Genomic DNA, 132,953 nt, shown 5'->3' with positions numbered 1-132,953 from the left:
ACAGTTCATTCTGTTCATCAGATTATTTATTCACTTGATTCTTAGATTCACTTGTTGATAGATGCATATTTGTTGTTCATAATTTGTATCTTTACCTTTTTCTTCTTCCTCCTCTTCTTAAAGGATACCTTTCAGCATTTCATATAATACTGGTTTGGTGGTGATGAACTCCTTTAGCTTTTCCTTATCTGTGAAGCTCTTTATCTGGCCTTCAGTTCTGAATGATAGCTTTGCTAAATAAAGTATTCTTGGTTGTAGGTTCTTGCTATTCATCACTTTGAATATTTCTTGCCACTCCCTTCTGGCCTGCAAAGTTTCTGTTGAGAAATCAGCTGACAGTCGTATGGGTATTCCCTTGTAGGTAACTGACTGTTTTTCTCTTGCTGCTTTTAAGATTCTCTCTTTGTCTTTTGCTCTTGGCATTTTAATTATGATGTGTCTTGGTGTGGTCCTCTTTGGATTACTTTTGTTTGGGGTTCTCTGCACTTCCTGGATTTGTAAGTCTATTTCTTTCACCAGGTAGGGGAAGTTTTCTGTCATTATTTCTTCAAATAGGTTTTCAATATCTTGCTCTCTCTCATCTTCTGGCACCCCTATAATTCTGATGTTGGTACGCTTGAAGCTGTCCCAGAGGCTCCTTACACTATCTTCGTAGTTTCGGATTCTTTTTTCATTTTGCTTTTCTGGTTGGGTGTTTTTTGCTTCTTTGCATTTCAAATCTTTGACTTGATTCTTGCACTCCTCTGGTCTGCTGTTGGGAGTCTGTATAGTATTCTTTATTTCAGTCAGTGTATCTTAATTTCTAGTTGGTCCTTTATCATAACATCGAGGGTCTCATTAGATTTCTTGTAGATCTCATTAAGTTTATCGGCGGCTTCTAGACAGTTCTTGAGAGACCTTAAAAATGTGGTTCTGAATCTTCTGAATCTTGTCTATATCTTCCATTGACAATTTTGTCCTGTTTCTTTGTCTCCGCATTTTTTATGCTTTCTTGGTGCACCCCCTAGTGGTCTTTGTGCGCAGTCTTGTTGTAGTTAAGCCTTGATTGTTGTAGTTAATACTGGGGGGATTTGACCTCCAGGCCAACTGGCTGTGAGAGTCAGTGTCTGTGTCTGTGTCTGATCGTTGTTTCTCTCTCATCAATGTTTCTGACTCTCTGTCTCTCTCCCTTCCTCTCTGTAAAAGAATCAATAAAATATTTAAAAAAAAAAAAAAAGTATTTTCCCTATTATTTTAAACTTTTAAAAAATATCTTGACCCTTTTTTTAAAAAGGCTGGGGCTGTGCCCACAACCCAGGTACATGCCCTTGACCGGAATCGAACCCGGGACCCTCCAGTCCGCAGGCTGACGCTCTATCCACTGAGCCAAACCGGTTTCGGCGGGAAAATACTTTTAAAAAAACATATTTTTATTGATTTTAGAGAGAAAGGGAGAGCGGAGAGAAACAGCAATGATGAAAGGGAATCATTGATCAGCTGCCTCCTGCACGCCCCCTACTGGGGATCAAGCCCACCTGGGACCCTTCATCTGTCAGCTGATGCTCTGTCCACTGAGCCAAACCAGCTAGGACAGGAAAATACTTCTTAAAAAGTAAATCATCCTGGTTGGCATGGCTCAGTGGTTGAGCATCAACCTATGAACCAGGAGGTCACTGTTCGATTTCCGGTCAGGGCACATGCCCAGGTTGTAGGCCTGATCCCATGTGGGGCATGCAAGAGGAAGCCAATCCATGATTCTCTCTCATCAATGATATTTCTATCTCTCTCTCCCTCTTCTTTCCTGAAATCAATAAAAATATATTTTTAAAAAAGTAAAATCATTTGTAACCCTTTCACTTAAAAGTGTATAAAAATTTAGACATGGAAGTGTTATCGGACAGGGCCTCGGGCCCAGAGCAGTTCTGACTCGGGCCAGCCTATAGTGTGTGGGTTCTTCACTTCCTGTAGGAAAGATTTCACAACACAAGTTCAGGTGATTTTGGGAGCACATTTTTTAAAGCTGGGGACAGTGAAACAAAGGAAGGGCTTAGGGTGGAAGCAGCCACAGGAGAGGGCCTAGGGCAGTGCTCTGCTTTGGCTCCCTAGAAACATCACAGGAAAGAAGTGAGCCAGGGCGGGGCTGCTTTCAGCTCACTGGGAAGTCAAGACAAAGGGGGCCTTGGAGACAGGATTAGGGGGTGAGCCCAGGACAGATTGCCGCTGGCTACTGCTCCCCTGGTTGCAAGTCTTGTGGGACCCTTAGAGTTTAGGAGGAAGTAAAAAGTTTATCCCCAAGAAGGAGCATGGCCATGCTCTAGAGCAGTGGTTCTCAACCTGTGGGTCGTGACCCCTTTGGCAGTTGAGCGACCCTTTCACAGGGGTCGCCTAAGACCATCCTGCATATCAGATATTTACATTACGATTCATAGCAGTAGCAACATTACAGTTATGAAGTAGCAACGAAAATAATGTTATGGTTGGGTCACAACATGAGGAACTGCATCCTTTAATACAGTTCCTCATGTTGTGGTGACCCCCAATTTTATTGTTACAAATTGAACATAATTAAAGCATAGTGATTAATCACAAAAACAACATGTAACTATACATGTGTTTTCCGATGGTCTTAGGCGACCCCTGTGAAAGGGTCGTTCGACCCCCAAAGGGGTCGCGAGCCACAGGTTGAGAACCACTGCTCTAGAGCGAGCCTGCACCAGGTCTTTATCTTGGGGATTTTTATCTTTCTTCTGTGGACGGGAATCTTAGGTGAGGGTTTCAGTAGAATATTCATCAGCTTTCCAGGTACATTTAAAGTATGCTGACTCATTAAAATGAGCATAGAGGGGAGTTTGGGATTATTCTCTGGTCAGCTTTACTGTTTTACTTTCATCTTGGGTTTGTCTGGCTCTAATCAGGTTTTTTGTTATTTGTTCCCTGACTTCATCTGTCCTTGGTTTTGGCTGGCACAAATGGCTCTAATTGGGTCTCTGTTACCTATCTCCCCAACAAAGGTGATTTAAGCTATTTATTCTCTGGTTAGGGAGGAGGGTATAACCCATTTGCTCTCAAGTGCTCTTGGTTAGGGAAGGGAAGGTTTTGTGATTCACTGGCTGGCTGTAAGTTGTTCAAATTGTTTGGCCTTGTTTAATTATTTTGTCCCAGTTTCCCCATTCTACTTGCCCAGGAATTTTCCTAGCTTCTTACTATCCTGCTTTAGAAGCATCCCATATTTCACTCCATAGTAAATTCCCCTCACCCCAAATCTGGTCCAACTCCCTACCTAGATAACTGCTATTAACACTTAATAAAATCCCTTTTCAACTTTTCAAAAGTTTATATAGAGAGATCTATATATACTTATAAAAGTACACACATGTGTTTAATAGAACATGCTTTAAATATTGCTTTGCAACTTGCTTTCTCACTTACCTATATATATTATAGCCATCTTTTCTTGTCAGTATATATGAGTTCACCCCTTTTTTTCTTATGATTGCAATGTATTTCAGAGTATAGATCATAGACTGTCATGATCTGTTGTTAAGTAAAACAAGGGGAAGAATAGTATGCATAACTTATTTCATTTTTATAAAAATTTGGTGTACATATTTCCCATGAAGGACTTCTTTGAGAGGGAGAGTAGGATGGAGGGCTGACGAAGAAGAATTTTCACATCATATATATTTTTATGTTTAAAAATATTTTTGTAAAGATTATCTATTACTTTTCAAAAACAAAAGACTAGTAAAAGGGTTTCTAAAATACTAAACAAGCCCTAGCTGGTTTGGCTCACTGGATAGAGCATCGGCCTGGGGACTGAAGGGTCCCAGGTTCGATTCCGGTCAAGGGCATGTACCTTGGTTGCGGGCACATCCCCAGTGAGGGGTGTGCAGGAGGCAGCTGATTGATGCTTCTCTCTCATCAATGTTTCTAACTCTCTATCCCTCTCCCTTCCTCTCTGTAAAAAATCAATAAAATTATTTAAAAAAATAAATAAATAAAATAAAATACTAAACAATATACACCTTTACTTTTGAAGCCAGACTTTAAAACACCTCTTCGATGTTATATGCACCTATTTTAACACACACGGGCCCCTCCAGGTTAACTGGCCTAACTGGCTTTTCTTCAGGCCCTGGAATAAGATTTTTCCTCCATCCTGGGCACATATTTGGCTGCCTTGTAAATGTGTCAATTCCGGCCTAATCTACTTGCTTTTAAATTCAGGTATGTCCTTATGAGCAAGTTTACAGTGACCTAGTCTGTGACTGGGATTCTCTGAGAGAGGAAAAGAGGCACCACTGTGTCCTCACCAGCCTCACCACACTCTAGTCCTCAATGTGCCCCTTTGTGAAATGGGGCTTCCAACAGTCCCTACCTCACAGCATACAGTCCAAGCACTCTCAGAGCGCAGGAACCAGCAGACCTTTTGGTTGTGAACTGGGAACTTTCTCCAGCCTGCAGCTCCGATTATTTGGTAAACCCCAATTTCAAATGTTTGAGGCTCTCCTATGCTCAAATAGAAGCTGTTTCTCTGAAGTGACTCAGATATTTGTACTTAGAAAAGTGAAGTTGTACTTGAAAATGGCTGGTGATTTCTCTGAGAGAAGGGCTCAGCATATGTTCAAGTTAATATGTTCTGTTTTCCTTTCTTTGCCTGAGGGTCTTTGAAGAATGTGGAATTAGCCCTAACTTGTTTGGCTCAGTGGATAGAGCGTCGGCCTTCTGACTGAAAAGTCCCAGGTTTGATTCCGGTCAAGGGCATGTACCTTGGTTGCGGGCACATACCCACCCAGTAGGAGGTGTGCCGGAGGCAGCTGATCGATGTTTCTCTCTCATCTGTTTCTCTCTCATCGATGTTTCTGACTCTCTATCCCTCTCCCTTCCTCTCTGTAAAAAAAAAAAAAAAAAAAAAAAAAAATCAATAAAATATATTAAAAAAAACAAAACAAAACAAAAGAATGTGGAATTAATGGAGACTAATATGCATAAAATCAGTTTTTGCCTTAAAAAAAGCACACTGTGAAATAATATTTAAACTGTCCGCTGAGAAAATATTTAAACTGTCATGGGAAAATACTTACAAAATTATGTGGGAAAAAAGATTACAAGAGAGCATGCTAGGCATGCTTGCTTTTCTGATAAAAAATATAGATATGTGGCCCTGGCTGTTTTTGCCTAGTGGTTAGAGTGTTGGCCCTCAGGCTGAGGCGGTTCAGGTCTGATTCCAGTCAAGGGCACCTACCTGGTTGCAGGCTGGATCCCTGCCTCTCCCCACTCCCTACCCCCCTCTGGCCTCGGGCCTTGTGCGCATGCAGGAGGCAACTAATGGAGGCAACCAATCAATGTCTCTCTGACATGATGTTTCTCTCTGTCTCTCAACCATCCTTCCTCTCTCTCTAAAAATCAATGGGGGGAAAATATCCTTGGGTGAGGATTAACATATGTATATGCACATTTGCATTAAAATTGTTAACAAAGTCTCCCAAAGGTTAACATTAGTCCTTAAGGAAGAGGAGACACTTGCAGGGGATTTTTATTTCATTCCTTGAGCATTTTGGTGTTTTCCAAATATTCTATGATGATTATTGCTTTTGTCCTCCAACAAAAATCAAGAAATAAATGTTTATAAAAATGTCACTGCTGGACATGAGATGTGCATTGAGAAAAGTTACCCACTAAACATTTTCACTTTAACTGAGCAGTCAAGACAGGTCAGGCCTTGGGATCAAATAAGCCTCTGTGTAGCAGTTAGGCAGGCCTGCCCACCTCTGTCGCATGTCTGCCACTAACGTCTCTGGCTCCATCTGGCCACACACCTGTCACAGTGTGGCAGCAGTGTGACCTGTCCAAGGCGGGGCTCAGCTGGTAGGACAGGTTAGTCTGCCCTGGTCCCTCAGAGGCCCACTCTGTGGGTGAGAGGGAAGCAAATACATGAATGTCAGGGCACCCAAGAGAAAGGCAGTCACTCAATGACTGTTGCTACATGGTCACATCTGTCCATGACTCAATCCAGCCTCTAACCCTCCATGGCTCCCAGTGCTCTCAGCACAGAGTCTAACTCCTCAGTCAGGCCCTGAAGGGCCCTTATGGCCGGTCTCCTTGCCACTTCCCCAGGCTTATCTCTTTCTCCTGCCTCACTAACCCAATCTTTCTCTCACCATCTGAGATCATAGAATGGAAAGAATAAACCACAATGTTATATAGCAATCAAGCAGGAGCACAGCTCTGACTATAACCACTGTAACTTCCATAAGGGCAAGTTGGCTTATTCACTAAAATGTGAAGCTTACATTCCTTTGATTCAACTGATTCCACCTCTGAGACTCTGTCCTACATATACACTTACAAGTTTGTACAAAGACCTATGTACAGGAGTGGCTGAAAAGTAATAACTAAGAAACATCCTAAATCATGTCAGAAGGGAACTAGTATATAATTCATTTGTTCACATATTTGACTACTATGCAGTTAAGTTTAAAGGGCGTTCCATTTATATTTGCTTATATGAAACTATCTCCAAGATAGATTGTTCACTGAGAAAAAGGCAAAGCACAAAACTAAATGTATGCTAACCTAGCTGGTGTTGCTGAGTGGTTGAATGTCGACCCACAAACCAGAAAGTCATGGTTCGATTCCTGGTCAGGGCACATGCCCAGTTGCGGGCTTGATCTCTAGTGTGGAGCATGTGGGAGGCAGCCAATCAATGATTCTCTCTCATCATTGATATTTCTATCTCTCTCTTTCTCTCTCCCCTCCTCTCTCTGAAATCAATAAAATCATTAAAAACAAACAACTAAATGTATGCTAAATGCAATCTTAGATTGGATCCTGGAAGAGAATAAAAAAGATATTAGAGTGCTCTGACCGGTGTTTCTCTGTGGTTAGTGTCAGCTTGGGTTTGATTCCTGGTCGAAGGCACATACCTGGGTTGCAAGTTCGATCCCTGGCTCTGGTCCGGGCACAAGTGGGAGGCAATTAATCAATGTGTCTTTCTCACATCAATATTTCTCTCTGTCTCTCTCTCTCTCTCCTTCTCTCCTTCCCTCTCTCCCTCCCTCTCTCCCTCCATCTCTCTCTGTCTCCCTCCCGCTCTTTCTAAAAAATCAATGGAAAAAATACCCTCAGGTGAGGATTAACCAAAAGCAACAACAACAAAAAATAACAACAACAGACATTAGTGGAAAAACTAGTACATACTGAAAAAAAATCTGGAGTTTAATTAATGGTATTGTACTAATGTTAATTTCTTGGTTTTAACCAAGAAATTACAATGGCTATATAATATACTAACGTTAGGGGAAACTGGGAGAAGGGTATACACGTACTATCTTTGCATCTATAAATAGACTTACAGGTCCAGGAAGCGAAGAGAACCCCAAACAAAAGGAATCCAAAGAGGACCACACCAAGACACATCATAATTAAAATGCCAAGAGCAAAAGACAAAGAGAGAATCTTAAAAGCAGCAAGAGAAAAACAGTCAGTTACCTACAAGGGAGTACCCATACGACTGTCAGCTGATTTCTCAACAGAAACTTTGCAGGCCAGAAGGGAGTGGCAAGAAATATTCAAAGTGATGAATGCCAAGAACCTACAACCAAGAATACTTTATTTAGCAAAGCTGTCATTCAGAATTGAAGGTCAGATAAAGAGCTTCACAGATAAGGAAAAGCTAAAGGAGTTCATCACCACCAAACCAGTATTATATGAAATGCTGAAAGGTATCCTTTAAGAAGAGGAGAAAGAAGAAAAAGGTAAAGATACAAATTATGAACAACAAATACACATCTATCAACAACTGAATCTAAAAATCAAGTGAATAAATAATCTGATGAACAGAATGAACTGTTGATTATAATAGAATCAGGGGCATAGAAAGGGAGTGGACTGACTATTCTTGCAAGGGGGAAAGGGATGTGGGGGATGCGGGAAGAGACTGGATTGAGTGCACCTATGGATGAGGACAGTGGGGGGGGTGAGGGTGGAGGGGGGGTTCGAACCAGGTGGAGGGGAGCTATGGGGGGAAAAAAGAGGAACAACTGTAATAATCTGAACAATAAAGATTTAATTTAAAAAAATAAAATAAAAAATAAAATTCTTCCAAGATAAAAGTTCATTTGAAAAAAAAATTGACTGTATGTTTCTATATTTGTAGATCTCTAAAGAGGAGGAAAAAAATAAGTTGGTGTGTGCACAGAATACATCCTTTCTTATGATGATTACTTTTTCTTAATTCTGGAATGATTTTCTTAATTCTGGAATTGATGACTATTTTAAAAATAATTTACACACACACTTGCATTATGATTTTTTCAGAGTGCCCAATGTCATTCTTTGATGTTTTTAATCTGATGGGATTATTTCCATCCAATGTCTTCATTTTGGATTGCAGTTAGAAATTACACAGGGCTAAAAAAAAAAAAAAAAAAAAAAATTACACAGGGCTGAGGAACGGAGTGAAAGTAAAGAAACAGGGCAATTCACTAGAAACCAACTCACAAAATGTTCGTATCACCAAATGGCCCACTCATTGAATTGAACAAAAATGCTTTAAACAGTGTTAACCAAAATGGTTTAACAGATTGTAGGGAAATGGATTATTCTTTACTTAGGTTCCCTCAGAGCCGTGGTCGGCAAACTGTGGCTCCCGAGCCACATGCAGCTCTTTGGCCCCTTGAGTGTGGCTCTTCCACAAAATACCACATGCGGGCGCCCGTACAGTGCGATTGAAACTTCGTGGCCCATGCGCAGAAGTCGGTTTTCGGCCTGGGCGAGCCTATTTTGCAGAAGTACTGTTGATATTTGGCTCTGTTGACTAATGAGTTTGCCGACCACTGCCTCAGAGCAATGGAGCTAAAAGTGTCCTGGGTCAAAGGCAGAGCAGACAGCAGGGAACGGGCTTCTCAGAAAGGTGAGAAACTGAAGACAGTAATGGTCGTCAGGAAATCTGGCCACTGAATTTGCTGGCTCCCAGTGTGGCATGGCTGACCCTGAGTTATGGCTGAGAACCAGGAGTGCATGGTGGGTTAACCTACCTTATATGGAAAAGCTTCCATTGTTAGGTAAGGTTTTCCGAATGGTGATGTAAGTCCTGGGGATTCAAGGGCTGTAGTATTACAAGAACCAACTTTCCAGATCCATTGAGAACCTATCTTATGCATGATACCCATGTCCCAGAAGGCCCAGGAAGTCTTGTTGAGATAGATTGCTTCTTCCCCTGTCCCAGGTGGTAAAATTGTGAGTATCTTTCCAGTAAAATTGTGAATACCATCAACTCATTCATGCATTCTAATATTTCTTAGTCGCCTATCATGTGCATTAGGCGTTGTTCTAGGTTCTGGGGATCCAGCAGGGAACAAATCAAGAGCTCCCCCTTTGCCCTGGCCGGTTTGGCTCAGTGGATGGAGCATCAGCCTGCGGACTGGAGGGTCTCAGGTTCGATTCCGATCAGGGGAATGTGCCTTGGTTGCGGGCACATCCCCAGTGGGGGACGTGCGGGAGGCAGCTGATCAGTGATCGGTGTTTCTCTCTCATCGATGTTTCTATCTCTCTATACCTCTCCCTTCCTCTCTGTAAAAAATCAATAAAATATTTTTTTAAAAAAAGAGCTCCCGCTTTCCTTTTATAAAGCTTACCTTCTGGAGAGGGAGGTAGAGAAAACTAATAAGGGAAATAGACATGTTAGAGTAGTAAGTGCTAAAGACAAAAATAAAATGTAAAAATAAAAGAATTTTTAAAACTAGTGGGGAAGGGAGGCAGGGATTTTCATCACCACATTCTCATCCCAACTGGATGCGTGAGCTTCCAGCAGTGGCATGCACCCCCTCTGGATTGTTTCCCATTGTTCTAGTTGGATGCTGTGCTGTCCCATCGCCTTGTGGCAGGGAGCTCTGATTGGCCACTCCTGGGACGTGTGCCTGCCTTGGAATGGAGTCAGCCTCATCCAATGGTCCAGCTGGAAGCAGGGAGGAATTGGTTACTCGGAGCAAGCTGGGGGGTTAGGAGAGGCAAGGGAGAAAGCAAAAATTGTTTTTTTAAATTCACATTTATAAAAAATTCACATTTATTAAAACAGCAATTTCTAGTCAAACAATATAAAGCATTTTAAAAGAATTATTTAAAAGAATGTATACTCTTTGTATAAATAAACACTGAAACTGTACAGATTTAAGCAAATATTCATTTAGCAAGCAACTTTAGTCACCATCACCTACTCATCACTTCATAAAGTATTTGTGTTTCATAAATAAAATATTCAAAACACAAGTACAAGTGCCATTAAATATTTTTAACCTTGAGAACACACTCTGCTCTGTACATCAAATTAAATCAGTCATAGTCTTTTACAAATAAACAGACGCTGGAGGTAGAAAGAACCACTATCCCCTCTCCTCGTCAACCTTCCTCTTGACGATAAATGACACAGAAAGTACCGGGAATTTATTATTAGCCAGAACACTACTGTCATTTTTAAAAATATATATTTTAGAGGGATAGAAAGTTAGAAATATCGATGAGAGAGAAACATCAATCAGCTGCCTCCTGTACATCCCCTACTGGGGATGTGCCCACAACCAAGGTCCATGCCCTTGACCGGAATCAAACCTGGGACCCTTCAGTCCGCAGGCTGACGCTCTATCCACTGAGCCAAACCGGTTAGGGCACTACTGTCATTTTTATTAATATCAGGGGGCCCCATCTCTCACCTGTGCCAGTTATCGATTTATTGCCTCTTAATTCCAAAATTTATCAGATGACACAGGTTAGACCTTGTCAGTAGAGGGCGCTAGAAGGACATTGCGGAAGTTAGGGGCTTCTCTCCAGATTCCAATGCTTTGTTCTTGTTCCTCTGTGGCTGTGACCAGTAGGTGGCTGTTATTCTCCTCCCATTGTAGCTCATCACCTTTTTGAGCTCAGCTAGGGACACAGCACTTAACCCAAGTAAGACATCTATTGAAAACATGGAATAGAATCATGATTTCTCACTGAATTGACTGTCTTTTCTGATGTTCTGCAAATGGAAATAGAAAGATGCAAAACAGAGAGACAAGGATCTTTTCAAAGAGTCATTTCCAGTACTGCTGGGAAAATGTTTAAAGAAAAAAAAAAAAAAAGATCTATGGTATTAAAGCTCATCTCATAAAAATTCATCAAGAAAATTAAGGAGCCCTAGCCAACTTGGCTCAGTGGATAGAGCGTCGGCCTGCGGACTGAGGGGTCCCAGGTTCGATTCCGACCAAGGGCACATGCCTGGGTTGCGGGCTTGGTCCCCAGTGGGGGGCGTGCAGGAGACAGCCGATCAATGATTCTCTCTCATCATTGATGTTTCAATCTCTCTCTCCTCCCTTCCTCTCTGAAATCAATAAAGAAATATATTTTTTAAAAAAAGAAAATTAAGGAAATAAGTCTGGAAATTGAAGGAATTTTTTAACTTTCAAGATCTATACTCAGAGTCAAGTCAAGTGATATTTGTTGCCTAGAAACTACTCTGGTCTGGGGTATCTTAGTTAGCTTTTGCTAACCATTCCCAACACAGAATGGCTTAAAATACTGATTTAAAAAAATATTTTTTTTATTGATTTTTAGAGAGTGGGGAAGGAAGAGGGAGAAAGAGAAGCATCTATGAGAGCCTAACTGCCGGGAGCCGGTCCATGCTTGCTGTTTCAAGGGACCTGGCATATATGGCATACTGTTCTTAATATGTTTGCTCACGTTCTTGGCACTATGTGTTTTAACCAAGGTCTCTGAGAAAGGTTGTTTCCCCAGGTAGGGATTTTCCCCTGAAGTTAGGGAGGGAATAAAGCCTCTTAACTAGTGCCAGGTGGGTAATTAATCACTTTAACTACGAGCAATCATGCTTAAGCTACATAATCTTTACTCCCTGGAATGGAGATAAGAAACGCCCTAACCTTTGTAATAGAGATTGATAGGATTGAATCAACTGGTATAAATACAGATGTAATAAGACAGTAAGACACAGAACTTAGTATACGGAACCAAGAGAGACAGAACCTAGGCACAGAACCTACACAGAACGTTCTCTAGAGACAGAAGAACTTCGCTGGAGAGAACATGGCAAAAGATCCTGGACAGAAACTGGCCTCAGAACCTAGAGATAGAACCTAGGGAGAGAACATGGCAAAAGATCCTGGACTGAACCTGACTACAGAAATTGACAAAAGAACCTGACTAGAACCTGGTTACTGAACCTGGCTGGAGAACCTGGACAGAACCTGGCTGGAGAACCTAGCAAGACAACATGGACACAGAACCTGGCTGGAGATCCTAAGCAGAACTTCGCTGGAGATCCAGACCAGAACTTGGCTGGAGATCCTGGCTAGGCTGCTGATCAGCTGAACGCTGTCTCCGTGTCGTACCTTCTTCGCCGACTCCGTCCACACCTTTGGGGACCCCTGGACCCGCTGGGGTTGGACCCCGGCACCTAACATTGATAGGCTGCCTCCTGCATGCCCCTGACCTGGAATGGAGCCCACAACCCAGAATGTGTCCTGACCGGAATCAAACCAGCAACCTTTTTTTAAAAAAAAAAAAATCTTTATTGTTGAAAGTATTACAGATGCCCCCTTTGTTTCTGGTGTGATTTTTCCCTGAAAACAAATCCTTTTATTATTTTTTATTTTTTAAATCTTTATTGTTGAGAGTATTATAGATTTCCCCCTTTTCCCCTCATTGCCTGTCTCCACCTGGTTCCCACCCTGCCCCAGACCTTCACCACCCTACTGTCTGTGTCCATAGGTAAGATCTTTGGTTAATCTCTCCTCCCACCTCCCCCTCCCCACTTCCCTCTGAGATTAGTCAGTTTTTTCTATGCTTCCATGTCTCTAATTCTATGTATTCACCAGTTTAGTTTGTTCATTAGATTTTGTATTCATTTATTTTGATTTATAGATTCAATTGTTGATAGATATGTATTTATTGCCATTTTAATGTCCATAGTTCTTTTCTTCTTCTTCTTCTTTTTCTTCTTCTTCTTCTTCTTTTTCTTCTTCTTCTTTTTCTTCTTTCTTCCTCTTCCTCTTCTTAAAGAATACAGTTCAACATTTCATGTAGTACTGGTTTGGTGGTGGTAAATTCCTTTTGCTTTTTCTCATCTGTCAAGCTCTTTTTTACCTTCAATTCTAAATGATAGCTTTGCTGGGTAGAGTAATCTTGGTTGTAGGTCCTTGCTATTCATCACTTTGAATATTTCTTGCCACTCCGCCTGCAAAGTTTCTGTTGAGAAATCAGCTGACAGTTATATGGGTGCTCCCTTGTAGGTAACTAACTGCTTTCCTCTTGCTGCTTTTAAGATTCTCTTTGTCTTTAACCCTTGGCATTTTAATTATGATGTGTCTTGGTGTGGGCCTTTTTGGGTTCCTCTTATTTGGAGTTCTTTGCACTTCCTGGACTTGTAAGTCTATTTCTTTCACCAGGTAGAGGAAGTTTTCTGTCATTATTTCTTCAAATAGGTTTTCAATATCTTGCTCTCTCTCTTCTCCTTTAGGCACCCCTGTAATGCAAATATTGGTAAGCTTGAAGTTATCCCAGAGTCTCCTTACACTATCTTCATATTTTTGGATTCTAATTAGTGAATATTCATCTTTCAGATCTCAATGCCAGCATTACTTCCTCCAGGAAGTCATCCTTAAAAACCTTGACCAGATCTATCTTGTGGTTTATTTCCACGCAGCACTTAGTGCAGTTTTCCTTGCAATTAATAAAAATAGCCAACATTTAATTAGCAAGTACTCTGTGCTGGAGCTGTTCGAAGAACTTCCTGGGTGTCTACTCATTTGATTTTCTCAAGGCACAGAAAGTGAAAGTTGCTCAAGGTTACACAGCTGGTAAGTGGTACAGGTTGGACCCAAACCCTGTCAGAGCTGACATCTTAATCATTCTGCTCTTCTCCCTCCCTCTGAAGTAATAATATGAATTTCCCCTACCAGGCAGTGATCCCCTCAATGGCAGATATTCACTGTTATGAACCGAATTGTGACCCCCTCCACCACCAATTCATATGTTCAAGTTCTAACCTTCAATGTGAATGCATTTGGAGATAGGGCCTTTAAGAAGGAAATCAAGGTTGAAGTGAAGTCATAAGGGTAGGGCCCTAATACAATAGAACTGGTGTCCTTATGTCTTAGCCCTTCTGGGGTGCTATATAGAACACCACAGGCTGGGTACTTATAAACAACAGAATTTTATTGCACACAGTTCTGGAAACCGAGAAGTCCAAGATAAAGGCTCTAGCAGATTTGGGACCTGATGAGGATCTGCTTTCTGGTTCATAGAAGGCTGTCTTCTCACTGTAACATATGGTATAAGTGGCTTCTTTTATAAGGGCACTAATCCATTTAAGAAGACTCCACCCTTGTGACCTAATCACCTCCCAAAGGTTCCATTTCCTAATACTAGCACATTGGGCATTAGGATTTTAACATATGAATTTGGGGGAGAGGCAAACACTCATTCTCTAGCACCTTATAGGAAGAGGAAGAGACACCAGGAGTGTGTGTGCACAGAGGAAAGGCCATGTGAGGACAAAGGGAGAAGGCAGCCATCTGCAAGCCAAAGAGAGAGGCCTCAGGAGAAAACAACCCTGCCAGCACCTTGATCTTCGACTTCCAGCCTCCAGAACTGTGAAAAATTAATTTCTGTTGTTTAAGCACCCCAGTCTGTGGTATTTTTGTTATGTCAGCCATAGCAGCCTAATACATTCTCTCTTCTTGCTTGCCATTATATATTTTGTACTAAGCACCATGTCTAGCATACAGTAAGCACTCCAAAAATATATACTCAGGTGTCACCACCTTTTCTGAAAAGTCTTCCCTCACCCTTCCCCCACTCCTTCCCCTGGCTTAAGTGCCCCTTCTGGGTTTCAGTTGCTATATTTTTCATTTGGTTCTGGAAGGATAATTTCGCTCTAAAAGGTAATATTTGGCCCTAGCCAGGTACCTCATTTGGTTAGGGCATCATTCCTATATGCCAAGGTTGTAGGTTTGATCCCCAGTCAGGGTATTACAGGAGTCAGCCAATGAATGCATAAATAAGTGGAACAACAAATTGATTTTTTTTCACTTTCTCCCTCTCCTCCTTCTTCTATCTCTAAAATCAATAAGAATTTTTTTTTAAAAGTTTAGGTAGCCCAGCTGGTGTTGCTCAGTGGTTGAGCATTGACCCATGAACCAGGAGGTCACCAGTTCAATTCCCAGCCAGGGCACATGCTCAGGTTGTGGGCTGGATCCCCAATAGCGGGCATGCAGGAGGCAGCCAATCCATGTTTCTCTCTCATTGATATTTCTATCTCTCCCTTCCCTTCCTCTCTCTCTCTCTCTCAAGTCAATAAAAACATATTTTTTTAAAAAAGGGTTTCTCTTTGAATTTAAAGATTTCAAATGGGCTAGTTTTCTCCAGGGCTCAGCATAGATGGCAAGTGCTGACAGAGCTTAATATTTGAGTGAATGCAAATCTGCTGACCCTTACACATGAGTGCTGGGTAGGGAGTAAGAAGACTTGAGTTCTAAACTTTATGAGCCTCAAAAGCAATTATGGCCTTGGGTTTATCTGGAAATAAAAGCTTGGAGAAAGTTCTTTATGTTCCAAGAAGCACAGGGTCATTTTTGTGTCTGTTAGGAATACTTGTGCAGTTGAGCTGAACTCCTGAGCCTTAGTCATCTGCCTGGCTCCAGTCAGACTTCTTGCTGTACCTTGAACATACTAAGTTCACTCCTGTCTCAGGGCCTTTGCACTTGCTACCTCTTCTAGGAGCACACTTCCTCCAGACTTTTCTATGGCAAATATATGGTCTTAATTTTCAGTGTCTACATCAGAGTCAAATAAGGTGATGGTGACTGTGAGGAAGCAACTCAGTTTCAGGGCATTGGGGAAGAGATGTTACAGTTCTATTCGTTCATTTAATCTTCTCAGTAGCCTTGGTAGGTATTTACTATCATTATCCCCATTTTACAGATAAGAAAATTGAGGCCAAGAGAGGTTAAGTAACTTGCCAAAGGTCTCAAAACTATATTTTAAAAAATATTTTTAGTGATTTCAAAGAGGAAGAGAAGGAAGAGAAATAGAAACATCAATTATGAGAATTATTGATTGGCTGCCTCTTGTACGTCCCCCACTGGGGATTAAGCCCACAACCCAGGCATGTGCCCTGACCAGAAATCAAACCCTGACCTCCTGGTTCCTAGGTCGACACTCAACCACTGAGCAACACTAGCCAGGCAGGTCTCACAACTATTAAGTAGCAGGAATAGGATAATAATCCAGGAAGTTTTGGATCTAGTGTACAGCTTCTTCTTTTTTCTTTAAATATATATTTTATTGATTTTTTACAGAGAGGAAGGGAAAAGGATAGTGAGAGAAACATCAATCATCTGCCTCCTTCACACCCCCTACTGCAGATGTGCCCACAACCAAAGTAAATGCCCTTGACTGGAATGGAACCCATGACTCTTCAGTCCGCAGGCCGATGCTCTATACACTGAGCCAAACCAGTTAGGGCTAGTGTACAGCTTCTTAACTACAAGGCTCTCCACTTCTCAATGTATATTAAAACTTATTTAGCTCTAGCTGGTTTGGCTCAGTGGATAGAGCACTGGCCTGGGGACTGAAGGGTCCAGGTTTTGATTCCAGTCAAGGGCACAGGTCCGGGTTGCAGGCTCGATCCCCAGTAGGAATTGTACAGGAGGCAGCCGGTCAATGATTTTCTCTCATCGTTGATGTTTCTATCTCTCTCTCCCTCTCCCTTCTTCCCTGAAATCAATTAAAAAAAATTTTTTTAAATTTAAACTTATTTAACATAGGGTCTGGCACAGGGTAGTTACACAGTAAGCAATAGTTATTTCTCTGCTGTTCTCAAACATTTGACTCTCCTTATCTTACAATCCAACCCTCAGAATGAAGTCAACAGCCCTTCCTACTCCACCTTGCCAGAGCCCAGGGTCCCTCACTTCACCTTCTCATGCGTGCACATCCTGGGTAACTGGATTTCAGGGCTTTAGAGTAAGGCTCTCTAGGTTCTCATCCACAATGTCTACCATTCACTAGCTCTGTAAACAAAGAAATGTTATATCCCTCCCTGGGTCATAGTGTCCTCACTTGTAAAATGCAAATGCTTTCTACCTTGTCTGGCCCATAGGAAGTGGTAGCAATTATGAGTAGGGCTTCACAATGAGAAGCTCCCAATGGTCCTAAGGCTGTAAAATACACTCCCAACCACCTGGGTCAAAGTTGGGACCAGATGAACTCATTGTTTGCAGACAAGGCTGGCTGCATGAAAAGACCTCTCACCTGATGCAACCCGGAATCTATCTACCAGACAAGTACTTCCTGGAGGCAGTGTGGTTCAGGGCACAGTCTCTTGGGTTTGATAGACCTATGTCTGAATTTCAGTTTTGATTTTTCTGAGAGACTCATTATCATCATCTGTCAAGTGGGAAAGGAGTAATGCAAGGAGTGATTACGAATGTGGGTTTGAATTCAGAAGGTTATGTTTCATCCTATTCCTTGCTCTGCCAAGTACCAGCTATATAAGCTGAGTGTCTTCACCTCCTTACACCTTGGTTGTCTGTTTCAATGGGTTTTGTCATCATTCCTCTTCCTAGGCTGATTGAGGATTGCCCAGAACCATGTGTGCCCACACTGTGGACACTGTAGCTGTTAGAAGGTATGCATAACAGTGTTAGGAGCTTAGGCTGTGAGTCAGAATGCAACAGACCTAGTTCAAATTCCAGCTCTGGCAATTACTTCCGGTGAGAACTTAGGGAAATTAATTTTTTTCTTCTCAGCCTCAATTTGCTTATCTGTAAAGTGAGAACTATAACAGTAAATATCTGATAGAGCTTTTTATGAGGATTCAATCAAGTGATGCATGTAAAGCATTTAAAACTGGCCTGTTTCCGTGTAAGTGGCAAACATATTATGAGGTTGATTTTTAAAGTTTCCTTTTCTAGAATACAAATGCATTTGTCCAACTACTTCGAGGAGTTGCAAATATGCACCGAGTGCTGGGGACTTCAGGATCAGATTCAAGTCCAAAACGTAGTGATAGCAGCTTCCACTTACTGAGCCCTTGACTCGTACTACGCGTTCTGTGGCATCTCATTGACTCCTAAATAACCCGATTGCTATGCCAGGTTAACCTCTCTGTCAGTAGCAGTTACTTGTCCCACAGCGAGTGTGGGCATTGCTGAGACTCCGACCTTGTTCTGGTGAGAGTCCAGCATTCAAGGTATACTATGATTAAGTAGAGTTGATCTTGCAGATGTGGGATGGGGCCTGATGTGGTCACAATTGGCCCTGGTTTACCGCATCTATAAATGAGGGTATTTTTGGTTTTTTATTTACAAAGACTGTCTTTCCCCTACTTTTTGAGGGGTTTGCTCCCGCGGAGCCCCAGAGCTGAGCCAAAGCACTGGGACAACCGCAACGGCCTGAAACTGCTGGGCTGGGCTCCTGCCTCCCGGCCCTCTAATTGATTAAAAGCGAAGGAGCAACTCTCGGGACCAATCAGAAGTGAAAGCGGTTGAGCACTGCTCGCCTCCTCAAAGCGCCCTTGTACCTCATTGGATGAGTCAGAACGCGAATCCAAGGCTAAGTCGCTTAGACGAGAGCAGGGCCAACCAATCAGCGATGCAACCGATGCAACCGGAGAAATGCTGGTGGGAGAAAGGAGGCGGTTGGCCCTCGCAGACTGTCGCGTCGCGAGCTTGCAGTCTGTCAGCACCAAAACCCTGCCTAGGCAGAAAGTCCGCTGGCCGGGCGCTAAGACCAGGCCAACTAATGGCAGGGCAGTGCCATGGGACATTGTCTCTACAGTGTGGTGGGGTCTGGTACACGAAGTACGCAGGTAATCCTGACTCAGCTGATAGTCGAGGTGTCCCTGAGCATTTGAAGAGTGAGTATCTAGGCCCAGGCCATTCACGGGTCGAGGCGCTGCCTCCTCCTGTGTCTTCCTTGTCCCCGCATACTTCCTGTTGAGGCAGGGTGCGATCTGCAGCCAGTCAGTGACGGACAGGGCAGGAGGCGGGAAAGGGGAGCCGCCCACAGGCACCTGAAGTCTGGCTGGCTCCAGAGGGCCTCCCAGCCAATCACACACACACACACACACACACACACACACACACACACACACACACTTCTCCATAGATTGTAAGGAGTTGAGAAAGAGGTGAAAGGGTTTGCAACTAGAGCTACTCAGCTTGGCAAGACAGAAGCAGGAAAGCGGCGGTAGCCCTGAACTCCTGCGAAGGCAGCCTCCAAGGTGAAGGAGGTTCAGGTCCCAGTCTCCTTATAGAAAGGGTGGGAGAGGGCAAATTCCGCAGTCAATCAAAATTGGGCACAGGCTGGAGGTTTAGATCTCACCCTTAGAGGCCTGAAGCATCAATCCGCAGACCAATCAGACTCAAGACCCTACCATCCGAGCCTTAGCGAGCTCGAGACCCACAGCCAATCAGCGGCGGGTGCAAGGATTCTGGAGCTGCCTAGGTGCCTCCCAGGCTGCTAGGCACGCTCGTTAAGTGGGAGCCAGGAAAGAGGGTGCAGCCAGCCTGCAACCAATCAGCATCTGCCTCGGGATCCAGGTGCGAAGAGCTCGCGCCACAGTCTCCCATTCCGGGCCTAGCAACGATCCCCACTTTCTAACGGCCACCCAGGCTTACGCGCACAGAATGTATGTGAGGCCGAGTGCGAAGAGGAAAGGTCTGAACTGGTAAGTGCCATGTTTTTTTCTTACTCTTCTTTGAGCTTGGGCCTGGCTCAGGCACAACTGAGACATGGGTGATTGAATGGTTACCGTGAGGGTCAGGAAGTGAGGGCTGAGGACTTTAGGCCATTGGAACTCCCTCTGCCTTGGAGAGGCTGGAAATGGGGCCTCCTGGGCACCTTAGGGCCCTGGCCGGGTAGAGGCCAGGCCAGCACGCCCTATGAGTTGGCCCATGGTTCCTGGTGCCAGCCTGATTTGGAAGTGGGTTGTGGGGCAGTTGGAGGCCCTTGGAGCCCTGTGTGGCATCATTGGCCATGAGGTATGGCCTCTGAACTGTGAGAGGTTTTCTGGGCTCTCTGGACTGAGTCTGGATCTGGTGACTGGAGGAAGAGGCCTGTGACTCTCCATAGGTTATTGGGATTCACTGGCCAAGAGATGAAACTAGTATGCACTTCAGGGGTTTCCTGGGTCTTTGGATCCAGCCGGGGTTGAAGAATGAGCATTGATGCAGTCAAAAGCCCAATGGAAGTTGCCAAGAGTCGCTGCATCCAGGCTATGCAGGCTTTTAGAGGTCTCTGGATTCGGGGTTGAGGTGCTCTTGGCAGATTTTACAGTATTGGGTGCAGGTTGGACAATGTGGCTAGGAGGTTAGGCCCATAGTCTTATGGAGGTTCTGGGGAGGGAGGGAGGTGTCTCCAAACCCCAGCCAAGTTGTTTGCCCTCCATGAAGTATCATTGACTTGTGGTGACTAGAGACAAAACCCAGATTGGGTCATGTCTGGGGCATTTTAGTTCCTGTCCCTATCTCTTTCCCAAACCCTTTCTGGTCCCTCCCAGAAGATATCAGGCTGTAAGCATGGGGCGGGTGCATGGGAAAGATGGATGTTGTACGGGGGCATAGGAGGTGGTCTGTGAAATATCCTGCTCTTCAGGAAACCAGCCAGGTTGTCTTTACTGAAGATTTTTTATAGTTATGGGACAGGGTGTTGATATCGACTTTCACTCAGCTTTTCCAGCATTACTTGGTATTAAAGCTTTTCAGAGTGCTTTGCTTTCATGTACACCCAGAGTTCTCTTTTTCTTTTTAAATATGTTTTTAAAAGAAGGGAGAGAGATAGAAACATCATTGATCGGCTGCCTCCTGCATGACCCCTTCATGCCCCCTTCTGGGGATTGAGCCCACAACCCAGGCATGTGCCCTGACCAGGAATTGAACCAGTGACCTCTTGGTTCCTAGGTTGATGTTCAACCACTGAGCCACACTGGCCGGATACACCCAGAGTTCTTAAACCAAGGGTGGGGGATACAAGGGAGTGGTAGTCTATGAGTGGATTTCAAGAGTCTGTGAACTCTTGGAAATCATAAGAAAAACTATGCATGTTGGATTTTTGGGAGAGGAGGGGCAAAAGTGGTCACAGGGATAAGTGAGGAGTAATTGACCTGTTCAAGAATGGGCTTTAGCCTTAACCGGTTTGGCTCAGTAGATAGAGTGTCGGCCTGCGGACTCAAGGGTCCCAGGTTCGATTCCGGTCGGGGGCATGTGCCTTGGTTGCGGGCATATCCCCAGTGAGGAGTGTGCAGGAGGCGGCTGATCGATGTTTCTCTCGCATTGATGTTTCTGGCTCTCTGTCCCTCTCCCTTCCTCTCTGTAAAAATTCAATAAAATATATATATATATTTTTAAAAAAGAATGGGCTTTAGAGCAGACTGTGAATTCCTTATCATTCATATGCAAAATGATATGAGACTACAATTTTCTGATGTAAAGAGTTGATTCCATAGTTTATATTTTCAAAGGAATGGTGACTGCCCTAAGAGGTTAAGGACTATTGGATTAAAACAAGCTTCCATATTGTTTATGGGGCCTAGAAATGAAGATTCCCTCAGACCTGCTGTTGGCATACATGTCAAGGTATCTCACATACTAGCCTGCATGTCCAAGCTCAGGCTACCTGCCTCTCACACACAGGGTCTAAGGTTACATCAGTCCTGAAGTTCACTCTCATGAGTATAGATCTGGGGTTGAGGCACATGTAGGCCCTGGAATTGGGCCATTTGGGCTAGGAGGTCCAGGGTTCTGAGTTCCCAGAGCAGGTCTAGAATTGGGGGGTGGGCACAGGTTCCAGGTGGGCACTTCTAGATTCCCTTGGACGTCTCAGCCTATGGAGAGGGACACAGCCAGAGGATGTCAGAGTGGGGCCCTCTCCCTGAGTTTAGGCAACACTGGTATTCAGTACTGTTCTTGAAAACAGTCCCTGTGAGGAAGTTGAGGGTCTTGGAAGACTTAGGGTCTTGAAGAAAAAGGATGTGAGGATGCTGTGAAACCTAAGTTTTTGTGTTTTGTTTTATGTCTAGTCTAGTTCTTTTTCCACTTAATTCTCAAAAGGTGTGCTATGAGTCCTAGCCAGTTTGGCTCATGGATAGAGCGTTGGCCTTCAGACTGAAGAGTCCTAGGTTCAATTCTGGTCAAGGACACGTACCTTGGTTGCAGGCAGGATCCCTGCCTTGGTGCAGGAGTCAACCAGTTGATGTGTGTCTCTCACATTGATGTTTCTCTCTGTCTCTTCCCTTTCCTTCCACTCTCTTTAAAAATCAATGGAAAAATATCCTCGAGTAAGAATTAACAACAACAACAAAATAATAATTAATGTGTGCTATGATAGGTTCTCTATGACCTAGATTTAGCTCACCTGGCTATGCCTATATCTAGCTCTTGGGTTATGTAGACTATAGATTTAAGGGAAGAAAAAGGAATTTACTCTGTGTTGTCTCTTCTCTGGTATGTGTTGGATGTATTTAACCAGAATGATTGAACATTTAAATGTTTATGTAAGATTTGGATAATTGGTCTTAATCTATAAAAAATACTGTGTGTGCCTAAGCCAGTTTGACTCAGTGGATATAGCATCAGCCAGAGGACTGAAGGGTCCCGGTTTGATTCCGGTCAAGGACACATACCTGTGTTGCAGGCTTGATCCCTAGCCCTGGGCAGGGTGCATGCAGGAGGCAACCAATCGATGTGTCTCTCTCACATCAATGTTTCTCTGTCTCTCCTTCTCCCTTCCATTCTCTCTGAAGAAAAAAAAAAATCAATGGAAAAATATCCTCGGGTGAGAATTAACAACAAAAAAAGCTGTGTGTACAAGCGGGGGGGGGGGGGGGGGCAGGGGGGTGTGCACGGGGAGTGTTAACCACCTTAATTTGGAAGAAATGTGTTCCTGGGAAGAGTTGAAAGTTCATAGAATTTTCCTGAATAGAATTTTGTTAAAACTTAGCTTTGGAGTTACTCAATATTTAAAATAAGTGAGATAAAGGAAGAATGTTTTTCATAAAATAACCATCCCTCTGTTCTGATTAATTTTAATTATAAAGTAAGGTGTCCCAAAAATGTATACACACTTTGAGTAATTATTAATTCCAATGAGTTAAACATGAAAAGAATGAAACAAACTGAGCTATCAACTTCTAGTAGTGTATACTTTTTTCTTCGGGGGGTGGGGGGTGGGGAAATACCCTGTATTTATATCAAGATGGGTTGTGCCTGAAGGGGCTCTTGGTTAAGCTTATCAGTGAGAACAAAAAATACCAGATTTCAAACTTTCCTTAGTAATATGAGTATTATAAAAGGCTGAAAGGCAAAAATCATACCTCCTTTTCTCACATACTTCTCTTCCAATTATGTCCTCCTAATCTCTCCTACCTACTGTACCCTCTCCCAGGGTCCAGGCTTGTGTCCTCATAACCTGTGGTTCTCAGGGAGAAAACTGCAGGTGATTCCTAGAGTCAGCTTGGAAAGTGGAAGGTGAACAAGGCTTCTGAGACTGGGGAGGAGAGACCTTTCAAAAATAAAAAGGGCAGTGTCCCTGTCCTTTCATTGCTTCTGGTGTCACTGCTCACTTTATGCAAGATGGCTTGGGCTGTGCAGTAAAAAATGTAGAGAGAGAGCCTTGGCCAATGTTGCTCAGTTGGTTGGGCATGTGCACAAAGAAGATTGCTGGTTTGATTCCCAGTTAGGGCATATGCCCAGGTTGTGGGCTCAATCCCTGGCAGGGGTGTGCAGGAGGCAGTCAGTCAATGTTTTGCTATCACATCAATGTTTCTCTCCCTTCCTCTCTCTCTCAAAATCAATTTAAAAACCATATATATGGAGAGAGAGGGGGGAGAAGGAGGGAGGGAAGGGGGGGGAGAGAGAGAGAGAGAGAGAGAGAGAGAGAGAGAGAGGCCTAGAGCAGGGGTGGGGAACGTCTGACCCTCCTCAGGCCATTTAAAACCCATGAAATAATTTGATCTGGACCTGCCAAAGCATTGGGGCTGGGTTAATTAAATGTTTGACCAAATATAGTAGGCTAAATTTTAAGTTGATAATTTTGTATGGCCAACAAATGATGTTATAAATATCCAAATGGCCCTCAACCGAAAAAAGGTTCCCAACCCCTGGCCTAGAGTGTTACTAGCCTAAGGGCTGAGGTGTAGAGAGCTCTAGAGATACCTCTAAGGGAAAGGAAGTCTTTAAAGGGATATCCTTAGATGGAGTAGACACCAAGTGGGAGGCAAAATAAGTTTCCCATTCTTGGGGGCTTTTATTCACTGAATGGGAAGATCCCTTGCCTCTTCTGCTCCCTTTTAGACCTAAAAAGCCTGTTGACTACTCCCTGCCAACTACATTTGGCGGCTTTCAGAGGACACTGCCTTTTGAGCTGTCTCCAACTCTCTTGATCATCAATGGGCAAATCATACCAGTGGGGATGCTGAGTCACAGACACATGATATAGGGCTGGGAGGTGAGGGGGACCACACACCACTGGGTGGTGATATAATCTTCCAGACCACTGTACCTTTCCTTATACACTTAGGGTTTCTCCCTCGTGGCTTTCCCCAGTTATTCCATATCTTCAGGGATTGTGTATTCCTCTGTATACACAATCTGTATAAATATCAGGCATTGATGCTTTTATGTGTCTAGGCCTAGTGTCTTTTATATGATGTATAATGAGTCCCTGGGTGTGGTGGTGTGAGGAGTTAGAAAGCTCAGAAATGAAAAACATTTAATGTTCAGAGTAGCAAATGAATACAGCTTACCCATTTGCATTTTCCCTTTCACTCTGACTCATCTTCCCCTCTCCCCACCCTATTATTGCCCCTCTACCAGCCCCACCCAATGGCACACCCTGTCTGATGTAGGAAGGGTTAACATCTGCCTGCACCCAAGCTAGAACAAGAGGTAGAGGGAAGACATATTAAGTCTGGAGGGAGAAAGTAGAAGGCTGGTCTGAATATTTTGGGGTCCTGGGGCCAAAGGGAGAAACAGGAGTTTAGAGACATAATATTTGAGTCTAGGAAAGGACCCAGAATCTAAGGGAAACGCCTGGAGAGTGGGGGGAAACCAGAGAAGCCTTCCAATGCCTGACTTGTTTATCTTTGTTATTGGGCATATATGATACGCCAGGCTCATATAAGTGATTTATCAAATCAATAAAAATTTGTCATAGGATGAGGAATCATGGAATAATATGAAAAAGAAATTTGAGTTTCTCAGACATCATCCTTTTCCCAAGTTAACAAGTGCTAAAGTGAAAAGATGGGAAATCTCCGAGGACCTTGACTCTTTGGGCAGGAAGTGAAAGAAACCCCGGAGTTCTGATTTCAGAGAAATGTAATTTGTCATCAACCCAAGAAAAGGAGTTTTTCTCTTCAAAGACCACCACAGACCCTTTCTGGGGTTACCCCCTTCAGAGTCTGATGGGAGGATCTGAGTCACTCACACACCCAGTCCTCAGTGATGGCTCAAATGACAGAGGTCATTTCCACAAAGCAGTCAAGGCTTCCTAGTATCAAGTCAGGCATGCTTTCGGCTCTCCTTCACTCTCTCCTTGGAATCCAGATATTTCAGTCCTTTTTGCCTCTGAGATAGCAGAAACCGCTTTCATCTACTGGAGCTCCGCTGACACCTCTAAGAAACAGAATACTATTTGAGTGATACTATGTACTGACAAACCTCTTTCACATTCATCATTTCATCTTCACCCCCACCTCCAAATAAGATAAGCAGAGGTTTACCCTATTTCATGGATGAGGTAAGTAAGGGAGGCTCAGAGAGATGATTTGCCCAAGGTGACTCAACTAGTAAATGGCAGAGATGAGACTCAAATGCAGATCTGATTAGTTCAGAGTTTTTTGTTGCCTCAGATACACTTCTTTGACTCTAGAAGTTCACAAATGAAATAAGGAGACAGGTTAGGAGGCAGGATGCCTGGATTCTAGACTAGAAGGGGTGGTCTCTCCTGGAGGGGTGAAGCAGAGCCAGGGGTAAAAAACCACACCCTGTGGGGGAACTGTGGCAGACTGATACTTGGGACACCCAATGGAAGATTGTGAGGTCAGGGGCGGAGTTATTGGGGTAGAGGGTGGGCAGGAGCCCAACAGAAGTTCAGAACATGCGGTGTTCAGGAGGAAGCTACAACTGGTGAGTAGTTTCTTCTCCCCAGCTGAGACTTTCTTCCCATTATACCCCTCTTCCTGTCCACTTCCTGCCAACCTACAGCCCTCTCCCTGAGATGACCAAGTAATAATCCTCCCTCCCACAAGAGTCCTCACCACATGTAGGAAGATGCCTGCTGGGTCTGCCTCTTTGTATCTGAGTTCCCAGTTCTCTTCTTAAAAGCCAATGTGGTGATTTTGATGTGTGAGAAATTCCTGTCTTGTTGGATTCTTTTTATGCTTCACTTTTGGCGTATGAAAAGCAAAATTAAACCATCTTCTTATCTTAACCTTGAGAGGAAATAGCCTCTCCTCTGTAGTTCTCATTTCCCTTTCTCTCACTTCCTAAGGGGTCAAAGTCTTCTCCAAAACCTCTCTCTATCCCTGGATCAGGAGCCTTCTCTCCTGTGACTTCTACACCTGCTCTTAACTCACCAGACAGGCATCTTCGGTCTCTTCCAGTTCCTTTCTGAGGATGTGTTCTAGATGCTTCAGCCTCAAGGAGATGATTGATGCCTTGGAACCTGCCCTCCTGCAACTATGACCCCATGTATTGCTGATTTTCTGCTTCAGGGCCCTCAGCTCCACGTGATGGACTTGTGTGGGGACACACTAGCTCTCTAAACTCTCCCATGAGCTGTGTCTTGCTCCATCTCTAACTGACAGGGATGACTGGGTCTGGAGGTGATCTCTTTGTCTCGAATGAAGGGAGCCTGGCCTGCTCAGAGGGGCTCCGAGAAGCAGAAATATCAGTATGTGCTATCATTTAAGTCAGAGATTGCTAATTGGCAGAATCCACCTACTAGTCTTCAGCCCACTACTTAATGTAGTTGTGAACTACCTGATCCTTGCTTTTTAAGTCCTCACTGTAGTCTAATTTCCGTTCTCTTGCCACCAAACTCTAGGCCCCTGTTATGGTTTTGGATAAGCTCAAGTCCTCTCTTGGGTTAGTTTATTTGCTCCATTCAGGACAGAGAGCTCTGATCCAGAACAAACAACTCATTCTTTCTCCCCTCATCTCCACAGGCTTGAGAATATGCTGTTCCTTCCTCCCCTTCCCACCATGGACCTCGAACTGTGGCCTTTGTCTCAGAACCTCTGAGACTGGTACCCAGGCAAGGCAAAATGCCCCTGTCCCCAACAAGACTGCCTAGCCCCTATGGCTCTGATCGGCTGGTGCGGCTAGCAGCCAGGCTCAGGCCAGCACTATGTGATACCATGATCACCGTGGGGAGCCAGGAGTTCCCTGCACACAGCCTGGTGCTGGCAGGTGTGAGCCAGCAGCTAGGCCGCAGGGGTCACTGGACTCTGGTGAAAGGAATCAGCCCTTCCACTTTTGCACAGCTTCTGTACTTTGTTTACGGAGAGAGTGTTGAGCTGCAACCTGGGGAACTGGGGCCCCTTGAGGAGGCTGCCAGGGCCTTGGGGGTGCAGTCCCTGGAAGAGGCATGCAGGAAGGCTCGAAGAGACAGGGCTAGAGCAGAGTTTAGTCAAGGGCTGAAGGAACATCAGAAGCCAGAGAAACCCACAAGGGATTCTGAGAGTGGAGTGGAGGACCTTGGAGAGCAGAGACCAGAGAAGTTTATTAGAGCTGGTGGGAGAGAACAGGAGATGGTGCAGGAGCACAGGCCACTGAGAGAGAGCTCTGAGATAGCAGAGGCAATGCAGGAGGATCAGAGGGAGCATATGAGATCAGAGGAGAAACTCGACCAATTCCTTTTTGGCCACAGGGGAGTAGGTGGGAAACAAGAAGTGATCATGTGGGTGAAGGAGAGTCCAGGGGGCTCTGAGGAAAGTTTAGGGAAGTTGCCTGGCCCCCCACCGCCACCAGGTTCCCTCCAAACCAGCATCACCTCTAGGCCCTGGTGGGCTGAGGCCCCTTGGTTGAGGGAGAGCCAGCCTGCCCTGTGGAGCCTCCTGCTATTGCCGCCCAGATATGGCACTCCTTTCTCCCATAGTACTTCCATCAGTGCAGCCTGGCAAGAGGTCTGGCCTCAGGATCAGAGGTGAGTGAAGGGCCCAATGGAAGCCTATCTGGGAGGGAGTAGCTCAGGTGAGGCAATGGTGATTGGTGAAAGGGCACCACATCTTTATTTTTTTTTATTTTTTATTTTTGGGCACCACATCTTTTATCTCTATTGTACATTTCCTGAACTGGAGATAGGACAAAAAGCTCCCACCACAGGGGAAACCAAAGCCCAGCACCTGAGAATATACATCACCTTCCTCTCCAGGATGGGGTCGGTCAGGATCCCAGGTTTTGCCAACTCTGTTACTCTTCTCCACCCCACCCCTAGGATTCCACTGTCCCTGAACCTCCACAAAGGGCTCTGGAGCCAGAATCAGTTGGCCTTCTCTAGCTCTACCTCAGGTAAGCCCTTCACTGTCCTGCATGAACCCTGTAATATGGTCTCTCTGCTGGGGCTGGGGCTGCAGGAGTCCAGCCTGAGTAGGGCCCCTACTTCACTCTATTCTCTCCAGGTTCCCTCCCCCAGGGCCCCGCGAAGCTCAGCCCTGGGGAGATGGAAGGGTCTGATCAGAGGCACACAGGTGAGTAGGGTGAGGATACTTTTGCTTCAGTATCATTGTAGCCCCTGATATCTTGCTGGGTGTTCCAGTGATCCGACTCTGGGATTCCCAGCTCTGCCCTCCTTTACCTTTTTTGTCCCCACAGGTACACTTGCAACCTGTGTGGGTCATGTGGGCAAAGCAGGCTGCCCATCTCGCCAACAGCCTTTCAGGCCTCCTCCTGCTCGGTCCAGGCCCTATTCTTGTTCTGTCTGTGGAAAGAGGTTTTCACTCAAGCATCAGATGGAGACACACTACCGAGTCCACACAGGTACGGGCACCCTGCCAAGCACTGACTTGCCTGCCCCTAAGTCCCTCTCTGCTGCCTAGCTCCCACACAACTCCCTTGTCCAGTTGCCCCCAATCTACCCTAGGCTGCCTTCTTTTCTTTTTAATTAATATATTTTTATTGATTTCAGAGAGGAAGGGAGAGAGATAGAGAGATAGAAACATCACTGATGAGAGAGAATCATTGATCGGCTGCCCCCTACTGGGGATCAAGCCCGCGACCCAGGCATGTGCCCTTGGCCAGAATGGAACCTGGGACCCTTCAGTCCGCAGGCTGACGCCCTATCCAGAGCCAAACCGGCTAGGGCTTCGCCCCCTTCTTATCTTCACCGCCCTTCCCCTCCACCCGCCCTAGGAGAGAAGCCCTTTTCCTGTGGCCTCTGTCCCCAGCGCTCCCGGGACTTCTCGGCCATGACCAAGCACCTGCGGACACACGGGGCTGCACCCTACCGCTGCTCTCTGTGCGGAGCCGGCTGCCCCAGCCTGGCCTCCATGCAGGCACACATGCGGGGCCACTCGCCCAGCCAGCTCCCGCCGGGATGGACCATTCGCTCCACCTTCCTCTACTCCTCCTCCGCCTCTGCCTCCTCGAGGCCATCATCCTGGGACTCCACCTCCAAGTAGGTCCCCTGCCTCCTCCACCTGACGGGCTGGCAATAGCTTCTTTGGCTGCAGCTAAAGAATGAAAGATATAAAGACAGGCCGGCGGGCTGGCTAGGCTTCCGACCCGGCACCCCGCTTTGGCAGTCCAGCGAATTCGGCTAAGAAGCATCGCGGGAAGGGCCCCGAGAGCCCTCTCCCGGTGACCAAGGACCGCAGAAGCCTGGACTGGCGATCCGGTGTGGGGCGAGGGCAGTGAGGTTTGCACAAGTGAATCTTAACTGTGTGGGGACTGTTGATTTCATTACTAAAATAAAGCGTTGTCTGTGCCTTCCTCTCAGGACAAGAAAGCCGAGTCCAGAATTTAGTCTGCGCGGGTCGGGGGTGCGCTCAGCCTCGCCCCTGGTCCTGCAGCGGCCCCTCGTGGCCGCACGTCCGCTGTTCGGCACGGCGGCCCCCTCCTCGGTCTCCCCGACCTCCCGGGAGGCAGAGGGTCGGGAGGGCTCCATGGTCGGGTTGACTTAGCAGCAAGCCCTGCGGGGGAAAGCTTGAGAACCCCAGGTCCTGCCCTTTCCACGGCAAGCCAAGCCGCACGCAGTCGGAGTCTGGGGTCCCTGGCCCGGGCTCGAGGAGCCGCGTACTCCACTCTGCGGCAAATCTGCTCCACGCTGCGTGCATCGGCGGCCGGGTCGACCCTGGAACTGAGACTAGCCCTTGGCCGCCGCCCCCTCCCCAGCCCCAGCGCCCGCGGTCGCGAACTTCGCTTCGCGGTGTCCTCGGGCTCCCAGGGAAAGAAGCCCCTGCACCCTGGGAGTGGTAGTTCCCGCCGGCCGCCGGCCGCCCCAGGACGATGGGAGGAGTCCGGGGCGAACACCACGCCTCCCGGCGGCTCGGGAGCGATCTCTCTTTCTGGGTCGGGTCGGGACCCCTCCAGACCCAGCTCTCGCGGCCCCAGCGCCCGGCGGAAGAAGCGCGACGCCTGGACTACATTTCCCGGAGGCCCCTGCGCCTCACCCCTCTCCGGCCGCGACGCGGGGTCTCCGCTCCTCAGGCGCGGTCTCAGGTGACGGCCCGCCGGCCGCGGACTCCCGCTCCCGTGGTGCCCCGCGCGTGGCCGGCCCAGCCCCCGGCTCCCGCCAGACCCGCGGCAGCGCCGGTAGTTGTCGTGAGCCGCAGCCGCGCCGCCCCGCCCCGCCCTCCCCTCCCCCGGCCTGCGCTCGGCCGCCCCTCCCCCGGCCTCCCCGGCCCCTCTCACGGTGCCAAGATGGCGGCGGCGGCGGGCGGCGGCAGTTGCCCGGGGCCTGGCTCCGCGCGGGGCCGCTTCCCGGGCCGGCCGCGGGGCTCCGGCGGGGGAGGGGGCCGCGGCGGACGGGGCAGCGGGGCCGAGAGAGTGCGGGTAGCTCTGCGGCGCGGCGGCGGCGCGGCGGGGCCGGGCGCAGCCGAGCCCGGGGAGGACACGGCCCTGCTCCGTTTGCTGGGGCTCCGCCGGGGCCTGCGCCGGCTCCGCCGCCTGTGGGCCGGCCCGCGCGTTCAGCGGGGCCGGGGCCGGGGCCGGGGCTGGGGTCCGAGCCGGGACTGCATGCCGGAGGAGGAGAGCAGTGACGGGGAGTCAGACGATGAGGTGAGGCGGTCGGAGGCGTCCCCGGCGCCGGGCGGGGCGGAGGCCGGGGCTTCCAGAGGTCCGGGGAGCCCTGAGGAGTGACGTGGGGAAGCGGGGTCCTCGGGGCGCCGGCGGAGAGAAAGGGGCCTGGCAGGAGGCACGGGAGGAGGTCGGCGGCACGGAGCTGTCGGCGACAGGGGCCTTTCCAAGTGCCGGGGAAGCCGAGCTGCCTGGGCACCGGCCCGGCGGGTCTCCCTGGAGTGCCCTGGGCCGGCCCTTGGTGGTCGGCAGAGCCAGGGAGCAGCGGTGTACACGGCGAGGGGCCGGCGGAGCGCAGGCCCGCCCGGGTGGTGACAGCAGCAGCCCGGCTTCGGGGGACCAGCTGGCTCCGGGCTCCCGCTGCAGGCTGCCCCGCCCAGCCCTCACCTCTGACACAGCCCTGGTTTCCACTAGTGCCCCTCTCCCCTCCGACCTGAAGCGGAGAGGGGCTGGAATGGCGGAGGGCTTCCTCCTGGGGCACAGGTTGAGAAAGGGAACGAAAGCCGGGACTGGGCACTCGAGCAGGTCTGAGTTCAGCTCCCGGTGTACCCGCAGCCTCGCAGAAAAGGCAGGAAGGTGTGGGGATCCCACTGTGCTAACCCTTGTGGTAGCCACACACACCAGCTCGGTGGCCCCATTCCCACCTTCGCAGCAGGAGGTGGCACCTTTGATGCCCAAGAGGGTGTGCACAGAGGCCCCCCTTTTTCTGTGTTGGAGTCTAGGGAGTCAGGGTAGTGCCTGCTGCCTGGCCCCAGAGGCCCTGCTTTGTTTTCTGTGCTGGGATGGTCAGGCCTAGGAGGTGGAGGTTCAGAATACCCTGTGTCTTCCTGCCTGAGGAGAGACCGTTTTCTACTCCCCTCACCTTCTAGTCTTTTTAGTCCTTTTGTAAGTAGGCAGGGGTCCCTTAAGGAGGAAGCTGGGCATATTCCTCAATACCTGAGTCTCAGGTGGAACAAGGGCTGTGGCACTGACTGCTGTTTCTCCCCTCCACCCCTGGTCCCCTAAATCAGGAATTTCAGGGTTTTCATTCAGATGACGATGTGGCCCCCAGTTCCCTGCGCTCTGCGCTCCGGTCACAACGAGGTGAGTGATGGGGAAACTGTACTTCTTTAGTTTTAAAGGAATGTTACTCCTCACTCTTTGTGTCAGCTTTTCCCTGTTCAACTACAGTCTCCATCAGTTACCAGATGTGCTCTGTGTTCAAAACCCAAGCTAGGCTAGGCTGTGGGGGAAACAGACAAATAAGACTAGTTCTGGACCTCCTGCAGCACCTTCCTTAGTCCAAAGGGCTAGCTTGACCCATCTCCCCACACCTATTCTCCTTTTAGGTCGAGCCCCTCGAGGTCGCGGCCACAAGCATAAGACGATCCCCCTTCTGCCTCCTCGCCTAGCAGATGTGACTCCTACCCCCCCAAAGACTCCTGCCCGGAAACGGGGTGAGGAGGGTACAGAGCGGATGGTGCAAGCACTGACTGAACTTCTCCGGCGGGCCCAGGCACCCCCAGCCCCCCGGAACCGGGCATGTGAGCCCTCCACCCCCCGTCGGTCTCGGGGGCGGCCCCCAGGACGGCCTGCAGGCCCGTGCAGGAAGAAGCAACAAGCAGTAATGGTGGCAGAAGCAGCTGTGACAATCCCTAAATCTGAGCCCCCACCTCCTATGGTTCCAGTAAAACATCGCACTGGGAGCTGGAAGTGCAAGGAGGGGCCTGGCCCAGGACCTGGGACCCCCAAGTGTGGAGGACAGTCTGGGCGAGGAGGCCGTGGAGGCAGGGGCCGAGGCCGAGGTGGACTCCCCCTCGTGATCAAGTTTGTTTCAAAGGCCAAAAGAGTGAAGATGGGACGATTGTCCTTGGGACTTGAATCAGGTCAGGGTCAGGATCAACATGAGGAAAGCTGGCAGGATGCTCCCCAAGGAAGAGTTGAATCTGGACAGGGAGAGGGCCCTTGCTGGAGCAAGGAGCAGAAGTCGGAGGAGGAGAAAGATAAGGAAGAAGGGGAAAAGAAGGAAGAGAGAGCTTTAACTGAGGAGGAGATGATGATAGCTGAGGAAAAGGAAGAGGCAAAGCTGCCTTCACCACCCCTGACTCCTCCAGTCCCCCCACCTCTTCCATCTCCCTCAACATCTCCTCCATCCCCACTTTGCCCTTCACCACCCTCAGTAACCCCACCATCCCCTCCACCACCTCCTGCCCCAGAGGAGCAGGAAGAATCCCCTCCCGTGGTCCTAGCTACATGCTCCAGGAAGAGGGGCCGGCCTCCCCTGACTCCCAGCCAACGGGCAGAGCGGGAAGCTGCTCGGGCAGGGCCAGAGGGCACCTCTCCTACCACTCCAACCCCTGGCACCGTCACAGGAGGCCCTCTGGAAGACAGCCCCACTGTGGCCTCCAAAAGCACCACCTTCCTGAAGAACATCCGGCAGTTTATTATGCCTGTGGTGAGTGCCCGGTCCTCCCGTGTCATCAAGACACCCCGGCGATTTATGGATGAAGATCCCCCCAAGCCCCCGAAGGTGGAAGTCTCACCTCTGCGGCCTCCTGTTGCTATCTCCCCACTCGCCCCCCAGGAGCCAGCGCCAGCCCCCTCTCCACCATGTGCCCCAACTCCCCTATCTATCCCAGTCCCACTCCCTGAAAAGAGAAGGTCCATCCTAAGGGAACCCACATTTCGCTGGACCTCACTGACCCGGGAACTGCCCCCTCCTCCCCCGGCTCCTCCGCCAGCTCCACCCCCACCTCCTGCGCCTGCCAATCCATCCCGGAGGCCCCTGCTCCTTCGGGCCCCTCAGTTTACCCCAAGTGAAGCCCACTTGAAGATCTATGAATCGGTGCTTACTACTGCTCCACTTGGGGCCCCTGAAGCCCCTGAGCCAGAGCCGCCTCCTGTTGATGACTCTCCAGCTGAGCCTGAGCCACGGGCAGTGGGCCGCACCAACCATCTCAGCCTGCCTCGATTTGCCCCTGTGGTCACCACCCCTGTTAAGGTGGAGGTGCCCCCATCTGGGAGTCCACCTCTGAGCAATGGGCAGCAGCCTCAGGCTCAGCTCCAGGCCTTGCAAACTCAGCTGCTGCCCCAGGCACTACCACCACTGCAGCCACAGTTACAACTGCAGCCACCAGCACTGGAAAAGGCCCGGATTGCAGGCCTTGGTTCCTTGCCACTGTCTGGTGTAGAGGAGAAAATGTTCAGCCTCCTCAAGAGAGCCAAGGTGCAGCTATTCAAGATTGACCAGCAGCAGCAGCAGCAGCAGAAGGTGGCATCTTTGATGCCGGTAAGCATGGTGCTTTGGCCAGGCCCCTGTACCCAGTCATCCAGCCTCAATCCCTGCAATCCCTTAGCCTCCGGTCTCCCTCCAACGTTGCAGGCAACCTTCTGAGCCAGTCCATTCCCTGTCCCATAATTTCCTATATTCCTTTTGTGACGCTGTTTTTGCTCACTTTTCAGCCTCTAACCCTGCTTATTATTTCCCCACCAGCCAAGCCCTGGAGGGCAGATGGAGGAGGTCGTGGGCACAGTCAAGCAAATCTCAGATAGAGGTCCTGTCAGGTCTGAAGACGAATCTATGGAAACTAAGAGAGAGAGACCATCGGTATGGAGTGGGTGGAGGGCCCTCTGAAGGAGGGTGGTTGCAGGAATGCAAGTAGCAACTGCCCACATGTATTCCTGTTGTCTCCTCTCCCAGGGCCCCGAGTCCCCTGTGCAAGGCCCCCGCATCAAACACGTCTGCCGTCACGCTGCTGTGGCCCTGGGTCAGGCGCGGGCCATGGTGCCTGAAGACGTCCCCCGCCTCAGTGCTCTCCCTCTCCGCGATCGGCAGGACCTTGCCACAGAGGGTAGGGATGGGTGTCTTGTGGGGAAATTGGACAAACTTGTCAAGTCTGGGAGCGAACAAATGGAATTGAGTTGGGTGCTTAAGGCTAGGTGGCTTAAGGCTTCCTCTATTGGTCAGTCCTATGGAGCACATGCTAGGTCTTAGACAAAGCGGGTTTGGGGACATGTGGGACCTGAGCACTGCAAAAGTAGTCTGAGGGCCAGTTGAATGAGGTTTGAGGGAGGTGAAGTAGAAGGCCTGGTGGCTTTGTAGCTCCATCCCCTCTCCACTTTTCTAGATACATCATCAGCATCTGAGACTGAGAGTGTCCCATCGCGGTCACAGCAGGGAAAAGTGGATTCAGCAGGGCCGGGGGGGGACTCAGAGCCTGCAGGGTCAGGAGGACCCTTGGCCCATACACCTCAGCGCTCACTGCCCTCCCATCATGGCAAGAAGATGCGGATGGCACGGTGTGGACACTGTCGGGGCTGCCTGCGTGTGCAGGACTGTGGCTCCTGTGTCAACTGCCTGGACAAGCCCAAGTTTGGTGGCCCTAACACCAAGAAGCAGTGCTGTGTGTGAGTAGCTGGGATTCAGCTTCCATTCCCACCCATGGTTGTGTATCACCAAGGCCCCCTGCCCCACCAGAGCAGTGGGATTGGCATCCTTGTGGAGAGCTTCCTCTCTTCCCCCCAGACCACCAGTCCCCTACCCTGGTGACGTGCTGCTCCCCTCCCCAGATACCGGAAGTGCGACAAGATAGAGGCTCGGAAGATGGAGCGGCTGGCTAAGAAAGGTAACAAGTTTTGAGGAGCATTTCTTTACACAACCTTATTTAGACTTGTTGTCTGGAGGAAACCATGTTTTCTTTGCTCTTCTCCCCTTACCTTTGCAGTCCACCACCTTTGTCTTTTTTTCCATCATGTGCTTTTGTACCTCTCCTGTACTTGTTCTCTTCTGCCCCACTTGTTTCTGGCTTTTCTCATCCAAATGTCTCATGTTCCTGGCTGAAGTCAGATCCTACTAAGTCCCCTGTTCCCACAGGCCGGACGATAGTGAAGACGCTGTTGCCCTGGGATTCCGATGAATCTCCTGAGGCCTCCCCTGGTCCTCCAGGCCCACGCCGGGGGGCGGGAGCTGGGGGGCCCCGGGAGGAGGTGGTGGCCCCGCCAGGGCCCGAGGAGCAGGACTCCCTCCTACTGCAGCGCAAGTCAGCCAGGCGCTGCGTCAAACAGCGACCCTCCTATGATATCTTCGAGGACTCGGATGACTCAGAGCCCGGGGGTCCCCCTGCTCCCCGTCGTCGGACTCCCCGAGAGAGTGGTGCGAATTGTTTGTTGCTTCCTCTATTGGTCAGTCCTATGTCTTTTTCGTGGAAGTGATGGGGCTCTGACCCCAGGGTTCTGTGTAATAGGAAGAAGAGCTGAGTGCAGAGAAGGGGGTAGTCTTAGGTGGATGGGGAATTGGCATGTTAAGTGTTCAGTAGGTTATTGAGCAAGGCTTAAGGATCATCCTAACATACGTTGGTGGTTTAAAGAAGGCCCTAGGGATCCAGGTTACATTTGGGGGTTGTAAAAGAAGGACAGTGCGGCAGGCAAGAGAGGGAAGCTCACTGCTCATCTGTCCTGCCTAGAGCTACCAGTGCCAGAACCTGAGGAGCAGAGCCGGCCCCGCAAACCCACCTTGCAGCCTGTGTTGCAGCTCAAGGCCCGAAGGCGCCTAGACAAGGTTAGCACGGCCCCACTCCAAGAACCCTGAGCCCCGTGGAAGGCATGGCTCCCTCCTTTCAGGAGTTTCCTGGCAAGTCAGGGTAACGGGCTCACCTTAGAGCCGTGGTGTGTCCACACCGGAAAACAGGCCCTGATGGATGAGACAGCCTGTCCTGGAAAACAGAGGATGTGGGCAAAAGACAGGGTCTGAAAGGCTGGGAGAGAGGGCAGCAAGGAGAGAAGCTTGTAAAGATGGGATGGGCTGCCTTCTGACCATCACCATTCCTCCCTAGGATGCTTTGGCCCCTGGTCCTTTTGCTTCTTTTCCCAATGGCTGGACTGGAAAACAGAAATCTCCTGATGGTGTGCACCGGGTCCGTGTGGATTTTAAGGTATGGCTTTGAGGGGACGATGGCAAGGACTGTGGTTGGAAGAAAGTTACTGATTGTGTCTGAGAAGCCTGTGCTTTAAGATGGACAGATCTGACTTATGTTCCTGACTGCTCTCTGATCCTGTGTCCTCTCTTCCCTCAGGAGGATTGTGACCTGGAGAACGTGTGGCTGATGGGAGGACTGAGTGTGCTTACCTCCGTGCCAGGAGGGCCACCTATGGTGTGCTTGCTGTGTGCCAGCAAAGGCCTGCATGAGGTTGGTTCCTCGCCTTTTTTCACAACCCCTCACGTCTCCGTTAGCCCTTATTGTCTGATTTTTTCTTGGCCTCTCTCAGCAGGGTCTCAGGCCCTTACCTCACTGTGCTCATCGTTCACTCTTCACTCTCCCACCCCCAGTTGGTGTTCTGTCAAGTCTGCTGTGACCCTTTCCACCCATTCTGCCTGGAGGAAGCTGAGCGGCCCCTGCCCCAACATCATGACACCTGGTGCTGCCGCCGCTGCAAGTTCTGCCACGTCTGTGGGCGCAAAGGCCGGGGATCCAAGGTTTAGGCACTGGAGCCATGGGGGGATGGAGGAATGGAGGAGAGGGGTATCCCTATGCCAGTAGGTCCTGCCATTGCTGTCTCTCCAATATCCAACAGCACCTCCTGGAGTGTGAGCGCTGCCGCCATGCTTACCACCCAGCCTGCCTGGGGCCCAGCTACCCAACCCGGGCCACACGCAAAAGGCGCCACTGGGTGAGAGAGGAGGCCCACACCCCTTGCTTTGGAGTTCTAATTAATGCTGCCCCCCCCCCCCCCCGCGCCACTGCAGGCCAGGACTCTTGAGGAGGGGAAGGTTGGAGGTTTTTTTGAGAGTTTGATAAACATAACATTTCTTCAGGAATTTCACATAGATAAGAAATTAGATGTACTATTTTTCAGGGGTTCATGGATTCCACAATCCCAGGCTCAGAATCTCCTGCTCTAGCCTAACCTCCACTCCTTCCAGTTTCCCCCTCACCAGTCTCCCTGCTTCATTTCTCTCCTGTTCTCCTTCTCTTACCCTTCCTTCTTTATCTATCTCCTGCCTACCGTCCACTTCTCTTTGCTCATCCTCCCTTGCACTGCTCTAAGCCAGGTATCTGGCTCTGCCCCTAATATTGCCCTGCTTCTCCAGATCTGCTCAGCCTGTGTGCGCTGTAAAAGCTGTGGGGCAACTCCAGGCAAGAACTGGGACGTCGAGTGGTCTGGAGATTACAGCCTCTGCCCCAGGTGCACCCAGCTCTATGAGAAAGGTGGGGACTTGGCAGGGGTCCTGGGCCCTGGGTCCTGGGGGTCCACCGGGGAGTGGGCCAGGCTCCTGCATAGGCAGTTAGAACAGATGCTCCTTTCTAGTTGCTTTCCACCCTCTTTTCGCCATGGACTCTTTCCTTCTGTTTAGGATACTCTTCAATAGAGGCTCTTCCAGTACATATAACAGGGACATAGCCTCTCTGAGGTCAATGGAAGTGGAGGGCCTGGGAACCAACCCTCATGGTGGTCCCTGAGATGCTTCCCAGAACCTCAAGTTTCCACTGAGCACTTGGAAAACCTGCGCATTCCTCATTTATTCAGGCATCATGTTTAGCAAGGCCCTATTCCTTATGAAGCATTGGGGCTACAGGGCTAGAAGAGAGGTTTTATCCTCAGCCAGGTTTTTGGGAATGGCAGGGACCCAAGATGGAGCATAATGGAGGCAGCCCATGTAGTAGTCTAGGGATGATGCTCCCACCCCCGTGGCAGAAGCTCTGACTTGCCCTCTTCCCTCTGCCTTCAGGAAACTACTGCCCAATCTGCACACGCTGCTATGAAGACAACGACTACGAGAGCAAGATGATGCAGTGTGCACAGTGTGACCACTGGGTGCATGCTAAGTGTGAGGGGCTCTCAGGTGATTTGGGGGGAGTACCAGGGGTGTGACCTCAACCCTGTGGGGATCCCTGTCCTGTCTTTACCACAGGCCCTCAGAGGAGAGGTGGGCTAAATGTCTTTAGTGAACTAGGGGCTGCTAAGAGCCCCAAAACATTTTCTCTTTCTCACCTGGGCTGTTCTAGATGAAGACTATGAGATCCTTTCGGGGCTGCCAGACTCAGTGTTGTACACCTGTGGACCGTGTGCTGGGGCCACGCACCCCCGCTGGCGAGAGGCCCTGAGTGGAGCCTTGCAGGGTGGCTTGCGACAGGTGCTCCAGGGCCTGTTGAGCTCCAAGATGGCAGTCCCACTGCTGCTGTGCACCCAGGTCTGGAGGGCTCAGGTGGCAGGACTGGGTGGGGCCAGGCCTAGCACCAGCCCTGCCGACATCCCCTCTTTGCAGTGCGGGCAAGATGGAAAGCAGCTGCACCCTGGGCCCTGCAATCTGCAAGCTGTGAGTCAGCGCTTTGAGGAAGGCCACTACAAGTCTGTGGTGAGTGGGACACTGAGAGGAACAAGTGGATGCCAGGAGGAGAGAGGGCTGGGGTTGGGCAGGGGCTTGGATCCTGACAAGCCCCCTTACAGCACAGCTTCATGGAGGATGTGGTGAGCATCCTGATGGGGCACTCAGAAGAAGGAGAGCCCTCAGAGCATCGGGCTGGAGGCCAGATGAAGGGGCTCCTATTGAAGGTGAGCTCTTGGGGGATCTTTATAGGGTGGCTTCAGTGGTAGTGGGGAGGAGAGAGTGGGTCCTTCACAGATCCTTACCCTGCCGACTCTCCTGGGGAAGCCAGTTCTTCTCATCCTGTTACCCACTCCCCAGCTGCTAGAGTCTACGTTCGGCTGGTTCGACGCCCACGACCCCAAGTACTGGCGACGGAGTACCCGGCTGCCAAAGTGAGCAAGGCTGGGTGGCAGGAGGGGAATCGGAGTGAGTGCAAAGGCCAAGGGCACCTGAGGGGATAAGGAGCAGAGTTCGGATCTGGAGGATGGTAGGACTAGAATGACAGTCCCTAGTGGTTGTAGACTAGCAAAGATTCAGACTGGAGTTGGCTCTCAGTTTCTACTCTGTGCAAGGCACTGTTGGGGACAGCAGTGGGTGAACTGTGTTTGGGGGGTTGGGTAGGCACTGATGACCTAGATAGTCTAGGATCCTGATGAGGAAGCCCAAGGGAGGTGCCTACTGGAGCCTAGGGCCTAAGACTTCCTAGAAGTGATGACGTCTGAGCTGAGATGTGAAGGAAGAGTATTCCAGGCATGAGGAACAATAAGCATTTCATGTGCCAAAGGTGGCATGAGAGGGCCTCGCTTGTTTGGGAGACTGAGAGAAATGCTACATGGAGAGAGGACAAAGGGTGTCATGGCATGTTTAGGCTGAGATTTTGGGTGGGTCTAGTCCAGCCATCCTTGTTAGACATGTCAGATGCTGACCCAGCCTATCCACAGTGGAGTCCTTCCCAATGCTGTGTTGCCCCCATCCTTGGACCATGTCTACGCTCAGTGGAGGCAGCAGGAACCAGAGATGCCAGAATCAGGGCAGCCTCCAGGGGACCCCTCAGCAGGTACTGGGAGTGGGAGCTGGAAACTAGAGCCCCTGAGTTGGTAATCTGGGTCCTGATTCTTAGACCTCCCTTCCCACACTCCTTCCAGGTTTCCAGGGCAAGGATCCAGTTGCCTTTTCGCACCTGGAGGACCCTCGTCAGTGTGCACTCTGCCTCAAGTATGGTGATGCGGATTCTAAGGTGAGGGCTACTGCGTGAAGCCCCAGGCTGTGGGGCCTGGTCCCTGGGGCCTCTCCTCACATCACTCCTTTGCCCTCAGGAGGCGGGGCGGCTCCTGTACATCGGGCAGAATGAATGGACACACGTTAACTGTGCCATTTGGTCAGCTGAAGTATTTGAGGAAAATGATGGTTCCCTCAAGAATGTGCACGCTGCTGTGGCTCGAGGGAGGCAGATGGTGAGGGCACGGGCCTGGAGAGGTGGGCAGCCTTTGGGGTCTTGGGGCCCTTCCTTCAATGGAGACAGCTCTTGTTCCACAGTCTACCACAGTATGTCCTTTCACTGCTGGTCCTACATACCTTTTTTTTGTTGTCCCAGGACTATGGTACAGGAGACATAGTGGCTTCCCCCCCCCTTTTTGAGCCCTCTGGCCTGGGAGACTAAAGGTTAAAAGACCTTCATTTGATCCTGTCCTGGATGCTTTCCATACAGTTTGGCACTTATCTCTTACTACATCCCTGTGAAGTGAGGTGTTGCCTTTGTTAGAATCTCCCTCGCCAGTGTGGGACCTGTGGAATGCTCAAGTTCACTGTCAGAAAATGGGATGATAGAGCTACCTACTACAGGGGGCAGGTTGAGGATTAAGTGAAATAATACAGGTTCTACATTAGAGTCATGTGAGAAAGATTGTAAGTGCCACTCGGCAAGGATTAGCTGCTGTTATTTTTCTTTCCACTGTAACACTGCTTCAAGAAAGTCTGAAGTAGCTTGATATGAACTTGACCCTGGATGCCACTAGGTGAGAGGTTATGTTTGGTGAGTGCCCTTTGTGAAGTGCTAGGCTAGGCAGCCCAAGCAGAAGCTCAAGGACAGTGATGCTGAGTGTCAGGCCCTGGCCCAGGTCACTGGCTTCTCCCCTCAGCAGCCCCTTCCACCTGCAGCGCTGTGAGCTCTGCCTAAAGCCTGGAGCAACGGTGGGCTGCTGCCTTTCCTCCTGCCTCAGCAACTTTCACTTCATGTGTGCTCGGGCCAGCTGCTGCATCTTCCAGGATGACAAGAAAGTTTTCTGTCAGAAACACACAGATCTGCTAGATGGCAAGGTAGGCCATTACTATGGGGGAGGTAGCTCCCACTGCTCTCTTTCCCCCTTCCACTTAGGGATCCCCATAGCCTCTTAGACTTGGCCCTGCTGCCTCAGTGTCTCCTTGTTCTCCTGAGCCCTTAAGCCAAGCCACCTGCCCACAAGTCCCTACCCACAGAGCCTTTCCTTTCATCCCTCTCATACCCTACCAATCCAGCAATCCCCTTTGCCACCCACTTCCCAGGAGATCGTAAACCCCGATGGGTTTGATGTTCTTCGCCGAGTCTATGTAGACTTTGAGGGCATCAACTTCAAGCGAAAGTTCTTGACAGGGCTCGAGCCTGATGTCATCAATGTGCTCATTGGTAAGCCGCTTGCTGTCTACCGTGTTCTTCCTGACCCTGCCTAGGCCCACCCTCCTGAACTCTCCTCTGCCCTTAGGCTCCATTCGAATTGACTCCTTGGGTACTCTGTCTGATCTCTCGGACTGCGAGGGACGTCTCTTCCCCATTGGCTACCAGTGAGCAGCCCGGGGGAATTGGTGGGGTTTGGGACTCCAGGACTAGATCTCATTTCCCAAGTTGTCCTGACCTTATGTCCCACATGCCCACCCAACAGATGCTCCCGTCTGTATTGGAGCACAGTGGATGCTCGGCGGCGCTGCTGGTATCGGTGCCGAATTCTTGAGTATCGGCCATGGGGGCCGAGGGAAGAGCCAGTTCATCTGGAGGCAGCGGAGGAGAACCAGACCATTGTGCACAGCCCCGCCCCTTCCATCGGTATGGCCTTAGAACGACTGCATTTTCTTCCCTGAATGCCACCCTCTCAGTTCTTACTTTCCTCTTCCCTAAAGAAACTCCAGGATGCTTACATTCTTTCCTTCCTTGTAATGGCAGTAACATAACTTAATGGCTGTGCATTATGTGACAGGGCTATATTAAACATTGCACAGGTTTCACAGAAAGTGAGGGGATAGCACTGTGCTACCTGCTTTGGGCGCCGCGGGGCGCGGGGGGGGGGGGGCAGTTACAACTACTGTACAAATGTAGGGAGCGTTTAGGGCCACCTGACTCAGGGCTCCATGCTTATGTAATGCTCCCCACAGCTCTGAGGAAGGTACAAGCTCCACTGTACTGCAACTCGAAAGGGTAGTCGTTCTCCACAGTAACATAATGGTGGAGTCAGGATTCTAGCCTGATCTGCTTAGTTCCCAATCTGCCACCTTCACAGCCATGTTGGCACTGAGGGATGTAGCTGAGGACTGGATGGCACAGAGCAAAGAATGGGCTTGGAGATTGGTGAAGGGAGAGGCCATTGGGGGCTGAGTGGGAGTAGAAAGATTGGGATTGTGTTTGCTGGTAAGGAGTTTGTTCCAGGTTAGAGTCTGACATGAAATGGAGAGGGGAGGAGGGTGCAGCTGTCTTGGATGGAAATAAGGGAATGTTGGGAGGAGGTGGCAGAGATCAGCTGGCACAGGTTGGGTGGAGCCAAGTATTGGGGAGCCAAAAGCACCAGGGTGGAGCAGTGTGTTTGATGTGGCAGGGATGCACAGAGCAGGTAAGAAAGTGGTAGGACTGGCCTTGCTGGAGAGAGGGCAGTGTCCCTCAGGGCATATAGGGCCTGAATCAAAGCAGTAGGTGGCCAGGAAGTGGGGAGATGGCAAAGGATGGCTGAGGAAGGGTCACAAAGCACCCCCAGGTGTGTGTGGAGGTTTTGCAGAAGCCATGCAGGGGTTTGGGGCCTGGCTGATGACTGGGACCAGTGCCCATTGTGACTGGGTCAAGCGCAAGGGCGGAGAAGATGAATTTGGCTTAAAAGAAGGGAGGGCACGTAAAAAAAGGCTTTGATAAAGAGCCCTAGACACCCCTGATGCCATTTTATTGCCTCTTTAGAGCCCCCAGATCATGTCAACCCCCCACCAAATACAGATGTCCTTATCCCTGGAGCTCCTGAGCACCACTCACCTGTTCAGAACCTGGACCCCACTCTGCGGCCAGATCCAAGCAGCGCCCCTCCTCCAGCCCCCCGCTCTTTTTCTGGGGCTCGTATCAAAGTGCCCAACTATTCACCATCCCGGAGGCCCTTGGGGGGTGTCTCCTTTGGACCCCTACCCTCCCCTGGTGAGTACTTGGGAGTATTCAGGGGAGGGAAGGGGCAGGTGAGGCAGGAGCACCTGGCTGACAATGACCCTTCCCCCCACAGGAAGTCCATCTTCTCTGGCCCACCACATCCCTACAGTGGGAGACCTGGACTTTCCCGCTCCCCCCAGACGCTCCCGTCGTCCCAGCCCCCTGGCCCCCAGGCTACCACTGTCACGGCGGGCCTCCCCCCCTCTCAGAACCTCTCCTCAGCTCAGGGTGCCCCCTCCTACCTCATCCCTTAGAGCCTGTACACCTACCTCAGGGGAGCTGGCTCCCCCTGGCCCGGCCACATCCCCACTTCCCCCTGAAGACCTGGGCCCAGACTTTGAGGACATGGAGGTGGTGTCAGGACTGAGTGCTGCTGACCTGGACTTTGCTGAGAGCCTGCTGGGGACCGAGCCCTTTCAGGAAGAGATTGTGGCTGCAGGGGCAGTGGGGAGCAGCCATGGGGGCGCAGGAGACAGCTCAGAGGAGGAGGCCAGCCCTATCCCCCATTACATCCACTTCCCTGTGACTGTTGTGTCTGGCCCTCCCTTGCCCCATGGCACTCTCTCTGGAGCCCCTCGCATCGAACAGCTGGACGGAGTGGATGATGGCACAGACAGCGAGGCTGAGGCAGTCCAGCAGCCTCGGGGCCATGAGACTCCTTCAGGGCCAGGAGCAGGCCGGGCTGGGGTTATTGGGGCTGCAGGGGACAGGGTCCGACCTCCTGAGGACTTGCCATCAGAAATTGTGGATTTTGTATTGAAGAACTTAGGGGGGCCTGGGGAGGGGGTTACTGGGCCCAGAGAGGAGCCACTCCCCCCAGCACCTCCACTGGCCAATGGTAGCCAACCCCCCCAGGGCCTGCCCCCTAGCCCTGCTGACACCACTCGGACGTTTGCCTGGCTCCCTGGGGCTCCAGGGGTTCGAGTATTGAGCCTGGGCCCTGCCCCAGAGCCCCCCAAACCTGCCACATCCAAAATCATCCTTGTCAACAAGTTGGGGCAAGTGTTTGTGAAGATGGCTGGGGAGGGTGAACCTGTCTCCCCTGCAGTGAAGCAGCTGCCTCTTCCCCCTCCCATTACCCCCACAGCCCCCACTTCCTGGACTCTGCCCTCAGGACCTCTGCTGGGTGTGTTGCCAGTGGTGGGGGTGGTCCGCCCTACCCCTCCTCCACCCCCCCCTCCACTGACATTGGTGTTGAGCAGTGGGCCCTCCAGCCCGCCCCGCCAGGCCATCCGTGTCAAAAGGGTGTCCACCTTCTCTGGCCGTTCCCCACCAGCACCTCCCCCGAGCAAGACTCCCCGGATGGAGGAAGATGGAGAGGCCTTGGAGGACCCCCCCCAGGGTCCAGGGCTTAGTGGCAGCGGGTGAGTGAGTACACCGAGGCTGCGGAGGCGGGCAGGGGAGTTGGCAAGAGAAGGCAGCTCAGGCTTCTTGTGGTCCCCCCCACTCCCTACCAGGTTTAGCCGAGTGAGGATGAAAACGCCTACTGTGCGTGGTGTTCTCAACCTGGATGATCCTGGGGAGGAAAGTCTGAGGTGAGTGGCCAGATCCTTTTTCCTGGAAGCTCTGGGATCTCTGTCCCTTCCCTCTTCTGACAGGTCTCTCCTCACAGGCCCCTCCAGGACCAGTCCCCTCTGCGACCACTTGCAGAAGGTGGTACTCCCCAAGTTCCCGATGGGCTCCCTGACCTTGAATCCCAGTGGCACCACTACTCAGGTAGGGCCAACCTTTTCTTCTCACTGCCTCCTTCCCTGTACTTGCTCAGCTGAATGACTGACAGGTACAGTGAAGAATTGGTACCCTTCAGAAAACATGTGGGAACACATTGTACACCCACTGGGAACAGGGCTGAAGCTGGGTGTTACAATTATAGAGATACCCTCGAGGAGCTAATGGCCTGTGACAGAAATAGACAGAGATAGGAAGTTTCATCGTGATGTGAAAGGGTCTCTGAAAGCGCCTTGTCCAGCATGTCCAAGAGCCCCAGGGAAGGCTTCAGCGCCTAGTCTGCCAGAGTCAGAGGGTTAGTTATCTGGTAAAACCAAAGATGAAGTTCTGGATTATCCAGAGAAGATGGGTCCCACCTAGGACCCAGAGAAGGGGCAAGAACCATAGGAAGAAGATCAAAGGAGTGTGGAGTCCCACTGGCCAGGGAAGGGAGTAGTCAGCAGTCCCAACTGCCATAGAGGACCCTAGGGTTGCAGGGTCTAGGATTGGTATGTACTGTGTGGGCCAAAGTCCAGAATCAAAGACGATGGTTAATGAGGAAGTCAAAACAACACCCAGATGCTTTACCGAAAAGCTTAGCTAAGAGTCTGGGAGGAGGAGGTGGGCCAACAGCTTATAGGGGTTTGTTGTGAGGGCTGAACAGCAAAGCCAAGGATGAAGGCAGAGGTGAGAGGAGGCATGGTGGTCAGGTAGAATAGTAGACCCCTGAGATGGAAGAAAGGTGAAGTTAGGTGTATCTGCAGAGACATCAGTATACAGGATGAGGACACTTGGAGTCATTTGGCTGATAATCTCAGTGAAGCCAGAAGAGAAGTATTCTGTAGGTCACGGAGGGCAGAGAGAGCTGTGGGAACCATGAAAGCTGGTAATTAGCAGCCCGAGGTTTGGAATTTCTAGTGGCCCCAGTCCTGTTCTGACCTGTGGATTTTGTCATTGTATAGAATACAGCTGCTGAGCATGGAAGTGGGGTGAGGTAGACTGAAACTGCTTAACTGAAAGGCTGCTTATGGGGTCAGAGAGGGCACGAGGATATGGCAGTGACCATGACAAGACAGTCTCGACTGCCCTTAGGGAACATACCACATTTTGGTAGAGGAAGCAGACATGTACATATTAGTGCACTGCAGCTTAGAATGAGCACTGTGAGAAAGAAGGCAATGAGTTGTGTTCAAAGAACAGAGTGGAGTGAGGATGGGAGAGGGCTAAGAAGAGGTAGAAGAAGTTGTCAGAGGTAGACCCAGGAGCACTGAGGCCTAGAGATGATGTGAGTCACACAACAACAAGGTTTAGAGTCTTGTGTAGGGCTGGGAGGTCATGTGGGCATGTTGGCCCAGAGAAGTGATGTGGAGAAAAGAGCAACCATGTGTATCCTGCCTCTCTTAAAGTGTGCTCACTCAAACTCTACCCCCACTCCAACCAGTCCTTAGTCCACATCCTGCTTCAACCAAGAGCATTCAGTGTGCTGATCCCTCCCCTCTGAAGCACTCTCTTTCCTGGCTTCCAGAATCCCATCCCTCTCCTCACCTCCAATTGTGCCTCCTCATTGCCCCAGCCTGTCAGCTTTGGCACATCCAGGGTGCTCTCATCTAATTTCATGGCCCTAAATCCCATTTCTAATTCTGATAGTCCCCAAGTTGCTATCCACTCCTTGTACCTGCTTGCCATCTCCACCAGCAAGTTGCCAGGAATGGTTTTCTAAGAGGAATCTCAGACTCAACATGTTCCAAACTGAGCTCTCGACCTTTACCAAAACGTGTTTCTCCTCCAGTCTCACTATCACTATCCTTTCAGTTGCTCAGGCTCCAAACCTCAGAGTTTTCCTTGACCACCCCCCCCCCACCACCTCTTTCTCTTACATCTACATCTCCTACGTCAGTAAGTCCTGTCTGCTCTGTCTTTAAAATCTTAGCCCATGAGAAATCCCTTAAATAGCTCATAATGTACATGTATTTGATTCTGTATGGTTCTATAAAATCATGTGTAATATTTATAGCAGTATGCTGTATATAAAAATATACTTGTGCAAAATTTAATTCTCCAATATTTTTAATTTTATGTGAGACAAAAGAATGAGGGGTGGGTGTTTATGGTAGATTGGGTTTGAGTAAGCCACAGTATATCCTGCAGAGCCAAAACACTCCAAACTTCCGTGGAACTGCTCATGTAACCAAGAAGTCCTGCAGAAAGGGAACCGCAGACCCTTTAGAAAAAATGTTTGGTCTGTAGGGTTCACTAGGCATTTAGACCCAGAGTCGGTGCTTGTGCCAGGGAGTGAGGGAGGGCAGTGGGAAGGTTTTGACTCCATGAGGGGTGATCCTTACCTACTCTGATCTGCTACCTGGGACCAGGTGAGGCTTCAAGCTCTGAGGAAGAGCTTCCATTTCCAGAGGATAAAGAAAACCAGGCCCCAAAACGGGCTGGTCCACATCTGCGCTTCGAGATCAGCAGTGAGGATGGGTTCAGCGTGGAGGCAGAGAGCTTGGAGGGTGAGTTAGGATTAATGGTCACAGGGAGGGAGAATGTGCCATAGAATACCGTCCTGACTCTGCTGTGGCTCTGCCCTCTCCTCAGGGGCGTGGAGAACTCTGATCGAGAAGGTGCAAGAGGCCCGAGGGCATGCCCGGCTAAGACATCTCTCCTTTAGTGGTAAGTGGGGGATCCACAGGGATGCTGGGGGCTGGGATCACGTCCTGAGAGCAAGATGGGTCACTGACATGACTTGTGCATCCTCACCTTTGACTTCCCTCAGGAATGAGTGGAGCAAGGCTCCTCGGCATCCATCATGATGCTGTCATCTTCCTGGCAGAGCAGCTGCCTGGGGCCCAGCACTGCCAGCACTATAAGTTCCGCTACCACCAGCAGGGAGAAGGCCAGGAGGAGCCACCCCTGAATCCCCATGGGGCAGCCCGCGCCGAGGTCTATCTTCGGTGAGAGGTCTGGGGTGTGATGCCTGGGTCGGGGGAACCCTATTGGCAGTCTTGAGGGTGGGAATTAAGTCTGTACAGATTGGAAACTGAGGCTTGGGAGAAGACGCTAGGCCATTCCAGGAATTATTTCTAGGGGGTCATATCAGAATGAACCTCATTCATTCCCCTTTTGCTTTGTCTTTTTTTTTTTTTTTTTTAGAATGTAAATTTTTTTTTGTTTTTTTTGTTTGTTTGTTTGTTTTTGCTTAAAGTATTACAAAGGGTATTACATATGTGTCCATTTTTCCCCCCCGCCCTAGACAGTCCCCTAGCCTCCCCTATCCCCCAGTGTCTTATGTCCATTGGTTATGCTTATATGCATGCATACAAGTCCTTTGGTTGATCTCTTGCCCCCCTGCTTTGTCTTCAGTAGTAGTTGTATTACTCTTACTCTGCCAGCAGCAGGTCCAGGCCAAGAATAGGAGGGTAGCATCTCGAAGGAATGGATCTGTACCTCCGTCCATTTTTCTCTTTTACCTACAGGAAATGCACCTTTGACATGTTCAACTTCCTGGCCTCTCAGCACAGGGTGCTCCCTGAGGGAGCCACCTGTGATGAGGAAGAGGATGAGGTACAGCTCAGGTCAACCAGGTATGGAGGACAGGCCAGGGAGCTGGGGTAGTGTGGAGGGTCTGACAGGGTGACCAGGGGCAAAAGAGATCATTTCGCCCTAACCGGTTTGGCTCAGTGGATAGAGCGTCGGCCTGAGTACTGAAGGGTCCCAGGTTCGATTCTGGTCAACGGCATGTACCTGGGTTGCGGGCACATCCCCAGTGTGCAGGAGGGAGTGTGCAGGAGGCAGCTGATCGATGTTTCTCTCTTATCGATGTTTCTAACTCTCTATCCCTCTCCCTTCCTCTCTGTAAAAAACCAATAAAGGCCGAAACCGGTTTGGCTCAGTGGATAGAGCGTTGGCCTGCGGACTGAAAGGTCCCAGGTTCGATTCCGGTCAAGGGCATGTACCTGGGTTGTGGGCACATCCCCAGTAGGAGATGTGCAGGAGGCAGCTAATCGATGTTTCTCTCTCATCGATGTTTCTAACTCTCTATCCCTCTCCCTTCCTCTCTGTAAAAAATCAATAAAATATATATTAAAAAAAAAATCAATAAAATATATTTAAAAAATAAGTTAAAGAGATCATTTCTGGGCACTAGCCTTTGTGATACTATTGTCCCCCACCAGACGTGCCACCAGCCTGGAGCTTCCCATGGCCATGCGCTTTCGCCACCTCAAAAAGACATCCAAAGAGGCTGTAGGTGTCTACAGGTTAGTGGGGTTGGGGGGAGGATGCCCCTTGGGAGGATGACAGGTGCCCTGGTGTGGGGCTGCCCTGGTTTTATTCCCCTGCCCCCTGAGCTCCCCTTGCCCATCCTACCCTGCAGGTCTGCCATCCATGGGCGGGGCCTGTTCTGTAAGCGCAACATCGATGCTGGCGAGATGGTCATTGAGTACTCTGGTATTGTCATTCGCTCTGTGCTGACTGACAAGCGGGAGAAGTTCTACGATGGGAAGGTGGGCTCTGCCAGGTCATGAGGTGGGAGAAGCAGGGCCTACTCTGGGAACAGAGCATCTAACTGCCCCTCCCTTGTCCCTGTAGGGTATTGGGTGCTACATGTTCCGCATGGATGACTTTGATGTGGTGGATGCCACAATGCATGGCAATGCCGCCCGCTTCATCAACCACTCCTGTGAGCCCAACTGCTTCTCTCGAGTCATCCACGTGGAGGGCCAGAAGCACATCGTCATCTTTGCCCTGCGCCGCATCCTGCGTGGTGAGGAGCTCACCTATGACTACAAGTTCCCCATTGAGGATGCCAGCAACAAGCTGCCCTGCAACTGTGGCGCCAAGCGCTGCCGTCGGTTCCTTAACTGAAGCTGTGGTTGCCCACACCTCCCGCTGCCATCTTGCCCCTGGTCTGGGGGCTCCCTAGTCCCCCCAGAGCATCTCACCCCCACCCTCATGTCCAGGGTGAATGTGGGCATGCAGGTGGCAAGGGCCCTGCCCCTACCCCTCCAGCCCACTCAGCAATTGCCCCCTTCTTGCCCTGGGGGCCCAGAATGTAGATATTGTACAAAGGTTTCTAAATCCCTTCTTTTCTATGCACTTTTTTATTTAAGAGGTGGGATCCCAGGTGGGAACCTCCCCAATAAAGTCTGTCAATGTTTGGAGAGGTGGTCTTACAGTTTGTATGGTGCTGGAGGCATGTAGGAGCTCCCATTTCTCCATGCCCCACACCTATTCTGAACCAAGGAAGCCCATCAGCCTCAACAGGCAGGTGAGAGGCCACTGTTCAGAATTAGAAGTACATTGTGGGGTCTGTCAAGGCTTCAGAGCAACAAATGTTTTATGTACTGTAAGTTAGAACCCAGCTGGATGCCTGTGGATCCCTCTTGGGTAGTGGGAGTTTTCCTCAAGAGGGGACCCTGATTGCCCAGAAGCACTGAGACCAGCTCTCCCACACCTGGTCTTCTGTGATAGAATGGGCCCTATTCTGGGTGGGGGATAAGAATGTCTGCTGGGTCTTGGCCCGATTAAGACTATTTCAAGAGGGCTCCTAATGAGTCCAGGACACAGCAGGCACTTAATTTCAAGGGAAACTTTATTGAGTACTAGGCCAGGCGAGCTCCAGATCAGGCAAGTTTAGACAGCACCTGCAGGGCATCTGCCCGCCCTAGCTGGGCCAGGTGTGTGCCAAGCTGGCCCAAAGAAGCAGAGGGCTCCCTTGCCACCACCATCTCAATGAGGGCACGCAGAGGCGAGTGACTGGGTCGCAGTGAGTAGGCAAAGGTGGACCAGGAAGCAGGCAGTCCATATTTTGCAGCCAGGTGTCGAGTAGTACCACAGGCCAAAGCCCCACCTGGCCCAGGCTCAGGGTCCAGCAGCACAATCAGCTCCTCCAGCACCTCCAACTCATCCAGAAGGCGAGACAGGGGCTGTGATGCCAGATTTGGCAGCTCTGGGAAACAGAGGGAGGGATGAGGGGGAGGAAGGTTGGGCTTCCAGTCCATATTCCCCTCAGCATGTCTGGGACTAACCCCCCCCCCCCGCCAGGAGTGGGAGCAGAGAAACCCATGAGTCACCTGCTTCCGATGTCACCAGAGAGCCTCCAGAGGTGTTGGAGCCAGGATAGGGGAGGTAGGGACTGTGCCTTTTCCGGGCGAACAGGAGGATGGCTGCTGAGGTCACGAGCAGAACCAGCACCAGGGGCAGGGCAAAAGTCAGCAAGGCCTGCCAAGGGATGGTGTGTTCAGATGTTCGAGGGGGGCTGGAAATGGCTGGTGAGCTGGTCTCCTGTGAGCTTAGGACGCTGGGTGTTTCAGGCTTCAGGGGACAGGGCTCCTTGGTAGGGGCAGGCTTCTGAGAATAGGAGTAGAGCTGGAGGCAAACCCCACTTCTGCCTCCCTCAGCCCAAATTTTTCATCCTTATAAGCCATGTCCTCGCCTGATCCAGACGCCCGCCCCCCCCCCCCCCCCCCGTACTACTTTAACCCTAGCTGGTCACCCCCAGATACAAATGTCCCCACCCCTATCCTCTTCAGTGGGGCTAGCCACACCACCACCTCTGATCCAGACCCTGCCCACCCAATCCCAATCCCAAACCATGCCCTCTACACCCCACCCCACTTCTGGCAGGCTACACCTTTGCCCATGCAGTCTGAGCCAGACAAGCACCTCTCCACAGCGCTGCCGGCTTCCCTCGGGAGTAGGGGCCCTGGTTCCGCTGCCACAGAAGCTACATAGCTCTGCGAGGTCCGGATTGCACTGCCCACGAGGACACTCTTGGAAGGGGTGCATTACATGATCACCAAAGTCATTGAGCCCGCAGTTTTCTGAAAACTCATAGTCTAGTGGGAGACAAGGCTTGTAAGTGGCTTCCAAGCCCCACCTCTAAAAGGTCCTTTCCCTTTTGTCCTATCCTAGCGGGCCTCACCCCTTGGACTTTATCCACCCATCAGCAGACATGCTCACCCCTCCATTCTCCCTTCCCCACACTAGCCCTGCTAGTCTCAAAAGGCTCCACAGGTTCCTTACCCTTCATGCCCCTCCTGCTTCCACACCAAGCTCTGCCCATGCTGGGATTGATCTGTATAGCTCACCCCTTTCTGCCTGGATCCTGCTTCCAACCTTTCTCACAGGCTTAGCCCCCATACCTGCCTTACTGATTAAAGCCCACTGCCCCTACCTAGAAGCAAGCCCCCAAACCTTGTTCCTTCATGGGATCTCTATCACCCCCTCAATCAGCCTGAACATATGCATAGGTAGATATAGGTATACGCCCAGTCTCAGCTCCTCACCAGGGCATGGGGGAGGCCCAAAGCGCTGTAGGCAGCTGCCACAGCACAGGTTGTCAGGGTTCCAGTACTCAAGACGGTTGCAGTGTTGCGAGGCTTCATGTGGCACCGCTTGGGCCAGGAACAGCGCAGCAGACAAGAGGTGCTGGGGCCTCATCCCAGCGGTGCGTGCAGCCTGGGGGCCCGAGACTGTAGGACTTCCGGCCACAGTGCCCTTGCCAATTTCCCAGGAAATCAGGGAGAAGAAGGAAACAGTGAATGTGGGGACATAGGACGGGAACCTACCTACACCCAGCTCCCAGTCCTCAGTCCAGCTCCTGACCCATTATCAGAAACCACAAGGCCTCAAGATTGCTAGAGCAAGGGCTCTGAAGCCAGTCTGTGGATTCATATCCCATATCTGCCATGTTCCATCTGTATAGTAGGCTAATACCACCTGTCTCATAGGGGTATTGTGGAGAACTAAAACTTACTAGAGTCAACTATAATTGAAAAATAAAAAGTGATTTAAAAAAAAAACCCTTATTAGAAGTAAAGCTCTTAGGGCAGCACCTGGTATATGGCAAGCTTAAGTATTAGGTATTACTGACTCCCACTTCAGGGAATCAGGGATGGAGGACCCAGCCCTCATTTACTGAAGACTCCAACTCAATTTCAAGTGACCTTACCTTAGATCCTAACCCCAAACTCCTCTGGGTTGGGAATCCTCCAATCTGCCACAACTAGGCGTCTTCCCTTTGAAAAGCCTCAGATGGATATGAAGTTTCCAGCACGAAGGCGCTCCACCAGTCCCACTTGAGGGTTTCTAGGGCGTTGAGCCCTGAGTCCAATAATTTTCCACCTGTTTGAAGTTCTTCAACTGCAGTTGTGGCTAGAGCCCAACCTACTTCCCCTTTTCGTCGGATGTGGGGGTGGAAGGAAACTCCAGCCCGCAGCTAGACTCAAACTCAAAATACAGAACTTTATTCGGGGAGGGGTGGCAGACTAGGGGCTGGGGAAGATGGCCCTGGGGAGTTAAGGGAGCTTTGAGGAGGGGTCCTGGAGAGGAACCTATCTACCTGTTAGGGGTGGAGGGCAAGAGGGTCAGGATCTTAGAAGTGACCCTGCTGGTGGCCTGGGGAATGTCATCAGTTTCTTCTTTGGGACAGTGGCAGGTATGGGACCTTGGGCGTGACCTGGGGACAGCAGTGGGGAGAAGGGTTAGAGCAGGGGTGGGCAAACTTTTTGACTCGAGGGCCACAATGGGTTCTTAAACTGGACCGGAGGGCCGGGACAAAAGCATGGATGGAGTGTTTGTGTGAACTAATATAAATTCAAAGTAAACATCATTACATAAAAGGGTACGGTCTTTTTTTTTTTTTTTTTAGTTTTATTCATTTCAAACAGGCCGGATCCGGCCCGCGGGCCGTAGTTTGCCCACGGCTGGGGGCTGGGTTAGAGGCATGGGGCAGAGCAGGTGATGAAGTAACTAGAGTTCCTGGGGGTGGTCTAGGACAGGTGCTCAGGAGCTGATCTCAGGATTAGAGATCCAAGCTGGTCTTCAGTTGGGATTCAGAATGGTTTGGGGGTTGGGACTTAGGTGCTGGTCTTGGAATGGGCTCAGTACTAGTCCTAGGATACCAAAGTCTTGAGATATTGTTATTGAGACATAGAATCAGGTTCATCTCAGGTTATAGGAGCTCTAGAGTTTGAGAAGTCTTGGCAGGCTGGTCCTGAGATACCTGAGCCTGGGTTCCAACCAATAGAACTGCTGCCAGAAGTTCCGGGAGGTGGGTCACAGGTGCATGAAGTTGCAAAAGCTACCACGAGTACATTCTCTGGGTTGAGGATGGATGGGTGGAAGAGGACATTGTCATTGACAGCCCCACCAATACACACACAGGAGTCTGGAACTCCAGGTGCCCATCCCACCCCCTTACTGCCGTACCCCATCTCATACTGCCGACAGCATGACTCCCGGAAATCGGTGACAGGAGACAGATCGGCATGCAGAGCCTGCCCACTGAACCAGCGGTTACTGAGTTCAGCTACTGCCCGCTCAGCATCCTCTTCGTGCCGGAAGTAGGTCAAGTTTGGTAGTCAAACTCAGAAACCTTCAGGGGATTTGTAAGCAGCTCTGCGGCTGGACTGGATTTAGTGATGGACCTCAAACTATGAGGCTTAAGTGGTGACCTTTAGGCACTGAAATGCCTCCACCTCTGGTCTCTAATGGGGGGAAAGCAGGCACATTGACATAGACATTGCCCACGAGGTGGTCCCCCAAGTTGTTACACACATTCATCTCTTCAATCTCCCTGTACTTCTCTTGCAGTTCCATGATCCCTCCTCTGGAGACCAGGAGGTGTTCAGCTGAACTCCTGGCCCACAACTCAACCCATCTCTGCCAATCCTCACCTCAAATACGTTATCATAGTGTTCTTGTACCTCTACCTCATGCACGTGACCTGGAAGGGGTAGGGTGGAATCAGGAAGTGGCCTGCAGAGGGCAGTCCGTCCTGCCCCCAAGAAATGGTCCCTCCAGTGCGATCCGTCTGCGGTTTGGGCGGTGTTCTGTGGATTCCGGTACAGGTTGAGCAGCACTATTGTCTGAATAGAATTAAGAGGAGCAGGGTCCTGAGCAGAGAGAGCAGGGCTATGTGCAAAGATGTTGGGAAGAAGCCTAAGCATCTTGAATGCATCAGCGATGCATGTCCCTAAGGAAACCAGCAGAGGGAGGACCTAGAAGTGAGAGACAACCGAGGGGTGTAGGTTGAGGGAGGAATAGCAGAGGTCCGACAAGAAAAAAGCCGGGCAGTAGGGTGGGCCTAAGATATCCGGAAAAGGCGGGACCTCGGGATGATGGACAACGGAAGGGGAACAGCCGGGAGGCTTTAACCCTCCAGGCTCCGTGCCAAGTCTCACCAGCCTGAAAGTTTGTTTCGGGAAGCCGGGAGCATTGGTCCCCATGCCGGAAGGCCCCGATCCTAAAGTAAAAGGAGCAGTTAACCCTGGAAGGGGTGCAAAGACAGAGGTGAGCTGAGGGCTGGATACCCCAGAAATACTGTCCCACGCCGCCCAGCAACCCCGATAGGATATTGCCTGCGCCCGTTTCCACTTGTCCTCAGTCCCGAATATTGAAGAATTCAGCCATTTTTACCCGAACTCTCCAACTCGATTGGCTCGAAGTCACTTCCGTTGCTTCAGAACATTGGGAAGTGTAGTTCTTCGCTGCTTCGTCTTGCTTAGCACGCTCAGCAACTCCCTAATGCGCTTGCGTGTTGGAAGCCTGCGCCCTCTCCACAGAATCACCGACAGAAATTCCCTGAGAGCGCATGCGTGCAGCGCTGCCTATAAAAAAAGACTACAAACGCCAGAGATCCTTGCGGCATCACACGCAAACGTCCGTAAGTTGAAAGTGGCAAAGGCATCTACCCGGAGGAAGTAAACTCCACTGGTGAGATGGGGGTCGTTTCACGCACCCCAGTAAACATCAAGAGCGTCTCAACCCAATCAACTTGCTGGTGGGGGCGGGGGCGCCCTACTTTCAGCAAACCCACCCTTGAATTTATCTTTGTTTTGTCGTAAAAGGGGCGTGGATTTTCGCGATCCTTGCATCTCAGTGTCTTGCCCCTCAGACCCACGGAACGACCTAGCCCTAGCGCCACTATGAACTTGGAGCGGGTGTCCAACGAAGAGAAGTTGAACCTGTGCCGCAAGTACTACCTGGGTAAGGGCCAGTCTCCTAGGGTCCCAGGAGAAGAGAGGGGACGGAATAAAGTCTGTAGGGCCGGATGCTTGGGTCTAAGGGATGAAGCGGCTGGGAGCGCGAGCTCTAAGGGAAGGAACTGGGTCCTGAGGAGGGAGACGCTGGGCCTCAAGAGCTTATTGGTCCCAAGAGGGGAGTTGGGGGCTGGACTACTGGATCCTGACAAAGAGATGGCTGAGGAATCAAATTCCTGGATCCCAGGGAGGAGTCTTGATATCAGAGTCCTTAATAGCAGAGATCTCAATTGAACTTGGGTGTGGGAGAAGGACTTTCCAAATAAGTCATCTAAGTGGGCGTTGGGGAGGATACTCATTGTCTTATGTCCTAGTTTGGTTTTTTTCTCTTTAGGTGGGTTTGCTTTCCTGCCTTTTCTTTGGTTGGTCAACATCTTCTGGTTCTTCCGAGAGGCCTTCCTTGTCCCTGCATACACAGAGCAGAGCCAAATCAAAGGCTGTGAGTCCAGGGTACAGTTGAAAGAAGGCCACTGGGGAGGTGGGGAGGTGGAGCTCTGGTGGGATGGGATGAAAGAAGTTCCAGATTTCTAGGGCTCCGTGGAAGAAAAGAGAGAACTTGTCTGGAGGTGACCAGAGAGCAGGTGGAAGCCAACCTTACCCACTCCTGTTGCCTTTTACAGATGTCTGGCGCTCTGCTGTGGGCTTCCTTTTTTGGGTGATTATACTCACCACCTGGATCACCATCTTCCAGATCTACCGGCCCCGTTGGGGCGCCCTTGGGGACTACCTCTCCTTCACCATACCTCTGGGTACTCCCTGACAAATTCTTCAGCACAGGCCTGGGACCTGATCATTCTCCCAGGATGGGCTCCTGTACTCCCAGCCCACTTTCAAGCCCCTAATACTTATTCCTATCTCCTGTGTTCTCTGTTGACATACTCCAATAAATGTCCCTGATTCTCTATGTTGACTTCCTGGGATCTTTTGAACGTTGAAACAGAAAATGATTATTATTCAGAAACATTCATTAAATGCTTACTTTGTTCCAGGGTTAGTGCTTCACACACTATGTGCATCTTTTCTTTCTTTTTTTAAAAAATATATTCTATTGATTTTCCACAGAGAGGAAGGGAGAGGGATAGAGAGTTAGAAACATCAATGAGAGAGAAACATCGATCAGCTGCCTCCTGCACACTCCCCACTGGGTATGTGCCCACAACCAAGGTACATGCCCTTGACCGGAATCGAACCTGGGACCCTTCAGTCTGCAGGCCGACACTCTATCCACTGAGCCAAGCCGGCCAGATGTGCATCTTTTCACTGAATACTACTCATAACCCTCTGAAATAGGAACTATCCTGCTCCAGAAACCTATTTTACAGATGCAGAACCAGGAAGGGAATATTCTATTACTAGTGGCTGCTATCCTGTACTGGTATTATGTGAGTTTGAAAACATTACTTTTCCTTTTGGCCTTAGTATTCTCATCTAAAGTGTGGACCACAATGCTACCTCTTGGAATTAATCTGGGTCAAGGCATATGTAGTAAAATGAAGTTCTCCATTTTCTGAAGGAGATGTCTGGCTTATTAGAGAAAGCTTCCTTAACCAACCTATTTAAAATTTCAGTGTTTTACTTGTTTATTGTGTGCCCCCATCCTCAAAATATAAGCTCTATTAGGACACATACTTTTGTTTGTTTTGTACTCTGCTTGTCCCCAGTGCCTAGAAGAGTGACTCACACAGTAATAATATTTGAATAAAGTGAATGCTAAGTGAATAAAGTTGTGCCTGAAAAGAGATTAATAGGTAGCTGGCACTAGTGAGTACTCAGAGGGAAAAAGCCTAACTCCAGACTGTCTTCCAATTAGGGGCAAGAAGGACACGGTTAAATAATTACTGTTAATACCTAAATGGCTTTTATTAAAAGCTACTAACACTATAAGTTCCAAAAAACCTCGCGATGCCCTGGTCCTTTATCTCCCACCGTGCCTCGCGCGGCGCAGGCGCTGTTACTACGGCTGAGTCTCGGGAGCCAGAACTACACCTCCCAGAAAGCGTGCCGGGATGTCGTTGGTTTGTTTCCGGAAATGGGTCCCTAGCAAGGTGGGACTTAGAGCTGAGAGCTGTCAATTGGTCAAGGTACGAGATCGACGGTTATACTGACTAATGGGAACAAGCGACTGCCGATGGGGCCCCACCAAAGGGGAGCAAGAGGTGCTGGCGGCGGCGGCTGTCGTAGACCGACGCTGCTCAGGGCAGAAGACCGCCCGCGTACGAAGCTTATCTTTGACGGTCTCCGTCTGCCTCTGCCCTTGACTTGTGACGCTAGGCCCTTTTGGGCTCCTCTGACCCAACTAGCCAGACTCCAGACCCAAACCATGTTCCCGGTGAAGGTGAAAGTGGAGAAATCAGGTGAGGTTTCGAGGTCGGGGGCCTGTAGAGGAGCACGGGACTGATCTGGGTATGCGAGTCCCGATAGTCAGGGTTATCGCGATAAGGTAGACTGAGACTTCTCCCTGCAGCCCTTCTGCCTATCGCTATGTCAGGCATTGAGCGATTCCTGCCGCCTGCATACCTTACCAGTCTGCTCGAGATTGCTTTGAGATTGAGTGGTGGTGGCTCAGGCAGTGTGGTGCCGCAAGGCATGGGGATCCCCAGCCCCGTGACCCCGAGAAAGACTACTTGGCTGTGTCTCAGTTTTTCCATTTCCAGCAATAGTTATGAATCAAGCATTGTACTGAGTGCCTGAAGTACAAGGAGGTTTTTAATCTTTGAAGTCACTGTATCCCAATAATCCTAGAAGTCAGAAATATGGTAGATGGGAAAACAAGCTGAGAGAGAAGAATTCATTTTGGGTTGGGACCGAGTTTATGGGAACCCAGGACTGGTAGGTTAAGGGCGGTGGGAGAGGCACAGAATCCAGACAAAGTATACTAGTAAAATGTTGTACGATGTTAGATGGCATACGTGGAATAAAATGAAACAGGAGAGCAAACGTGAGATCAGGAGTGAGGTAAGGTGAGGGAGAGAGCCATGAGCATATGTGAGCCAACAGCGAATAAGACGAAGGAAATAGCTTTGAGAAAGCCTTGTCTGGCCTGTTCGAGGATCAGCCGGGAGGCCAGTGTGGTTGGAACAGACTGAGGTAGAGAGGGTGAGGAGATGGAGGCAAAGCGGGGAGGAGAGAGGAACCAATTATCTGTGGACCCAGGTTAGGACTTAGGTTTTGCTGTGAGGGAAATGGGGAACCAAGGGAGGGTTTTGAATTGAGGAGTGAGTTAATAAAGATGCCTTTCAAATGCCAAAAAAATTGTGGATGGAAAAGTGTAGGGGGCCTGACCACGATGATGATGTGGGCACTACAGAGTTGTGCATGGTTCTAAGGGGGCATATCGGGGTCAGGATTGATTTTAGGAAGATCTCCCTGGCCACCTTGTGGAGGGTGGATCAGAAGGGGAGACTGAGGTTGGGAACCCAAGGGAAGGAATGAAAAGGACCAGGGTGGGCAGGGTAGGGTTGGGATAGGTGGTAGAAAAGGAGGCCAAGTGGACAAGAGTCGGTGGTTTGGGATGGAGGGGAGAGAGAGGTGTCCATGTTGAGGCCCAGGGAGGGATTGGGGGACAGCAGAGCTATCCTTGAGATGGGGGCCCAGGAAAGAGGGTAAGTTTAGAGAAACACTGAAGCCAGTGATAATGTGGGAGCCAATAGGTAGAAGAACCAGGGGGAGGTGTCCAGGAGTCCATGGGATCCCAAGATCTGAGGCTCAGGAGAGAAGTGGGGGCTAGGGAAAGAGATGTGGGCATGATCCATACCTTGTCTCCTGAACAAGGCTTTTTGCTAGAATCTCAGCTGCCCCAATCCACACCCCTACCCTGTCTCTGAGTGATGTCAGGAATCCGTGCATCTTCTGGTCTCCTCAGGAAGTCCCAGGGCTGGCCAAAGCATATCCCCAAGTGTCCTTCCAGGCTCTGAGCACTGTGCCAAAGCACCTACTAGCTGGAAGAGGAGAGCAAACACCTCACAGGGTGAGAAGAGAATATTTATAATATCATTACCTCCTTAAGTTCTATGATGAACAGAGGCAAAGACACAGGCTGCAGGGCCAGGCAGGGCCTGTGATATGCAGGAAGTGGGCCCAGATCTCATTTCCTGTGTGTGTGTGTTGGAGGAGGGGGGGCGTGCAAAAATGGGTCTCTTGGGTGAAATCTCCCAATTAAATGTGAGTTCATTCAGATTTAATATAACTAACTCCACTGCCTTATCCAAACAAAGCTTATCTGGGCACTAGATACCGCACCCCGTTTGAGTCCCTGCCATATAATTTCAGCTGTGGAGCCAGATGGCCTGCATGCAAATCCTTATTCCCTAGCTGTGTGACTTTGGGCAACTACCTAACATCTATGTGCCTCAGTTTCATGATCTGTAAAATGGGTAAAAATCATATGTACCTACCAGGGTTATTGTGAGAATTCAGTGGGTTAATATGTGTGATATGCTTGAAACAATGCTTGACACATAATAAGTACTCTGTACATATTACTTATTATTGCATTCTGCTAAGAGATTCATATACAACATAGGTCAATTTAAGTCTCAGAACAGTCCTAACAAATAGGTATCATTTGGAGACCTATTTTCAAGAGGAAACAGGCTCAGTGAGGTAAGATGACTTGTCTTAGGTGGGACAGCCCAGGAACCCAGAGCTCTTACTCATCATTTCAGTAGTCTGCCCTCACACCCTCTCAGCACACCTAAGCCTTGCCATAGGTTTGACTGTGCATGCCCTTCCCCAGCCCAGTTGGCTTCCCACCTGCCTTGGGTCTGGGAACTGACTCTTGCTTGGTACCCTCTTCCCCAGAGTTGGAGATGGCCAAGGCCCGGAACCAACTGGATGCCGTTCTACAGTGTCTGCTGGAGAAGAGTCACATGGACAGGTTGGGACCTGGGCCAGCCTGAGATCAGAGGGGGTTTGGCCCTCTAGTCCTGGGTGGGTCTAGGTGGGACCCCAGAACCTGGCTTAGGGAGGAAGGGGCCCAATGGAGAGGCCACTCATTGCCTTACCACTCTGGGCCCTTGGAACCCTGAGTCCACAGTTATCTTCTGCTACCAGGGAGCGTCTGGATGAGGAAGCCAGGAAGACACCCTCAGACACACACAGCAAGTAAGTTTTACTGGTGGGATCTGTATCTGAGAGTTTGTGGTGAATTACTTCCCTCACCCAAGCCCTGACCACTCTGTCCCCTGCTTCCTCCACCACAGTTTGAACTACTCTATGTGCACAAAGACCCTGGGGCAGCAGAAGCTTAGGTCCCGTCATACTTGGCAACTAGAGCCCCAGGGGCTTGGGTGGGACACAACGCCTACAGAGTTAGTGGGGTACATGTGGGCATCTCAGGCTTGATCTCAGGATCCATAGGGTGTCTTTTGGGAGATTTTGAGCAGGCATTTGTTCAAGGGTGAGCCTGCTCATGCCCTGTCTCTTCCCACAGGGATTGCTCCATTGTGGCCACTGGCAAACGGTAAGGTGGCGGGGGTTTCAGCCAAGTAAAAAGAAGTCCCCAGCACTGGTCCTGATGTTCTCTCAACTCACGCAGGCCATCTGCCCGCTTCCCCCACCAGCGGAGGAAGAAGAGAAGGGAGATGGATGATGGGCTGGCCGAAGGAGGGCCACAACGATCTAGTGAGTAGGTGGTAGCCCTAGAGGGCGGTCAGTGATAGGGGACTATATAAGCATGTTCACATACCTCCCACTCCCACTTTCCTAGACACGTATGTGATTAAGCTGTTTGACCGGAGTGTGGACTTAGCTCAGTTCAGTGAGAACACACCGCTGTACCCAATCTGTCGTGCCTGGATGCGCAACAGCCCCACAGTGCGTGAGCACGAACGCTCACCCAGCTCACCGTTGCCCCCACTGCCTGAGGATGAGGAGGTAGGATGGGTGGTAGGCCCCTGCCCAACAGCCAGGGAGGGAGTGGGAAAAATTGTGGGGAATCAAAATCTAAGAAAGTGGCTGCAGGCTGGGTCTTGGAGAATAAGGGGTAGAGTCTGGAAGGTGGATTGCCTGTGATTAGAGACTTAAGGGTCAAGACAAAGTGACTGGGGTGTCCTTGGTGAAGTTGGAGGAGGGTTAGGACATTCTGCAGAGCCTGGGGAAATGAGCAGGATATCTACATTTTGAGGGTCCTGGTTGGTCTAGGACCAAGGTACCCTCCTCACAAGCTATTTGGGATAGACAGGCAGTTTTCTGTGTCCCTTAAATGTCTCCTGGATCCATTGAGGCACACAGATATGAACCCTTATACTAGGAGTATGGATGGAGCTCTCCAGAGCAGGCACACATGGCTACCTGTACTGGGAGAAAGAGGGGACAGGGTTCACCTGGGCAGATATGTGTGACCTCTAAGATTGGGATCCCCAAGAGCTGGGGAGCTGGAAAGGGGTCCTTAATGTAAACAGGTATAGCCACCTGATCTAAAGGAGCAGATGGGGATGCCCCAGGGCCGTGGTCGGCAAACTGCGGCTCGCGAGCCACATGGGGCTCTTTGGCCCCTTGAGTGTGACTCTTCCGCAAAATACCACGTGCGGGTGTGCGTACAGTGAGATTGAAACTTCATGGCTCATGCGCAGAAGTCGGTTTTCGGCCTGGGCGAGTCTATTTTGAAGAAGTACTGTTGATATTTGGCTCTGTTGACTAATGAGTTTGCTGACCACTGCCCTAGGGTATGCAGGCATAGATAGAAATCTCTCGACTGGTCAGGTAAGATCCCCATTCTTCAGACATGACTCCCAAGTACAGGTCCCAGAGGAGACCTTCATGTTTGTTGTCACTGGAAAAGGAAGGAGGGGTAAAATGTGTACCCCTGGCCCTCATCTCTGACTCGGATCTGTTATGGGGCTCCTGTGTCTCCAGGGTTCAGAGGTCACCACCAGCAAGAGTCGTGATGTGTACAAGTTGCCTCCTCCCACAGCCCCTGGGCCCCCTGGAGATGCCTGCAGATCCCGAATTCCATCCCCACTGCAGCCTGAGACACAGGGTACCCCTGAGGATGAGGTGGGTCTGCAAAGTTTGCCTGGGGCTATGGGACATATGTTGTGGGGCTTGGGCATGGCCACCGAACCTGGCTTCTCTGTCCACACAGCCCTCTGAGCCCTCACCCTCACCTTCCACACTCATCTACCGCAACATGCAGCGCTGGAAACGCATCCGCCAGAGGTAAGCATCCCCAACCTGCTTGCTCCTCTATGGCTTCTGCCCCAACTGCTGAGCCCTCCCCCTGGTTTCCCTTGCCCACTGTAGGTGGAAGGAGGCATCTCATCGGAACCAGCTTCGTTACTCAGAAAGCATGAAGATCCTACGGGAGATGTATGAGCGACAGTGATGTTCCCCTGACCTCAATAAACATTTCCCCTCTTTACACTGGCCTCTGATTGCTCCAGCCTATCCTTCCAGGCCCAGACATAAAGCAGATGGCACAGCTCTAGCACATTTATTGAGGAGTGAGGGGATAGGACAGCAGGGAATTTAGGGAGGGAGAAAAATTGGGAATCAAAATCTAAGAAAGTGGCTGCAGGCTGGGTCTTGGAGAATAAGGGGTAGAGTCTGGAAGGTGGATTGCCTGTGATTAGAGACTTAAGGGTCAAGACAAAGTGACTGGGGTGTCCTTGGTGAAGTTGGAGGAGGGTTAGGACATTCTGCAGAGCCTGGGGAAATGAGCAGGATATCTACATTTTGAGGGTCCTGGTTGGTCTAGAATGGGTTTTCCAAGGGCGGGGGTCTGAAAAGGGATTCAAGAGTCTGAAGGTGGCTAGCTGAGGTTTTATGTCAGAAGATGAGAAGAGGGGTGGGGGTGGACTGTCTGGTTAGAATGAGGGGAAGACCAGGCTTGGGTGATCTGGTGTGGGAAGTCTGCAGCGTCTGGGGCTTTGTGGGGTAGCGGGGGGTGGGGGGAGGGTTGTGCTTAATTGGCCTATGGTGGGAACAGGGCTGTCTCTTATCATAATCAGGTGTCAGAGTGATTATTTTCATAATGAGAAGGAAATAGGTTTTGAGTGGGTTTACAAGCCAAGAAATGGGTTAGTGGGGATGGGCTTGTAGGGTCTGGAAGCTAGGAAGGTGTTGGGGTTTGAAAACGAGGGTGTGTGAGAGAGATCAGGGCTGAGTCTAGGTTGGAAGGGTCCCGGCTGGACCCCAGATGGGGTGTAGGGGTGGTGGTCTTGGCGAGCTTGGTACATCTGGCTGGGCGGAGTCAGGTCGGCTTTAAAAGAGGTGGCCTGCGGCGGTCCCCAGGCTTCAGGTGTGCCCAGACCCCAACTTGGCAGCAGCCTGTGGTTGCGGCAGTGGGGCCTGGGCCAGCACGGGCGCGGCCTGGATGGACAGAACGCCCTCGGGAGACAACGCTGATGTCACAGCGGCAGGGTCCACACCAGGCGGCAAACGGTAGCGGCGGTGGAACTCTCGAGCCACGTATCCGTGCTCATCCTGGAAACGGAGAGGCTTGAGAGGCCCACCCTTCCCTATGGCTGCCCCGCTCCCCTAGGCCTGCCCACCAGCGGGCTCACGGGGCACTGCCCCCACCAGCGGGCTCACCGGGCGCTCCTCATGGCGAGCGTGCACCTCCACATGTTCACCAACCACCTTGACAGTGATTTCCTCCGGGGAGAAGTGCTTCACATCCAGCAGCACCGAGAAATGCCCGGGGTCGGCGGGCACCTGTGCACAGCCCATTGTCATCGGGCGCGGCAGGGCTCCCAGGACCCTAGCCAGGCCTCTCCCTCCGGGGTTCTAGCGCAGCTGACTCTGGCCTCTGAAACTGGGAGTCCCCTTTCCAACCTGTAGCCATGGATGGCCTCCTCATCCCGAATAACTGGTCTCATCCTCCTCTCACCCGAGGGAAGAGGCCCCTTTCCCTGCCAGTCAGAGGCCTCAGGCCTCACAGAGTGAGTCCCCTTCCTCCCCCGTGTCGGCGACCCCACAGTCGATGTGTCCCTGGACGCTGACTCCGCGGGCCCTTTGCTCTCAGAGCCCCGGGCCCGCGCTGCCACACCCACACGGGACCCCTGGCCCCTCAGCCGTTACTAGTCCTCCTCCCTTCTCAGAGTGGCCAGCCCCTCCCCACTCTCCAGTCACAAGACCCTCCCCTCTGCCTCTCCGGGGACATAGGGTCACTTCATATCATCTACAAACTCTTCCCGAGAATAACACAACGTTCCCTCCCCGCAGGGGTCACTGGGCGCCCTACGCCCTTCAGAATGATCGGCCTCCCACCCCACCCCACCCCAGATTCCCTGGGTTACTAGCCTCCTTCAAAGTCACCAAGGTCCCCCCCCCCCCCCCAAGAGTGACCGCCTCACCCTATCAGTCCCCTTAGAACTGAGATTCTCCTCAGATGGACGGGGACCTTCGACCCCTCCATTAATCTGGCCTCTAAAATTCCGTACTTGGGGAACCCCAGAAGCCCCTCTGAGTGGCCGGATTCTTCGTCCCTCTCAAAGTCAAGGGACATCCCCTCATCCCCCCCGAGGATGGCCGGAACCCCTCCCCAGGCCGGCACCTGGGCGGCGGGCAGCGCCACGCTGGGTGCGCGCAGGTAGTAGGGCGCCAGCGTGGTGGGGCAGAGTGCAGCGAGCTCAGCCTCCAGGAGCCCCTCGCCGAAGCGCTGGTCGAAGAGGCGCCCAGGCGCCGAAAGCCCGGGCAACGGGGCGGAGGCGCGGCGCAGCCAAGACGGCTGCACGGGCACCGGGATCTCCATCCTGCTCCTCCTGCGCGGTGGTGCCCCTGGTGCGCCCCGCAGCTTTATAGGACGCCCTGTGTCCGCCCTCCGCGGGCCGCCCGGGGACACTCGGACTGCGGCCAGACCCAGCCACTAACAGAGCCTTATTTAGAAAGCCAACAATGACTTGGCCATTTATTAAGCTCCTGCTGGATGCCAGAGAGGTATCAAGATTCTCCAGTTTCCCCGAAGGGAAACTAAGGCTGAGGAGGCGGAGCCTTGCCGGAATTTGGGACCCAGGGCTTGAGAAGCCCTCTGCAGAGCTCCCAGTCCCTTTACTCCACCCCCGCCCCTCAGGCAGCTCTGGGGATGACGCAGATGGCAGTCTTATGAGCAGAGTCGTGGGTAGAGAATGCGGTGGACCAGCCAAACTGTCAGAAGGACACAGGACAGACTCTATTTCCATCAGCCCAGTCCCGGGCAAGCCGGGCCTAATTCTGTGCCTCTGACTCAGTCTCGGATGCAGAGTAGCGGGGTCTGCCAGGTGAGCAGCGGCCAGGGACCGTGGACAAGAGTCCAGGTTGGCCCCCGGGGGGGCGTGCGCCTGGCCCGAAATAGCTTGTTTTGATCCCGCCACCTGGCCAGGAGCCCAGGCCTGGCACTTGGCGCAACCAGCTGCTCCTGCAGCAAAATGGAAGCAGGTGACCGGGAGGGACGGTCCTGCAGGTCCGACGGATGGAGGGATGTCCGTTAGAGAGGGGACAGTCTCCCTGGTTGCCCCTACAACGGGAAAAGCGGTTGTTGGAATAGTCTGGACGAGATTCCCGCCGCAAGAAGGTTGTAAGACCAGGCTGCAGGGAAGCGCGGGTACTTTAGAACCCCTCCTAACCTTGAACACAGTTTTATATTCTCTCCATTGGTCCACAGGCTTGCCAATCACTGCTGCACGTTATGGTTCTCCAATCACACACGCTCTTTCAGTCACCCGCCTTTGGCCGCTTTCCAATTACTGTTCATCATTGGTCGCCTTGGAGGCGGCTGTAGTCCCGCGAGGGCACCCGGAGGGGGCGGGCTGATAGGGCATTGCTAAGCGACCGAGAGGCGCTGGGTCGGTCGGTGAAGGGGAGTTCCGCGAAGCGCGGAAGTAGCCACCGGATGAACCGCAGGTGAGGCCATCCCTCTTCCCGGGACCGCAGGATGCCCGGGGAAGACCAGGGTGAGAGAAGCACAGCCTGGGGTCCGGATGGCTGGGGTCCGGAGTCTCTCCTCAGCCGCAGGGAACTGAAACCCGCAAACTGTTCCACAGCTTTGGCTGCTCCAGTCTTGGACTTCACCGTCCCCGGGGGTCCCATAGTGTCTTGCGTTCCGCTGTTAGTGACCCCAAGATGCTTTTTTTCCTTCTTCTAAGAGTGTCCAGGAGCATCTTGGGAATCAAGTTTCTTAATTTTGAAATTGCCCCCAGACTCCCATAGGTGTTGTTTTGTTTATCTTTCTTGCTTAGGAAGAGCCCATTGACTGATGGGGATTGTAGTGCATCTGCCCCTTTTTCCTTAGTGCCCCCAAGACTTATGGGAAATGTACTGCGATAGGGTTTAGCCATGGTTCTTAACCCGAGCTCCACTCCAAAATTCTCCGGGGCGCTAGGAAAAAGATACAGATGCCTAACAACTGCTTCCAGATAATTCTTATTCTTTTAGTCTGGAGTGAGGACCACGCATCTGTTGTTGTTGTTTTAAGACAGCTCCTAGGCTGGATCCAGTGTTGAGAGCCACCATTAGCAGTTCCTCGCTTCTTCTCTTTTGAGACTGCTCCAAGGGCTGGCGCCTCCAGTATCATTATCTTGAATGTGCAGTGGTGCTTTGTGGGAATTATGGTCCATCTCTTACAGGAATCCATGGGAATTGTATAGTCTTTCTGCCCTCCTCTTCCCATCCTCCTGCCCTGATTCCTCCTGGGCTGCAGTGACCATGATCTGCCTACCAACTTTACTCTCTCCTTGCAGCCTGCAAGTTTTCAACACTCGAGACAGCCCCTTTGGGGATGCTCCCCTGGGTCAAAGCTAGACCTGGCACCCCAAGGTGAGAACACCACACAGAGAGTGCTCTGTGCCAGCCTAGTAGCAAGGGAGTGAAGACCTGTGATAAGAGATGCAGGTGAGAGATTAAACACAGTCCCTCCTCCTCTCCCCCGGCCCTTCCTTCATCTACTCCTCTACCACCAGCATAGCCGAATTTACTCTGAGTTGTTACCATTGTGAGATGTGTTTCCTCCCCTCTGGACTAAGACTTCATGTGTGTCTTTGTTTCAGGGATATCACTTTTTCTTCTCCCTACCTCCCCTATCTTAGACCCTGAGTCCATCCAGGTCCCAGAGATCCAGGATCCCAGAAACTCCCAAGGCTCTGGCCACAGATCCCAACTCCCCTGAGCTATTTGAGGAGTCCTGGCCATCCAGGTCAGGGACCCCTTCCCCACCCAGCACCACTGAGGAACAGATGGGTGCCTCCTCCCCACCCACCCTGATTGACAGTAGTGACTCCGTGGTGGCCAAGTAAGTACCATCAGCCCTGAGGGCAAGAAAGATTGGGGGGCGGGGGGAAGGCATCCTGTTATTACCACAGCCAGTGCTGTTTATGTAGCACTTTCAGGACCACACTTCATGTGTGTTAAGAGCTCTGGAGTTAGGCTGCCTGGGTTCAAATCCCAGCTCTGTCACTTACTCTTTGTATGATCTTGGTCTAAGTTTTTTTGTCTGAAAATTGGGGATATGCCGAAACCGGTTTGGCTCAGTGGATAGAGCGTCGGCCTGCGGACTGAAGGGTCCCAGGTTCGATTCTGGTCAAGGGCAGGTACCTGGGTTGCGGGCACATCCCCAGTAGGAGATGTGCAGGAGGCGGCTGATCGATGTTTCTCTCTCATCGATGTTTCTAACTCTCTATCTTTCTCCCTTCCTCTCTGTAAAAAATCAATAAAATATATTTAAAAAAAAAAAATTGGGGATATGAATAACATATCCCCTAGGGCTGTTTAAGCTTTCAATGAGTTACTTACTGTCTGTAAAGCTTCTATAACAATGCTTGTCACATAGTGAGCACTTGGATTTGTAGGGTACAAGTTCAGCTGTTACAACAAAGAGCCCCAAATTAATTGTGGCTTAAACAAAAATAGTACTTATTTCTCCCTCAACTAACAGTATAGGCAGAAGCAACCAGGGCCAATATAGCAGCCCCTAGTTGAGGTATCAGAGACACAGTTTACTTCTATCTCATACCCCCCACCCCGCCACTTCTCCCCTCCCCAGACTGTTGCCCTTTCCTTCATGGACCAAAATGGCTCCCAACAACATCCATTATTCAGAATCACATCTCTTCACACCCTGTTAGTCAAGAACCCAGTTTCATGGCCATAAAGTTACAAGGGCACTTGGCAAATGTATGTATAGAAGAGTGGGTATGTGTCCACAATATTGTATTACTATATAAGAAAAGAGAATGGATATTGAGGGACAACTACCAGGTGCTTCCATAATGCTCAATAAACATTGAGCATTATGGAAGCACCTGGTAGTTGTCCCTGGTAGTTGTGATTATTACTGTTATTATTAGTTGGCTCTCCTTACCCCACCCTCCTCCCATTCTCTGATGCCCACAGGTTCATAAACCGGTTCCGCCAGGCTCAGCCCACAAGCCGAGAGGAACGCCAGCCTGCAGGCCCAACCCCAGCTGACTTTTGGTGGTTGCGGCCTGAATCTCCAGACCCTACTAGTCAACTTGCAGCAGGTACTTGCTTCAGTCCCATCCACTCCTGGCCTAAAACCTTTTCTTTCTTTTTTTAAAAATTTATCTTTATTGTTGAAAGTATTACAAATGTCTTTTTTCCCTCCATCGACCCCCTCCACTCAACTCCTGTCCCCTCACCAGGCCTTTCCCTCACTATTGCCTGTCAATGGGCTATGCATATATGCATATAAATTCATTGTTTAATCTCTTCCCCCCCACTCCCTTCCCTCTGAAATAGGTTAGTCTGTTGCATGTTTCAAGGTCTCTGGATCATTTTTGTTCATCAGTTTATTTTGTTCATTAGATTCCACATGCAAGTGAGATCATGTGGTACTTGTCTTTCTCTGACTGGTTTATTTCGCTTAGCATAGTACTCTCCAGGTCCTTCTATGCTGTTCCAGAATCTTTCTTGTACAGTGCTCTCAGCAGCCACTCCTCCTGGCCCTCCTACATCAATTGGGGTTTCTCAGCAGGAGCCAATAAACCAGAAGGAAGACTCACCACGGAAGTCCTGACTCTTGCCAAGGTGGCCAGTGCATCACAGGCTAAGGCTATGGCCCCCCTTCAGGAAATAAAGCAGGTGACATCCCCATTTACTCCGCCTATGTTACCTGAACTGACATCACCAGCCCTGGGATAGAATTAGAGTCAGTCCACAATTCAAGGAAGCATAAACAAACAAACAAAAAAAGGATTGGTTTGCTAATGCAATTAAAAAGTCCAAAAGTAGCTTCTTTCAGGCATGGCTGGATCCAAGTGTTTGAACACTATTGGGAAGAACCTGACTGGTTTGGCTTTCTGTTCTTCTTTGTTGGGCTCAGTCTCAGGCAGGCTTTCCTCTCATAGTAGCTAAGATGGCCTCAGTAGTTCTAGCCTTTTAACTTATTTAATCCACAGGAAAGAGGAGCCTTTTCTGATAGCTCCATCCAAAGCCCCTGTTACTCTCATCAGCTCACAATCACTGTGAACCAGAGGACAGAATGTTGTGATTAGCCAGGCCTGGTCAGGAAGGCAGGGTCAACACTTCTCCTACAACAGGAATTTCATTGAGGGGTGTGATCCACACAGGAAAACTGGGTTACTCTTCCCTGAAGAGGAAGAGCAGATTTTAAGCCAGCGTGTGAGGGTACCAGGTGGAGTGCAGATATGCACTCCAGGCCCTCTGTCTGAGCAGCCTTTGGAATCTGGGCTGGCCTCTGACCATCTCACCTCACAGAGCCTCAACACATGGAACTCATCTCTGCTGGACCTGGAGATGCTGAGCCTGCAAAGCAGAGCTGCCAGGCTGCTGAAACACAGGTGCTTTCCCTGCCCCCATCATCCTCTCCACTCCTTCAACTCCAGGCCCCACCCATTGCCTCTGAGACCCCTCTTGCCTTACTTCTGTATTCTTCCTACAGCAAAGCCTCCGTCTCCTCCTCCTGCAGCCCCAGCAATTCCAGCAATTCCTTATTCCCTGTCAGCTCTGATGGTTTTTCTCCTTCCTCTGTGGCCTTCACCCCTGACTCCAGCAAGGGCTCTGACCCCAAGGCACATGGTGAGTTCTGGAGAACAAGGATTGAGGGCAGCCAGTGTGAGTCCCACAAATGCCACTCTGTGCCTTCCTTGTTTCCTCAGCTTTAAAACGGGGATAATAATTATACTCTTCTACTGTGGGTGTGGTGAAGATTAAATTAGTTGATGAATATGGAGTACTTAGCACCAGTCAGTTAATAGTAGCTATCATTAGTAGGACAGGTTCTCTCTCTGTATCCTATTTGCCTCTCTAAACACAAAGCTCCAAAATCAGAAGGCTTCTTGCAAATTTGGCGCTACATTTGATTTGACAGCAAAATCTGACCTCAACAATGAGAAGGATATTTATTATCTATCTATCTATCATTTAGGACAACTTCATATTTTTGCTATGGATATATTACATTGAAACATATGAAATTTTTGCCTTTGTAAGTAAAAAATGGTTAAATATTGCCAATTGCATGTTGTTCAACCAAGTACCAATGTGTTAGAGTCTGGTGTACGGCATCAGACCCCTGGCTACACTGTATATACCATACAACTTTGCTAAAACATGCAAGATTTCAGAAATGAGATTAAGGACCAGGGTTACTGTTGGTGCCATCATTGTGGTTACTTTTAGTCTGTGCCCAGGTCCTGGGATGCAGTGGAGCACAGGACAGGTGCTCTGTGTATCTCATGGGGCTCCATGAGTGGGGACAGGCAAGCACAAGTAACCAGAGAGGTTTTCATGCATGTGTGTGATCCTGCTCAAACTCACCTGTCTGATTCTTCCTTCCATCCAAGTTCCACCTTTTGTTCACCTTTCCTTTCTGAACCTCAATTTTCTCTTCTTTAAAATGGGAATAAAACTAGTACCTATTTCATGATTTTTTTTTTTTTTTTTGCAGATCATTCATTCATCTAACAAAAATTAAATTTCTGCTGTGTATGAGGCCCTGAGAGTAGGATTAGATGTTCCACAGTGAACCAACCATAAATACTTTTATCCTCAGGGTTCTCACAGCATAGTGAGTGTAGAAGAGAGTAGCTACATAACCCCACAAGCAAATGTGAAATGTAGCCAGAAACGAGGGCTATTCAGGAGAGGATTGTGATGCTGAGAAGTCAGAGAAGGCCTTCCTAGAAGAGATGCTATCTAGGTGGAGACCTGAATGATGAAGGTGGGGACAGGCGCCTTCTAACATGTTCAGAGGACCTGAAGCATGGTGCAGACAATGAACTAGAAAAGGCAAGAGCCAGTGGTGAGAGTAGTATGTGATAAGGAGGGACAGATTGGCAGAGGTAGATTACATTGGGCCATGTTGGCTTGGGGAGGCATTTGGTCATTATCTTAGTACCAGGGAGCCACGAGAGGGTTCTGAGGAGGGAGGGTACATGATTTTCCTCGAGTGTTAACAAACTCCCCCCGGCTGCTCTCGGTACCCAGTGAGAGATGCTGGTAGTTTGGCTTGGGCCAGAGCTTGAGCAGAGTAGAGGGCAGTGGCCAGGTTTGGAAGTAGAATCACAGGATTCTATCCACACATCTTTTTGGGGGATATAAAGAGTTGGGGAGGAGAGAGAGGTCTGAGATGATGCCCCCCCCCTCCCTGTGTAGCATCAGGTGGTCAGGCTTCTGAGAGACAGTGGTAGCCCTACTTATCATTGCTGTTAAAATGATGCTCTGGGTGATGGGAAAATGTTCTTTTGCCGTACTGGACCGAGGACAGCCAGTGGCCCTGTCCTGAGTCACTGTTGTACTGAGCCAGAACAGTGCCTGGCTCAATAGTAAGAGCTAAATAAACATTTGTTAATGAAGGAAGAATTGAATGATGGCAAGTTGGGAAGTCCATGAGTCCTCTCTCCTCTGACTTTGCCCTTCTTCACTTCCCACTCTAGAGAGGAGTTGGGACATTATCTGGAGAGCATGTCTGAATATTGGTACAGTCGAATGTTGTGTGCACTGGCTGTCATCAGGTTGGTCATCCCCAGAACCTCCTGTCTTACCCTTCTTCCCTCTACTTACCCTACAGCAACTCCCGCACCAGCTCCCATCCCTGCTCCAGCCTTGGTCTCCTCCCAGGCACCCCTGCGACCAGAGGATGACATTCTGTACCAGTGGCGACAGCGGCGGAAGCTTGAACAAGCTCAAGGAGGTCAGGGTGATGGAACCTGGGTATTGCCAGGGACCTCTGCCCTCACTACTCCGGTGAGATGGGGGAGGGAGGCATCTGAGGGGGATCCTAAGGGTAGTTGGAGGGAGGGAGGCCGGAGGCCTGAGTGGAACTGAGGACACCCTACCCTTTCTCTCCCCCTCAGGTTCCTGTCCCTGTCTGTCTGCATACCTCGCCTGCCCCTGCGGAGACCCTTAGTTCCCTGGGAACACAGCCTAACTGCATCCCACTTTGGGGCAGTGTGGCCGGGCCTGCTCCCCAGGAAGTCTATGTGGAGAGGCCTCCTATTCCCCCAGGGTTCTCTCCACACATCTTTCGGGGCCCCTACCCCCAAGGGTTTTTCTGGGCCCCACAGACCGGTTCCTGGGTATCTTTTGGGGGCGTCCCCCACACGCCCTGTGCCTCTATTCCTGGGCCCCCTATCACTCCCCAGGGCCCGCCCACCCCTGCGCCATGTAGCTCCGCGCAGCTCGAGAGGCCGGACCCCAAACCTCGGAAGGGTAGAGCCTGGCGCCCAGAATCTGCTGGGCGAGTCATGGCTGACCAGGAGCCCAGCCCGCAGCTCCGCGGCCCTCTGGGCCAGGTAGTGACCGCTCGGCTCTTCCCCGACAGCCTGGAGGACACGCCCCCTCGCCTCAAGGGCCTGCCTCCACCTCTGGCTGAATCTCAGAAAATGAAGACCGCACAACCCAAAACTAAGGTCATGCCCCGGTGCTCAGAAGTTACATCCCCTCTATCGGATTCACGGTTTCCTCAGGCGACCCCACCTGGTTGGCCTAAGGCCGAGTCTCGAGATGCCAAAGCCACGCCTCCCGCAGAGGGGTGGGTGCTTTGCAAGGAAGTCAGGAATCCTCAGCCCAAGGCCCCGCCCCCTCCAGCTGAAGAGGCTTCCACCGGGGTTGAGGCCCCGCCCCCTTTGGTCCAGGCGGGGTCTTTAGAGGCTGCGGTCACCTCCTCGCCCGCTGCTGACCACGCCCCCCCAGAGGACCTGCTCTCCCAGGCCGCCAGGCTTCTGCAGGCTGCTGAAGGTGAACTGATGCGTGTGGCTGCTGGGATCTGCTGTCGAGCATATTATGAGTCCAGCCCCCTGGAGCTCGCTCTTTTTCCTCCAGATTCCGACAGCAGCGAGTTCCAGGAGGACCCTGTGCTGCAGGTGCTAAGGGTTCAGAGGGCCGAGCTGCGGCGGCAGAAAAGGTGACTATCTCCAGGCTTTATCTTCTGAGATTCCCGTCAAGTGTCCACCTCTCTTGAACCCCTTTCCCAGAACTATCCAGAGCTCCAGACCCCAATCCTGAGCACATACCTCAGCCTCTACTACCTCGCTTTTTTCCAGGAAAGTGGACGCCCAATTATCCCTTCTACTGGGTCACACTGAAGACTCAGGGACTTGGTCTCCTCCAGCCAGGTCGACCCCCAGGACCCCAAGGATGCGGCTGAGGAGGGAAGGAGCCTCACTTGAGGCCAGAAGACTTTGAATTGTAGAAATTCTGTTTTTCCCAATGAAATGCTCTTTTTGGGTTACAGGTTGTCTCTGAGAAAAGAGTCTGGAAAGGCCAAGAGTCATGCTTGGGAAATAGTCACCCCCCCCCCCCCCCCCACCCCACCCTTACCCTACTTACTGACTGTGGTACAGAATCTCTTCTAGTTTTATCCTCTTTGAGGTCTAGGCAGGGGAGGGGTTCCAGGCAAAGCTTCAGGCAGGACTGGGACTCATCTTAACTCAGGAGTGGATCCTCCTGTCTCAGATGAGACAGAAGGAACTTCCCTCTTGGTATGAAGCTATCAGGGTGTTGGACAGTGGTTAGTCCTCAGTCCACGTTCTGCTTGAACCAGGACAGTATTTGGTTCATTGATCCCACCCTCGAAGCTTTTCCTTCCCCTGCCTCTAGCATCACTGACATGTCACTTTGGTGTGTCCCAGGGCTCTGGTCTTAACTTCTCTATCTAAACTCTTCCCATGTGCTATTGTAGCTTCCTGGCTCTACATCCTATCTCTATTTTGATAGTCCCTAAATTTATATCTTCAGTCTAGACCTGGCCACTAAACCTCAGGCTTCTATATCCTGCTACCTGCTCATCATCCTCACTCAGAGGTCTAAGAGATGTCCCATACTGCACAGGTCTTAAACTGAGCTCCCAATCTACCCCCTAAACCTGCTCCTCCCAAACTTTCCTCAGCTTTGTCCTTCCTGCTCAGTCCAAAAGCCTCAAAGTCGTCCTTGACTCTTGTCTTTTCCTTATACCCACAGTCAGTTGACCAGCAAGTTCTGTCAGGTCTACCTTTAAAATCTATCCAGAATTTAACCCCTTCTTCCCCTTCCATGGCCCTCACCTTATTCTAAGCTATCATTATCTGTTTGGACTATTAAAAACCTGTTTGTTTTGTCAGCAAGTTCTTTGAAACATTTCTTATAAAAAATTAGAATCTAGATTTCTTCTCCTTGAAACTGGATAGAACTTTGTGACCGCCTCCATAAACAGAATGCAGAGGAAATGATACTGTTTTAAATTTCTAAACTGGATTAGAAAAGATGATATAATTTCCATGTGGCTCCTCTCGCTCTCTCTTTCTTGCTCTCTCTTGCTCTCTTGAGCCCTGGGCTACCATATAAAGAGTCCAGTTACCATGTTGGGTAGGGATTTGTGTTACACAGGTGTGTGCACTTGTCAACATACAGTGAAATTTTTGAATTTCATTGTATGTTAAGTTTACCTCAAGAAAAAGAAATATTGAAAAAAAAGAAATATTGAACTCTAGTTAAAGATATGCATACTGAATTATTTAGGGATCAGCATACCAATGTCTAATTTATTTTGAAATACATTAAACATTAGATTAATGGCCGTAACCGGTTTGGCTCAGTGGATAGAGCATTGGCCTGCGGACTGAAAGGTCCCAGGTTCGATTCTGGTCAAGGGCATGTACCTGGGTTGAGGGCACATCCCCAGTAGGGGATGTGCAGGAGGCAGCTGATCAATGTTTCTCTGTCATCCATGTTTCTGACTCTCTATCCCTCCCCCTTTCTCTCTGTAAAAAAATCAATAAAATATATTTTTAAAAATTTAGATTAATGGATGAATAGAGTAATAGGTGGATGTGAATAAAGCAAACAGTAAAATGTTAATGGTAAGATCTAAGTGGTGGATATATTGTAAATTGTTCAACTGTGCTGTATGTTAGAAACTTCATAATAAAACGTTGGAGAGTATATATAGTCAGGATTACTTTGATATCTATTTTAAAACGGGAGGATGGAATAGATTTCTGTAAAAAGTTTCTGTCTCTCAGAGACATGGTAAATATTTGTTTACAGCCTTTTTTTTTTTTTTTTGTAAATATATTTTATTGATTTTTTTACAGAGAGGAAGGGAGAGGGATAGAGAGTTAGAAACATCGATGAGAGAGAAACATCGATCAGCTGCCTCCTGCACACCCCCAACTGGGGATGTGCCTGCAACCAAGGTACATGCCCTTGACCAGAATCGAACCTGGGACCCCTCAGTCCGCAGGCCGACGCTCTATCCACTGAGCCAAACCAGCCAGGGCTACAGCCTTTTTGAACAAACCATACATTTAAATTAAACCAACAGGAAGGAAATATATGTTTAGATATGAAAAAATAAAAGATGTTTATAGTAGAAGAACCTGATCCAGTTGGAGGGTGAGTAAAGCCTAAAAGGATTCCTGAGAAGTTAGATTTAAGCTGTGACAGGTAGACATTAACTAGTTGACAGAGGGCTGTTTTAATTACTATTGCTGGGTTACAAATCACCCCCAAAATTTAGTGGCATAAAACAATCTGGCACCAGGGCTCACATGATGAGCTGGAACTATAGACTATAGAAACTACACATGATTTCCATGTGGCTTGGGCTTCCTCAGAACATGACTACCTCAGCATAACCACGTTTCTCACATGCCTCAACACACCTAGAGCTAGTCATTCCAGTAGACAAGGAGGAAGCTGCATTGCCTCTTACTACCTAACCTTGGAAGTCACATTATCTCTCTATTTTTATAATTTTTTTAAATCATTACCCAAGGAGTAGGAATTCTTCCCCCCACCCCCACCCCCTGCATTAATTTTAGAGAGAGTGAAGGGAGGGTGTAGAGGGGGAGAGAGAAACATCCATGTGACAGACACATTGATTGGTTGCCTCCCACACGCACACGGACTGGGAGTGGGGATGGGACCTGCAATACAGGTACGTGCCCTTGACCAGGAATTGAACCTGTGACCCTCTGGTAAGTGGGCTGATGCTCTAACCACTTAGCATTGCTGGCCAGGGTGGAAGTCACAATCTCTATTAGTCGAAGTTGTCACAAATCTGCCCAGATTCAAAGGGGAGGGGATGTACTTTCTACCTTTTCATCAGAGAAGTGTCAAAGGATTTGCAACCACCACAGAGGTTGAGTGGGAAAAGAGGATTACTCCAGGTAGAGGGAACATCACATGGGAGGTATCTGTGATGAGAGTGAGGTCTGCAAATTTAATAAATTGAAGTGAGTAACTGTAAATTGACCCCTCCTCCAGTACTCCCCCCAATCCCTGCTTAATTGAAAAAAATTTTTTTATTGATTTCAGAGAGGAAGAGAGAGGGAAAGAGAGATAGAAACATCAATAATGAGAGTGAATCATTGATCGGCTGCCTCGTGTATGCCCCATACTGGGAATCACAACCCGGGCATGTGCCCTGGCCAGGAATTAAACCATGACCATTGAGCCACACTAGCTGGGTCCTGCTTACTTTTTATCCATAGAACTTATCACCTTCTAATATTCTTTATTTTTAAATATTTATTTTGTTCACTGTTTTCTCCCACTAGTTTTTTAGTTCCATGTGGGCAGGGTACATTTTCCTGTTTTGTTTACTGATGTGTCCACAAATTAAATAAGTGGTAGGAGTTTTTTGAATAAGTAGGTGGGTCAAGGATGAACCTTCTGAGGTGAAAGCCTTGTTGAAGGCATGACCAATGAGAGTTCTCTTGGAAAGGGTGTTAGTGTTTTCTGAATCTGGCTCGTCAGCAGCGGGAAAGATTGGGATTGGCTTTTTGGGAGGCATGGCCATGTTCTGGCATTTTGGGCTAAACTTACTCCTAGGAAAAAGGATTCAAGGCTGGAGGCTGACCTGTAAAAAACAGTAGAGAAGGCAAGGAAATATCCAGTGGGTAGAGCCAAGTCGCAGAGTGCCTAGAATTATGTCCCAGGCAGGGCATTTGAGTCCGTGGAAAATGCCCATGGGCGAATGTCCTCAGTATATTGAAGACAGGGTTGGGGTCAGGACAGACAAGGTGTGGCTTAGAGGATTGGAACTTTGAAAAGCTGCTTGCGGATGGAGAAAAGCCCTGAGCCCACGGGAGAATCCAGTTATGAGTGTCAGAGGAGCGGTCACTGAGCGTAGACTGAGGGGAGGCCCTTGCTTAGCGTTAGAAAAAGCAAAGCGTAAAGAACCTGGCGGGTGTCTCGGGGGACGACGGCCAATGAAAGAGGTCCTGGGCGTGGCGCTGTCAAACTCTTCGGGGCGGGGCCGAAGAGACCCAGCCGGGAATGGTGCTCAAGCCGAAGCCAATGAAAAGCCGCCAGGTGGGTGGGGCGTCCTAGGCCGAGGGTGGAGCCAATGAGAAGCGGCGCCGCGCCCCCGCTGTGCCCGCCCCCGTGGGGCCAGCGGCTGAGCGGCTAGAGGCGGAGACTACAGTCGCCCGCGCGCGGCTCGCGCCCTCCCCTTTGTGTCGCTATGGCGGCGGCTTCGGCGACGAGGACGACGATGGAGGGGTCTAGCGCGGCCAGCGCCTGAGGAGGCCACGCGACCATGGTGGTGAGGGGCCTACGCGGCCGTAAGACCATCCGCGTGGCAGTCTGTCCATGCACGGCCCGGCCCCGCGCGCCCCGCCCCCGGCCCCGCCCGAGCCCGGGGCCCGCGCCGCCCCTCACCCCTCGTCTCTGGTCCTCTGGTCCCCAGCCCGGCTCGGTCCGAGCCCTCACCCGGCCCCGCCCTCTCAGCGTGCATCTCCTTCCGCGGCCGGGATGGGTGTTTGCGGCCGAGGGCTCAGACTTGGGAGGAGGAGGGGCTGGTCCCGGGAAGGATCCGGCGGCCCCCGAGCGGCCCCCGCGGGGGCCTGCGGAAGCTCCCCGGGCTCCTCACCAGCCCCCATACCCGCGCCGCCTTCATTGTCCTCGTCCCAACCTCCACCCGACCGGGCCTCCCTCCCCCTCCGCCCACCAGCCACTTTTCCAATCTCGAGCCCCACCCCCACTCAGCTCCATCCTCAGCCTAACCCTTTTATTCTCTTTCTCATCATTTTCTCCCCATCCCAGGCCCACTCAACCAAACCTCCTCCGCTCCCATCAGCCTGAACCTCATCCTTTCCAGCTGCTCCCCTCCTACTTACTCCACTCCAACCCCAGCACGATCCTTGGGTCCTCTCCATCTTGTCCTCATCCTCCCTCCCCTACCGGCTCCCTCTTCCACCCGCTGCTCCTGCTCATTCATCCATTCCCTCATTCTCTCACTTAACAGATATTCACTGAGACCTCTGCAAGCCCATGCTCTAGACACAGAAAGTCAGGACCCGTCCTGCCTTGGGGGGTTTCATGGGTTGGAGGGGGACAGATCCGAGGGGGAGACCCAAGGTTGAACTTGGGGTTGCAGGGAGATGAAGGAGGGAGAAGCTAGAGCCAGTTTGGGAAATCCCCATCTGACAGCTGGTTAATTCATCGGATTTTATCCGGTCCCTGCTGGCAGCTAGGCTGAAATTGGGCATGGGGACCCAGCGAGGAATCAGGCACCAATTCTGCCCCCCCCCCCCCCCCTCTGCTGGGCAATGCTGGGGAGCTAGCTGGGAGGTCACAGTCCAGTGTGGGAGATGGACTTGTCGCCAGATAGTGACGTCTCAGAGTGCTCAGGACTATGATGGGGAAAACCAGGCAGAGTCCTCAAGCTAGGATGGAGGAACTTCAGGGGATGGGAGAGTCCAGAGAGGTGACTGATACAGCCTGAAGGGTCAGGGAGAACTGAGGAGGAAACATGAAGAGCTGAGATGTGAGAGATGAGGAAGAGTGAACCTAGTGAAAGAATGGGGAAGGTGTTCCACGCAGTGGGGACAGCCTCTGCAAAGGCCTAGAAGAAAACGAGAAGATGGTGCTTTTGTTGGGCTCTCAGAAATTTGAGAGGTCTGAGAGTGGAGGCAGTGGGAAGAGATAAGGGTGGAGAGGTAAACAGAGACCAGAGAATTATCTTGAAGACAACAGGGAGCCATTGAAGGTCCATGACCTATGGAGAGACAGAGGCCGATGTGTGTTGTGTGAAAATTATACTAGTGCTTGCTGTGGAGATGCTGGTAGGAGGGGAGAGGTTGGAAGCAGGAAGACTGATAAACTGGGAGCTGTGGTTGTCCAGACAGTGATGAGAGGTGTGGAGAGGCACAACTGGAAGATGACTATATTCTGCAGGGGCTACAGGAGGAGTTTAAATCCAAAGAGATGGTACCAGCCTTCTTTCTTCCTGCCTCACCCTGGGCCCCTCCTCTTCCAGCCCTCCCACCCCAGACCACACAGGAAGATGAAAAACTATCCTCATCTGGTCTTCACCTCCCCCTGACCTCCTCTGCTACTCCATGCTCAGGGCAGTGTATGGAGTGATTCAGGCCTCTGGGCTCAAGGTGGCAGATAACAATGCTCCTGTTGTCTCTGTTCCCATCTCTGGGGGCCTCTGATTCTTCTTTCTGCTCTACAGGCCCGCAGCACTGACAGCCTGGATGGCCCAGGGGAGGGCTCAGTGCAGCCCTTGCCCCCCACTGGGGGTCCCAGTGTGAAGGAGAAGCCTGGGAAGAGGTGAGAGGTGTGGGAGAGGCCCAGCTTAGGAGGGGGCCACGCACAGAAGCCACTAGTGATGTGTCCCCTGTCTTCCAGGCTCTCGGCTCCTCGCGGTCCCTTTCCCCGGCTGGCTGACTGTGCGCATTTCCACTATGAGAATGTCGACTTTGGCCACATTCAGGTATGAGGGTTTTCACCCAGGTGGGAAGATGAGATCCCACCCAACCATGAAGCAATGTTAGCCACCCTACCCCTGAGATCTGTCCCTGGGACTGGCTGCTCTACCCATCCAAGAAGTCAGTGGCAGGAGTTGCAGGGTGGGAAGGGAGAGCTGTTCCTCACTCATCGTTTGTTCCTTTATTCATTCTGCAGCAACTTTTTGTTAGGTGTGTGCTCTGTGCCAGGACCCTGTACTCTGATTGAGGCATCACTAGGCCCTGCCCTTGGGGAGCACAGCCCCATCCCTAGATAGTGCCAGCCTGGAGAGGTTAGGACAGGAACAAAAGTGAGCATTTCTTTCCTGGGCTTTTCTTTCCCTCTACAGCTCCTACTGTCTCCAGAGCGTGATGGCTCTAGCTTCTCTGGGGAGAATGAGCTGGTGTTTGGGGTGCAGGTGACCTGTCAGGTAAGGCCACCCTGCCTCTCATCTGCCCTGTCGGACTGGTTGCCATGGTCGTCAGCTCAGTGAAATGGGACCATTGCTCCTTTTTGTCCCTCACCCTCCCACAGGGCCGTTCTTGGCCAGTTCTCCGCAGTTACGATGACTTCCGTTCCCTGGATACCCACCTCCACCGGTGCATATTTGACCGGAGATTTTCCTGTCTCCCAGAGCTCCCCCCACCCCCAGAGGGTGCCAGGGCTGCCCAGGTAAACTTCTTGTTATCCCATCCCTGCCTCAGCCATGGTGTGTCCTCATCATCGCTGTGTGAAACCATCAAGGCAGGAGGGATTGATAAATACTTAATCACAAGTATGGCCTGAGTCCCAACCAATCAGAATGGAGAGACCATAGGACTGCAACAGGGTTCTGGAGGCCCTCTTAATTTTAGGATCATAAAGAGTTCCATGGGAGGGTCAATATGGCCAGACCAGTGGAAGCACACAGGAGCTTGACGTAGCCTGTTTACCAACTACCATGACAATATTTTAGTACCTAACAGTAGAGTGGCACCCATTCTTTGAGGTTGAATTTCTGTCCTGCTTAGAGGCAAGCTAAGGCAGTATAGAAGGGCAATGGGCTCTCACGGGTGTCTCCTCACAAGAGCCCACCCTGACAATCTGACCACAGATGCTGGTGCCGCTGCTGCTGCAATACCTGGAGACCCTGTCAGGACTGGTGGACAGTAACCTCAACTGTGGGCCTGTGCTCACCTGGATGGAGGTGGGCCGGGCAACGGGGCTTGAAGTTGGGAATGAGTGAGGCATGTCTGAAGAGTGAGAACCAGCCTGGGAGTGTGTGTGGGCACAGGAAGGAAATGAGCCAGACAGGAGGAGTCACTGGCATTTCAGTGTCTGTTTGGGTGTATGTCTGTTAGAATGAGTATGTGTGTGTGTGTGTGTGTGTGTGTGTGTGTGTGTGTGTGTTAGCAGGGGTTGGGCTGTGGGGACGTGAGAATTTCAAGGTATATCAAATAGGTTTGGCTGTAACTCACAGAAGAATGCCTGGCTAAGAGTGACTTAAGCCAGCAGCTTTCAGAGAGCAGATGTGCAATGTCTGCTGTGGATGGAGAGGGTGCAGGGGTGTATCAGGAGGACTTCAGGGTAGAGCAATCCTGAGGCATGTGAGAGGAAGGAAGGGGTCTTGTTTTAGAAGGGGCATGAATTTAGGTGTTTGATCAATAGCTCTGAGTGATTGGTGCCCTTAGATGAGGAGCAAGTAGTGGCCTCCACTGGGCCTGGAAGAACCTTCTCTGCCTTAATTATTTATTACCTTCTGGCCTCTCCCTGCCACATTCACCCTCCACCTCAGTTGGACAACCATGGCAGGCGACTGCTCCTCAGTGAGGAGGCCTCCCTCAATATCCCCGCGGTGGCTGCTGCCCATGTGGTGAAACGGTACACAGCTCAGGCACCAGACGAGCTGTCCTTCGAGGTGAGGCTGTGGGGGGCGGGGCAGACTCCATCTGGACTCCCCTCTTCCGGCCACTTCTGACCCTCCCTCATCTCATCTGCCCACTCCTAGGTGGGAGACATTGTCTCCGTGATCGACATGCCACCCACAGAGGATCGGAGCTGGTGGCGGGGCAAGCGAGGCTTCCAGGTGAGCCTGGGTTGGGGTAGACTGGTGGCTAGGGCACTGTGCTAGCTAGGGTGGCCCAGGCACTGACCCTGAACCCTCTTCAGGTCGGTTTCTTCCCCAGCGAGTGTGTGGAGCTATTCACAGAGCGGCCCTGTCCAGGACTCAAGGGGGGTAAGTGCCGGCAGCAAAGTGGGGAATCCTTCCTGCATCCTTTGCCTGCTGTCCATCCTTCCCACCCACTGTTCACCCCACAGATGCCGATGGTCTCCTTTGTGGTGTTCCAGCTCCCCAGGGTGTCTCCTCTTTGACCTCAGGTAATGGAAATAAGAGGCTATGCCTCCTTCATATCAGACTGGTAACTGCACTGACCCTGTATGGCCTGCCTTACTCTCACAGCTGTGCCCCGGCCACGGGGGAAGCTGGCTGGCCTCCTTCGCACCTTCATGCGCTCCCGCCCTTCTCGGCAGCGGCTGCGACAACGGGGTATCCTACGGCAGAGGGTGTTTGGCTGTGACCTTGGAGAGCACCTCAGTAACTCAGGCCAGGACGGTGAGGTCCGGGCCCATCTGCCTAGCCCACCCCTCTTACCCAGGATTTGACCTGCCCATCCCTGACCTCACTGCTTTCTCCCAGTGCCCCAGGTGCTTCGCTGTTGCTCTGAGTTTATTGAGGCCCATGGGGTGGTGGATGGAATCTACCGACTCTCAGGCGTGTCATCCAATATCCAGAGGCTACGGTGAGGGCCCTCCACCAACCCTTCCCTCCACAAACACTTACTGAACATCATCTCTAGTCTAGGCCCTGTGCCATGTGCTGGTGACAAGAGTTCTTGGGAGTTGGGAGGACATGTAATGGGGTTGGATCAGGGCTGTGGACAGGGAGGGCTTCTGTGAGGAAGTGACTCCAGCTGAGGCCTGAAAGGTGAGAGCAGAATGAGTGTTGGAAATAGAGAGATAACCTTCATTGAGTACTTGCTACATGCCAAACACTAGGCACTGGGGACACAATGATCAATGAGATAATCAGAGATTCCCACCCTCACATGCTAGAGGTAGAGACAAACAAGGAAATGAGAGAGTTTACTAGTAGGTGACAAGTGCTATGGAGCACAAGAGATGGGGGTAAGGAGAATCATAATAAATCTGGGAGGGATATTGCAGTGTTAAATAGGGTGGGCAGTGAAGGCCTCTTGGAGGGGAGCCCCTTTTGGAGGATGGGAGGGAGCGAGCCATGTGGATATTCTGGGAAAAGCATTCATGGTGGAGGGAACAGGCAGTCCAAAAGGCAAAGTAGCAGGAGATGATGTCTGAGAAGTAATTAGGGGCCGAGTGTGCAAGGCCTTTTTAACAACTGTTTGGATTTTGGCTTTTACACTGGAGGGTTCTGAACTGAGGAGACATGAATGGGAAGGAGTGAGGCACAAGTGTTGAGACTGACAGGAGGCCCTGAAGTGAGAGTATAGAGCCCCGAGGTGTGAGAGACGCAGCATGAGTTCATGTGCACTGAGCTTTTCCCCTCAAGCAGTGAGACAACCAGGCAGTTGTGAGGAGGGGCTACTGGGATTTCAGCCAGTTTTCCAGTGACCCTCTTGAAGTCAGGAGAATGGCATAAGGTGGTGGAAGTAGCAGTAGCAGGGTCGTGCTTTGGAATCCGATAGCCTTGGGTAGCTGCAGGAGGGACACCTCCCACCGGAGCGTCAGTGTCCTCTGTAAAAGAGCACCCCTGTCCTTGGGGCAGAGGAAGTAAGTCTCTGTCCTTTGAGGAACACAGTGCGGGAAGAGGGTTGCATCCATCTGTGGACAGTGTGGGTATGGGGTGCACAGCCAGGCGGGCCAGCTCTGACACGAGTCTTTCTTTTCTTCGACCTGGTGGCCTCAGGCATGAGTTTGACAGTGAGAGGATCCCTGAACTGTCTGGCCCCACCTTCCTACAGGACATTCACAGTGTGTCTTCTCTCTGCAAGCTCTACTTCCGAGAGCTGCCCAACCCCCTGCTCACGTATCAGCTCTACGGGAAGTTCAGTGTGAGTAAAGGAGATAGTGAGATTGGAGGGTGCTGGGATGCATTGGGCCCAGTCCCCATCATGCCTGTGCACAATCTCAGGAGGCCATGTCAGTACCTGGGGAGGACGAACGCCTGGTGCGTGTCCATGACGTCATCCAACAACTGCCCCCGCCACACTATAGGTAAACCAGGAGGGGTAGGGAAGGGCTATGGTGGGCTCACAAGGGAGTTGAGGCTCAGGTGTCCCCCTCCACTCCCACCCCAGGACCCTGGAGTATCTGCTGAGGCACTTGGCCCGCATGGCAAGACACAGTGCCAATACCAGCATGCATGCCCGCAACCTGGCCATTGTCTGGGCGCCCAACCTGCTACGGTAAGCTGGCAGCTCACCAGCCTGTCACCCACAGTTCCCTCCCATGGGCTGAGCCCCAGTCTCCCCCTACTTCTATACCTACCCTAGGAATTCACCCAACTTTTGATTCTCTTGTTCATTTCATTCAACATGAATTTATTAAATATCTCCAGTGTGCCAGCCCCTGTTCTCAGCACTGGGGATGGAGTAGTGAGCAAGATCCTGTGCTCCTGGGGAGGTGGACAAGGAACTAGTAACAAGAAAACACAGAGAATGGTCTGATAGCAGTGAGTGACAAGGATAAAGATTACAACGCAGGGAGGGGCATGCACAGGGTCATGGCATTTTGGGATGTGTAGAGTGTTAGGGAAGGCTTCAGTAAAAAGTCTTCAATAGCCAGCAGCACAGAAAGTCTCAAATTTGATGGTGACCGAGACAGGCAAGCTCTCTGTCCTAAATAAAATACGTGGTGGGTGTAAGAACTATGGGGGGAAAGAAACACAGATAGACCTGGAATACAGAGAAAGTTTACAATTTTAAATAAGGTAGATGGGGAAGACTCCACTGAGAAGGTAACATTTGAGTCAAGAACTGTAGAAGGTGAGATATCTGGGGAAGAGCAAACCAGGCAGAAGGAACAATAAGGGCAGTGGTCCTGAGGCTGGGTCAGGGGGAACAGTAGGGAGGCCATTGTGTCTGGAACTGAGTGAGCGATTGAGTAAGGGACTGAGAGGGAGATGATGAGAGCAGGTAGGTGATGGGGGCCCAGATAGCGGAGGAGTGACTTATAGGTTATGAGTCTTGTGAGGACTTTGCTTTCACCAGGAGTGAGGTGCCAGGAGGTGTTCATAGCTTCCTCCAGCTGTGCATGAGAAGCAGACTGTGGGGGTGGGGTGGGACCAGGGGCCAAGGAAGAAGGTGGCTGTGACAGCCAGGAGGGAGAGGATGGAGAGTGGGGCAGTAGAGTGGGAGACTAGTTTAGATTTTGGACAGATTTTGTGGGGGGAACACAAAAAGTTTTTGGGCAGATTGGATGTGGGTGTGAGAGAAAGAGTGAAGTCAAGGACAATTCCAAGGTGTCTTGCCTGAACCACTGAAGGACTGCATTGACTGAGATGGGGAAGGTGGTGAGGGAGCAAGCTGGGGAAAAGTTGAGAACCAAGTTGTAGATGTGATCAATTTGATAAAATCAGAGCTGTTGAATGACAGTCTTTGCTTCTATTAGCTCCCTACCTAACCTAGTCACAACCCTCCCCCTCCTCCAGCTGTGGCTCAAGGCACCTGACCTCCCTCTCCCTCTCCCATTCAGGTCCATGGAGCTGGAGTCAGTGGGGCTGGGTGGGGCAGCAGCCTTCCGTGAGGTGCGGGTGCAGTCAGTGGTGGTGGAATTCCTGCTCACCCATGTGGATGTCCTGTTCAGTGACACCTTCACCTCTGCTGGCCTCGACCCTGCAGGTATGCTTGTCCTATCTCCTGATGTCCTGGCTACTGCCTCCTCATTGTCAGGACTGCAGTGGGAGGGCAGGAGGGCTCCTAGCCCTGTCCCTACCCACTGAAGCTGTACCTCCTTCCTGGCTCCTTGAGGACCCCGCCCCGGCCTCTCCCTCCCCTCCCTCCCCTTCTCATTTCAGCTCCTACGCTCAGGATCCCCACTTCTTGGCCTGGACATCGTTCTTCCTCCACCCCTTGTAGCTCCTGGGGGTGCTTGGGGCCAGAGGTCCACCTGGGAGGAGGTGGGAGGTCCCCAGACTTGACCCTGCCCAGGCCCCACCCAGACTCCCCACCCTGCCCGGGACCCCAGTCCAATCAGGATTCAGCACATCGGAGGGTCCTCTGGCCCGAGGTAACTGAAGCCAGAGCCACTGCCTTTGCTGGCTGCTGGGAGCTGCCTCATCAGCTGGTTCTGCCTCATTCCTGCTCACCTGCCTGCTGCCCACCCATTCCCACCTGATCCTCTCTGGTTCCCTGCCTTGCCAGCCGGGGTGGGGGTTATGCTTTGGGGCCAGAGCTTGGGCAGTAGCACTTAGCTTTACCTGTTACCTTGAACGTTCTCTGGGCTGACAGCTGCCCACTTTCCCAACTCCCCAGGCCGCTGCCTCCTTCCCAGGCCCAAGTCCCTTGTGGGCAGTGGCCCCTCCACTCGCCTGTTGACGCTGGAGGAAGCCCAGGCTCGAACCCAGGGCCGACTGGGGACACCCAATGAATCCACAGCTCCCAAGGCTTCAGACTCTCCTGTGGAAAGGTGAGTGGGATGCAGGGGAGTGGAGGGGTAAGCCTTGAGGTCCCAGCTTCTCAGACTGCCTCCTGTGTCTCACCCAAACTCCAGGAGGAAAGGGGAGAGAGGCCAGAAACAGCGGAAGCCAGGTGGTAGCAGCTGGAAGACTTTCTTTGCACTGGGCCGCGGCCCCAGCATTCCCCGGAAGAAGCCTCTTCCCTGGCTGGGGGGGATGCGTGCTCCACCACAGCCTTCAGGTCAGAGGTTGGGCAGTCAGCATGGTGTGGGGGAGGCACTCTGGAGTGCCTCTGTGACCCTTCTAATCTCCTTGCAGGCAACCGACCTGACACAGTCACACTCCGATCTGCCAAGAGTGAGGAGTCTCTGTCATCTCAGGCCAGCGGGGCTGGTGAGCTCAGGGTGGCCTGGCCTGTGGTGGGGTGGAGCCTCCAAATGCTGTACTTCAAATTTGGGGGTTTTGGTGGTTTATAGTTTTTAATTTGGACATTGGGTATGATGAATTGGATAAAGCATCACCCTTAGTTCATAACACACTGTGATCAATGGTCCATTCAGGGTCCTTTCAAACAGTCTTATTCATTCCTTTTGAAAAAATATAAATAATATAATGAACACCCATGTACCCACTGGCCAGAACTAGAAGAACCCCCACTACTTTATGTTCAAGCTCCTCCCCTCTCCTACCTGCTGCCTATCCACCAGAGGCATCCTCTAGATTAGATGCTCATCATCCTCATTGATTTTTTTGTTTGTTTATTAATCCTGACTGGAGGGTATTTTTTCCGTTGATTTCTTTTTTTCTTTTAAGAGCAAGTAGAAGGGAGGAAGATGGGTGAGAGAGAGAGGAGATAGAGAAACAGCTATGTGAGAGAGACACATTGATTGGTTGCCTCCTGCACATGCCCCGACCAGGGCCGGGGATCGAACCTGCAACCCAGGTACATGCCCTTGACTGGAAATTGAACCCAGAACTCTCTGGTGAGTGGGCTTAATTCTAACCACTTAGCAACACTGGCCAGGGCTGTCATCCTTGGTTTTAAGGTTTTATCACGTACAGATGTATACATAAACATTGAGCAGTTCTAGTCATTTTAAAATGTCAATTAAAGGTATCATAAGAAAGGGGGTTTAGTGCTGTATGTAGAACTTAACTTCATTCACCACTGCATTACAGATACCATCGTGTTGCCAGGTATAGCTCAGGCTCACTCCTGCCTGCTGATCTTTAGTGTTCCATGTGGATATTTCATCGGGAGTTGCTTGTCCATCCCACTCCTGATGGATCTGGGGGCTCTATGGGTGCTCCCTGCCATGCCCACACTCCTGAGAGAGCTCTACACATACTCTAGGGCAGTGGTTCTCAACCTTCCTAATGCCGCGACCCTTTAATACAGTTCCTCATGTTGTGACCCCCCAACCATAAAATTATTTTCGTTGCTACTTCATAACTAATTTTACTACTGTTATGAATCGTCATGTAAGTATCTGATATGTAGGATGTATTTTCATTGTTACAAATTGAACATAATTAAAGCATAGTGATTAATCACAAAAACAATATGTAATTATATATGTGTTTTCCGATGGTCTTAGGCGACCTCTGTGAAAGGGTCGTTCGACCCCCAAAGGGGTCACGACCCACAGGTTGAGAACCACTGCTCTAGTGTATATGCATGTTCAACTGAACAAGAAAATGCCCAATTGTTTTCCAAATGTGGTCGCCCCAGCCTGTACTCCCAGCAGCCTGGTTTGGGATCCTATTGGTCTCATGCTCATAGCCGTGGGGTTGTCAGACTTTATTCTGGCCCTTGGGTCTGGAATGGTTCTCCCCAGGGACTTGCCATTCATTTCCTTTGTCACTGTGAGTCTGAACAGCTCTCCCTGGGTTCACAGCCGTTGTGGCCCTACCCAGGGAAGTGCCTCTGCATGTTATTTCCCAGCCTCCTGGGTTGTGTGCCCTGTTCTCACTAATGTGTGGGTATGTAAACTTTTGAGCCCTGACCCCTAACTGCCCCTCCTCCCCCCCAGGCCTCCAGAGGCTGAGCAGGCTACGGCGACCCCACTCTAGCAGTGATGCTTTCCCTGTGGGTCCAGCACCGGCGGGCTCCTGTGAGAGCCTGTCCTCGTCCTCCTCTGCATCCTCCTCATCCTCTGAGTCCTCCTCATCCTCAGCAGCTGGGCTCAGAGCACTTTCCGGTTCCCCCTCTCACCGAACCTCAGCCTGGCTAGATGATGGTGATGATCTGGACTTCAGCCCACCTCACTGCCTGGAGGGGCTCCGGGGGCTCGACTTTGATCCCCTTACCTTTCGCTGCAGCAGCCCTACCCCAGGGGACCCTGCACCTCCTGCCAGCCCGGCCCCCCCAGCCTCTGCTTCTGCCTTTCCACCCAGGGCAACTTCCCAGGCCCTTTTGCCCCATGGGCCCACCAGCCCTGCTTTGTCCACTGCCCTGGATATCTCAGAGCCCCTGTCTGTATCAGTGCCACCTGCTGTTCTGGAGCTGCTGGGGGCTGGGGGAACACCTGCCTCACTCACCCCAACACCAGCACTCAGCCCCAGCCCAGGCCTGTGCCCCCATGTCATCCCCCTGCTGCCACATGGAGCTGAAGCCCAGCTGAGTGACACCTGTCAACAGGAGGTCAGCAGCAACCTAGCACTACCTGGTCCCGGGGAAGCCCAACGACAGCATGGTGAGTCCTACTCAACCCATCCAACACCCTCACAGACCCTGAGGCTGCATCCAAGACCTGGTTGACGCCCCTTCCCATTCCTCTTTGTATAGGACCTGTCATGGATTCACCACTGCCCCCACCCCTGTCCCTCCTGCGCCCTGGGGGGGCCCCACCTCCACCCCCCAAGAACCCAGCACGCCTCATGGCCCTGGCCCTGGCTGAGCAGGCTCAGCAGGTGGCCCAGAAACAGAGCCAACAGGAGCATGGGAGTACCCCATCGGCTCCCCGCTCCCCTTTCTACTGCTCACTGTCCCTGAAGGTGGGTGGTGAGCCCCTCGGGACCTCAGGGAGTGGGCCACCAGCCCCCTCCCTAGCCCACCCTGAAGCCTGGGCTCCAGGACCCTCACCCTCCCTACCACGGCAACAAAGTGTTGGGAGCCTGGTGAGGAGCCAGCGGCCCATGGGGATCTCAAGGAGGGGACACAGAAGCTCTGCCCAGGTCAGTGCCCAGCTCAGGAAGGGTGGGGCTTCAGGGATGTGCCAGAGACATTGTCCCAGTTCCTATGTTCTGTCTCCTCCAGGTTGTTTCTTCCGTGAGAGCCCCTGGCTGCTTCTCCTCAGCTCCCCAGGAGTGCCTGCCACCCTTTCTTGGGGTCCCAAAACCAGGCTTGTACCCCCTGGGCTCCTCATCCTTCCAGCCCAGTTCCCCAACCCCAGTCTGGAGGAGCCCTTTGGGTCCCCCTGCACCACTTGACAGGGGAGAGAACCTGTACTATGAGATTGAGGCGGGTGAGGGGTCCCCCTACTCTGGCACCACCCAGTCCTGGAGTCCCTTTCACTCCATGCCACCAGATAGACTCAATGCCTCATATGGCATGCTTGACCAATCACCACCATTCCATAGGTCCCCTGACTTCCTACTCAGCTACCCACCACCCCCCTCCTGCTTTCCCCATAACCACCTGGGCTATTCAGCCCTTCAGCACCCTGCCAGGTGCCCCACTCGGCCTGAACCCCTCTATGTCAACCTAGCCCTAGGGCCCAGGGGTCCCTCATCCACCTCTTCCAGCTCCTCTTCCCCTCCTGCTCATCCCCATAGCCGTTCAGATTCAGGCCCCACAGCCCCCCATCTTCCCCAGAAAGAGAGGGCCCTCTGGGATCCTCACACCCCTCACAGGGTGCCTGGGGCCTGGGGCTCTCCTGAGCCTCTCCTGTACTACAGGGCAGCTCCACCAGCCTATGGGAGGCAGGGCAAGCACCACCGAGGGTCCTTGTACAGGAATGGGGGCCAAGGAAGGGAGGGGGCTGGTCCCCCACCCCCTTACCCCACTCCCAGCTGGTCCCTTCACTCTGAGGGCCAGACCCGAAGTTACTGCTGAACCAGAGCAGAGACCTTCCTTCCCTTCTCACTGATCTTGGCCCAACTCAATTCCTTGTTTTGTATTTTCTTGAGCTCCTGACCCCTATTCCAGGTTTCTAACTTTGTAACTTGCTTCTGATGTGGATCCCTAACCTGTATGGCTTCCCTACCCTGGACTAAGGGCACCCCCACCAACCTCTATCATGGGGCTCTCACACAAATCTGAGGGCTAGGCTGACACACTGCCCTTCCTCTTCCTCCAGGAGCCCCCAGCATGTCCTGACCTATGCACAGGGGTTGGGGGACAACTCCTGCCCATCTCCCACATGCCCCACTAAACCATCTGACAAAATTAATGAATAAAAATGGTGAAAATGTGGCTGCTAGTGTCATGCTGAGACTAGGCTCAGTAAACAAAGAGGCAATGGGCTGCTTTATCATTTTTGTTTAAATATGTATTTATTGATTTTAGAGAGAGAGGAAAGGAGGGGGATAGAGAGATAGAAACATCGATGAGAGAGAAGCATTATCAGTTGGCTGCCTCCTGCACACACCTTTCTGGGAATCAAACCTGCAACCTGGGCATATACCCCAACTGGGAATGGAACTGGTAATCTCTTGGTTCATGGATCAACGCTCAACCACCGAGCCAAACTGGCTGGGCTGCTTTATCATTTTATCACTTCAGCAGGTGCTGAGTGGGGAGTCACTCTTGAGAGACTCTTAGGGACAGTAACTGCAGAGGGGCCGTGGATATCCTAAGAATCTGTCAGGAGTGGGGTCCAGGCTGGGCCTGCCTCCGAGTTGGCATCCACCTTGCAGCTCTGCTATAATCTCCAGCAGATCCATCCTGGGGAGTAGTGGGGAAGGGATGGACTGAGGGTTACCTCAGATATGAGGAAGGGGCCCCCAGTCCCTCCTACCAGGGCCCATTTCTCACTTGTGCCTGCTGAAGAAGGGACCTCCTCTCTGCTCAGGGCTGGCTGCCTTAGGGGAAAAGGCTGGAGCTGCCACCAGTGGCCATGGGGGTCAGGATAGACCTGGTGGTGTGTGTGTGTGTGTGTGCGTGTGTGTGTGTGTCGGGGGATGGGGGGTCAGGGCATGATCTCAGGGTCTTCTGCTTCACCTGCCCTGGTGGCCTTCTCTGCCAGCAGCCTCCAGGGTATGGGAAGCCTCCCTGCAGAGCTGGGATTTTGGCTGAGAGCTGCACCAGAGCCCTGGCTCCCTGGCAGGGAAGCTGAGTCCTGAAGGCTGGAGTGCAGTGCAGAGCCATGGGGGAAGCAGGGTTGGTCAGGGCTCACAGGTCAGTGAGGGGACGGTTGGGAGTCCCAGGAAGTGGTTTCTGTACAGAGGAGAGGCAGCCAAAGAAACTGGTGACTACTGGGGGGATGGGTCACAAGTTAGGGACTGAATGGTCACACAGACCTTTAGGGATAGCCATACTGTTGAGCTGGGCTCCAGGCAGTGGTGCAGGCCGACCCTGGTTGTGCGGCTGTGGCCTAGGCACAGGTCAGAGCTGGCACTGGGGATGCTGCCAGAGTCCTAGGCTGGGCCCCTCTGGGCTCTTCTGTGGCCTGTGACCTCAGGAGTCTTCACGGCCAGCAGAGAGCTGGCATGGGTGGCCTAGGTGCCCCACAGCTCCCTTGATTCTCCACATCCCTGCCCTGGCTCCTACCTGGAATGGGGAGGGGCCTTGGGATGTCAGGTCTGAGCATAGTCTTGCCTCTGGGAGCCAGCTCATAGTACAGTGTCACTGGGGGTATAAACCAGTTGGTTGGAATTAGGGGGTACAACCAAGCTGTGCTCAGCACCTGCCACCACCCCTCTTTGCTCTCTAAATTGGTGGGGAACCCTGGAGTGCAGGGCACAGTGTGGTCCAATTCACCAGAGAGCTCACCCCAGGAGACAAATCCTGTTGAAAGGAGGCTGGATGTGGGAACATGAGCCCTGCGGAGGTTCCCCGGCCACTACCCGCCCCTGCCAACCTGTCCTATACCTGGGCCATGGCCTCCTATGGCTGGTATCGGGTATTCTGCAGGCTGCCCACCAGTCAGCAGGCTCTTGGTCCAGCCCAGCCCGAACCAAGGCCTGGTAGGGGGTTGGCACCAAGGGTTCCAAGGCCAGGCTCTAGACTGCCTCCAGGTTAGCCTTTACCTCAGGCGCTCTTTTCCAGTCCAGCTCTCTTATGAGGAAGCATGATTGGAGGATCCAAACCGGCCAGGTACCTCAATAGGGCAGTGTGTAGAGTCACTTACTGACCAGTGAAGACCTCCTGGGCCAGGGTGCAGCAGCTGTAGAGGTCTGAGGTGGCCACAGGCATATCACCGCACATGAGCTCAAGTGGCAGCCATGGGTACAGTTCGGGAGGTGGGGTAGTCTTGGGCCTGGGCCTCCCCAGAGGTAACCTTGCTGAGGCCTATGGAGAATGAAGGGCCTGCTAAGCTACTGACCACTAGACAAGAACACTGGGCAGGCAGGTGAGACATGTACTCACTTGGGCTGCAGCCAGCACTGGTGTAGTGAGCGCCCATGCTCCAGGCTGCCCACTTTGGCCAGGCCTGGCCTCACCAGCTGCACAGATGCAAACTGAGGCTGCCACAGGCATGCCAGTGGGCCTGGAGAAACAACAGAGCCTCTTTGCCTGCAGTAGCAGTGGCTGGGCAGCAGGCCTGGCTTAGTGCGAGACTGCCCTTGCCTGGTCCCTGCGTGTGCAGAGCCACATGGGAGCCCAGCCACATGGGCTTGAAGAGGAAGTACAGCCCCAACAGGGCTGCCGTAGGGCTCAGTGCCATCAGCAGCAGCAGGTTGGGTGGTGCAGGGTGCTAGGTAGGAGAAAGCAGGCTACTCACAAAGAGGCCCCAGTCTGCATGGGGTGGAGGCTACCCCTGGGCACAGACCACCATGTGCCAGAGGCTGTTGATCTATACCAGCAACTGGACAGGAGAGCCAGCACCCAGTTTGTTCCCTGTTTGTGGTACACCTACCTCCTCTCTGCAGCCTATGAGATACAACACACAGAACTGGGTACCCACTATTCAGTGGGAGGAGGGTCACTTCAGTAGGAGGGCTTCATGCCAGGTACTGGTCCAGAATTGAAGACTGTAACCATGGCCATTGCCATACTCCCTGGTCCTTTGTTTATAAACACTTGAGTCAGGAGGGCAAGCAGGAGACTAGGTTGACCTGGGAGAAGGGGGGGGTGGCATACCTGCAGTGCTGAAGGTCAGCCAACAGTATATCAGCCTGCGTTCCAGGAGCCGTCTGTTTCCACGCTCTGATTGGCCCCTTCATAGGAGGCTGGAGATGGGGAGGGGAGAGAGTGTACATCTGAGATGAAAGAGCTTTCCTTGTGAGGGGAACAGGAGGTCTGGACTCTCTTTGGAGCTTTCTTCTTGACAGCCAGGCAGGGGTGTGGGAGGAGCTATCACTTAGTGTGTGAACTGCTCTCATAAGTGTGACAGGGCTCACCTAGGCTGGCAGCTGTTCTTTGGGGCCCATGAGGGCTATAGTTGTTACCAGCCCCAGTGGCTACAGGCTGCTCAGCTGGGGAAGGGTTCGGGACTATGAGGCATGAAGAGGACAGTGATGCTCCCTGCTCTGCCAACCTCTCCTGCTGACTGAACCCCGAGGCTGGATTTGGGGGGTTTCATGATCTGCTCTGGCCTTAGTGCCCTGGGGTAAAGGGCAGTCTGAAGGTAAGCCTGGGTAGCTGGGAGTGGCGGCTTCACAGTGTGGACAGTTGCCTGTCTGCACCAGCCGCAGCAAGGACAGGGAGCCACACAGGCTATGTCCAGAGCCAGTCTGCAATTGGCCCAGTGATGCAGGGCATGCCAACTCACCGCCCTGTGCTACTGCTAATACGTGGGAATGACAGGGCTGTAATATCTCAAGCTCCTGGGTGAGGGGCACGTGGGGTGAGATAGAGTGAAGGTGCTGGCCCTGATGCTCCCAGTCCACTTGGGCCGCTGCTAACATCCTGGCTCTGCTTGGCACCAAACTTTTCTGCCCAGTCCCAAGGAGTGCTATTCTTGCAGATGCAGGTCACCCCCCACCTGCAGCACATGCCATACCACCAGGCTGCAGCCCAAGAAGACATCTGTGTGCACAAGTGTGCTGCAATTGAGGCAGCAGCTGAACAATGAGGACATGAGTGGATTAGAAAAGGGACCAGAGACAAGAGGTGGCAGAATGGGAGCACTGGGGGATGAAAAGAGTCACTGTGAACATAGAAGGTGGATATCAGGACAGGAGGGATAGCTTGGGGACACAGTGGGGTCTTTGAGAGGATGAGAGGATCACTATGAGCATGAGGGGCACCAGGAGAATGGGAATAATCATTGGAGGACAAGAAGGGGTTAATTGAAAGGTCAAGAGGGGTCACTGGGGACAGGAGGGTCATCAAGGAGTGAGAGTCCTCTGGGAAAGAGAGCCCTGGCTCTCTGGGGCTCAGACCCAGGGCCCTGGGAGTATGGGGGCATCACCACCTGTCCACTCATTGGTTTGGGTTGGCACCAAGGGCCAGCAGGAGCTGCATGGTAGAGCTGTGGCCCAACAGCACTGAGAGGAAGAGCACTGTCTGCCAAGCAGAGTTCTCACCATCTATCTAGACAACTGAGGGGCAGCGAAGCTTAGGACTGTCCCTGCCCCTCACTCCAGGCAACACCTTTGCCAATTCCCAGTCCCTGACTGGGTTACCCTTGATCCCAGGTTCCATTCCTATGTCCTGGAACCCCTACCCTCCAGCCTCTGGGAACTCTGCATCAGAATCCATCTCAACCCAGTGCTCACCATAAAGTCCAGAGTGTTGGAACAAGGGATGACATTTACCTGCCATGCAGACATCTATCCCCCATCACAGAGCTGTCAAAATCACACAAAGGTACCCAGGGGCCAGGGAGACAGTGGAGTTTGTGGGGACATGAGCCTCATGCACTGGGCAGGGCAAGCAGCCTCCACCTAGCTCTAATTCAGTGTATGTGCAGGTCTTGCCAATTCTTCAAGGAAAGCAAACTCTCTGGATTTAATCAGAAAATCTCTCGTTTAGTTTGAACACTACATGTAAGGCAGAATCCAGGTAGCAACCTCCTCAGCACCTCTGCCTCTATGCCAGGGGTCCTCAAACTTTTTAAACAGGGGGCCAGTTCACTGTCCCTCAGACCGTTGGAGGGCCGGACTATAGTTAAAAAAAAACACCTATGAACAAATTGCTATGCACACTGCACATATCTTGTTTTGAAGTGAAAAAACAAAACTTCAAAAAAAAAAGGCTCTCCTAACTTCAAAAAAAAAAAGGCCCTACTAACTGCAAAATAAAAAAAATAGACCTCCTAACTTCAAAAAAAAAATAAATCCTAACTTGTTCTTACCTCAGTCCTCAGGCAGCAGCAGGCTCTGCACAGGCAAGCTCGTGACTTGTCCGATCACACCCGAGACTGAGAGGAGGAGTCCAGAGACAGAGAGAAGGAGGGGAGTCAGAGAGTGCGGTGCACATTCCACACATGCGCACTGCGGGCCTGGGACGGATAAATGTTTTCAGTGGGCCACATGTGGCCCGAGGGCCGTAGTTTGAGGACCCCTGCTCTATGCTCTTGCTAATCCCCTCCCCTATCATCCTGCTCAGATCACCCCTCCCAAGCCCTCATCTCTGCACCCATCATACCCCAAGCCCTATTTCTATGCACCCATTATCTCTGAGTTCCACTTTTCAAGGCCCTATCCCATATCTCAGGAATAGCACACATGGCATACTTGTCCTTGAACTCCTAAGTCCTTGGTAGACATGGCTAACGAACCATGCACTTGATCAAACCCAGCTTAGTCTCTGCAACAAAATCTCTCCAAATGAGATCCTCAGGAACCTCTGAACATCAAACTTACTGCATCTTATTTGTCTCAGTAGCCCACCATCTTTTCAATGGCATCCTAACTGGTTTTCTGCATTTGTCTTGAATGACCCCTGCAGAGGGATATTAAAACACAAAGCATTTTTCTTTTTTTATAGATGCCTTTTAAAAATAGGATTTATTGGGGTGACATTGGTAAATAAAATTATATAGGTTTCAGCTATACAATTCTACAATATATCATCTGTATATCGTGTTTACTCCAAGTCAAGTCTCCTTCCACTCCCATTTATCCCCCCTTTACCCTCTTTTACCTCCCCTCACTCCCCTATGCTCTGGCAATCACCATGCTGTTGTTTGTGTCCACTTTGTTAGTTTATTCTGTTCATTAAATTCCACATATAAGTGAAATCATATGATACTTATCTTCCTCTGACTGGCTTATTTCACTTAGCATAATATTCTCCAGGTCCATTTATGCTCTCGCAAAAGGTAAGTTTTCCTTGTTTTTTACGGTTGATCAGTATTTTATTGTGTACTAAAAATGTACCACAGCTTTTTTATCCACTCGTCTATTCATGGGCACTTGGGCTGTTTCCATATCTTGGCTGTTGTAAATGCTGTTATGAACACGGGGGTGCATATTCTTTTGAATTAGTGTTTTGAAATTCTAATTCTAGTGTTTTGATATATTCCCAGAAGTGTAATTGCTTGGGTAATAAGGCAGTTCCATTTTTAACTTTTTAAAAAATATATTTTATTGATTTTTTACAGCGAGGAAGGGAGAGGGATAGAAAGTTAGAAACATCGATCAGCTGCCTCCTGCACACCCCCTACTCATGCCCTTGACTGGAATCGAACCTGGGACCCTTCAGTCCGCAGGCCAACGCTCTCTCCACTGAGCCAAACCAGTTAGGGCAATTTTTAACTTTTTTTTTTTTTTTTAAATATATTTTTATTGATTTTTTACAGAGAGGAAGGGAGAGAGATAGAGTGTTAGAAACATCGATGAGAGAGAAACATTGATCAGCTGCCTCCTGCACATCTCCTACTGGGGATATGCCCGCAACCCAGGTACATGCCCTTGACCAGAATCGATCCTGGGACCTTTCAGTCCGCAGGCCGACGCTCTATCCACTGAGCCAAACCGGTTTCGGCAATTTTTAACTTTTTGAGGCAACTCCATACTGTTTTCCATACTGGCTGCACCAGTCTGCATTCCCACCAAAAGTGCACAAGGGTTTCCTTTTCTCCACGTCCTCACCAACATTTGTTGCTTGTTGATTGATTGATGATTGCCACTCTAACAAGTGTGAAGTGATATCTCATTGTGGTTTTAATTTTCATTTCTCTGATGACTAGTGACATTGAACATCTTTTGTCTATTGGCCATCTGTATATACTCTTTGGAGAAGTGTCTATTTAGATCCTTTGCCCATTTCTTAATTATTATTATTATTATTATTTTTATTTTTTAATATATTTTATTGATTTTTTACAGAGAGGAAGGGAGAGAGATAGGGAGTTAGAAACATCGATCAGCTGCCTCCTGCACATCTCCTACTGGGGATGTGCCCACAACCCAGGTACATGCCCTTGACCAGAATCGAACCTGGGACCTTTCAGTCCGCAGGCCGACGCTCTATCCACTGAGCCAAACCGGTCTCGGCCCCATTTCTTAATTAGATTGTTCGGGGGGTTTTTTGGTGTTGAGTTTTGTAAGTTCCTTGTAAATTTTGGATATTAAGCCCATATCAGATGTATCAGCAAATATGTTCTCTCATTCAGTGGATTGTCTTTTCATTTTGTTGATGGTTTCTTTTGCTGTGCAAAACCTTTTTAGCTTGATGTACTCCCATTTGTTTATTTTTGCCTCTTATTTCCCTTGCCTGAGGCAATATACCACAAAGCATTTCTTGATCTAGATAATTATTATAATGATAATAATTTCATTTTTTGTATAGATACTTACACATGTTGTTCCAAAAACAGAAAAATAAAAAAAGAGGGCAAGATTCATTTTATAACACTAGTATGACCTTAATTCCAAAACCAGATGAGAGTTTCCTGAACCAGAAAATAAAATTACATATCAATTTTATTTGTGATCACATATACAAAACCCCTAAATAAAGAGCTAATCCATCAGTTTATTCCCAGAAAGCAAGGATAATTCCACAAAAGAAAATAAATCAATGTAATAAAACACATTCATGGATTAAAGGACTAAAATCATGCTTATTTCAGTAAATACAGAAAAGGCAATTGATAAAATTCAATGCCTACTTGTGATTAGGGGGAAAACACCTCAGAAAACTAAGAATAGATAAGAACTTCCTTAGTTAATAAAAAATTATAAACCAAAAGCCAAGAGCAAGCATGATACTTAACGCAGAAACATAGACTTATTCCCTTAAATATCAAGAACAAAGAAAGAATTGCCTATTGACAACAAGGTAGGGAGTTTTGACCAACACCTTATGACAAAATAAATAAATTAGAGTTTAAAGATTGAAGGGCTGATGCCCGACTGGTGTGGCTCAGTGGTTGAGTGTCTGCCTATGAATCAGGAGGTCACATGCCCGGGTTGCGGGTTCGATATCCAGTGTGCGCATGCAAGAGGCAGCCAATCAGTGATTCTTTCTCATCATTGATGTTTCTATCTCTCTCCCTCACCCGTCCTCTGAAAAAACAACAACAAAAAAGATTGATGGGCTGAGACCAAACCGCCACCATCTGCAGATAAGAAAAAGTAACAGAATCAACAATTACAACTATTAAGCAAGTTCACAAAGTGGTCAGATACACAATCAAATTACACAAATCAATGAAAAACAGAAATTGCAAACTGGGTAGTATTAATTTCTACCCATGACTCTTATGATGTCCCATCACACACAGAACAAAATCCATATATTCCTTTTGAGGCCCTTTCCTGTCTGTTCCTGCCGCCTCTTCAGCTGCAGTCCTCTCCTTGAGTACCCTTGCTCCCTGCTGCTACTTACACATACCCAGTTTATTTTGACTTCAGGCCCTTTGCAATGGTCATTCCACCTTTCTGAAATGCATTTCCTCCAGCTTTTTGTATGATTGGCTCTTACACTGTGAGACTCAAGTACCACCCCACCCAAAAGCCCATCCTTTCCAGTGTGTCTACCTTATCCTCATCACTCTCTTAAATTCCCATAATAGATTTCACTCACAACGACCCAAAAGATCATGTTTTCCCCTAAATCCCCATCACAGACAATAGAGCTGGGTACATAGTAGGCGTCTGGAACAAAATTGTTGACTCGCCAAAAGTCGAATCTCCATATTGCCCCTGGATTTTGCCTCCACAGGTAGTTCCAGCAGCCAAACCCTCACATCTCAGGAGCTGGAAGAGGCCCCAGCCTGGACCGCCAGCAACAGCTAGATGATGCAGATGGTCCACCAGGGTTTCTGGATCCTAGGTGGAGTTCAGCTCCACAGGGAAGTGAGAGCTCACTCAGGGAGGGCATCTATGGGCTCTGGACTCAGTCAGCCAGTCAGCTCCTAGGCAGGGATCAACTGGGGGGTCTCATGAAGATGGGATGAAGAGATGAATGGGACCTCAGGGGGCAATAAAGACAGAGCTGGGCCCAGCCAGTGTGGCTCAGTGGTAGAGCCTCAACTTATGAACCAAGAGGTCATAGTTCGTTTGATTCCTGGTGGTGCACATGCCTGGGTTGTGGGCTTGATCCCCGGTAAGGGGTATGCAGGAGGCAGCTGATTAATGATTCTCTCTCATCATTGATGTTTCTATCTCTTCCTCTCCCTTCCTCTCTGAAATCAATAAAAATATATTTTTTAAAAAGTAAAAAAAAAAAAATACAGAGCTGGCTGGGAGTCCTGGGGGGAGGGAGGGGCGGTCTGAAAAGGAAGAAAATCAGGGGTCTGATTTGGAGGGAGGCATCTGAATGAGAAAAGGGTTAGGTTCTGGGAGAGCTACATACCCGTAAGATCATAAAGATCAGGGGTCTAAGGGAGCCTGAGAGCCGAAGGGGATCTAAGGAAATCTGAGAGAGGGTACAGACCTACAGGGATAGGATCTGGACCTGGAAAAGGAGTCTGGGGGCTTGGCAAGAGGGTCTGAAGATTACCTATGTGTTGGAGGAAGAGGGGCCTAAGAGGTGGTGGGGTCTACGGGCTGTGAGAGTAGGTCCAAGGGAAGAGGATGGTTGGAAGTTAGGTTCTGTGAGCTGGGGAAAGGGCCCTGGCCTGCGTGTAGTGGCTGGGACTTGAGGGAGGAGAGAGGGCTCAAGGTCTGCGGGCTCTGAGAGGGTCTGAGGGTTAGGGAGCAGGCTGAGGGTTAGGGAAGTGTCAGTGTGTTGGGGTGGGGTCTACAGGTTAGGGGAAGGACCAATGGCAGAAAGGGTCTCTAGCATGTCAAACTCGTGGCTGGTGGGCCGCATTCGGCCTACTGGTGGCGAGTTTGACATGCTTGGCAAGGGTCTGCGAAATGGAGCCAGGCTATGATAAAGGAGTGGGGCCTGGGCTATAGAAGGAGTGGGGAAGAAGAGGGCAGCCTGAGGGTGGGGTCAGCAGGGCAGGAGCAGGGTCTGGTGGAAAGCAAAGCTGAGGACCCAGTAAGCTCTAAGAAGTTTCTGGGGCCCAGACCAGGGTAACGGGGCTTCGCACCTATCTTTGGGCTTCAACAGTGATCACTATGTGTCTGCCAGGTGATCCTGGAGCACTAGCTCTGGCAATTTGGGTGGGAATCCTAAGCGCAGGTACATCAATGGCTTCCTGCCACCTTTGCGTTTGCACAATAGGCTCCCTCCAGTGAGAGGCACCCTCCCCCTAGGGCTCTGAGGTGACCAGAGAGAACAGACACTGATGCCTGCCCTGAAGCTGTCAGCTGCACCAAAGTACCCTTCCTACCCCGCCCTACCCCAGCTTGGGACTTCAGGACTTGTTTGAGGCAGCTGGCCTTCCTATCCCTGTGCTTGGTGGTCTTGGTCGCATACTTCCCACCCACCACCAGGGGCTGTTTCATCTCTGTTCTGCCTCAGCTTCTCCTCTTTTCCCCAGACCTGGGGCCCCGCAATATCCTAGACATCTCCTCTTGGGACCTTCATACCCACTAGGTCCTACAGCGGCCTCAGTATCTCCCCAAAACGGCATTTCCCTCCTGCTCCCTATCTCAGAGTTGGCCCCTGTCCCCACTTCAAGCCAGAGGCCTAGGCTCCTTCCCCTCCAGCCTATTAATCCCACATCCCACTCAGTCTCCTGATTGCCCTCTCTCCCTCCCCCACAGCCTAGCCCTGGGGGTTTTCCTACTCCAGATTCCCCTGGGCTCCCGGCCTGTCTCCCCACTCTGGTTCACCCACCACATGGCAGCCAGGGGATCTTGTTAAAGCCAAACCTGACTGTCTCTCCCCTGCTTGAAATGCTCCTGACTCCTCAGTGACCTTGGGACCAGGTCAATGCTCTGTAGCCTGGCATCTAAAACTGCATCATCTGGCCCTACCCATCCTCCATCCTTGTCTCCACACTCTCCAGTCTGTTTCACAATTCTGTTTATGCACATGCCCTTGCCTTTGAATGCTCTTCTCCATGTTCACTTGGTTATTCTTATGAATACTTTGGGAAGCTCTCTTGATCACAGAGGTGTCTCCTCTGGCCTGATATCTGCATAGGCTTTCCCCATCACAGCCTGACCATTCTGGACTATCGCTGTCTGAAGATGAGTCTGTCTACCTCTACTGGACTAAGAACCCTGTGAGGCTGGTCCTGGGGCTGTCTTTGGCACTGTTGTGTCCCTAGCATTGTTCACCTCAGAGTCTAGCTCAGAAAGGGCCTCAGAAAATGTTACTAAATGAGAGTAGTTTGCCTTTCCCCTCTGTCTCTCCCTGTAGGTGTGGCTCTAGCCCAGACTCTCGACTTCGGTGCCTCAGTGTCTCCTCTTCATCTGGGCATCCACTGGAGTGAAGAAAGTTCCTGCTTCAGTCACTGACTGGCTGAAGAGAGCTGACCCCAGGCCCATCTTAGGATAGACTGCTTCAGGGTGGGGGAGGTTTCATTAGTCTTTGATCAATGCCCTTGCTATGCTCTAGGGCAGCGGTTCTCAACCTGTGGGTCACAACCCCTTTAGGGGTCGAACGACCCTTTCACAGTAGTCGCCTAAGACCATCGGAAAACAAATATATAACTACATGTTGTTTTTGTGATTCATCACTATGCTTTAATTATGTTCAATTTGTAACAATGAAAATACATCCTGCATATTAGAGATTTACATTACAATTCACAACAGTAGCAAAATTACAGTTATGAAGTAGCAACGAAAATAATTTTATGGTTGGGGGTCACCACATGAGGAGCTGTATTAAAGGGTCATGGCATTAGGAAGGTTGAGAACCACTGCTCTAGGGTTATCTAAAGTTCTCTCATGAGCTGCAGAGCACCCTCTTGGGCTGGCTGGGGTCAAGATTATCCCCTCTCGAAGGAGGCAGCTTTAGTGCAGGGCAGCAGCCTGGGCAGTAGCTCAGGACCTTTATTGACCACATGACCCCGGGGGGGGGGGGGGGGACTAAGAAGGTACCCTCAGGCCCCGCCCCAGCAGCCTCCGCCGAAGTTCCTGACTGAGCAGCTCCCATTCCCTGCGAGCACCCCGCAGCACGCTCTGGTTCTCCTGGGCCCTCCGGATCAGGTAGGGGATCACCTCCTCCAGGGAGCCGTAGGGGATGGACTTATACACGGCATAGCCAGCCTGCCCTGCAGGGAGAGTGTAAGCAGGATGTGGGCTCATGTTTGGAGAGAGGCTCCCCTAGGCCCCATCTAGAACAGAGATTTCCAGTTCTGAGAACATGGCAGACTAAATGAATTAGACAACATTCCCTACTGGAAAACTAACAATTCTGGAGTTAACATTAAAAAAATCAAAGTTTAAAATGCTGCCAAGAGAATAAGGAATTTACTAATCCAAGAATTAAGAGAAAGTGAGAACCAGAGAGGGAAAGGACGCACAGGAAGCGCTTCTGTCCTGAAGGCAAAATTGAGCTGCTATTTGATGACTTCACAGAACCCAAGGGATACAGAAAATGAGGCCACAGTCTGACCAGGGTGTAGAGAACTTCCCCACATTCAGCTGGAACACAAAAATGTATACCCTCAGAGTAAGAGTTCCCTCCACTCCAAGGGAATGGCCTTGACCATAAGTAGAGCAGGGAAGAAAGCAGAGAAATCCACCTCTGAGAGGTTGTGACCATGAGTAAATCCCCTTACATATAGGCAGCCTAAATTTGCATATCTGGGATATCTCAAGAAACCTGAAGCTATGAATTTAGGGTACAATGGCAGAGGAAAACATAATTCTTCTGGTCTCAGTCCCTGGGGAGCAAAGTGGTAAAGGTAACAAAGCACATAGGAAACAAGACAGCATGATCAAGAACAGCTAAACAACAGACAGCAGACAGAGACACAGAGACAAAGGCCTGCAAGGCCTTAGACATTGGAGTAACAGATCTCTCTGGGAGGGTCTGGAGACTGGGCCATCTGAAGACTCTGGAGAGGAGGATGGCCAGGCAATGGTTGGAAATGTAAGAGGGGACCTGGCTGAGAAGGAGTGAGGCCTGGGGCTGGGTGAGGAGTGGTGGTGGTGAGGAATGAGCCATTCACATACCCAATGCCAGAGAGACGTGGTCACACATCCCCAGAAGTTGTCCAAAACAGACAGGCCCATCCGGAGGAATGCCCAGCTCCCACATGCTACAGAAAAGGCCAGATCATCAATCCAGACAGTGGCTGAATCTGAGCTGAAAGTCAGCCATTAGGTACCCACAGGGCTATTCCAGTTATTTAAATATTAAAATACTTCTAAACTTAATGATAAATAACTAGTGCTCTGAAGTCCCTGAAAGTTCCTTAGTGAGTTCCCTGATGCCCTCAGACCTCCCCATGCCCCAGCAAATAAGAGATGATGCCTTGTTCAGCTGGGGCCTACAAGACCTGCAGGCATAGCAGGGGTTAAATGTTTCTAATACCCTCCCCAGAATTCCTCTGAACCTGCTGTCCCCACACTGCTCCTCCTCTTGTTCCATGTCCACCATCCTCTACCTATCCCTAGCATTTGAGTGAGGGAGAGGAAGGGAGGGGCCCACCTCATACCGTTTGGTTGCTTGGTGAACAGATTCCTCATTGTGGGAAGCCACCATGAGGTTGCACATGGGGCCACGGTGGGACACATGAGTCAGCATCAACTCTAGACAGCGTCTGTAACTGAAGAGAGTTGCTCCGTTCAGCTATGGTACCTGGTGAGCAAGGGTCAGGCCTCAGGGACTGGGCATTTCTGTTCTTGGGACATGGGGTGCCTAAGAGCAAGAACTCTGGAGTCACAAAATACCCCACTTCCTCCTGGACTGGCTGCAAGGAACATTCCTTCCCAGAGCACTTTTTCCTCTCTTGTAACAATGTGAGTTCACCTAGCAGTGATGCTGTGAGGATGGAGTGAGATGAAGGTGTACAAAAAGCCTTTGTCATAACGGCAGTCTCACAACCAAGAGCCACATCACATGCAGAAGATGATGTTTCCTTAAGGCCATTCACTGCAGCATTGTCTATAGAACAAGACTAGCAACAACCCAAATGTCTGTAAGTAGGGGACTGGCCAGATCAGTGATTCCCAAAGTGGGCGCTACCGCCCCCTGGTGGGCGCTGCAGCGATCCAGGGGGGCGGTGATGGCCACAGGGGCATTTGTTTTAACTTTTTTTGTATTACCTTTCTATTCTGAGTTCAATAAATAGTTTCATAATTTCAAACTTCAATGTTTCTAATTTACACCTTTCTTTACTATATTTTACGAAAAAGGTAGAACCATTAATACATATATCTTTCTGTTTAATTGCTACTAAAATTAAAAAAAAAATTAATTTCCAGGGGGCGCTGAGTAATATTTTTTCTGGAAAGGGGGCGGTAGGCCAAATAAGTTTGGGAACCACTGGGCTAGATGAATGATGGCACACAGAGGATGGCCAGGTAGCTGTAGACAGAACAAGGACACTCTGGGCACAGAAAGATGAAAAGACTGGAAAATGCTTTCTGAGCTGCCGTAGGCCAGGTGCCACTGTACAGCCTTCACAGGCTATTTTCCATTGCCCTCCAGATCTGTTCTTTGTTCTTCTCTGCCCCTCTGGAGGCTGACTTTTATGTTCTGCATCACCCATGGAGTCATGGGCAGAAGATCAGAGGTGAGAGGAAAGAGAACTCAGGTGTTTTGTCCCTCAGCCCCCCCCTGCTCTACCCTAACTGTCCTATGTTGGCCACATCTCCTCCAGGTGGCTCTCCTTCCTTACCTATAGCACAGGGGCCATAACGGCTTCCCACTTTTGTGGGTTCCTGGGCGCTTCAACATTCCCTGTGGGTTCTTCCAACCTTGCCTGCACTCCATTAATTTAGTCCCTTCATTAAGTCTCCTTGCCTGACATACATATACTCATTCATCTCACTCTCAAATCAACTCTGTGAGGCAGATGTTCTGATTACCCCCATTTTACAGAGGGAGAGATTGAAGGTGAAAGAGGTTAAGTCTCTTGTCCCCAGGTCACACAGCTAGAAATGGCCAAGTAGATGTCCTATAGGACCCAGTGCTCAGCCTCCCCAATCAGTATGGAACCCAGGCTGATGCGCCAAGACTTGGGCTCATTATTACTAGAGTATTTTGCCTTTTTTTAAATTAAAATTTTATTGCTGAAAGTATTACATATGTCCCCTTTATTCCCCCCATTGACCTCTTCTAGCCCGCCCAACCCCCAACCCAGGTCTTCACCACCCTATTGTCTGTGCCTAGGGGTTATGCATACATGATCTTTGGTTCATCTCTTCCCACCCACCCTCCCCGCCTTCCCTCTGAGATTCCGCAGTCTATTCCATGCTTCTAAACCTCTGGATCTATTTTGTTCATCAGTTTATTTTGTTCATTAGATTCCACATATGAATGAGCTCATGCGATACTTATCTTTCTCTGACTGGCTTATTTCACTTAGCATAATAGTCTCCAGGTCCCTCTATGCTCTCTCAAAGGGTAAGAGAGCCTTATTTTTTTATACCTGCAGAATATTCCACGGTGTAAATGTACCACAGCTTTTTTATCCAATCATTTACTAATGGGCACTTGGGCTGTACCTATTGTAAGTTAGTGCTATAAACAGAGGGGTGCATACATTCTTTCTGATTGGTGTTTTGGGTTTCTTAGGATATATTCCTAGAAGTGGGATCACTGGGTGAAATGGCAGCTCCATATTTAATTTTTTTAAAATATATTTTTATTGATTTCAGAGAGGAAGGGAGAGAGAGAGAGAGATAGAAACATCAATGATGAGAAAGAATCATTGATCGGCTGCCTCCTGCATGCTCTTACTGGGATCGAACCCACAACCCAGGCATGTGCCCTTGACCGAAATAGAACCCAGGACCCTTTGGTCCACAGGCTGATGCTCTATTCACTGAGCCAAACTGGCTAGAGCACATATTTAATTTTTTTAAAAAATATATTTTTTATTGATTTCAGAGAGGAAGGGAGAGGGAGATAGAAACATTAGTGATGAGAGAGAATAATTGATCAGCTGCTTCCTGCATGCCCCACACTGGGAATTGAGCCCACAACCTGGGCATGCGCCCTGACCAGGAATCGAACCTTGACCTCTTGGTTCATAGGTCAACACTCAACCACTGAGCCACGCTGCCAGGCCATATTTAATTATTTGAGGAAACTTCATACTGTTTTCCATAATGGCTGCACCAGTCTGCATTCCCACCAGCAGTGTACTAGGGTTCCTATTCTCCACATCCTTGCCAGCACTTGTCATTTGTTGATGGTAGCCATTCTGACAGGTGTGAGGTGATATCTCATTGTTGCTTTAAAAAATATATTTTTATTGACTTTGAGCATTTTTTCATATGTCTCTTGGCCATCTATGTGTCTGGTTTGGAGAAGTGTCTATTTAGGTCTTTTGACTACTATTTATTTATTTATTTATTTATTTATTTATTTATTTATTTTTTCAGTTGATCAACAGCCTAGCCAGGATCTTTAGCCAAGTTCTGGTCAGGATCTCCAGCAAAGTTTTGGTTAGGATCTCCAGCCAGGCTCTGTGTCCATGTTCTCTTGCTAGGTTCTCCAGCCAGGTTCTGTAGCCATGTTCCCTCGCTAGGTTCTCCAGCCAGGTTCTGTCCAGGTTCTCCAGCCAGGTTCAGTCATCAGGTTCTAGTCAGGTTCTCTTGCCATGTTCTATCCAGGTTCTGTAGCCAGGTTCTGTCTCTAGGTTCTTCAGCCAGGTTCTCTTGCTAGGTTCTGTCTCTAGGTTCTGTGGCCAGTTTCTGTCCAGGGTCTTTTGCCATGTTCTCTCCAGCGAAGTTCTTCTGTCTCTAGGTTCTGTGTAGGTTCTTGTCTAGGTTCTGTGTCTTTTGACTACTTTTTAAAAAATATTTTCACTAGAGGCCAACCCCGGGTTCCTGCCCCGATGCCAGATAGTCCAGTTTCTCCTCGTATGTGTCTGGGTCCCCTAGAGCCTCGTATTTTGTTTTTTGTTTTTCTTTCCTTATCTTATTGGTAACCCACTCATTATTAAATAACATGCTATTTAGAATCCATGTGTCTGAATGTTTTTGAGTGTTTTTATAGTAGTTGATTTCTAATTTCATTCCATTGTGGTCTGAGAAGGTGCTTGATATGATTTCAATCTTCTTGAACTTGTAGATACTTATTTTGTGTCTTAACATGAGGTCTACCTTTGAGAATGACCCTTGTGTACTTGAGAAGAATGTATATTCTGCAACTTTGGGGTGACATGTTCTATAAAGTCAATTAAATCCACCTGATCCAGTGTGTCATTTTGAGTCACTATTTCTTTGTTGTTTTCTGGAAGATCTATCTAGTGAAATCAGAGGGCAGTTAAAGTTTCCTACTATGACTATATTGCTGTTGACCTCTTCCTTAAAGTCCTTTAGAAGTATATATATATATAGATGTATTTAGGTGCTTCTATTTTGGGTGCATAGATGTTTACAAGGTTATATTCTCTCATTGGATCAATCCCTTTAGTATTACATAGTAACCTTTGTTGTCTCTTGTGATAGCCTGCATTTTGAAGTTTTGTCAGATGTGAGTATTGCTATCACAGCTTTTTATTTTTTCATTTCCATTTGCATAGAAATTTTTTCCATCTCTTCACTCTCATCCTGTGTCAGTCTTTTGTTCTGAGGTGGGTCTCTTGTAGACAGCATATAATTGGGTCATGTTTTTGTACTCCATTCAGCTACCCTATGTCTTTTGATTGGAGCATTTAATCCATTTACATTTAAGGTTATTTTTGGTAAGTACTTACTTATTGCCATTTTCATTCTTTATGCCTATTTTTTTCTCTCTCTCTCTTTGATTCTTCTCATTACAGTAGTCCCTTTAACATTTCTTGCAGTGCTGGTTTGGTGATGATAAACTCCATTAGTCTTTTTTTTTTTTTTTTTTTGTCTGGGAAGCTCTTTATTTCACCATCTATTTTGAATGATAGCCTTGGTGAATATAATAATCTTGGTTTCCAATTCTTGCTTTTCATTACCTTGAGTACTTCATGCCATTTCCTTCTGACTTATAGAATTTCTGATGATCAATCAGCTGGAAGCCTTATGGGAGCTCCTTTGTAGGTAACAGTTTGCTTTTCTCTTGCTGCCTTTAGGAATTTCTGTTTGTCTTTAATTTTTGGCATTCTAATTATGATGTATCTGAGTGTGGGCCTGTTTGGGTTCTTTTTACTTGGGACTCCCTATGCCCCTGAACTTGTGTGACTTTTTCTTTCAGCAGGTTAGGGAAGTTTTCTGCCATTATTTCTTCAAACACATTCTCTATCCTTTGTTCACTTTCTTCTTCTGGCATTCCAATAATGTGAATATTGTTACATTTCATGTTGTCCCATATCTCCATTAACTTGTCCTGCTGTTTTTTAATTGGTTTTTCTTTTTGGTTCTCTGAGTGATTTTTTTCTACCCTGTCTTCTAATTCACTGATCCGATCCTCAGCTTTTTCTAATCTGCTGTATATTCCTTTCTATGTGCTCTTTAGTAGTGCTATGTCATTCTTTATTTCCAACTGGTCTTTTTTCATAGTTACTATATTTTTTCTCATGCTACTGAACATCTTTGCCATCATTATTCTGAACTCTATATCAGATAAATTTCTTATTGACACTTCATTTATATCTTCTTCTGGAGAATCTTGTTCTTTCTTTTGGGGCTTGTTTTTGTCTCTCCATTTTGGCTGCCCATTTGGGTTTTTGTCTTTGTATTAGGTAGATCTGCTAAGACTCCCAATCTCTAGTACAGGACAATCTCAAACACTGTTTGTGACTGTCCCTCAGTACTGTTTGGAGCTGTCAGTAATCCCCAGCTTGTAGCTTCTTCTCCTGGGGCTGGATGCCTTTGGAAAGGACCAAGATGTGCACCAGGGTCTGCTTTTCCTAGCCCCAAGCCAAGAAAGAGATCAGGCAAAGATTCAAAGGCTCTAGAGATCCTCCTCTGCCTGCAGTCAGATTGTTATCAGTCTTGATTGGCCTCAGGCTATTGACCTCAGGGTGGAGTGAGAGTTCTTCTAACAGGGTGTGTTGACTGCCTTTCCCCCAGCAAAAATCACCTGCATAGCAAAGGTCCACTGGAGAAAGGTGTCCTCCACATCGTGATATAATGACTCAACATATGACTCAGCATAGGAAACTGAGTTGGCTGCCCTCTGAGCTCCAACCCCAGAGCCCCCAACCCTGGACTTTCCTCACACAGCTCCAGTCCACTCTGCCCTCCCTCTGTTGGAGCTTAAGGTGAGTGGCTGAAAACAAAATTTTGTGCATTGGCCCTTCAAAATGGTGCCTCCATTTCCAGCCATCTCTGTCTGGCAGACAGCAAACCTGCTGCTTTTCATAGACAGGTGTTATGTGGGCACTTTTCTCAGTTCTGGTGCTCTGGGATGGGGATCCCAGCTTGAAGTTTAGATCCCAGAGTTCTCAGTGGGAACCCCCCACAGCTGAGATATCCCTCCGGGACTTCAGCTGCTGTCTGTGGGAGCCCAGCCACCCTTTTCACATCTCCGCACTTCCTACCAGTCTCTATGCGGTCTCCACTTTCCATCCTTAGTTATCAGGGTTCTCTCCAGCTAGTCTTCAGTTGATTTTTCAGGATTTTTTTCTGTATTTTAGTTGTATTTCCAGTTTGGTCCTGGGGGAGCATCAGTATAGCTTCCACTTACTCCGTTGTCATTTTATTTATTTATTTATTTATTTATTTATTTATTTATTTATTTATTATTTATTTTTTTTTAATTAAATCTTTATTGTTCAGATTATTACATTTGTTCCTCTATTCCCCCCCCCATAACTCCCCTCCTCCCAGTTCCCGCCCCACCCTCCGCCCTCACTCCCCACCCACTGTCCTCATCCATAGGTGCACGATTTTTGTCCAGTCTCTTCCCGCATCTCCCACACCCCTTCCCCCCCCAAGAATGGTCAGTCCATTCCCTTTCTATGTCCCTGATTCTATTATAATCACCAGTTCATTCTGTTCATCAGATTATTTATTCACTTGATTCTTAGATTCACTTGTTGATAGATGCATATTTGTTGTTCATAATTTGTATCTTTACCTTTTTCTTCCTCTTCCTCTTCTTAAAGGATACCTTTCAGCATTTCATATAATCCTGGTTTGGTGGTGATGAACTCCTTTAGCTTTTCCTTATCTGCGAAGCTCTTTATCTGACCTTCAATTCTGAATGATAGCTTTGCTGGATAAAGTAATCTTGGTTGTAGGTTCTTGGTATTCATCACTTTGAATATTTCTTGCCACTCCCTTCTGGCCTGCAAAGTTTCTGTTGAGAAATCAGCTGACAGTCGTATGGGTATTCCCTTGTAGGTAACTGAGTTTCTTTCTCTTGCTGTTTTTAAGATTCTCTCTTTATCTTTTGCTCTTGGCATTTTAATTATGATGTGTCTTGGTATGGTCCTCTTTGGATTCCTTTTGTTTGGAGTTCTCCGCGCTTCTTGGACCTGTAAGTCCATTTCTTTCACCAGGTGGGGGAAGTTTTCTGTCATTTTTTCTTCAAATAGGTTTTCAATATCTTGCTCTCTCTCATCTTCTGGTACCCCTATAATTCTGATGTTGGTATGCTTGAAGCTGTCCCAGAGGCTCCTTACACTATCCTCGCATTTTTGGATTCTTTTTTCATTTTGCTTTTCCGGTTGGGTGTTTTTTGCTTCCTCGCATTTCAAATCATTGACTTGATTCTTGCGCTCCTCTGGTCTGCTGTCGGGAGTCTGTATAATATTCGTTATTTCAGTCCGTGTATGCTTAATTTCTAGTTGGTTCCCCAATATAACATCGAGGGTCTCATTAGTTTTCTTGTAGATCTCATTAAGTTTATCGGCGGCTTCTAAACAGTTCTTTAGAGACCTTAAAAGTGTGGTTCTGAACTCTATATCTTCCACTGACAATTTTGTCCTGTTTCTTTGTCTCCGCATTTTGTTATGCTTCCTTGGTGCACCCCCTAATGGTCTTTGTGCGCAGTCTTATAGTTAAACCTTGATTGTTGTAGCTAATACCAGGGAGGGTTTGACCTCCAGGCCAAGTGGCTATGAGAATCAGCTGTGTCTGCAGTGAGAGAACTTCTGTCCTCTAGGGAGGTGCTAATCTAGCCTTTGCCTGAGGCTATCCGGCAAATGCCTCTGTGCAGGGCTTGGGCGGGCAGGTCGCACAGGATCAACAGGGTGGGCTGGAGAGAGCAGTCCTGTCCCCAGGGGCTCTGCCTCTCTGAGTCCCAGCACCCACTGCAAACCTCGGAGAGAAAGCTGCACTCGCTCTGACCGAAGCCAGACAGTTCCGCTTCTCCCGTTTGAGTCTGGGTCCCTAAAGACTCGCCTGTATCTGGAGCTCAGAGTCTGCGACTCCCTCCCGATTGAAAACGCCAACCGCACCCTCCTCCGCCAGCCCGCTCCGCACACTCCGCACCTCAGAATTTGACTTCAGCACTGCACCTCCTCTGAGTGTTCGTATGAGTTTCTCTTTCCTCCTAGTTGTAGGACTTCCACTCAGCCAGCGTTCCTGTGGTTCTGGGTGATGTCCGTTCCATTTTTTAGTTTCACTTTTGAAGTAGTTGTTCAAGGCAGCAAACTCCGGCGTTAACCTATGCCGCCATCTTGGTTCTCACCACTAATATCCCGTTGTCATTTTAAATCTAGACTATTTGCCTTTAAAATATGCAGTTGAGTGGAAAAGCCAGGAGCAATATGTAAACATGATGCCTTTTGCAAATACAAAAACCTTTGTGTTTGCCATTTAACAAAGAAAAATCAACCAAAAAAATGAGTTCGCGTGTCACCTCTGACACGCATGTCATAGGTTCGCCATCACTGACCTAGGGTCACCTTGATTGCTACTGAGACCAGGGTCTAAAATAGGGCCTGATCTAAATCAGGTGGCCAGCAAGTATGTGTTGAAGAAATAAAGTCCTCCTTCCCAGGGCCATGGGGTGGGGAGATCCAATGAGCTCACCCACATCTTGCCCTAACACAGGTTGATTTGTGATGGGTAAGAACGTGGGTTCTATAGCCAGTCTGCCTGGGCTCAAGTCTTGGCCCTGCCACTTCTCAGTTCCTCAGTTTCATCCTCTGTGCAATGCAGATGATAATAATAGTACTTACTGCTTGGAGTTGTTTGTTATTCACTCAGCAGATCTGTACTGAGTGAGCATCACCGTGTATCAGACACAATTTTAAACACTGAAGGTTCAGAAGTGAACAAATCAGAAACCCCTGCCCTCCCGGGCCCACACACTAGTGGGGGAGACAGACAATGAGCAATTTAGTATGAAACTGTATAGAATCTTAACTACTGGTAAGTGATAAAGAGAAAAATAAATCCAGGAAGAGAGTGGGTGAGGAGAATCTAGTTTTTGATAAATATGACAGGGAAGGCCCCCCCCAAGAAGGTACCAATACACAAAGACCTAAGGAGGTGAGGGATTGTGCCATGCAGCTGTCTGGAGGGAGAGCATTCTAGGCAGCAGGACAGGAAGTATAAAGGCCCTGGGGATCCTCAAGGAGTGCAGTGAGTGAGGAGAAGGGTGGAAAGGAAAGTTAGAGAGGTGACAGTGGCCAGATCATGTGGGGCCTTGTGGGGTGCTGCAAGGATTTGGGGTTTACTGAGGGTGCAATGGGGTCCATGGAAGGATTTTGAACTGAGAAGGGACATGATTTGACTTAGGTATAAACAAGGCTCCCTCTTGCTGCATGTGGGTCATGGACTGGGAAGGGAGGACAAAGGTGAGAAATGATGGTCTCCTAGACCAGGAAGAGGGAGGAATGTGTAGACACATACAGGATGCTCAGCATCATGGGTAGTGAGCATTAAAGGTTAGATGTTATTATTTGTCTCAGAGGCTGGCCTGGTCCATTCTTACCTCTGACTGGTAGCCTCATAGTCAGGCTGAGTGGGATCTTTGGTCCCTTGAAGCTGGGCCATATCTCTCTCCTTGTCCAGATATGCCCCTCGTACCAACTTCACCCCGAAGGACAGGCCAGCCCTGTCTGCAGCCTCAGCATCCCGCCTCAGCCTTTCGTAAGTGTCCTGGCAGAGCACAAGGGCAGTTTCAGATCAGGGTGCTGGAACCCAGGCCCAAATTTCCCCAGAACCCATCACACACCTTCAGGTAGGCCTGGTAAGTGTTCCACACCCAGGGCCCACCCTCCCTGGATCTGTTCCAACGCAAGGCCAGGGCAGCCACCAGCAGAGAGAGAGCAGGATTCAGTGAGGTGTACTCAGCATCCACCAGGAGCCTCACGTGTTGGGCCTGGGCGTGCTGAGGGAGAGAAAGACTATGGTCAGAGCCCCAGGGGTGCCCAGCGGGTGCAGCGGAGCCAGGCCACAGCAGAAGGCATTACCTGTGCTACCTGCTGCAAGCGGCTCAGAGAGGCCCGGAGATGCTGGTTTTGCTCGGTGCTGAGGCAGGAGACCTGGAGATCCTGGGGGAGGGCAGCAGAGAAGACGAGAGCAGCTCAGGGCTTTCTTCCAGAGCACAAGTCTCCAACCCCCCTCCCCACTACCAGGAAGGGAAATATGTTTAGAATTTTTAGAAATCTGAAAAGTTGCTATATCCCATATATACAACTTATTTAAGTGTAATTCAGTGGTTAAGAACCCAGAATCTGAGTTTGAATCCTGGTTCTACCTTTGCTGCTTGTCCTTGAGCAAATCATATAACCTCTCTGGGCCTCAATTTTCTCCTCTATAAAATCTATACTAATAAAAGTTTAGGTGGCCCTTGCACCCTCGCGCGATGCCCTCATGTCATCACAAGATGGCCACCACAAGATGGCCAGCAGGGGAGGGCAGTTGGGGGCGATTGGGCCAGCAGGGAAACAGTTAGGCATCAATCAGGCCACAGGGGAGCAGTTAGGGGGCGATCAGGCTGGCAGGCAAAAGCAGTTAGGGGGATCAGGCAGGCAGGCAGGCAGGTGAGTGGTTAGGAGCCAGCAGTCCTGGATTTTGAGAGGGATGTCGGACATCCCCCAAGGGGTCCCAGATTGGAGAGGGTGCAGGCTGTACTGAGGGACACCCCCCACTCCCTGCACAAGTTTTGTGCACTGGGCCTCTAGTGGAGATAATAATAGTAGCTTCCTCATTAAGTTATGTGGGTAAAAATGGGTTACTAGGTGCGATGCACCTGGACATAACAAGAACAGGACAGTGCCAGCACATAATAAGCACTCAATCCATGACATTATAATAATAATGGGTGATGCATTTACTATCTTGTTTATTTACTTTCCACAATGATCCTAGTAGACAGGAGTTATTCCAAGCTCCATTTTTCAGTGAGGAAACAAGCTCGGAGAGAGAAGTGGCTTGGAATTGACCTAAGGAAATGCTTAGAGCAGTGGCTAGCTCACAATGCATGTCATAGTGTTTCCTCCTATTAGTCTCTTAGGACCTCAATTTCCTCTGACATGCCAAAGCCTCATTGCAGCCCACTGGCTCTGCTGCTTTGGCCCCTCCCACCCTCCGCCTTGCTCTCTGCCCTCCAACCACACTGGCCTTCCTGCTATTGAACATAACAGGTATCTTCCCACCTCAGAGGCTTTGTTCTGGCTGTTCCTTCTGCCTGGAACACTCTTCCTGCTGAGGTCCACTTACCTCTCCTGCAGATCTTTGTCCAATATTCCCTTCTCAATGAGCTTTCCCATGGTGTAAGTTTACAACTCCCTATCTGGGGCTTCCCTTCCCCCTTCCTCAGCCTATTTGCCCCTACAATGTTTACTTATACTTGTTACATATTGGTATTGGTTTTCATTATTGTTTCTTACCCCCTCCCTGAGTAGCAAGTGATGCCTTGAGGGCAGGGAGTTTGTTTGTCTTGGTCATCACTCCTCCACCCCTAGCACAGCACTTGGAACATGGTGGATGGCCAATAAACATTTAGGGAATGAATACATTTATAATGTGGAAATCATAACTGCCTCTAACTCAGTCTTCTTATAGGGTTTCAAAAAGAAAACATCAGCCCCTTGCAGTATTGTTTAGGGTAGTGGAGACTTGGAGGTAGTCAGGGTGTCCATCCCAGGAGAGATAAGTCACACAGCTAGAAACAACAATTGTTTTCTTTTTTTTTTTTTAATATATATTTTATTAATTTTCTTACAGAGAGGAAGGGACAAGGATAGAGAGTTAGAAACATCGATGAGAGAGAAACATCGATCAGCTGCTTCCTGCACACTCCCTACTGGGAATGTGCCCGCAACCAAGGTACATGCCCTTGGCCGGAATCGAACCTGGGACCCTTGAGTCCACAGGCCGACGCTCTATCCACTGAGCCAAACCGGTTAGGGCAACAATTGTAAGCAATAGATTAGATGTTCACAAAGACACTTGGATGGGCCTTAAAGTCCAAGTGCTCAGAGGGAAAAAGTATGAAACAGAACGAAATAGATAACGTAACACTATTTATATACATCTTAAAGGACACAAGGGAACTTTCTGCAATGATGGAAATGTTATAGAACTCTATAGGGATTTGAATTGCTCAGGTTTGTCTATGTGTAAAAGCTCATCAAAGGGTCCCTTTACAATTTGTGTATTTCATTATATGGAAAATAGAGGCCCGGTGCATGAAATTCTTGCACTGGGGGCGGGGGACGGGGTAGTGGAGGGGTCTCAGCCTGGCCTGAACCCTTTCACAGTTGGGAGCCCTCAGGGGATGGAGCAGGCCTAAACCGTGAGTCAGACAGTCTTAGTGCTGCCACGGAGGCGGGAGAGGATCCAGCCACCACCACTGCACTCCATCATGAGCCCAGCTTCTGGCTGAGCAGCGCTCCTCCTGTGGGAACGCACTGACCACCAGGGGGCAGCTCCTGCATTAGCAACTGCCCCCTGTTGGTCAGTGCGTGTCATAGTAACCGGTCGTTCTGCCGTTTGATTGATTTGCATATTAGCCTTTTATTATATAGGATTTTACCTGAAAAGAAATAAAGTACTATAAATAATCATTGAACTCTAATTGGTGAGATGCTTTCTGAAGCATTTGGGTGGAAGTGTGCTGATGTGTTCAACTTACTTTGAAGTGCATCAAAAAAATAAGATGGATTGATGGATGCATAGAGCAATGGATACAGAGACAGATGATTTAAAGCAAATATAGTTAAATGTTAACAATGGCAGGTATATAGTGTCCACAGTAAAATTCTTTCAACTTTTCTGTGTTTGGAAATTTTCATAATAAAATGTTGGAAAAAATATGTCCCCACAGAGTATATACTTGGCAAAACAAAATCACAATAACATATATATATATATGATAGAGTGGGTGCCAATGGTAGGCAGGGCAGAAATAGGACATGAAAATAAGAAGGGATGGATGGATGGATGGATGGATGGATGAATGATTAAATCAAACCCCACTGGTCTAACCATAACTTCCAGCACACACTAGCATAGTTGAGTTGATTGATATAATACTGATATATCTTCCTGTAGTTGATAGAGAGCTGCTGTCTCAATCACTTTTCAGAGCTTTGAGCCCCCAGACCCCTTCCCTAGAGCCCCCATATTATCCACATTCTATCCTTTCCAACCATGCCCCAGGACCACAGCCACATTTATTGTGATTGTTTTGAGCCTAGTAAGTAGTGGCAATAAAAAGTTTGAACATCCCACTTGCACATGCCTGCTACACCAAGACCAGGGGTCTCTGCTCCTGACATTTCCCACCAACCATTCATTTCTCCCACAGCCTGAGGTCCTTACCTGTCCAGAGTCCATGGCTTCTGCCAGCCTCTCAGGGCTCAGCTCCAAGGAAGCCCCTGGCCTTCTGACCCATGAGGTTAGCTCCTTCTGGAATGGGATGGCAGGTGGAGTGGTGAGGGGGACATGGTGGGCAGCCACACCTTCCTCCCACAACCTGCCAGCTCCTTACACAGAGCCGAGTGCTGGTCAGTGCCGTCACCTTCAACTGCATGAGGATGTTCCCATTTGGGCCAGGGGTCTCCAGAAGGCTTCGTGACAGGTCCACACACCGCAGCATAGCACTGAGGTTCTCCTCATACCAGGCCTCGCTGCCCAGCCAGCAGGTGTCAGGTCCTGGAGCAGCCAACCCCCTTCCACCAGCCTCCCTGGGCCCTGGACTCATCCAATCTTTTTAAATTTTGTTATTTTAAATCAAACCTCCCATGACAAGCCAGGACTAGGCATGTATGGACTGTGACGGCCCATGAGGTGTCTGTGCTTACTCACCCAGTCTTGACAGCTGAGTCTGGCTCCTCCTCTGTGGGCACTGCCAGTAGGGGCCGGAGGCTTAGAGTCTGGAGTTGTTGGACACAGCCTCTCACCTCCTCTGCTGTCTCACCAGCCACAAACTGCCCATAGATGGATGGTCGGAGAAGTGCGCCCGAGAACCGGGAGCCCAGGAGCCGCTGAAACCAGGCCTGGATCTGGGGTGACAGGGGGCGAGGGCTCAATGCCAGGCACTAGGGAGCCTCTAGGCCCATCCCCAAGGTCACTGCTCACCGCCAGGCCATGGGTGACCAGAGGGGGCCAGGCACACAGCCGTAGCACCAGCAATGCCCGCATCAGTTCTCCAGTACCCTTTAGGTGGAAGGCCCCACCATCAAAGCTCAGGGGCTGCCAGCCCCCAGTTGGGGGACCAGCCTTGGAATAGAGCACTGGACAGGTCCGGAGCATCATGAATTCTTCACCACTTCTACACCAGGCAAAGGGGCTTTGGAGGCAGCTGCGCTACCAGCTGGGGGCAGTGACTGATTAACCAGATAGTAGGCAGGGAAAGGCAAATCTTAGGATCACAAGCTTCTTGGGGGGCAGCTAATTATTAACTAATGGGGACAGAGTTCAGAATAACATGGACAGGAAAGAAAACCCCTAATGACGCTGCCAACCCCCTCAGCATAATAGCTTGCAATTATTTGCTGTCCACCATGTGCCAGTGGGTGCTAAGTGGGAGCTTGGTTCTGGGAAATAAGGATCTCTAGGTTCAAGGCAGTTTGGCTTTGTGATCTTGGGAAAGTTACTTGACTTCTCTTGTTGCAATTGCTTCATCTTAAAATGTGAAAGAGTGCAGTGTTATTGAAGAAATCTGAAAGTGCATATAACCTGTAACTATAAAGAAAAGAAGGAAGAAAATTATTACTTCAGGAGGTGGGAGGAATTGTCACTGGGTAGGGGTTCATGGGGGCTTCTATGTCCTTTATTCTTTAGGTGATGATGATTCACAGTTTTTCACATAAGTATAAGCCATACATCTATATTTTATACTCCGGAGTATAAAATACATTTCACAATAAAAAGTAAAAAAGTAATCATGGTGGGGGCTGGGAATAAAAATTTATCAATCTCACAGGATTGTCCTGAAGATTCAATGAATTCATAGACACACAAAAATTGGTACACAATATGAACTCAATAACTACTGGCTGTGATCAGCACATGCTGTGTATGCACAATCTCATTGGTGCCTGTGCCCCTGGTGAGGTATATACCATTAATCACCCTTGTGTCGGGGATCCAATAAACCACCTCAGGTTCAATGATTCACTAGAGGGACTCATAGAACTCAGGAAAAGATGAAAATATCAAAGGGAAGAGGAGCATAGGGTCCATGAGATGCCAGGCATAAGAGTCTAGTTGTCCTTGCCCAATAGAATCAAGTGAGTAGCACCCAGTCTTCCCACCAACAATGTGTGACAACATACGTAGAGTACTGCAGCCAGGGATGCTAACATGAGCCTTGGTGACAGACATGGAGATTTTGATCAGGAGCAGCATCTTAGAGATAGTGTACCCTCACCATGACCCAAAAAAACTTTCCCATGATCCAGCCCGAATAGGCAGAGTAGATTCAGCTGGGAGACAGTTTGCAGCCAGGAAAGGCAGAGGACTCCCGGAGAAAGGGGACTGTTGGAGACTGCTGGATTGGGCTCCCCTAACCGGGCAGCCTCCACTGCTGCTGAAATCTCTCCCGGAACGCGGGCTCAGCTGCGGAGACTGTGCCACCTTGAGTGGCTGTTATCGGAAGTGTATACATCCAGAAATCCTGCAAGCACGGCATCCAGGGATTAGCTACTAACCCAGAAACACCGGATCTCAAGCAGCGTAAATACGTGGACTCAAAGGAGCCCTGCTCCTCCTCACGGAAAGGTCAGATTTCGCCTGACAAAGGTGCGGTTTGCAATTCAGGTTGTAGAGAGGAACGCTCGTGGGGGTAGTTTGTGCCCCACAAAGTCCGCGGGCCGTTGGGGCCAGCGTGATCCGTGAGTGTGGAAGGGGTCCTGGAGGGCTGCTGGCAGAAGGGAACTCTAAAAATAAACCCATAGCTGGACTGGATGCAAAAAGGCAGCCTCGGATTTTGCAAGTGTGCCGGCTGCTTAGTGCCAGGGGAGAGAGGATGTGCAGAAGAGAATGCACACAGAGCTGGACAGAGGAGGGTTGCAAATTTGTGCACCTTCTCAGGCTCTTTTTTTTCCCTCTCCCCCTTAAATCTTTGCATTTGATTATTAAACCCAATACATAGGATCGCCCAATTGGGATCACTCACAGAGACTGCAGGGGAAAGTTGTTTTTGTGGAACCTGGGAAACAGAGCGGGGAGTAACGATCAAAGAACCAGCTCTGAACAGTTGACTCTCCCAAACCAGTATTAAGTGCGATAGGGAAAATAAACCCTAACTGCTGGATAGAGAGGACTTATAGCCTCGGAGGTCAATCCAGAAACACTGCCACCCAGGGGCTGAACCACAAACTGACTCTTCTGTAAATACAAATAAAGGCAGTCTGGGAAACAAATACGGCCTGCTTTAAAATCAGGACTGTGGTTTACAACACGGAGAACAGTGTATCGCAGGGAACTTCAATACTTTCCTGAATACCTGACAGGACTAAGGCGTGCCAGACAGAAGAGTAAAGAAGTGAAGGACCTTCACTACTGCACATTTTTTTTTCTTTCACCTTTTAATTAAGAAACTAATTTTTTTTTCTTTTTTCATCACCTGATTTTACCTTTTTAATTACTACATTTTTATTTTTAACCAGTATTATTACTACTACCATTTTACCTTTTTTTAAAGTGTCATTTTATTTTCTCTTTATTTTATTTTGGGATTAGTGGTCTACATTCTATTTTCATCTTTCCTTTAACATCATTTTTCTCTACCTCAACTTTACCTTTATGCCAAAACTCTCTCCCTCAAGTTTCCCTTTTTGTTGTCCTGTTTCTCTTACCCTATTCCTGATTTAGATGTCCCCTATTCCTTCTTTTTACCCCCTTTTAAATTTTCACCCTACTTATATATCTAATTTCTAATCCCCTGCTCTAAATCCATATACACCTCTCAATTATCTTTCTTCATTATTCAAATTTTTTTCCTCCCTGTCGTTTTGTTGTTGTTTGGTTGATTGTTGAGTATATTGGGGGTTTTTTATGCTTGTTTGTGAGATTGTGTTGCTTTTTCTTTTTCTTTTTCTGTTGGTTTTTTTTCCAGTTATTTTTTTGCTTCTCTTTTTCCTTGCCTCACTTGATATTAGTTGTTGTTTGTAGATTGCACTTATCTCCAGGGATCTGTTGCTAGAATTTGCTGGGATTAATGGCTGTTCTATTGGAGTTTTCTCCCCATATAAATAGTTTCTTCCCCTCTTCTATTTCCTTCCCTTTCTTTTCTCTCTTACTTTTTTCCCCCTTTTCCCAATGTCATTTTTGCACTCCCCCTTTTTTTCTTTTTCTCTTCTTTCTTCCTTATCCCCTAATTCTCTTTGCTTGGGTGGTCACCTTTATTTGGGGTTATTAGTATCATGAATACATTTATGTTCAGTGCCTTGTGCATTGTGCCTTGTTGTGTTGTATTTTGTGCCTTTAAATCAACTCAGCAGAGAGAGTAGTACATAACCAAACACCTGGAGAAGAGAGACCATGGGGAGACAAAGAAACAGCCCGCATATGAAAAAAAACAGGCATCACCAGAAAAGGAAGTAAACGAAATGTAGGCAATGGAGGCAAGCAACCTGTCAGAGAAAGAATTCAGAGAAATGGTCATAAGGTGAATGAAAAGAATGGAAGACAAATTCAACAATATGTGTAAGAACCAAGAGGAAATGAAGAACCAAGAAGAAATGAAAAAATGACATCACTGCTATAAAGAACTCAATAGAAAACATCAAGAGTAGACTAGAAGAAGCAGAGGGCTGCATCAGTGAGCTAGAAGACAGGGTAGGAAAAAATACCCAAGCGGAGCAACTTCTAGAAAAGAAATTAAAAAGCATGAGGAGAGCCTAAGAGAACTTTGGGACAACACGAAATGAAACAACATCCTCATAATAGGGGTGCCAGAAGGAGAGGAAACTGAGCAAGGAATAGAAAACCTGTTTGAAAAAATAATGACAGAAAACTTCCCTGATATAAGGAAGGAAAAAACTCACACAAATCCAAGAAGCTCACAGAGTCCCAAACAAAATGAACCCCAAAAGACCGACACCAAGGCACATTATAATTAAATTGGCAAACACCAATGACAAAGCAAGAATCTTAAAAGCAGCCAGAGAGAGACAGAAAGTTACCTACAAAGGATCCCCCATCAGACTAGCGACTGATTTCTCAACAGAAACACATCAGGCAAGAAGGGAATGGAATGAAATATACAAAGTCATGCAAAGGAAGAGTCTGAATCCAAGAATACTGTACCCAGCAAGGCTATCAATCAAAATTGAGGGTGAAATCAGGAGCTTCACAGACAAAAAAGGACTACGGGAGTTTATTACCACCAAACCAGCAATGCAAGAAATGCTAAAGGGTCTGCTGTAAAAAGAAAAAATAGGAAAGGAAGAAGGAACACAGGGGTAAAGAATAAAAATGGCGACAAACAAGATTCTACCAATAATAACTTTAAATGTAAATGGATTAAATGCCCCAATCAAAAGACATAGGGTAACTGAGTGGATAAGAAAACATGACCCATATATCTGCTGTCTACAGGAAACCCACCTCAGAAAAAAAGACGCACACAGACTGATGGTGAAGGGAAAGGTTTTTCAGGCGAATGGAAACAGAAAAAAAGCCAGGGTAGCAATACTTATATCTGACAAATTAGATCTCAAAGTGAAGGACATAAAAAGAGATAAGGAAGGCCACTTCATAATACTAAAGGGAGCAATCCAACAAGAAGAAATAACTCTGGTAAACATATATGCACCAAATATAGGAGCATCCAAATATATAAGAAAACTTCTGGAGGAGATCAAGGGAGAGATTGACAGCAATACAATCATAGTAGGGGACTTTAACACCCCATTATCACCATTGGACAAATCCTCTAAACAAAAAATCAGCAAAGAAACATCAATCCTAAATGACTTACTAGATCAAATGGAATTAATTGACATCTTCAGAACATTTCACCCCAAAGCCACAGAATATACATTCTTCTTAATTGCACACGGGTCATTTTCAAAGATAGACCATATATTGGGTCACAGGCAAAGTCTTTTTAAATTCAAGAAGATAGAAATCATATCAAGCATCTTCTCAGATCACAATGGCATAAAACTGGAAATCAACTACAATAAAAACAATCCAAAAAAATCAAACACATGGAGACTAAATAGCATGCTATTAAACAATGACTGGGTTACCAGAGAGATCAAAGAAGAAATAAAAAACATCATGGCAACAAACGACAATGAAAACACAACAATCCAAAACCTATGGGACACAGCGAAAGCAGTCTTGAGGGGGAAGTTCATAGCTTTACAAGCGTACTGCAAAAGAAAAAAATGATAACAAATTCCCTAACCCTACAACTCAAAGAGCTAGAAAGAGAGCAACAAGAAAAGCCCAGTGTAAGCAGAAGGAAGGGAATAATAAAGATCAGAGCGGAGATAAATGACATAGAGACCAAAAAAAACAATACAAAAGATCAACAAAATCAAGCGCTGGTTCTTTGAAAGGATAAACAAGATTGATGAATCTCTAGCCAGGCTCACAAAGAAACAAAGAGAGAGGACCCAAATAAATAAAATCAGAAATGAAAGAGGAGAAATAACAACAGACCCCACAGAAATACAAAGGATTGTTAAAAAATACTATGAACAACTCTACTCCAACAAATTAGACAACCTGGAGGAAATGGACATATTCCTAGAAAAATACAACCTTCCAAAACTTAATCAGGAAGAATCTAAAAATCTCAATAGGCCAATAACTATGGAAGAAATTGAAGCAGTAATCACAAATCTTTCAGCAAACAAAAGCCTGGGGCCAGATGGCTTCACAGGGGAGTTTTACCAAACATTCAAGGAAGAACTAAAACCTATCCTCCTCAGGCTATTCCAAAAAATTCAAGAGGAAGAAACACTTCCCAACTCATTCTATGAAGCCAGCATCACCCTAATACCAAAACCAGATAAAGACACAATGAAAGAGAATTACAGGCCAATATCCCTCATGAACATAGATGCCAAAATCCTAGCAAATTGGATCCAGCAGTACATCAGAAAGATCATACACCATGACTAAGTAGGATTTATTCCAGGGATGCAAGGATGGTACAATATCCACAAATCAATAAACTTAACACATCACATAAACAAATTGAAAGATAAAAACCACATAATCATATCAATTGATGCAGAAAAAGCATTTGACAAAATCCAACACCCTTTCTTGATAAAAACTCTCAGCAAGGTAGAAATAGAAGGATCATACCTCAACATAATAAGAGCCATATATGACAAACCCAGAGCCAAAGCCATAATCAATGGGCAAAAACTAAAACCATTCCCCCTAAGAACAGGAACAAGACAGGGATGCCCCCTCTCACCACTCCTGTTCAACATAGTATTGGAAGTACTAGCTGTTGTGATCAGACAATAAGAAGAAAAAAAAGGCATCCAAATTGGAAAAGAAGAAGTAAAACTGTCCTTATTTGCAGATGACATGATACTGTACATAGAGAACCCTAAAGACTCCATCAAAAAATTATTAGACTTAATAAATGAATTTGGCAATGTAGCAGGATACAAAATTAATGCCAAGAAATCTATGGCATTTCTTTATGCCAATAGTGAACTTATAGAAAGTGAGACTAAAAAAGCAATCCCATTTACCATCTCACCAAAAAAATTAAGATACCTAGGAATAAACTTAACTAAGGAGGTAAAAGACTTATATGCGAAAAACTACAGGACACTGAAAAAAGAGATAGAGGAAGACATAAACAGATGGGAGAACATACCGTGCTCATGGATTGGTAGAATCAACATCATCAAATATCCATACTACCCAAAGCAATCTATAGATCCAATGCAATCCCCATCAAATTACCAACGGCATATTTCACAGATCAGAACGAATGTTCCAAAAATTCATCTGGAATAAAAAAAAATGACCTCGAATAGCTGCAGCAATCCTGAGAAAGAAGAACAAAGTAGGTGGGATCTCAATACCAGATATCAAGTTGTATTATAAAGCCACTGCTCTTAAAACAGCTTGGTACTGGCACAAGAACAGATATATAGATCAATGGAATAGAACAGAGACACCAGAAATGGACCCAAACCACTATGCCCAATTAATGTTTGACAAAGGAGGCAAGAGCAAACAATGGAGCCAAGACAGTCTCTTCAATAAATGGTGTTGGGAAAATTGGACAGATACATGCAAAACGATGAAACTAGACCACCAACTCACACCATACACAAAAATAAACTAAAAATGGATAAAGGACTTAAACATAAGACTGGAAACCATAAAAATACTAGAGGAATCCACAGGCAACGAAATCGCAAACATATGCCGAAGGAATTTCTTCACTGATACTGCTCCTAGGGCAATGGAACTAAAGAGAAAATAAACAAATGGGACTACATCAAAATAAAAAGCGTTTGCACAGCAAAGGAAACCATCAACGAAACAACAAGAAAGCCCACTGCATGGGAGAACATATTTGCCAGTGATATCACCGATAAGCATTTAATCTCCAACATTTACAGGGAACTCATGAAACTTAACAAAAGGAAGATAAACAATCCAATCAAAAAATGGGCAACGGACCTCAATAGACACTTTTCAAAAGAGGACATACAGAAGGCTGAAAGACATATGAAAACATGCTCAAAGTCACTAATTATACAAGAGGTGCAAATCAAAACGACAATGCGGTATCATCTCACACCTGTCAGAATGGCTATCATCAATAAATCAACAAACAACAAGTGTTGGAGAGGATGTGGAGAAAAAGGAACCCTTCTGCACTGCTGGTGGGAATGCAGACTGGTGCAGCCACTGTGGAGAACAGTATGGAGTTTCCTCAAAAAACTAAAAATGGAACTCCCATTTGACCCAGTGATCCCACTTCTAGGAATATACCCCAAGAAACCAGAAACACCAATCAGAAAGGATATATGCGCCCCTATGTTCGTAGCAGCACAATTCACCATAGCTAAGATTTAGAAACAGCCTAAGTGTCCATCAGCAGATGAGTGGATTAAAAAACTGTAGTACATCTACACAATGGAATACTACGCTGTGGTAAAAAAAGAGGAATTATTGCCATTTTCAACAGCATGGATGGAACTGGAGAGCATTATGCTAAGTGAAATAAGCCAGTCAGAGAAAGATAAATACCACATGATCTCACGCATTCGTAGAATATAGAGAACAGCATAGACTGATGAACAGGGACAGATCCAAAGACAGAGAAACAGCGATCAGACTATCAATCCCCAGAGGGAAAGTGGGGGAGGGAGGGGATAAAGGGGAGAGATCAACCAAAGGACTTGTATGCATGCATATAAGCCAAACCAATGGACACGGACAACAGGGGAATGAGAGCATGAGTGTGGGGTTGGGGTGTGGGGGGGAGGTTGGGGGTTAATGGGAAATGAGGACACATTTGTAATACCTTAACCAATAAAGAAATTTAAAATAAAAATAAATAAATAAATAAAAAATAAATAAAAAGAATGAGTCTTTATTGCAGAAGCCAGTGGCCATAAGTCATCAGACAAAACAGTCCTTCACAGCAGTTCCATACAGGCAGGCAGCCAGACACTGGCTGGTAAATACATATCTTTCCCATAGTAGCATTAATCTCTATACCCACAGTTATTATCTGAGCAGCTGCTCACATAGCAGGGGCACCCGAGCTCTCCCTTAGAGCTACAGCCTCAGTAGTCTCTCCGGCCTCTCTGGCTCAGCAGTTTCTCCTACTTCCCCTGCCCAGCACACTGGCTGGTCTCTGGAGCCTCACATAGTAAATACTCCTAAACTTCTCTCTCAGCACACTGGCTGGTTAACATGGTAGCTATATCTGAGCTTTCTGTGAGCTCTTAGCCTTACATCATAGCAGTACCAGCTCTCAGCTCCATCTCTTCAGCATACTTCACACTCCAGCATGCTAGCTGGTCAGTAACTTGTATATTTTTCCAGAGACAAAGAAGGCTTTGTGCCAATAGTTACATCAATCATATTTTGGCTATAGAAGGGCATACATGTGCAGTATACTGTGGTATTGTTGTGCTTGTGTCTTTGCACCTGCTTATGGTATCTTAGTCTAGGTATAGAGTGGCCTTGGACATTCCAGCATACTAACAACAGGCCTTTCACACTCTGAGTGGCCTTGGCTATCTGGGGACTCTGGTGTGGTTCCTACATTGAGTCATTGTGATTCTCAAAAGAAATAGAGGAGGCCCCAAGAATCACCCCTTAAAAAAATCATGATCTGGCAAAGGGGAAAGCTGGAGAGGAGGAGTTGCCCTAAGCGTGGTTGCTGATAGTAGAATTGCTATTAAGATGCTGAGTCTTGGGCCATTGGTAAAATGGGGGATCTGACCTTGGTAAAATGGGGGATCTGACTCAAGATAAGCCAAGGCCCTGACAGGGGCTGAGATGGACTCAGGTCAATCATTTTCTCTTAAGTACCACCACAACCAGAAGCAAATCCTCTCTGAAGGAAGGCTTCCTAAATTTAAGTTTGCAGGACTCCCAGTAACTAAGATTAAACCATAAGTTCATCCTCAAAAAAATCACCAAACACACAAGAAAGTAAGCCACCATGAATGAGAGTAAGCAGAGCAATTGTTCCATCCCTGCCTAGTGTGACCAGGACTTACTGTCGGCCCACACAACAAACGTTCACAGGCTTGATTCCTAGTCAAGGGCACATACCTGGGTTGCAGGTACGATCCCTGGCCCCAGTCTGGGTACATGAAGGAGGCAACCAATCCATGTATCTCTCTCACATTTATGTTTCTCTCTCTCTCCCTCTTCCCTTTCTCCTTCTCTCTCTCTCTCTCTCTCTCTCTCTCTCTCTCTCTCTCTCTCTCTCTCTCTCAAAGGGAGCAATGGTTCCTGTTATTTGCTGCTGAAAAAGAAACTATCCATAATCTTGGTGGCTTAAAATAGCAGCAATATGTTCTTTTGCTTACAAATTGGCAATGTGTGCAGGGCTCAGTCTAGCTAGCTAATTTCTGCTCCATTTGGTATGAGCAGGGGCAGCTCAACTTGAGGCTGGAGGATGCACTTTCAAGATGCTATATGCACATGTCTGACAACTTGGTGCTGCCTAGTTGACTGGAATCTCAGTCAAGGCTGTGGGCTGGGGGCTTCAGTTGCTCTCCATAGGATACTTGGGCTTCTTTACAGCCCAGTGGTCAAGTTCTTAGACTGAGCATCCTAAGGGAATTAGGAAGAAGTTGTATTACCTTTTATGACCCAGCCTTGGAAGTCACACCGTGTTACTTCTTCCACAGTCATAAACCTGCTTAAATCAAAGTGGGAACATAGTTCCTATTTTATCTTTCAGTGACTAATGTCAAATCACATTGTAAGAGGAGAAAATCTTGTTGTGGCCATCTTTGAAAAATACAATCTGTCACAACAAATTAAGACCTGAAAGAATCTCAGCTATTGGAATTGTCAAAATCAGACTAGATTTTATAAATAGACCTTTTAAAAATGTTTAAATAAATAAATTACTCACAAATATAAGCAAACAACAAAAATGTCAGAAATGAAAAAGTTTACTTGAAAAATAAAACAAAAGATGAAACCTCTGGAGATGAAAACTATAATAAATGTAATTCTTAAAATAAAAATTAAAAACTCAGTGCATTTAGACATAGCCGAAGACAGAACTATTGAACTGAAAGGTATATCAGAGGAAATTACACAGCACAGAGAGACAAAGAGATGAATATATGAGAGGTTAAGATACACTGAATATCTAACAAAAGTCTCTCAAACATAAATTAGAGGGAATGCAAGAAAGACAATCTTTGAAAAAGTAATGACTGAGAGGAAGAGAACCAGGATGGTGGCAGAGATAAATGTGGTATTCACTGCCTCCCACAACCACATCAAAATTGCACCTTAAATACAGAATAACCATCACTCAGAACTGCCTAAAATCTGGCTGAACAGAAGTCCTACAACTAGAGAAGTAAAGAAGAAAGCATATTGAGACTGGTAGGAGGGACAGAGGTGCAGAATTGGCTGGCCTGACACCCACATGTGGCATTCTTTTAATTGGGAGAGATATTTTGGCTGTGGAGGCCTCCTGTGAGGAGCAAGGCATCCCAGACCCACACCAGACCCCTCAGCCCAGGCTTCCAATACTGGGAAGAAAAGTTCCCATAACTTCAGGCTGTAAAAACTAGTGGGATTGTAGCTGAGTGGCACAGAAGCTGCTGGAGTTCCAGAAGTTCCTCTTAAAGAACTTACTCAGATTCACTCCCTCTGAGCTCCAGCACTGGGGCAGTGGCTTGTGGGGGATCGAGGAACATTTGGGGAGGAAATGGATTGTGTGGCATTGGGACTGACTGGCAGGCACCATATCTGAGTCTCCATCAATGTGGCTGACACTGTTTGCTCTGAGACCCCACCCTATCCAATTTGCAGCCCCACCCAAGCTGTTGGCAGCAGCTTTTTCATATGAATGGCCTGTCCTGGCTCAGGCTTCTGACTTTTCTAAAATCTCTCAAACAAGCATCAGCTGGCATCAGCATGCCCCATATTTATCAATAAGAGGTCCAAAACCCAGCACTAGCAACAGGCTGACTTGTTTCACAGCTGAGCCTCACCTGGGCACTTCCAAGCCCAACACAAGTATCCATTTGCAGATTGCTCTGTAGCTCCTGCTGGGTGGCCCCTCCTGGGAGGCCCTAGAGCCAGTGTGCTCAGTAGACAGCTTCAGACCACACCACATTACAACTTTACACATCCACAAGTGACGACACACTCAAGGGGCAGACTCAGTGAGCAACAAAGCAAGTCCATCGAAGCAAGCCCTACTCCACAGAGGTGTCTTCTGCACAGCAGCTCTTCCACTGTATTTGCAGCTAGTCCTCACAGTCAATTGACCTGAAGGTCAAATCCTCCAAGATTAATCAAGGCTCAACTACAAGAACACTGTTCACACAGCCCAAATAGAGGCACACCTAGAGTGCCCAGCTCAGGTGACTGGGGAGGCTGAGCCACTGGGCCCTACAGCACACCTACTACACAAGGCCACTCTACCAATTCCAGGTGACACAGCAGCTCTACCTAATACATAGAAACAAACACAGGGAAGCAGCCAAAATGTGGAGACAAAGAAACAAGTCACACATAAAAGAACAGAAGAAATTTCCAGATAAAGAACTAAATGAAATGGAAGCAAACAAACTACTAAATAAAGAGTCAAAAACAATGGTTATAAGGATACTCAGGGATCTTAATGAGAGCTTCCAGGGGTTTAGTGATAATTTCAAGAATCTGAGTGAAACATGAAAAGGACCAGTTAGAAAATAAGCAAACGCTAATTGAAATAAAGAATAATTTACAGGGATTCAACAGTAGAGCAGAGGATTCTGAGAATCAAATTAGTGATTTGGAATATAAGGAAGCAAAAAACCACACACACAAAAAAACCCTCAATCAGAAGAGCAAAAGAAAAACAAATCCAAAAATATGAAGATAGTGTAAGGAGCCTCTGGAACAACTTCAAGTACCAACATTCACTCATGCG

The 132,953-nt window shown here is 49.4% G+C and overlaps 9 protein-coding genes and 1 long non-coding RNA gene across 25 annotated transcripts; 6 read left to right on the top strand and 4 right to left on the bottom strand.

Moving 5' to 3' along the window:
* Positions 1 to 18,695: 18,695 nt before the first annotated feature.
* ZBTB32 (zinc finger and BTB domain containing 32) lies at positions 18,696 to 29,979 on the top strand. Of its 3 annotated transcripts, XM_036346620.1 has the most exons (6): positions 25,887 to 26,159; positions 27,200 to 28,179; positions 28,471 to 28,544; positions 28,655 to 28,723; positions 28,848 to 29,012; positions 29,385 to 29,979. In XM_036346620.1, the coding sequence occupies exons 2-6, from the start codon at positions 27,299 to 27,301 to the stop codon at positions 29,651 to 29,653; spliced, it is 1,458 nt and encodes a 485-aa protein (XP_036202513.1). In that variant the 5' UTR covers positions 25,887 to 26,159; positions 27,200 to 27,298; the 3' UTR covers positions 29,654 to 29,979. The 3 variants fall into 3 exon arrangements, with proteins under 3 accessions (XP_036202514.1, XP_036202515.1, XP_036202513.1); XM_036346621.1 differs by lacking the exons at positions 25,887 to 26,159; positions 27,200 to 28,179 and adding an exon at positions 18,696 to 19,702; XM_036346622.1 differs by lacking the exons at positions 25,887 to 26,159; positions 27,200 to 28,179 and adding an exon at positions 19,654 to 19,702 and having other exon boundaries at positions 28,627 to 28,723.
* LOC118674613 lies at positions 25,332 to 30,806 on the bottom strand. Of its 4 annotated transcripts, XR_004973675.1 has the most exons (6): positions 30,644 to 30,806; positions 29,480 to 29,704; positions 28,831 to 28,953; positions 28,027 to 28,207; positions 25,754 to 25,898; positions 25,332 to 25,646 (listed from the first exon to the last, which is right to left on the bottom strand). It is a non-coding gene; the product is annotated as an uncharacterized LOC118674613 (long non-coding RNA). The 4 variants fall into 4 exon arrangements; XR_004973674.1 differs by lacking the exon at positions 28,027 to 28,207; XR_004973677.1 differs by lacking the exons at positions 28,027 to 28,207; positions 29,480 to 29,704.
* An 87-nt stretch (positions 30,807 to 30,893) lies between these two features.
* Positions 30,894 to 50,901, top strand: KMT2B (lysine methyltransferase 2B). 3 transcript variants are annotated; one of them, XM_036346770.1, is made up of 37 exons: positions 30,894 to 31,250; positions 32,279 to 32,351; positions 32,597 to 34,536; positions 34,741 to 34,854; positions 34,948 to 35,098; positions 35,375 to 35,654; positions 35,817 to 35,872; positions 36,121 to 36,399; positions 36,710 to 36,804; positions 37,079 to 37,177; positions 37,319 to 37,432; positions 37,573 to 37,719; positions 37,818 to 37,913; positions 38,335 to 38,452; positions 38,974 to 39,087; positions 39,251 to 39,435; positions 39,511 to 39,600; positions 39,693 to 39,797; positions 39,931 to 40,004; positions 40,554 to 40,669; positions 40,758 to 40,849; positions 40,929 to 41,066; positions 41,770 to 41,928; positions 42,154 to 42,274; positions 42,351 to 42,429; positions 42,528 to 42,688; positions 43,802 to 44,029; positions 44,112 to 45,402; positions 45,496 to 45,573; positions 45,651 to 45,754; positions 48,115 to 48,252; positions 48,338 to 48,412; positions 48,516 to 48,693; positions 49,216 to 49,323; positions 49,915 to 49,998; positions 50,115 to 50,244; positions 50,330 to 50,901. In XM_036346770.1, the coding sequence occupies exons 1-37, from the start codon at positions 30,894 to 30,896 to the stop codon at positions 50,603 to 50,605; spliced, it is 8,043 nt and encodes a 2,680-aa protein (XP_036202663.1). In that variant the 3' UTR covers positions 50,606 to 50,901. The 3 variants fall into 3 exon arrangements, with proteins under 3 accessions (XP_036202663.1, XP_036202664.1, XP_036202665.1); XM_036346771.1 differs by lacking the exon at positions 50,115 to 50,244; XM_036346772.1 differs by lacking the exon at positions 32,279 to 32,351 and having other exon boundaries at positions 31,124 to 31,250; positions 39,251 to 39,600; positions 50,330 to 50,605.
* Positions 50,902 to 51,051: 150 nt separating this feature from the next.
* IGFLR1 (IGF like family receptor 1) lies at positions 51,052 to 56,246 on the bottom strand. Of its 3 annotated transcripts, none has more exons than XM_036346782.1 (6): positions 54,747 to 56,246; positions 53,694 to 54,200; positions 53,029 to 53,239; positions 52,406 to 52,578; positions 51,814 to 51,961; positions 51,052 to 51,689 (listed from the first exon to the last, which is right to left on the bottom strand). In XM_036346782.1, the coding sequence occupies exons 3-6, from the start codon at positions 53,180 to 53,182 to the stop codon at positions 51,364 to 51,366; spliced, it is 801 nt and encodes a 266-aa protein (XP_036202675.1). In that variant the 5' UTR covers positions 53,183 to 53,239; positions 53,694 to 54,200; positions 54,747 to 56,246; the 3' UTR covers positions 51,052 to 51,363. The 3 variants fall into 3 exon arrangements, with proteins under 3 accessions (XP_036202675.1, XP_036202674.1, XP_036202673.1); XM_036346781.1 differs by having other exon boundaries at positions 51,814 to 52,090; positions 53,689 to 54,200; positions 54,747 to 56,204; XM_036346780.1 differs by having other exon boundaries at positions 51,814 to 52,090; positions 54,747 to 56,204.
* A 97-nt stretch (positions 56,247 to 56,343) lies between these two features.
* PSENEN (presenilin enhancer, gamma-secretase subunit) lies at positions 56,344 to 57,688 on the top strand. The gene is made up of 4 exons (XM_036346784.1): positions 56,344 to 56,458; positions 56,593 to 56,731; positions 57,119 to 57,223; positions 57,405 to 57,688. The coding sequence occupies exons 2-4, from the start codon at positions 56,671 to 56,673 to the stop codon at positions 57,542 to 57,544; spliced, it is 306 nt and encodes a 101-aa protein (XP_036202677.1). The 5' UTR covers positions 56,344 to 56,458; positions 56,593 to 56,670; the 3' UTR covers positions 57,545 to 57,688.
* A 253-nt stretch (positions 57,689 to 57,941) lies between these two features.
* On the top strand, positions 57,942 to 64,151 carry LIN37 (lin-37 DREAM MuvB core complex component). 5 transcript variants are annotated; one of them, XM_036346776.1, is made up of 10 exons: positions 58,748 to 59,138; positions 60,647 to 60,751; positions 61,585 to 61,660; positions 61,837 to 61,887; positions 62,216 to 62,245; positions 62,321 to 62,406; positions 62,492 to 62,658; positions 63,698 to 63,780; positions 63,869 to 63,942; positions 64,027 to 64,151. In XM_036346776.1, the coding sequence occupies exons 1-10, from the start codon at positions 58,913 to 58,915 to the stop codon at positions 64,074 to 64,076; spliced, it is 948 nt and encodes a 315-aa protein (XP_036202669.1). In that variant the 5' UTR covers positions 58,748 to 58,912; the 3' UTR covers positions 64,077 to 64,151. The 5 variants fall into 5 exon arrangements, with proteins under 5 accessions (XP_036202671.1, XP_036202668.1, XP_036202669.1 ...); XM_036346774.1 differs by having other exon boundaries at positions 58,815 to 59,138; positions 63,640 to 63,780; XM_036346778.1 differs by lacking the exon at positions 62,492 to 62,658 and having other exon boundaries at positions 57,942 to 59,138; positions 62,346 to 62,406; positions 63,640 to 63,780.
* Positions 64,152 to 64,199: 48 nt separating this feature from the next.
* Positions 64,200 to 66,552, bottom strand: HSPB6 (heat shock protein family B (small) member 6). The gene is made up of 3 exons (XM_036346783.1): positions 66,281 to 66,552; positions 65,317 to 65,439; positions 64,200 to 65,208 (listed from the first exon to the last, which is right to left on the bottom strand). The coding sequence occupies exons 1-3, from the start codon at positions 66,476 to 66,478 to the stop codon at positions 65,020 to 65,022; spliced, it is 510 nt and encodes a 169-aa protein (XP_036202676.1). The 5' UTR covers positions 66,479 to 66,552; the 3' UTR covers positions 64,200 to 65,019.
* Positions 66,553 to 67,513: 961 nt separating this feature from the next.
* Positions 67,514 to 76,276, top strand: PROSER3 (proline and serine rich 3). The gene is given in 12 exon segments (XM_036346773.1): positions 67,514 to 67,605; positions 68,442 to 68,592; positions 68,787 to 68,989; positions 70,090 to 70,217; positions 70,688 to 70,797; positions 71,434 to 71,516; positions 71,618 to 71,754; positions 73,748 to 73,923; positions 74,034 to 74,916; positions 75,001 to 75,082; positions 75,222 to 75,297; positions 75,299 to 76,276. Coding segments are annotated over 11 exon segments (1,911 nt in total). The 5' UTR covers positions 67,514 to 67,605; positions 68,442 to 68,586; the 3' UTR covers positions 75,326 to 76,276.
* A 3,284-nt stretch (positions 76,277 to 79,560) lies between these two features.
* Positions 79,561 to 93,028, top strand: ARHGAP33 (Rho GTPase activating protein 33). The gene is made up of 22 exons (XM_036346527.1): positions 79,561 to 79,705; positions 81,623 to 81,720; positions 81,799 to 81,883; positions 82,247 to 82,327; positions 82,432 to 82,569; positions 82,991 to 83,083; positions 83,672 to 83,794; positions 83,885 to 83,962; positions 84,046 to 84,112; positions 84,196 to 84,255; positions 84,338 to 84,490; positions 84,575 to 84,677; positions 85,820 to 85,964; positions 86,045 to 86,127; positions 86,211 to 86,318; positions 87,607 to 87,752; positions 88,386 to 88,539; positions 88,624 to 88,769; positions 88,847 to 88,921; positions 90,562 to 91,224; positions 91,317 to 91,705; positions 91,788 to 93,028. The coding sequence occupies exons 1-22, from the start codon at positions 79,700 to 79,702 to the stop codon at positions 92,583 to 92,585; spliced, it is 3,792 nt and encodes a 1,263-aa protein (XP_036202420.1). The 5' UTR covers positions 79,561 to 79,699; the 3' UTR covers positions 92,586 to 93,028.
* A 7,738-nt stretch (positions 93,029 to 100,766) lies between these two features.
* On the bottom strand, positions 100,767 to 120,693 carry PRODH2 (proline dehydrogenase 2). 3 transcript variants are annotated; one of them, XM_036346703.1, is made up of 11 exons: positions 120,458 to 120,693; positions 120,185 to 120,381; positions 119,868 to 120,006; positions 119,699 to 119,785; positions 116,341 to 116,421; positions 116,103 to 116,258; positions 115,860 to 116,026; positions 106,540 to 106,650; positions 106,055 to 106,140; positions 104,975 to 105,147; positions 100,767 to 101,145 (listed from the first exon to the last, which is right to left on the bottom strand). In XM_036346703.1, the coding sequence occupies exons 1-11, from the start codon at positions 120,632 to 120,634 to the stop codon at positions 100,984 to 100,986; spliced, it is 1,536 nt and encodes a 511-aa protein (XP_036202596.1). In that variant the 5' UTR covers positions 120,635 to 120,693; the 3' UTR covers positions 100,767 to 100,983. The 3 variants fall into 3 exon arrangements, with proteins under 3 accessions (XP_036202596.1, XP_036202598.1, XP_036202597.1); XM_036346705.1 differs by lacking the exon at positions 104,975 to 105,147 and having other exon boundaries at positions 101,016 to 101,145; XM_036346704.1 differs by lacking the exon at positions 100,767 to 101,145 and having other exon boundaries at positions 104,714 to 105,147; positions 120,458 to 120,692.
* Positions 120,694 to 132,953: the final 12,260 nt, after the last annotated feature.

This window comes from Myotis myotis, unplaced genomic scaffold (genome assembly GCF_014108235.1).
Source record: "Myotis myotis isolate mMyoMyo1 unplaced genomic scaffold, mMyoMyo1.p scaffold_m19_p_19, whole genome shotgun sequence".
In the NCBI taxonomy this organism is placed as follows: Eukaryota; Metazoa; Chordata; class Mammalia; order Chiroptera; family Vespertilionidae; genus Myotis; species Myotis myotis.
This window is presented reverse-complemented; position numbering and strand designations above follow the sequence as displayed.

Excerpts from the sequence above, each read along its gene's own strand:
- PRODH2 (XM_036346703.1), bottom strand. The coding sequence starts at position 120,634 with ATGATGCTCCGGACCTGTCCAGTGCTCTATTCCAAGGCTGGTCCCCCA. Across the intron at positions 116,422-119,698 it reads AAGCCATGGACTCTGGACAG|GATCTCCAGGTCTCCTGCCT; the intron begins GTAAGGACCTCA and ends GCCCTCCCCCAG. Across the intron at positions 116,027-116,102 it reads CTTACCAGGCCTACCTGAAG|GACACTTACGAAAGGCTGAG; the intron begins GTGTGTGATGGG and ends GTGCTCTGCCAG.
- ARHGAP33 (XM_036346527.1), top strand. Across the intron at positions 84,491-84,574 it reads CAGTAACTCAGGCCAGGACG|TGCCCCAGGTGCTTCGCTGT; the intron begins GTGAGGTCCGGG and ends GCTTTCTCCCAG. Across the intron at positions 87,753-88,385 it reads TGCTGGCCTCGACCCTGCAG|GCCGCTGCCTCCTTCCCAGG; the intron begins GTATGCTTGTCC and ends CCAACTCCCCAG.
- KMT2B (XM_036346770.1), top strand. The coding sequence starts at position 30,894 with ATGGCGGCGGCGGCGGGCGGCGGCAGTTGCCCGGGGCCTGGCTCCGCG. Across the intron at positions 34,855-34,947 it reads CTAAGAGAGAGAGACCATCG|GGCCCCGAGTCCCCTGTGCA; the intron begins GTATGGAGTGGG and ends CTCCTCTCCCAG. Across the intron at positions 49,324-49,914 it reads GTACAGCTCAGGTCAACCAG|ACGTGCCACCAGCCTGGAGC; the intron begins GTATGGAGGACA and ends GTCCCCCACCAG.
- LIN37 (XM_036346774.1), top strand. The coding sequence starts at position 58,913 with ATGGGGCCCCACCAAAGGGGAGCAAGAGGTGCTGGCGGCGGCGGCTGT. Across the intron at positions 60,752-61,584 it reads GAGAGCAAACACCTCACAGG|AGTTGGAGATGGCCAAGGCC; the intron begins GTGAGAAGAGAA and ends CCTCTTCCCCAG. Across the intron at positions 62,407-62,491 it reads AGGAGGGCCACAACGATCTA|ACACGTATGTGATTAAGCTG; the intron begins GTGAGTAGGTGG and ends CCACTTTCCTAG.
- HSPB6 (XM_036346783.1), bottom strand. The coding sequence starts at position 66,478 with ATGGAGATCCCGGTGCCCGTGCAGCCGTCTTGGCTGCGCCGCGCCTCC. Across the intron at positions 65,440-66,280 it reads TGGCGCTGCCCGCCGCCCAG|GTGCCCGCCGACCCCGGGCA; the intron begins GTGCCGGCCTGG and ends GGCTGTGCACAG. Across the intron at positions 65,209-65,316 it reads CTCGCCATGAGGAGCGCCCG|GATGAGCACGGATACGTGGC; the intron begins GTGAGCCCGCTG and ends CTCCGTTTCCAG.
- IGFLR1 (XM_036346781.1), bottom strand. The coding sequence starts at position 53,182 with ATGAGGCCCCAGCACCTCTTGTCTGCTGCGCTGTTCCTGGCCCAAGCG. Across the intron at positions 52,579-53,028 it reads TGGGCCTCCCCCATGCCCTG|ACTATGAGTTTTCAGAAAAC; the intron begins GTGAGGAGCTGA and ends GTCTCCCACTAG. Across the intron at positions 52,091-52,405 it reads GCCGGCAGCGCTGTGGAGAG|AAGCCTGCCCCTACCAAGGA; the intron begins GTGCTTGTCTGG and ends TCCTATTCTCAG.
- ZBTB32 (XM_036346620.1), top strand. The coding sequence starts at position 27,299 with ATGCCCCTGTCCCCAACAAGACTGCCTAGCCCCTATGGCTCTGATCGG. Across the intron at positions 28,545-28,654 it reads CTTCTCTAGCTCTACCTCAG|GTTCCCTCCCCCAGGGCCCC; the intron begins GTAAGCCCTTCA and ends TATTCTCTCCAG. Across the intron at positions 29,013-29,384 it reads ACACTACCGAGTCCACACAG|GAGAGAAGCCCTTTTCCTGT; the intron begins GTACGGGCACCC and ends CACCCGCCCTAG.
- PSENEN (XM_036346784.1), top strand. The coding sequence starts at position 56,671 with ATGAACTTGGAGCGGGTGTCCAACGAAGAGAAGTTGAACCTGTGCCGC. Across the intron at positions 56,732-57,118 it reads GTGCCGCAAGTACTACCTGG|GTGGGTTTGCTTTCCTGCCT; the intron begins GTAAGGGCCAGT and ends TTTTCTCTTTAG. Across the intron at positions 57,224-57,404 it reads GCAGAGCCAAATCAAAGGCT|ATGTCTGGCGCTCTGCTGTG; the intron begins GTGAGTCCAGGG and ends TGCCTTTTACAG.